General features: G+C 34.3%; 17 protein-coding genes, 1 long non-coding RNA gene and 2 pseudogenes across 29 annotated transcripts in view; 5 read left to right on the top strand and 15 right to left on the bottom strand.

Annotated features, from left to right (window-relative positions):
• Positions 1–3,089, bottom strand: part of LOC146957319 (uncharacterized) — a 5,400-nt gene extending 2,311 nt beyond the window's left edge. Inside the window, exons 1-2 of the mRNA XM_085750262.1 lie at positions 1,029–3,089; positions 1–203 (exon numbers count right to left, since the gene is read on the bottom strand). The exon at positions 1–203 is cut by the window's left edge and continues 242 nt beyond it. Of these exons, the coding sequence (XP_085606388.1) occupies positions 1–203; positions 1,029–3,013 (2,188 nt within the window). The 5' untranslated portion in view covers positions 3,014–3,089. The remainder of the gene's footprint in view (positions 204–1,028) is intronic.
• Positions 3,090–5,217: 2,128 nt separating this feature from the next.
• Positions 5,218–8,807, bottom strand: LOC146957320 (uncharacterized). Its single transcript, XR_015022866.1, has 2 exons — positions 8,677–8,807; positions 5,218–5,406 (listed from the first exon to the last, which is right to left on the bottom strand). It is a non-coding gene; the product is annotated as an uncharacterized LOC146957320 (long non-coding RNA).
• Positions 8,808–9,894: 1,087 nt separating this feature from the next.
• On the top strand, positions 9,895–11,021 carry LOC146957321 (universal stress protein A-like protein). Its single transcript, XM_085735752.1, has 4 exons — positions 9,895–10,217; positions 10,312–10,418; positions 10,525–10,637; positions 10,757–11,021. The coding sequence occupies exons 1-4, from the start codon at positions 10,040–10,042 to the stop codon at positions 10,854–10,856; spliced, it is 498 nt and encodes a 165-aa protein (XP_085591878.1). The 5' UTR covers positions 9,895–10,039; the 3' UTR covers positions 10,857–11,021.
• A 2,181-nt stretch (positions 11,022–13,202) lies between these two features.
• Positions 13,203–16,709, bottom strand: CRT1A (calreticulin 1a). Its single transcript, XM_085735747.1, has 13 exons — positions 16,557–16,709; positions 15,547–15,654; positions 15,244–15,436; positions 14,875–15,133; positions 14,720–14,776; positions 14,581–14,628; positions 14,416–14,502; positions 14,270–14,327; positions 14,107–14,174; positions 13,924–14,019; positions 13,786–13,833; positions 13,537–13,677; positions 13,203–13,447 (listed from the first exon to the last, which is right to left on the bottom strand). The coding sequence occupies exons 1-13, from the start codon at positions 16,654–16,656 to the stop codon at positions 13,436–13,438; spliced, it is 1,275 nt and encodes a 424-aa protein (XP_085591873.1). The 5' UTR covers positions 16,657–16,709; the 3' UTR covers positions 13,203–13,435.
• Positions 16,710–25,628: 8,919 nt separating this feature from the next.
• On the bottom strand, positions 25,629–26,627 carry LOC146957323 (RNA pseudouridine synthase 1-like; annotated as a pseudogene).
• A 1,250-nt stretch (positions 26,628–27,877) lies between these two features.
• On the bottom strand, positions 27,878–35,240 carry LOC146957324 (uncharacterized). Of its 2 annotated transcripts, XM_085735786.1 has the most exons (6): positions 32,826–35,240; positions 31,646–31,832; positions 30,723–30,844; positions 29,833–29,938; positions 28,536–28,684; positions 27,878–28,446 (listed from the first exon to the last, which is right to left on the bottom strand). In XM_085735786.1, exons 2-6 carry the CDS (start codon positions 31,743–31,745, stop codon positions 28,351–28,353), a joined length of 573 nt encoding a protein of 190 aa, XP_085591912.1. In that variant the 5' UTR covers positions 31,746–31,832; positions 32,826–35,240; the 3' UTR covers positions 27,878–28,350. The 2 variants fall into 2 exon arrangements, with proteins under 2 accessions (XP_085591912.1, XP_085591918.1); XM_085735792.1 differs by lacking the exon at positions 32,826–35,240 and having other exon boundaries at positions 30,723–30,868; positions 31,646–32,078.
• On the bottom strand, positions 34,279–35,226 carry LOC146957325 (RNA pseudouridine synthase 1 pseudogene; annotated as a pseudogene).
• A 1,362-nt stretch (positions 35,241–36,602) lies between the features above and the next one.
• LOC146957326 (RNA pseudouridine synthase 1-like) lies at positions 36,603–37,880 on the bottom strand. The gene has a single exon (XM_085735768.1). It carries the CDS (start codon positions 37,841–37,843, stop codon positions 36,836–36,838), a length of 1,008 nt encoding a protein of 335 aa, XP_085591894.1. The 5' UTR covers positions 37,844–37,880; the 3' UTR covers positions 36,603–36,835.
• Positions 37,881–39,261: 1,381 nt separating this feature from the next.
• LOC146957327 (antigenic heat-stable protein) lies at positions 39,262–45,486 on the top strand. 3 transcript variants are annotated; one of them, XR_015022912.1, is made up of 4 exons: positions 39,262–39,629; positions 40,161–40,276; positions 43,447–44,830; positions 44,977–45,486. XR_015022912.1 is itself a non-coding variant. In XM_085735800.1 (3 exons), the coding sequence occupies exons 1-3, from the start codon at positions 39,522–39,524 to the stop codon at positions 43,829–43,831; spliced, it is 609 nt and encodes a 202-aa protein (XP_085591926.1). In that variant the 5' UTR covers positions 39,262–39,521; the 3' UTR covers positions 43,832–45,486. The 3 variants fall into 3 exon arrangements, 1 of the variants encoding a protein (XP_085591926.1); XR_015022913.1 differs by having other exon boundaries at positions 45,225–45,486; XM_085735800.1 differs by having other exon boundaries at positions 43,447–45,486.
• Positions 44,898–47,185, bottom strand: LOC146957328 (uncharacterized). The gene is made up of 6 exons (XM_085735795.1): positions 46,961–47,185; positions 46,494–46,706; positions 46,161–46,334; positions 45,890–45,996; positions 45,482–45,738; positions 44,898–45,383 (listed from the first exon to the last, which is right to left on the bottom strand). The coding sequence occupies exons 1-6, from the start codon at positions 47,039–47,041 to the stop codon at positions 45,046–45,048; spliced, it is 1,170 nt and encodes a 389-aa protein (XP_085591921.1). The 5' UTR covers positions 47,042–47,185; the 3' UTR covers positions 44,898–45,045.
• A 9,130-nt stretch (positions 47,186–56,315) lies between these two features.
• On the bottom strand, positions 56,316–67,672 carry LOC146957329 (lon protease homolog 1, mitochondrial-like). Its single transcript, XM_085735811.1, has 20 exons — positions 67,225–67,672; positions 66,117–66,182; positions 65,651–65,842; positions 65,473–65,538; positions 65,264–65,305; positions 65,024–65,146; positions 62,351–62,449; positions 62,128–62,193; positions 61,957–62,043; positions 61,409–61,448; positions 60,874–61,045; positions 60,337–60,461; positions 59,448–59,578; positions 59,254–59,358; positions 58,939–59,052; positions 58,619–58,786; positions 58,382–58,483; positions 57,946–58,179; positions 57,031–57,546; positions 56,316–56,728 (listed from the first exon to the last, which is right to left on the bottom strand). The coding sequence occupies exons 1-20, from the start codon at positions 67,519–67,521 to the stop codon at positions 56,537–56,539; spliced, it is 2,937 nt and encodes a 978-aa protein (XP_085591937.1). The 5' UTR covers positions 67,522–67,672; the 3' UTR covers positions 56,316–56,536.
• A 2,930-nt stretch (positions 67,673–70,602) lies between these two features.
• Positions 70,603–75,482, bottom strand: LOC146957330 (lon protease homolog, mitochondrial-like). Its single transcript, XM_085735821.1, has 9 exons — positions 75,131–75,482; positions 74,354–74,440; positions 73,822–73,852; positions 73,238–73,409; positions 72,280–72,407; positions 71,594–71,724; positions 71,392–71,496; positions 71,102–71,218; positions 70,603–70,889 (listed from the first exon to the last, which is right to left on the bottom strand). Exons 1-9 carry the CDS (start codon positions 75,308–75,310, stop codon positions 70,779–70,781), a joined length of 1,062 nt encoding a protein of 353 aa, XP_085591947.1. The 5' UTR covers positions 75,311–75,482; the 3' UTR covers positions 70,603–70,778.
• A 1,120-nt stretch (positions 75,483–76,602) lies between these two features.
• On the top strand, positions 76,603–78,811 carry LOC146957331 (uncharacterized). Its single transcript, XM_085735825.1, has 2 exons — positions 76,603–76,950; positions 77,936–78,811. The coding sequence occupies exons 1-2, from the start codon at positions 76,881–76,883 to the stop codon at positions 78,694–78,696; spliced, it is 831 nt and encodes a 276-aa protein (XP_085591951.1). The 5' UTR covers positions 76,603–76,880; the 3' UTR covers positions 78,697–78,811.
• Positions 78,812–85,042: 6,231 nt separating this feature from the next.
• On the bottom strand, positions 85,043–85,459 carry LOC146957332 (uncharacterized). Its single transcript, XM_085750274.1, has one exon. The coding sequence runs from the start codon at positions 85,457–85,459 to the stop codon at positions 85,043–85,045; it is 417 nt and encodes a 138-aa protein (XP_085606400.1).
• An 808-nt stretch (positions 85,460–86,267) lies between these two features.
• Positions 86,268–87,517, top strand: LOC146957333 (nicotianamine synthase-like). Its single transcript, XM_085735826.1, has one exon. The coding sequence runs from the start codon at positions 86,349–86,351 to the stop codon at positions 87,273–87,275; it is 927 nt and encodes a 308-aa protein (XP_085591952.1). The 5' UTR covers positions 86,268–86,348; the 3' UTR covers positions 87,276–87,517.
• Positions 87,518–94,535: 7,018 nt separating this feature from the next.
• On the bottom strand, positions 94,536–101,558 carry LOC146957334 (homeobox protein knotted-1-like 10). Of its 6 annotated transcripts, none has more exons than XM_085735856.1 (6): positions 101,455–101,558; positions 100,726–100,876; positions 100,403–100,513; positions 100,092–100,239; positions 95,575–95,837; positions 94,536–95,038 (listed from the first exon to the last, which is right to left on the bottom strand). In XM_085735856.1, the coding sequence occupies exons 2-6, from the start codon at positions 100,843–100,845 to the stop codon at positions 94,877–94,879; spliced, it is 804 nt and encodes a 267-aa protein (XP_085591982.1). In that variant the 5' UTR covers positions 100,846–100,876; positions 101,455–101,558; the 3' UTR covers positions 94,536–94,876. The 6 variants fall into 6 exon arrangements, with proteins under 6 accessions (XP_085591982.1, XP_085591977.1, XP_085591962.1 ...); XM_085735851.1 differs by having other exon boundaries at positions 100,726–100,936; XM_085735836.1 differs by having other exon boundaries at positions 101,439–101,558.
• A 10,885-nt stretch (positions 101,559–112,443) lies between these two features.
• On the bottom strand, positions 112,444–120,411 carry LOC146957335 (protein SEMI-ROLLED LEAF 2). Of its 3 annotated transcripts, none has more exons than XM_085735882.1 (20): positions 120,209–120,411; positions 119,198–119,350; positions 118,554–118,628; positions 118,307–118,422; positions 118,030–118,144; positions 117,729–117,857; positions 117,551–117,598; positions 117,155–117,357; positions 116,835–117,031; positions 116,337–116,620; positions 116,101–116,247; positions 115,444–115,848; positions 115,201–115,350; positions 114,610–114,694; positions 114,369–114,493; positions 114,089–114,280; positions 113,857–113,991; positions 113,630–113,767; positions 113,141–113,347; positions 112,444–112,769 (listed from the first exon to the last, which is right to left on the bottom strand). In XM_085735882.1, exons 2-20 carry the CDS (start codon positions 119,330–119,332, stop codon positions 112,662–112,664), a joined length of 2,994 nt encoding a protein of 997 aa, XP_085592008.1. In that variant the 5' UTR covers positions 119,333–119,350; positions 120,209–120,411; the 3' UTR covers positions 112,444–112,661. The 3 variants fall into 3 exon arrangements, with proteins under 3 accessions (XP_085592008.1, XP_085591996.1, XP_085591998.1); XM_085735870.1 differs by lacking the exon at positions 120,209–120,411 and adding an exon at positions 119,826–119,858; XM_085735872.1 differs by lacking the exon at positions 120,209–120,411 and adding an exon at positions 119,488–119,858.
• Positions 120,412–120,489: 78 nt separating this feature from the next.
• LOC146957336 (uncharacterized) lies at positions 120,490–121,714 on the top strand. The gene is made up of 2 exons (XM_085735891.1): positions 120,490–121,105; positions 121,200–121,714. The coding sequence occupies exons 1-2, from the start codon at positions 120,887–120,889 to the stop codon at positions 121,485–121,487; spliced, it is 507 nt and encodes a 168-aa protein (XP_085592017.1). The 5' UTR covers positions 120,490–120,886; the 3' UTR covers positions 121,488–121,714.
• A 123-nt stretch (positions 121,715–121,837) lies between these two features.
• Positions 121,838–125,458, bottom strand: LOC146957337 (uncharacterized). The gene is made up of 4 exons (XM_085750289.1): positions 123,815–125,458; positions 123,094–123,685; positions 122,550–122,977; positions 121,838–122,314 (listed from the first exon to the last, which is right to left on the bottom strand). The coding sequence occupies exons 1-4, from the start codon at positions 125,456–125,458 to the stop codon at positions 122,081–122,083; spliced, it is 2,898 nt and encodes a 965-aa protein (XP_085606415.1). The 3' UTR covers positions 121,838–122,080.
• Positions 125,459–131,962: 6,504 nt separating this feature from the next.
• Positions 131,963–138,297, bottom strand: TPR5 (Tetratricopeptide repeat (TPR)-like superfamily protein). Of its 2 annotated transcripts, none has more exons than XM_085735900.1 (12): positions 138,225–138,297; positions 138,027–138,113; positions 136,879–137,079; positions 136,489–136,613; positions 136,159–136,280; positions 135,974–136,056; positions 134,699–134,848; positions 134,420–134,563; positions 133,999–134,178; positions 133,788–133,882; positions 133,607–133,704; positions 131,963–132,410 (listed from the first exon to the last, which is right to left on the bottom strand). In XM_085735900.1, exons 1-12 carry the CDS (start codon positions 138,225–138,227, stop codon positions 132,307–132,309), a joined length of 1,392 nt encoding a protein of 463 aa, XP_085592026.1. In that variant the 5' UTR covers positions 138,228–138,297; the 3' UTR covers positions 131,963–132,306. The 2 variants fall into 2 exon arrangements, with proteins under 2 accessions (XP_085592026.1, XP_085592032.1); XM_085735906.1 differs by having other exon boundaries at positions 138,023–138,113.
• Positions 138,298–141,599: the final 3,302 nt, after the last annotated feature.

The following is a 141,599-nucleotide window of genomic DNA, read 5'->3' on the forward strand; positions in this document are numbered from 1 at the left end:
CAGGATCGCTTGCAACCATTAAATCCACCAACTTCACATCTACTTTCTGTGCCTCTCTGATACTATCCAGAAATTCATTGTTGATCTTCAACATCCCCAATTTCACACTCCTTGGCGACATTTCGCAAACCAAACTCAAGTCTCTGAACTGTTCAAACAACTCCATCTCCTTAACCATCATTGCCGGCAAGTGTAAAGTCTTCCTACTTAAGGCATCTGCAACAACATTAGCTTTACCCGGATGATAATTCAAACTAAAGTCATAATCCTTTAATAATTCGAGCCACCTTCGCTGTCTCATATTCAACTCCTTCTGATCAAACAAATACTTCAAGCTCTTGTGATCACTAAACACCTCAAATCTCGAACCATACAAGTAATGTCTCCAAATCTTAAGTGCAAATACAATTGCAGCTAATTCAAGATCATGAGTAGGGTAGTTTCGTTCATGAGTTCTCAACTGTCTTGATGCATACGCAACCACCTTACCATCTTGCATAAGTACACCTCCCAAGCCTAACTTGGACGCATCACGATACACTACAAAAGGTTCATCAGGTTTCGGCAAGATCAAAATCGGAGCCGTCGTCAAACGCTTCTTTAACTCATTAAAACTGTTCTCGCAATGAATATCCCACACAAAGGTTTTACCTTTACACGTCAACTGCGTTAACGGAAGTGCTAACTTAGAAAATCCTTCAATAAATCGTCGGTAGTAACCCGCTAAACCCAAAAAGCTTCTAATCTCTGTAACTGACTTCGGAGTCTCCCATTGTGATACCGCTTCAACTTTAGATGGATCAACTGCAATACCACTACCGGAAACAACATGGCCAAGAAAACTTACTTCCTTCAACCAGAACTCGCACTTAGACAATTTAGCATACAACTTCTTTTCTTTCAGCACTTGCAAGACAATCTTCAAATGCTCAGCATGTTCTTCCTCCGTCTTAGAATAAATCAGAATATCATCAATGAACACAACCACGAAGCGATCCAAAAATGCATGAAAAATGCGATTCATATACTCCATAAATACACTAGGTGCATTACTAACACCAAAAGGCATCACCTTATACCCATAATGCCCATATCGCGTTCTAAAAGCCGTCTTCTGCATATCTTCATCTCTTACTTTAATTTGGTGATAACCCGACCTCAAGTCAATCTTGCTGAACACACGTGCACCCACTAACTGATCCATCAAGTCATCAATTCTTGGAAGTGGATACCTATTCTTTATAGTTACCTTGTTCAACTGTCGATAGTCAATACACAACTTCATACTGCCATCTTTCTTCTTAACCAGCAACACTGGAGCTCCCCAAGGTGAAACACTTGGTCTAATAAACTTCTTGTCAAGTAGATCTTCTAACTGTTTCTTCAACTCAGCCAACTCAGAAGCTGACATACGGTAAGGTGTCATAGACACAGGCTTCGTTCCCAGAACAAGATCAATAGAAAATTCAACTTCTCTTTCCGGTGGCACATCAGGAATTTCATCAGGAAAAACTTCAGGGAAATCGCACACTACTTGTAACTTATCGATCACTGCTTGATTCTCCAAAGATAAGGATGCCATCAAAGAAAACATTAGGATTCCATCGCGTTCTAGCTGCTTCAGCTGCTTAGTAGACAAAAACTCCGCTCCACTTTCCTCTTCAGCAGAAGAGAAACGCACCGACTTACTAAAACAATTTATGAGAACATGATTGTACTCTAACCAGTTCATACCAAGAATCACATCCATTCCACTCAAAGGTAGACATACTAAATCAATCTCAAAATCACGATCAAACATAGACAGAGGACAACGTAAACAAACGAGAGAAGTGGTCACCGAACCCTTAGCTGGAGTTTCGATAACCATTTCTCCATTCATATCAGACATAGCAAGGCCCAACTTAGAAACACAATCAAAAGCAACAAAACAATGTGTAGCACCAGTATCAATAATAGCAACTAAATGAGTATCATTAATGTAGCAAGTACCTCTGATCAAACGATCCTCATTCTCAGTCTGAGTACCAGTCAAAGCAAAAACCTTACCCCTGGCCGGGGCCTTCTTTGGTTCAGTACACTGAGCAGAAATATGTCCTTTCCCTCCGCAATTGAAACAAATAGTGTCATCGTGCTTGCATTCTGCAACTGTATGCCCTTTGACACCACAACGGTAGCATCCTCTCACCTCAGTAGCACCACAAGCATTACTCTTGTGACCTTTTTCTCCACATTTATAACAAACAATCCCAGCAGGAGTCTCATTCTTCTTAGGCCTTCTCTCATCATTCACTCTTTGCTTGCCCTTATCAGCTGAAGTACTATAAGGCTTCCTACGATTCTGTTGCTGCTTACCCCTCCTCTCAGTCATAATCTTATAATGAGCCTTCGAATCATCTTCATAGATTCTGCACCTGCTTACCAACGCAGAAAAGTCACGGATCTGTTGGTAACCAATGGCTCGCTTAATATCAGGACGCAAGCCATTCTCAAACTTGATACATTTAGAAAACTCAGCATTGTCTCCAGTATAGTGTGGATAGAACTGAGCCAACTCCACAAACTTTGCCGCATACTCTGTCACCGACATGTTTCCTTGCTTCAGCTCAAGGAATTCGACCTCCTTCCTTCCGCGAACATCTTCAGGAAAATATCTGTTTAGGAACTCTCCCCTAAACACAGCCCAAGTAATAGCTGCACCACCTTGCTCTAATTCAGGTAAAAGACTCACCCACCAGTCATCAGCTTCCTCAACTAGCATGTGCGTACCAAAACGCACCTTCTGATCATCAGTACATTGTATAACCCTGAACACCCTCTCAATCTCCTTGAGCCATGCTTGTGCTCCATCAGGGTCGTACCTTCCTTTGAAAGTGGGAGGATGATTTCTCAGAAAGGCCTCCAACATCCTTACATCAGCATTAACACCTGCACCAGCATTTGGTTGTTGTCCTACAGCTTGGGCTACAGCTTCCAAAGCAGCAACAATCGCAGCATCATTTCTTCCAGCCATTCTAGTCCTCTTGTAACAGGTAAGGTTTGCAGCCTCCAGGTCTACTCTTCTTTACTGCACAACACACAACGTTTAGAATAACATAATAATGGTATTCCTGTTGAGAACAAAATCTTCATCCTATGTTTTAAGTATAACAAACACATTTATTTTAATTGTTATCTACTAATACTTTTTGTGAGATTGTTTCATGAGAACATTTATGAGAACATTCTGACCTCACAATGATAACAAGATATCTTCATCAAAGGAACAAACAATGCAAGGGACAAATATGAGCTTTTGAGCTAAAAGTCAAGACTTGCACAATTAAGCTAAAGAATAAATGTCATTCTCTTTGTCCCACCAAGAATAATCATAAAGCATCTATATGATTAAAAAGGCTTTAAATGGCAAAAAGGATATATTAATTGCACATGGTCCATAAGAAGACAAATCTGCCAAAAGCCCAAAGAAGAAGAATTTCGATCCATTAAGGAAAGAAATGAAGGAATCTTTGGAAAAGTGAAAACCTTGGATGTAAAGCATGTGACATCATCAAGATGACATCATCATGATCACACCAGGTCTAATCAACTTGCTGGAAGAAATTATCAACTCTCAACAGCTCATTACAGCTAAGCAAAAGCGTGTGAAATTTTTGCCAAGTACAACTGAATGTAGAGAACGTTCTGCAGAACGTTCTGCAAGTGCAAAATTTCATACTTTCTCTCCAAGCTTCATTTTGGAGCGCAAATCACATTTGAATTAAAACATTACAGCTGTTTTATGAAGTGGGGATCAAGTCTCTCTATCCCTATAAATACAGGAAGGCTGTGAAGAAGGAAAGCAAGAGTTTTGATAAAAGCTTTGATATATATATATCTCTCTCTCAAAGCTAAAGAAATCAATCTCTTTCAACAAACACAAAGCAAACTCCATAATCTTTCACTATATTTATCATCTTTATCTCATTCATTGAGATCATCTTTTTGAGTTTGTATTTGTAAAAGGATAGTTTGTTTGAGACACAAAGATCCAAACAACATCCTACATATTTTTGTTTGAGACGCTAGATCCAAACAACATCTTTCTTATTTTGTTTGAGACATTAGATCCCAACAATCATCCTACAAAGTGAAACCTAGATCTCAAGTCTATTGGGCTTAATAGTTTGAGATAGGAAAGATCCAACCTTTCTTGTGTGATCAAGAATTGTAGAAGCCTGCTGAGGTTGATAATACAAGTGTACTAGACTGATCTGGTGTGATCAAGACCTTATAGTGTTGGTTAGAAGTTTCTACCAACTGTATACTATAGTGGATAATCTCACACGAAGTGTGGGGACTGGAAGTAGCCGGCGGATAACTCTCCTATGTTATTCTTCTTTCTCTTTCTCTTTCTCTTTTATTTTTACACCATATACACACACTATCACTTCTAACTAACTTTCCAGAGTTCTCTGGTCCTTCTATTGCTTTATTTATTCCAGTCATATATCCAGAGTTCTCTGGTCACTTTATTGCTTTATTTATTTCAGTCATATATCCAGAGTTCTCTGGTCACTTTATTACTTTATTTATTTCAGTTATATATCCAGAGTTCTCTGGTCACTTTATCGCTTTATTTATTTCAGTTATATATCCAGAGTTCTCTGGTCACTTTATTGCTTTATTTATTTCAGTCATATATTCAGAGTACTCTGGTCACTTTACTACTTTATTTATTTCAGTTACTCATTTCAGAATCTTCTGATCCTTGTATTACTTTATTCATTTCAGTTATATAATCCAGAGTTCTCTGGTCCTGTTCATTTATTACTTAATTATTTATTTAAGTTATATTATTATCTGCTTAACCCTTACCAAGAATTTTCTTGAGTAATTATTTTCTTTCAGAATTAAAATTAAAAAGGGTCACAATTCAAACCCCCCCTTTCTTGTGACTATTTCTTCCACTTCAATTCCAATTGCTAAAATGACATAACTTGACTCACTACTTGGCCGGACGGACCGACCTGCTCTGATACCAATTGTAACGCCCCGTTTTCCCGACTTAAAAATTTCATAAAAATTATCAGAGTTTATCAACATAACGGAGCATCACATACATCAATACATCATTTAACAACAAATATAATACTAGGGAATACTATTTATTTAATCAACCTGTCTTTATAAAATTCAATAATCAAAAGCAGCAGAAATTTAGTTTGCAACGTCACATAAAATCTTTGGCATAAAAGGCCACAACTTAACATCTCAAATAGTCTTCATAAAATGTTCAACATTTATTAAATAAAATACGTAACAAGGAAAACAAGCATCAGACAATTCCCATCCCGTTACGTATCAGAGCATCCTAGACGACACGATGTGAGGAGTCTACTCACGAACACAACTAGTCTTTATTACCTGCACATTACCCACGGTCGAGGCAACATATACGCAGAAGGGGTGAGATTTCACATTCATTAAAAACAAATAATAATTCATAAAAGATAATCAACAACATATATCTAACATTAATAGCATCATTTAACAAGGTTAAGTAACCAACAACTTCGTAGTTATTCAAAGATAGCATATTCATCTTAATTCACTTCATTTACATCATTATAATTATTGTGACAGCAACAACAACAACAACAAGGCAGCAACATCATCACATCATTGATCATTTATTTTAAGTTATGATGACTCTACAATGCAACAACAACATCAACAACAACTTAGACAACATCAACATGCATGTGGTACCACCAGGGCATTAAGCCCTCATCGCTAAGGTCATATTTGGACTGTCGGGCATTAAGCCCCCATCGCTAAGGTCATAAGAACCTGTCAGGCATTAAGCCCCCATCGCCGACTATGCAACAACTCGACTCTAAATGCAACAATCTTCATTTTTAATGTTAAATTAATTAACAAATAATTCACAAAAACTCATTACATCAAAACAGCATCACTGGAACATCATAATTAGCAGTATCATCATTATTGTAAGCATCAGAAACTAATTCATCAAGCAACGGGCGAAAAGACACAATTTCGCACAACAGCAGGTCTGTACTGCACTAACTCGCAGTGGCGAGCTCAACGGGGAAGCTCGCAGTTGCGTATAACTTTGCTCGCAGTTGCGAGCTAAGGGGTTACTCGCAGTGGCGAGTAAAACTACTCGCAGTTGCGAGCTCAACGGGGTTGCTCGCAGTTGCGAGTGGGAACGCTCGCAGTTGCGAGCGATGACAGAACAGGGTTCTGTCGCAGCTCTGCAACACATCTCAGCACTCGAATTCTCACTACCCAGGCCCCAAATTCATCACAATTCAACATCTAAACGTTTTCTATGACTAATTAACATCTGTCTACATCAAACTACATCAAAGTTCACTTAATTCTTCCATTTTTAATGATTTTTGACCTAATCCCAATCCCTTAAACCTACAACAATTGACCACTTCTATGAATCAAAACTTGTTAATAATGAGAGTTAGTCTCACCCTTACCTTAGATTATGTTTCTGCAATCCAACAGCCGCGTTCTTCGTTCTTTAGGGTTCTCTCTGACTTCTCCTCTTTCTCTCTTCTTTTCTCTGTTGTACGCGTTCTAATTTTCTCTCCCAATTACAGACTTTTATTCTTTCCCTAATTGCTCTTCTCACCACAACTTACTATTTCCCCTAATAATTTAATTATTTCTACTAATAACAATATTTCTCCCCCACTTAAGAAAATACTTATATTATTAACATATCTTCTACAAATATATATATATAATTCACATATTATTCTAATAAAAACCATAAATCACTTAAATATTAATTATGAAAAAGTGGGCGTTACAGTGGCCGCTTGATTCTCCTTAAGTCTGTTCTGTCTTCACTGCCTGTCTACGCCCTTTCTTTTTTCAAAGCTCCCGCAGGTATTATCTCTTCCATTGAGTCTATTTTAATTAATTTTTTTGGGGTGGGAGTGAGGATCATAGAAAAATTGCTTGGGTAGACTGGAATACTATTTGCATGAGTAAGGGGCTTGGAGGATCGGGGGTCAGGAGTTTACATGAGTTTAATATTGCTCTTCTTGGTAAATGGTGTTGGACGTATTTAGTGGATAGGGAGGGTCTGTGGTTTAAGGTGTTATCCTCTCGGTATGGGGAGTAGAAAGGCCGGTTGAGGGAGGGTGGCGTGACGGGTTCAGCTTGGTGGAGGGAGATAGTTAAAATTCAAAATGGAATAGGTGTGGAGAGTGGTAGTTGGTTTGAAGAAAATATATTAAAACGTTTAGGCAATGGTTTAAATATTTTCTTTTGGTCGGATTGTTGGGTGGAAACGGCGTCGTTTATGGATAGATTTAGGAAACTCTATGATTTATCGATTCATAAAGAGTTGTCGGTGGGAGAGATGTATGCTTTAGGTTAGGGTGAAGATGGGGAGGCTTGGAGGTGGAGGCGTCGTTTGTTAGCTTGGGAGGAGGAGTTGGTAGTGGAGATTAGGAATGTGCTTACTAACGTTACTTTGCAGGGTACTGAAGCAGATGCCTGGCTTTGGCAGCCCAACATTAGCGATGGGTACACCGTTCGTGGTGTCTATCAAATGCTCATGAGGCAGGAGATGCATACTCACAACGTCGTTTCGGATGCTCCTTGGCATAAGAGTGCTCCTTTGAAAGTCTCTATTTGCGCGTGGCGTCTTCTCCGCAATAGATGGCCAACAAAGGATAACTTGATGTGACGAGGTGTTTTTTCTAATGACTCTCAATTATGTGTTACAGGATGTGGCCAAAATGAATCAATAGACCACTTAATTATTCATTATCCTATTTTTGGTGACCTTTGGCAGCAAATTAAGACTTGGGTTGGTGTGTTTTCTGTGGATCCACAACAGTATTCAGATCATTATTATCAGTTTGTTTATTCTTCAGGTGGTTATGCTCCAAGAAGGTCTTTTCTTCACTTGATTTGGCTTTGTGGTATTTGAGTTATTTGGAAAGAAAGAAACCAAAGACTATTTACCAACACAACAAAAACATCCGAGCAACTACTTGAGAAGGTTAAGATTACATTTCTCAAATGGTTGAAAGCAAAAAATGTGTGCTTTCCATTTGGTTATCATATGTGGTGGCAGCGTTCCCTTGCTTGTTTGGGGATTAACTGATTTTTTCTTTATCTTTGCTGCCTTTTATGGTTTTGTTCATAACTCTTTTGTAACCTTGTTTCGTTTCCTTTGGCACTCCTTGTGCTAGGGATCAAAACTTTTTGTTAATATATCTCATTTTGGCTTTTTTCAAAAAAAAGTATATTAAAAAAAATTACCTTTAAAATATAACTGTATTTTTTAAAAAAAAATAATTACAAGTGTGTTTATATATCACCTAGAGATTGTTTTTATATTTATTGATGTCAATTATCTCCAGAGTGTTCCAATTTTTTTTTTTTTATGAGAATAGTGTTCCAATTTTGAACCATATATACTAAATAGAATTTTGCTCTCCACCCAGCACTTTTCGCTCGCGTCCTGCAACCATTCCGAAAATACCACTGTGCTAGTTAACTAGCGCAAGTGTAAAAAAAAGGACTTATTACAGAACTTAAATTTTACACTTGCGTGACTTAAGTCACGCCGCATGAGTTAACTCACACAGAAATTAACACTTACATGAGTTAACTCACACAGAAATTAACACTTACGTGAACTCACGTAGGTATTGTTTTTCATAAAAATTATTGCCTTCTTCTCTATTCCTCTTCTCTGTTCCTCATCTTCTTCTCAAGTACAACACACCATAAAAACAACAACACAACACAAATTCAAATTGTGTTGAATCTGGTTTATCTTGTTATCTCAAGTGCAACCTTCTCAAGTGCAACCTTTACCTTTCACTGGATGTTTCTTGAATCTGGTTTATCTTGTTATCTTTGCCTTTACCCTTTCAAATTGAAGTGAAATGGGTTGGTTGTTGAAAATAATATGGATTGTTCTGAAAAGAGTTTGTTTAGTGAAGAACAACTACTGGATATTTGAAGGGCTCTAATTTCAACTGTTATGTTTTGAATATTTTTACTGTGCGTAAGAAATAGTGTTGATGGAGCTGTCATGATGAGGTCTAAACTCTAAAGCTCATACCATAAAAATTATTGCCTTCTTCTCTATGGATTGTGTTGTGTTGTTGTTTTTATGGTGTGTTGTACTTGAGAAGAAGACGAGGAACAGAGAAGAGGAATAGAGAAGAAGACAATAATTTTAATGAAAAACAATACCTACGTGAGTTAACTCACGTAAGTGTTAATTTCTGCGTGAGTTAACTCATGCAGCGTGACTTAAGTCACGCAAGTATAAAATTTAAGTCATGTAATAAGTTTTTTTATTTACACTTGCGCTAGTTAACTAGCGCAGGAGTATTTTCGGAATGGTTGCAGGGCGCGAGCAAAAAGTGCTAGGTTGAGAGCAAAATTCTACTAAATAAACAGTTGTATTGAGGATAGCATTCTGTGGGCTTGTTTGGTAAATTTGAAAGTGGAAGAAACGTGGTGGCTGGAAATGGCAAGTCACATATAACCAGTTGTCAATCATAGAATTGCCACAGTTACCTTCAATCAATTAAATTAATTAATTAATTAATTAATTATTTATCATTTACTTTATTTTTGAGGTGATCTAGTTATTTATCTATTCAAAAAAAGAGTAAAGTTTCTCTCCAAAAAAAAAAAAAGAGAGTAAAGTTTGCATGTTAATCTTGAAGGCCCACTGTGTTGAAATACTGAAAACCAGAATGCCAAACCCTGAAACCGCCAATAGATTCTATCAAAACAAATCATTATCCATTCATAAATACTAGGTGCTTGTCTTTTGTGCTTACCTCAAGTAACAAAACTTACTATAAATAAACTATATATTATATTCTTAACATTATTCAGCTATTCGACCGATCATAATTTGAAGCACAAATATATATAATTTTCTACCTCTACAAACAACTGAATATTTCTTTGCTCAATTATCAATCAATCAACCTTGTGATCTATCTCAAACCGAATTATCAAGCAGTGTGAAATGGCTGGTATAACAGAAAACGGAAGAAGAATCATGGTAGCTATTGATGAAGGTGAAGAGAGCATTTATGCTCTCACATGGTGCCTCAAGAATTTGGTTTTTCAAAATTCCAAAGATCACCTTATCCTCCTCTATGTTAAGCCTCCTCGTGTTGTTTATTCTGCCTTTGATGGCACAGGTAATTAAACAAAATTTTATGATACGTAGCAAATAATTTTCTATTAATTTTGTAAACTCATAATTAATTTTTGTATCATATATACATGTTTCAGGATACCTATTCTCTTCTGACATAACGGCAACCATGGAGAAGTATAGCCAACAAGTTGCTGATTGTGTTTTGGAGAAAGCCAAGATAGTCTGTAATGATGTCCAAAATGTAAGTATACATTGATCAATTGTTACTAGTTAGATATGTATATTATGTCCCTCCTCATTTTTATCTATAGTTAATTATTTAATAATTAATCTGTGATATGGTTTAGGTGGAGACGAGGATAGAGAATGGTGACCCTAGGGATGTAATCTGTCAGGCTGTTCAAAAAATGGGTGTTGATATCTTGGTTATGGGAAGCCACGGCTATGGTGTCATCAAGAGGTCAGTTTTTGATAATTCATACAATACATATTTGAATTGTAAAGTTATTTTTGTTAGAATGAGCTAAGGATGTGAATTGTAAATTTAATTTGGTTCTGGCTGTTATTGTTGAATGGCAGGGCTTTCCTTGGAAGTGTGAGCAACCACTGTGCACAGAATGTGAAGTGCCCTGTTTTGATTGTGAAGAAGCCAAAATCAACCACTGGAGGAGACAATTAAGATCTAATAATCATATTTCCTTATTTTGTTTTTTTCTTTTCTTGTAAATAAATATACTACTTTCCTTGTTGCTATTGCTATGAACATGTCCTTTGGGTTGTGCGTGTCTTGTTCCTTCATAAGGAATATATCTTTTCAAATATTAAATGATAAAGGTTAAAGTGACGTGTTTATTTATAATTATTAAAGTTGCCCCTTTGCTATTTTTTATTCTAAAGTGTTATTATAGATTATCTCATTGGAAATTTTTGCTTTTTTGGTTTTGAGATTCGAACTCTAATCATACATATGTTATATAAATTCTTTGACAAATGAACTAAGCTCATGAGACTTTATTTTATATCCACCTTATTTTTTTTAGAAATATCTACTTATATCATTCCTCATTGTGCTATTAGCTACCGTGGCTCGTAAATTGTTGTCAAGTGAAAGTAAGTGAATTAGAGAACAAGGGTATGACATGTCACTCCTCTATTTCTTTTTAATTACCAGTTTTTTAGAAGGAAAAATGTCTTATTTATTTGCAAATTGAAACGCTACATTGATTTCTTTTTTGTTTTTATACATTTACTTTATCAATCAATTTTTTTTTTCTGGTTTAAATTTTCTTTGATCATTGCTAATGTATACAAAAATAGAATGCAAGAGAGTAAGATGGGTGTATTACACCTTATTTTTACTCCGTATTTCAATTGAAACTAGTTGGACAATTCTCTTGAGATTTGACAGCCCTTAAAAAAAATCGAGATGATTTATTTATGTTTCCCAACTCTATATGCATTCCTTATATGAATTTTGTATTCATGTACTTGAGACTTTATGACCGTTTTTGTTGTATAAAACACGAATCTTTATCCTTAATGTGAAATTACGTGGTGTGCATTGTGTTTTGATGAGTTATTGACTCTATCACTCTAGTTGTATTTGAGATAAGATGCTTCAGAAATGATGATTCTAAATTAAAGTTCTATATGAATTGTATTAATTAAGCTAGTATACGTGATGTAATGGCCCAAAATGCAATTGCTAGTATATATTCATAACATGTAATGTGGAAGTGTTCTTGAGACACCATGGCACTTGTTGCAACCGCAATATGCAATATGATTTTTTTCATTGATGTGAAATAGGATGATGTGCATTGTGCTTTGATGGTTTGGTGACTCTAATTACATGAGATAGAAAACTTTTTTTTAACAAGCTAAAATGAATTATAATAACACCGACAGCACAATCGCTTCAGCACAAGGTGTGCCAAAACAATTACGAAAAGTACAATAGGTCTGTCAAAAATACATAAAAAGTTAGCCGATGCCCAAACATATAAGTGGGCTCGACCACCACAAATGAGTACCGAAAACAAAGGTAGCGTTACTAGCTTTCAACCACCACAAATGAGATAGAAAGCTTGAGAGTTGATGATCTAAATTCAACCCTTTTATGAAACATATAAAATCAGAATTCTATACTTGATGGTTAAGCCTCTAAATGTTCACCCAAAAAAAAAAATGCCTCTAAATGTTGTCACTATACGATCTTTGTATTCATAACATGAAGTTGGACAAAGTTCTTGAGACTTAGATGACCCTTGTTACGATAACAATAAGGATCTTTATCTTTATTGTGAATAAGGATAAGTGCATGATTGACTTTATCCCTTTTATAGAACGATTGATTGATGTGCATTCTACTGCATGGTCATAAGTTTTAGCCTCAGATGATAAAATTGTCCAAGAGGATTTTCCTTTCCCATTTTATTTTAATGTTAAATTTTAGCCGAAACATGATCACGCTTCTTGGAAAAAAATACTGATAAAGGGGAGAACAAAAGAGAAATTCAAGTTATGATATTGGAATAAATTTTGGTTGTAATAAAATATCGTTGTAATTTTTGTACTGTAATATTTTGGTGATGGGAGCATATACATGTGTTTAGGAAAAATATGATGTACGCGCTCACTCTTGTAAAACGACCTAGATTTTCCTCTTAACTTGCTACTGTTGTAATTTGTAAATCTTCACCACTTTTTCTCATCCATTGCTAGCTGGAAATATTCCTTTGAAAAAAATCAAATATACTGACCTAATTCAACTGACTTAGCAACGGTGATATTGACTCGTACGTTGTTTGGTTAAATCATAACATGGTTTGTTTTAAAAATGATTTTGTTTACGTTGTTTGGTTAAATCATAACATGGATTGTTTTAAAAATGATTTTGTTTTTTCAGTTTATCAATCACTTATTTTAACGCTATATATGCATAATCGAATGCCATAGCTACTTTAAGCTAATTCTTTGGGACTTAGAAGCTAGACGATTTACAGATTCATGATCGGCAAACTCATTAGAACATCAAAAAGATAAATTCAAATGAGAACCAAAAAGACATTGTTGTCTGTTCTAATAAGCTGAAACAGTCTAATGGGATGAAGCAACAAGCTCAAGTTTTCGCTTGCAGTTTTCAACGGTCTGCTTATCTAGGAGAAAAATACTACACAACTAAAAAAAAAGATATAACTTCGACTCCGGAATAAAACTTTTGCTCACTCCGCATATGCCATATGCTTTGCAAACTCCCTAGAGCTCATCCTGCAAACAAAAGGAGGGGAAAGAACTGTTAAAAACTTCGCTATTGAGATTGATTTAAGAAAATATTTGACAGAATGAAAAAAACGTACATGTACGTCGTCCTCTTTATTGGTTTCATCGCTGTCTTCACCAGCTTCTGCCTTTGACTCATCATCAGAGTCATGGCTAACTTCATTGGCATCTTCCTCATCCTCTTCCGCATCAGAATCAACGGGATCATCCTTTGTTTCCTGACAATGAGTTAAGGAAGTTTAAGAAGAAATGTTCTTCGAAACAAAACTAGTAAAATTGAAACAACATGATATGTTTCAAATATGCTTTTCAGAATCAAAATGTACCTCCTCTTCTTTCTTCTTCTCAGCTTCTTCAAACGCTGCCTTCTCAGCCTGCAAGAACATATATTCACCAAAGAGATCAACATCCATTAAGTTTTATTCCTTAAGGCCAAAAGATTGAGTGAATAGAAAACATCTTACATCCTTTTGCTTGCCCCATGTTTCTTCAGCAACTTGCTTAGCATACTCGGGATCATCGGTAATGACAACATTGTCAAACAATGTACCAGATTTCACCTGCAAAGTTAAGTAGCTTGCTGGTCAGAGTTTCGAACTAAAACGCTCAAATCAAGTGGAAAAAGTAAAACACTACAGAAACTGTACCTGCCACAATTCAATGCCAACATACTTCAACTTGGGGAAAACATAGATGTCAGGGTCGTCCTTGAAGTCTGGTAAATATATAAATTTCAAATGTTAAAAATACTTCAAAACATAAAAAGCAATTACATAACTTCAACTGCGAAAACAAGGATGAAAAGCAAACCTGGGTTGTCAATCAATGGTGCCTTCCACTTTCCACTGTAGTTGGGGTTCTTGATTTTCTGCCAAGATGTAACACCAAAAGTTAGTAAACAAATCAATTCCTAAACATATTGCAATATATCAATTAATGTTTCCACACAAACAAACCTTTGGCTTCCATGGTCCCTTGTACTCTGGGTTGGCAATGGTAGGTGCTGTCCACTCACCATCTTCCTCATCATCCCAGTCCTCAGGCTACACAACAATTATTCTAATCAGTAACACCATAATATAATGAGAGATGAATGGACACAGCAATGGGAAACAACTAACCTTTTTGGCATCAGGATCAGCAACCTCTTTAGGAATGTCATCGTATCCCTACAAATACAGAATGTCAGAGTCAATATCTAATACACAACATAGTAGGTGGTAAACTCACAATACAAAAGCTTAGAGTAAAAGGTATTACCTCTGGCTTCTTGTCTTCAGGGTCAGGAATAAACTCCTTATCATCCCAATCTTCTGGCTGTAAGTATTTACATTATGATTAGAAATTAGAAAGTAGGAATACATAAAACAAAAGGAATCTGGCAATTAAACTATAAACGTAGGTGAAAAGGGTACCTTTTTGGCCTCTGGGTCCTTGATTTTCTTTGGTGGGAGAAGACTCCAGTCAGAGTAAAGACTACCAGTTTGCTTCTCAACGTTATCAATCAAAATGCTGTAGGTTGCATCAGGACGGATGATGAATGTGTAAACATGAGTAAGCTGGTCAGTCTCACAAGGAACATCCTTCTTGATTAAGTGGTTTGTGTCATTGTAGGTCAGAATAGCGTGTACTTTTTTGGTACTGTAACCACAGATATCTGGACCAAACATGATACTGCAAAATTATAACAAATGTAAGAAAATCAGATAGTTACACATATAATCCAAGACATGACACATGTTAGCTGTGAAAGAGATAAAACTAGAAGGGATATTATAAATCACCTGTAGGGAGTATCACCGCCAAATTTCTTCTGATCAACATCGCCGCTAAGCAACTTCATGTAACCACCACCACAGTCAAGTTTCTGTTCATGCTTGACAGAAAATTGGAAGACTAGTGTGTTATCCTTGTTGCTGAATTCAGGGAACTCAGCAGAGATGGCATAAAATCTGTAATCTTCACTGGTTTGAATACCTGTGGAGATATCAAACATTTGAGAAAACCAACCTCAGTATCATCTTTCAATTCAAATTATACACCAGCAACAATAAAACAAGGTTGTTCAACATAACAATTTAGTTTACCTTTGTCATTAGCGTCACCATTCCATTGACCAGAGGTGTAGTTCCACTCCCCGGCCAAGTTCTCATCCTTCTTCCATTCAGATTTTACCCACCGGCTTTCCCATCCATCTTTAGCATTCAACATAATGTATCAAAACACAAGTTAAAAAAGGGGAAAATATTGATTGGAGGTAAAATATGTACTATATACTAATACTCATACTAAATAAACTCGAACATGGACTATCCTCAACGAAAAAAGGAAAGAAAAAAAGAAACAGTCATTGCAATTTGCAGTGATAATATTATGGCCTTGTTTGGATTAGATCAAATTGTTTTCAAATGCTATAAGCTGTGACTTACGGAAATAAACTGAAAACAGCTATGAACATGTCATAAAGTGTTTTCATACGTTCTTCCATAGAGTCTCACAGGTGCTTATGCTAGTAGATAAGCTCAAATAAGTTAATACAAACAGTTCATTAAAAGCTGGTCATTGTTCACAAAAAATAAATAATTCAGCTCCTTACACACAAACAGAGACAAATAATTCAAAGTAAAAAAAAAAACTACCATTCTTTAATCCGGACACACAACACAATTCAAATCAATTAACGTCTTCCGAAATGAGATTAAAAGGATTGTAAACAAAATGAAATGGAAATTCAAATACAGTTATTCGTCACTGTTGTTTATACATCACTAATCCATGATCAAAGATTAATTAACCAAAAAAACGTGCCAAATCGTTTTCAAATCAACATCATCACGTTCGGTGCACACGTGTGCAGATCTACTCCAGACAACGACAGTTCAGATCAAATCAAACAATCTAATAATTCAGATCGAGATTCAAATCACATTATAAAAACACCGATCGTGAAAATTCAATCACATTATTCAAATTACACAACAATGCAGAAAGGAAAATTCAAATTCCATAAATTACAAACATGAATGTTAAATTGAAGCTCACGATCTAGTAAAAATGAAATGAAATGAAAAAAGAGATATGGAAATGGATGATATACCTTCGAAGCGCTCTTCGAAGAAAACCTTCGCAGAAGCGATGGATAGAAGGGAGAAAAGAACGAGAGAGAGAAGGTTAGGGTTCCGAACCCTAATCGCCATTGCAATGGAATCGCTCGCTGAGATCGAAAGAGAATGAAATGAGAGTGAGAGCTACTTTGGAAATTGACTGAGCTATGTGTTCTATATAGCGATTCGTTCTTACATTGTTTCTTTCAGTGCTGTGGGTAAATTTGGTAATTTACGTGGATGTTGCTTACGTGGACAATATGTGGCAGATTGTGGCCATTGGGTGAGTGCCACGTAGGGGAAGATTGTCATTGGTGTTGTGTGGCATAGTGTTATTGGGAGTTAGTGTAACTGTAGGAATTGTACACGTAAATGGGACTAGGAGATATTTACGTTATTGCCATTGGGCTGTTATGTTTACATTTTTCATTTTTGGGAGGTCGTTGAGTTGTTTAACACTCCGATTATATGATATCATACGATAATCGGATAATGGTTGATTTCTTGGGGTGTGGGGACAAAATCAACCATTCCTTCACTCTATTTTTGGGTTCAAATAATTAAGATCACTTTCCATTTTGAAAACATTTTAAATTTTTTCATCTATTACTCTATTTGAATGTCGCATTTGATCAATTCACATAAATTAAAAGAGATAATATTCTTTATACTTATGTGACATGACACGAGATGTAATAGATATGATTTTGATTTTATAGAATATTAGTGTTGTATAAATCAATTGCATTGAACTAAAAATTCAATAAGTTATAAGATTTAGATTTTAAATTTAATGAAAGAGAAAATACTTACTCAACAACTAAGAAATATTGACTAATTCAAAAAAATATATACCCGTTTTGGTTTTGTTTTCCTTTTAAAGAGTCGAACAATGGGATTTACATTAATTGCAAATAACTAGAAATTGCGTATTTAAATATGCGTCATTGGACGTTGTTGCACTTTTTTACTAACTTAGTTGTAATTAATGATGTTGTCGTTGCTGCTAGTTGTTGCAAGTCTTTTCGTTATCAGATTCAGAGCTAACAGAAGCTTTAGCTACGCGGAAGGGGTTGAAATTTGCAAAAGACATGTGTTTTCTGAATCTTACAGCGGAATCAGATACTTCCAAAGTGGTTCAGGCGCTGAACACTCATCAACAACATCCCAAATATATTGGATCTATTATTGGAGATTGCATTAATTTTAACGTCTTTTTTCGTAATTTTAAATTCTTGCATGTTAGACGTGAGGCTAACCAAGCTGCCCATTATTTAGCTCAATACTCTCTTCATAATCTCGATTGTATATGGATTGAAGAGACTCCACCTTATATTTCTGCAGTTTTGACTTTTGATTTACTGTCAGACTTTTGTTAATGAAATTTTATTTAATGTAAAAAAAAAAAGATGTTCAAGTTTATATAAGTGTTAATAGTAGTTTTAATTTAAGAAAAGAGACATGCAATATTGAGCTTTGGCCCTCTTTGTTCAAAAAAAAAAAAGAGGCATACAATATTGATCTATTTTTTTTTTTTTTCATAACGTAGGTATGATCTTATTTTACATTGACGTCCAACGAAAATCAAATATATAAAAGAAATTTTGTTTTATAAAAAAAAAAAAAAATTAGTGTTAGAAACACTTTCCTTTTCTTAACTGCGATGATACAGTGAGTTTTCGTTGAATATCCATGTAAAATTAATTTACACCAACATCATATCACCATTGTCCATTAAACTCTTTTATTGCAAAACTCTATTAAATTTTACATTCTCGCATACATTAATCTTTTTAGAAATTCTTGCATACGTTCATTTGGATCTATTATTATGCCATCTTTTTAGTCAATTGGAATATAATTTTTTCTTACAACGTATACGTTTGTAACGTATTTGTTTGATAATTAGTGACATATCAATATTTTTCATGAGCAATAGTGGCATATCAATATTTTTCATGAGCAATAGTGACATATCAATATTATTTTTTTATTTTTAAAGAATATCAATATTGTTAATTACGAAAATAATGTGATGTTAATTGAAAGCATTATTTATAATGAATGGGTGTGAGTACAATTGTACAAGTAGTTTTTTTTTTTTGTTGAGAGAAATGAATGGGTGTGAGTACAATTGTACAAATAGTTAACGTGCTGGGTGTGTCGGTGTTATACTCTTAGATATATCATATCTATATCAATTTCCATTCTAATAATTATAAAAAAAAATGTCATGTATAATTTAATTAAAAAATATTTACATCAAAGTATGTATATATAAAACATATGTACTGCGTACGTTTGATTCAAAATGTCTCACCACAATGCAAAAGAATAGTTTGCAAAGTCAGCTCCGAACGACCTAACGCATGCATTATCAGTTTGAGGTTGATATGGGGATATTCGAGTTAGATTCGGATCGGCCGTCACTCGTCAGTGTGGTACTGGTGCTGCTCTATCTAGCCATGCCAAAACTAGACCATCACCATTTTTACCTCCTTTTGCTCATGAAATTCACAAACTCCTCAAATTTGGAAAGTTGAATAGGACAAGATTGAAGAATGGCAACATCTTGTATTAGAAACATCATGCTTAGTAAGCCAATCGACACAAGCATTCATTTCACAAAGAGTATAAGTGAAAATACGATCTCAATCGTAATATAAGTACCTCTTAATAATGACGCATATGGGTGAGTCAAGGGATGGTCATCCTCTAAGAGAAGCAACGCCGACAAAGGGTGGTCATTCTTTAATTTGGGTCATGCTAACTAGTGACTCTAACACTAGTTAACATGATATTTTTTGTTAACGAAACAAAAAAAAAGTAAAATTTGTGTTGATTCTTTTTTTCTCAATAGGGTCAAACCAACTAGCAAATGTGAAGTCTAGACTAGAGTTTTTCTTAAGAGTTGTGTTATTTGAACAACCATTTGATTGACAACTTTTAAGACAACTATAATTTTACAAAGAAAAAGAGGTATTGACACAAAAACCAAAGTAATAGAGAGAGAAAGTAAAAACATAATGTGAGAATGAGATAGAAAGTTATCACAAAAGTTATAAAAAAATAGTTTTACAAATATTATTTCTCTTTTCTTAAATAACGAAGACTAAGACTTTTATAGAAGTCTATTTAATTAAAATTGCAAGACTACCGGCCATAAAAATGTCTACAGGTCAACCTACTTAAATAAGTATGACTAATATTAATTTTTATTAATAATATTATTAAATAAAATTTTATACTTCAAATAAATTATAATTTTGTTAATATTTTTAGTGATTTAAGTTTATTAATCAACATTAATTTTTCACATCTTTAAATGAGTTTTTTGTTTTTGTTTTTGTTTTGTAAAGTAGAATTAGAATATGATATCATATATAGCCAAGTTATCTAAAATGTTATGTTAAATACTAAAAGGGGGTTTACTCTCATTAATTCATTAGTTCATTGGTCCATTTTTTTTTGTCAAGTAGTCTAGTAGTTTGAGCTCACACATTTTAAATGTGGATAAGTGGGGTGTCCGAGATTTATCGGCCCATTTTAAATATAAATTAAATTAGTAATTTAAATGGATTCATATGAGATAGACTTTTAAATATGCTAGCGAGTCATACCAAATTTTTAGCAGACTAGACTATATACCAAACATACACTTTAAATATTTTGACATATCATACTTAAGTCTTGTAAAGTATAACTCGTCTCAACCTATTCTCATTTCTAATCATCACCGATGGAGTTTTGTTTGCGAATGTAGTTGTTTCATCTTTGCTAATTACCATGTTTACTATAAGAAAATAACAATTATTCATTTTTCATTATAAATGTAAATTTTGCTAAATAAATTCATAAATGTAACTATTAGAACAAAAATATTATTTAATTTTTTAATAAAATTTATACAATAAATAATAAATATGTGGTATGATACACATGGTTAAAATTGAAATCGTAGCAAAATTTCTTGGTTGGATTACCATATGGTCCCATGTGGTAAGCAAAAACTACGTTTATGATTAACATTTATTTATTTATTTTGAATTAAGTAACTATTTACACCTAAAAATAACTAAGTAGATAGTTGTGTAAAAAAAAAAAAGTTGTTAGTGAGAGTGTTAGAATGCAAAATAATTGAATATGAGATAACTGAATCTTTCTAGGATCCACGAGAGATCGTGAGAGTGTTAGAATCAATCAAAGATTAGTGGAGCTTAACAATTTGATATTTTACTTGGGTTCCATGTCTATAGCGTTATTAATTGAAGTGACTACGGAATCACAATTCAAGGAAGAGATTCATGCGTGGATATAGAAATATAGAATATTGCGAATGAGGGGAAATCAAGCCAAACATGGGGTGTCGTGTACCGTCGGCAATCGGCCAGTTAGACAAACGTTTGTCTTTAAACACCACACTTATATATTTGATTGGATACACACAATCAATCAAACAAGCAACTTTTCAGAATTTATCCCTTTTCTTTTTGCTTTTATTTTTCATTTATTTATGCATTTCTTAGTTTAGTAGCTCACAACAACACTCAACTCCATACTTAACAAGAAACCCAAGATGATGGATAGAGTTCCTTACTTTATGTAATTGTTTGAAGCGCAAAAGAAAATAAAGTTGAGAGCTATTAGTTGATACCTCATATAACTTTCAAGTTTGACAACAAATTTAACATGCTCGATAGGACACTGCATCTAATACTTTTGAAAAATTTAATTCGCTAGGTCAAGATTATGTTTGATGTATGCACTTGCATTATGGTAAAAGTCTCAACAACATAGAACAACCATCGGCTTCAACATCAAATAAGCAAGGCCAACAAAAACCTAATGATCCATCACAAATGTTGGGGGGGGTGCCAACATATGTGTCTCCCCAAGTGATTTTGGAGATGCAACCGTTGATCCACTGAACGACGGTTAGTTATGACCACATCTTTTATTAGATAACATATACAGTATTGACATCATGTATGAGATATCTTAACAACAAGTTAACATTCTTAAACTCATGGTTCACAACGTGGTTCAACAATCCAGGAAGCTGGAGTCCAAACGAGTCAATGTTGGTGACAACATCACATCCATCATTCAAAGAATTCAAGAGAACCAATTGCAAGATGGCTTAACCAGTGTCAGGAAGGTTTTGTAATCCAAAGTCAATCGATGGTTGCAACAACAAGACCTTGACATGCTCGGTTAAATCCTTATACATCAGGTACCTTTCATTTCTTTAAATTTTCAACCTGGTACTTTTGACATGACTAACGATGGGGCAAATACTAGTGAATGATACATTTAACTAACCTAATATTCAATTTGGAGAGATACATATGGCAAGGAGATAGCTTGAAACTATTGTCTTACAAGCAAGAAGACACCGGAAGTATAAGGATGAGCAAAATAAAAAATGTGACTATCCCTATCCCTATCCCTATCCCTGTCCCTGTACAGATCAAGATTAAATTGGGCAAGGTATCAGCTACTTGATTGGTCTCATGATATGTTATATTGTTGAACTTGAAATTGGACAACTTGAACACAGTCGCGTTAATTTGAGAAACCAAAAGCATGACAACGGTGCATGCAATTTTTATACCATGACAAGGAGTATTATGCATGGCAATTTATTTCTTCACATTCCTCTCGAACAAAAAATGTATTTCTTCACATAGTCGTCCAATCATATTGTCTCAACATGCAATACCAAGTTTACTATTAAAAAAATACATAATTCGTTTTTTTTTTGTGACCGGGTTTCGAACCCCGGACCTTGCATATTTTATGCATTGTCCATACCAACTGAGCTAATTATAAATGTAAATTTTACAAAAAAAAAAATACTATTTAGTTTTTTAAAAGTATTTTCATTTTTTATACAATAAATAATAAATGTGATATGACCCATCGTAAAAATTGAAATGGTAGCAAAATTTCTTGGGTGGATTACCCATATGGTCCAATGCTCGATATCTGTAACAACCACTAACTCCACGACAAATCAGTGGGAAAAATAACATTAAACTAAACAATCCAAACGGAATAAACGACAAATTTTCATGGCTGAATTATCCAAGGGATGCCGGCATTCATTTTATTACTATTGTTCAGAAATTTGGATGCTTAAATTCGAAGCCATTTGATGATGCCTCAGAAACTACAACCAATAAGAGTTGATGCCACATTATGGGTGGAGTTTCACATGGGAAAGGGCAATCCTTTCCCACCATGGGAAAGCCAATTTCATCCATTAGATCACCTAAGGAACACAGTCTTATCATACACTGTCAACACTACATTTAATTGTCACTATCTTCCATCATCATCTTTCTCCCTCATCCCCACCAACCCACCACCATCAACGGTGCAACACCATCAAAACCACCTTACAGTCACAACCGGATCCCTCTTCTCTCTCAGCTACCAACACATTTTCTCTCAACAAGAACACTGTATGTTCTAACAACACTCCAACTTCACCACTCTTTTTTTTTTTTTTTGACAGAAACTTCACCACTCTTATCAACCATTTCATCCCAAACAGCAAACTCTCATAACACATCTCTTTCCAAAATCTTGATTTTGCAGAGCATAATGGGAAAAAAAAAATCAAATCAAAACAGCAATAATTGGTTGATTTTAGAGTTGGGCAATTAAAAACTGTATTTTACATTCATGATTTCATCACGGATATTCATCAATCTCTTATTCTCAACAACTTAACCATTAATCTTGAACCTAATGTTTTTATATTTAAGTTAATGTTTTTTTAATGGAAACAATTTAATTGATTTTTGGTGTTTTGTGTTAAGACTTACGGAGGTTCATTATGTTTCTTTTGGTGTTTTGCTTATAGATTTAGTTAGATTCATTCCTCTGATCTTAAACAACATATTTAGTTATATTTTGCTTAAGGAGAACATGAGGGTGGAAAATATTGTAATGTAAAATTTCAGATCTGAACATATCAATACTCATGGAGGTTGTAGTCATTGGTGGTGGTGGGTTCCTGGTATAGTCTGATGGAGGTTGAAGAAAATGGTGAAAGAAAAAGAGAAAAAAATATAGTGTGGTGTGACCATGATAAAATCAGCAATCTAATGGCTAAAAAAAGCTTTCCCATGGTGGGAAAGGATTGCCCTTTCCCATGTGAAACTCCACCCACATTATGTATAATTCATTTTATTGCGTGGAGTGGACCACATTATATTTGATTCTAGAGTATTCCATTAAGTACACAAGTGGCGTAGGTTCCAAGATTTAACCTTGGCTTGATTTGTATACTCCCATTTCCCCCACCTACGTAATCCGTAAGCAATTATCATTATGCTCCAATTTAGTAATAATGCATCCTACTCTCATGACCCCAAAGATACCACTTGAACAGCAGCCTATAGGCACTAAAACAATTTAAAACAGTCAATTCTAAATGCTATAACGGACTAAAAGGACAAAATACAATAAGTTACTTATAGAGTTACTAAATGGGGAGATATTGGGAGTTCAAGATCTGTAAATAACTTTCAGACTAAAACATCCTTTGTGCCACCAATGATGAAATAAAAATATCTTAAAAATTTGAATGTCAATAATAAGGCATATGGGAATAGAGTTGGGCATTTTTGGTTGATGGTGAGATTGACAGAATCACGGTACCAGTGACTTTGACAAAAACTACATTTTAGAGTTTCACAAAATCACGGTGTCACCGCGAATTTGCCGAACTCGCCGGCAATTTAAACACGAAACCTAAAGAATGTTGCGGCAATAAGAGGCGTAAGCATAACCAATATACCGGGCGTGATCGTCTTCTTAAGCAAGGCATCAATGGAAATCTTTATGCAGGTAGCATAATCTGGTTTTGCTCTTTCTTTTATAAGACTGCAAATAGAATTGAATTTTGAATGAACTTCTACAACCATTTTTGAGAGCTGCACTCCGACACTCTACATCATCATGCTGAAAATTGGTAGGGAAGCATTGCTTAAATAATCAAACCAATAAAAACCTTTGGTGTTAAGACATTCACTGTTTTGATGCCTTCTCTGCTCATATAAGCACTAAACAATGCAAGAGACAAATGTGCATATCCAATAGCAAAACCCTGTTAAAAAAGCACTTTAGTTTCAACTTTCAACTCAAGCCAGTATATGACTTTAAATTTAGGTATTTTACTGGTTTCATAGTATGATAATTTCTGTGACAAGGTCCTTGTAATTGATATGGGAATCAAAGGTAGTACCAACAGGCCATTTGCAGCAAGAAGAAAACTCATCACTGCACCAAAGCAAAAAGCAACAATAGAAGCCTTTCCTTTTCTCCTTGATGCCCTTAATAGTTGTTCTAGCATTGGCATAAGTGTTGTTATCTTCATCCCAGGAAAACCAGAGAGGACCAGGTGAGCACACCAAGCCAGAAGGGAAACGGGAAACAGTACTAAAGATGGCATTAGCATGTGCTGGTTTACAAAGATTACATTTCGTTATAAATGCAAGGTCACTTTTGAAACTAAAGCTCTTCATGAGCCCACAAAGAGAAAAACTATTGCATCAAATACACCCATGAAGATAACACATCAAAAGAGACCAAGTGTTGGCTTGCAGGTAGCCTGGTACCATGGCTAAATCATATTGTAATCTTAAAAATTGTGACCAGGGAAGAGGTTCCCAAAGCATAATTGGCATGCTGGATTTCAGCACAGTTCATCAGCCGGAACACCATTCTCCGATTCTGAATCTCATATCAAGCTTTTCAATATCCATTGTTCACATCAGTATGATTAGCAACAAACACGCTGACCCTCGAAACTAAGATCCATTGAAGCAAAGCAAACACAACTCCAATTAAAGCAGCAACGTGCATCAGAATTTGTGTTAGAATCTCACTCAACATTTCCATTTTCATATGCCACGGTTGAACATGTGTTATAGAAAAACATGTTGTTTTAAACAACGAATTTGAACTTCATAGATATACCCCAACCATAAATTAAACTGGTAGTTTTCATTAACAAGTAAAATATTTGCAATGTGAGAATAAATGAATTCAGCTTCCCAAGTAGTTTTCATTAACAAATAAGATATTCACGGATACAAATACAAGCACCACCTTCACTTAGTCTGGTGGTATAAATACAAACTGTTGCAACAAAACTATAAATTTTTAATAGCATGCTTCACTTCTATAATTAAAGAAATCCAGAAGCACGGCAGAATCTCCCGTAGCAATCATTGTCAACTTTGATTACCATCTTAAACATGTTTTTTCGCGAAACAATATCAAAATTCAAACATAAATGGCATTATTTGTACAAGCAGAGGCAGAGCTATTATGTACAATCAAATCCAAAATGAATGATAACAAATTCTTGACACAAAATCAGCTAATCAGAACCTCAAAACCATCTACGAACAACCGGAAGCTAATTTCCTACGTGTCTATGTTCGTATTTGACAACGCCTGGTTCACCCATTGGGGAAGAGATGCACACAGCATAACAAGAACACCGGTAACAGGATGATCAAACTACAACGCTTCCACATGAAGGCGATTACCATCATGAATCCTACATTTCCATTCATAAACCCTCATATTTTACATCCCCTATTATCGAAATCCCTAGATATTGACAATGCAACAGAATCTGATGTGTTCTTCCAATCCTAGGATAAGCTCTCACCACTATCTCATTCCTTTCGTTTGCATCCTCCATTTTCACTGCTTTTTCTTCAACAACCACCCTATCACTCCCTTCAAACCCTAACTCTGCCACCTCCCTGAAACCCCCTTTTCCGTTAACAGATAAAACCTCAAACGAAGTTTCTATTTTACAGACAACTGATCCACCTGGTAATCCACGACCGGCATCGCAAAAAAACGTAAACTCTCCACGTGCCGAATTTTGACCTACCTTGACAAGATCTAACGGTTATCGTTTCCCAATCCGGTGTCCAACCGGTGCAGAGAGCGATGTATGTTTTTTGCACTTTCTGATCGGTAAAGGCTTTGACAAGCTTTGAAGCAACCTTGTGCGATTTTATTATAAGCATTCTATATGTTTAACCAAGTTTAGTTGATAGCAAGACTACCAATGGACCAGATACCAATGACTCAACTGCCACCAGCTTGATCAAAATGTTGGAGTGAAAGATCCGACGGGTCTCTGAGCTTCTGAACCCGTTGGACCCAATGATACAGCATGAATGGTAATAACAGCTTATAGGCTCCAAAACAGTGTATAATAGTCAATTCTTAAACAATAATGAACTAAAAAGACAAATAATATGAGTTTCTTATAGAGTTCCTCAACCGGAGAGTTCAAGATCCGTAAAACACTTTCAAACTAACAGTTGAATGGTACTATAAATATTTTAGATCTTAAAAATTTGAATATCAATAACCAAGGCATATGAGGATACAGCAACTTAATGGCTATTGGCTAAAGAGATAGCATTACTGTTGCAAACTTGCATTGAACAAAAAAAACACCAGCACAGGTGTACTGGGTGGAATCATCTACTTAAGTGAGAAGTAAGTGCAAATCTTTCCACAGGTAGCCTCTTCCTTCTGTATGACAGCGAATGGAATTGAATTGCCTATGAATTTCTACAACTATTTTTTAGAGCTGCCTTCCCAACACTCTTCATTGCCATGACTGAAAACCAGCTTCAACTATCAATTCAAGTCAGTATATGACTTTAAGTTTAGGTATTTTACTGGTTTTATAGTCGGATAATTTCCGTCATACATTCCACAGTCTTGGCAATTGATATGGGAATCAAAAATAGCAATAACAGGCCATTTGCAGCAAGAAGAAAGCCCATCAGTGCACCAAAGCGAAGGGAAACAGCAGAAGCCTTTTCTTTTTCCCTTCCTGGCTTCAAGAGTTGTTCTAGGATTGACATAGATGGTTATCTTCGCGGCTTCAAAAGTTTTATATCCGATGTAGCAACACCTTGACACTCGAAACATAAAGCACAGAATTCCAATTAATGCAGCCACATGTATCAGAATTTGTGTAAGAAACTCAACATTTCCATTTTCATATACCACAGTTGAACATGTGTTACAGAAAAGCCAGAATAATAAGAGGGGGGCCTACACATGGCTATCGGAATATACAAACCGGTTGTTTTCAACGACAGATTGTGAACTTTATAGATATATCCCGACGATAAATAATTAAACTAGCAGTTTTGATTAACAAGATATTTGTGGTTTCAATTAGAATGGACGGCAAATAAATGAATTGAGCTTGCGTAATTAAGCTATCGTCATTGATACAAATACAAGTATCGTCTTCACTTAAACTAGTATAAATACAAACTGTTGCCAAAAATATAGTACGAGACTAATTATCAATACCATGAGAATCCCGAATAGAGCAATCATTGCCAACTTTGTTTACAAAATCAAACATTTCTTTGAATGGACAATATCAAACATAAATGACATTAATTGTGCAAACAGAGGCAAAGCTATTATGTACAATTCAAAGCCAAAATGTAAGATAACAAATTCTTGAAATAAAATAAGCTAGCAAGAACCTCACAAAATTGCCGACCATCATCATCTACCTAAAACATGGATTCTACACGCATTAAGGTTACAATTGCAGCGCCTGGTTCGCCCATTGCAGAAGAGGTGCACGAATCATAACACGAACACCAGTTATAGATCATGTGATTACAACACCTCATTGACACGAACTCCTTAGTGTAATCCATCAAAATCTGACTACATTCAATCGATCAAAATCCAGCTATAGATCAACTATTCCTGCTTACTACGAGCAGCCCTTGCACGATGTCTTAGTTCAGCTCTTTTCCACTTCACAATCAAGTAACATAAGGAAAAGAGTGTATTGATCTGCAGAAAGAGACAAGATACTTATAGTTAATATTCAATATGAAAAGATGACCGTCAGCATAGGTTGCGTCATAGGGGAAAATACTAACCAAGAATATAATAGCGAATGCAAGAAGAGGTCCAGACCAAAGAACTGACATAAATACTCCACTTGGATCAAAATAGTTTTGACTAGAGAAGCTTTTCCAGTTTTCCCCTAGAATACTATTAAAACTCTCAGCAAGATATACACCAGACACTGCATCAAAACAATTTTGAAGACGAACTGTATTATCGGTTTGATAAAGATAAAAGAACTTCAAAAATATCAAAGAGACAGCAGGATTAAAAGATGTAAATACGCAAGCTGTGCATGGAAAATGATCATACATATCAGACCCGATACAAGTTTAGACTTGAGACTCAATAATGCATAATGGAAATGTGTATATCTTCTCTAAACCAGGTATTTGGAGTTCCACTCCAAAACCCAAAACCATCTATTCTTCCCTATTAATTACATCCTACAGATGTTAGCACACACAAAAAATGTGTATGGGAAATGATCAGACATATCAGTCTGATACAAGTTTAGACTTGAGACACAAGAAGACAACAGCAGCAACCAACCCTTATCCCATTAAATGGGGTTGGCTACATGGATCAAATTACACCATAATGTGCTATCATAAACCTATCTTTCTTAGTACTTGAGACACAATAATGCACGGCAATAATGTGTATATCTTCTCTGCACCTTAGGTATTCAAATTTCAACTCAAAAATCCAAAACTATATATTCTTCCCTATTATTTATATGTGATCACCTCTCCTCTAACTAGCTATTGAACTAACTAATTATTTTGTATCTCCATTGCCTGATCAGTGACTAAGATCGTATCATGAAAAATCTCATTCTAAAGAAATATTGATGTAAATAAAGTGGATAATTTTGCAAACATCTAAATGTTTCACTATGCAAAAAGTTGTAATTCCGATGAGTTACCAAAAGGAATAGACTACAACAACAGCAACAACCAAGCCTTATCTCACTAAGTGGGGCCGGCTACATGGATCAAATTACGCCATAATGTTACCAAACAGAATAGACTACATAATTTATTTATTTTCAAATATCACATTATCGCTGCTCAATGCAGAAAATTAAAGGCAGGGCGATAAGTTGATTATCATGGAGAAGGCAACAACATCAAACAGATGTGAAGTGAGGTACATCAAAACTAATAGAACAGTTTAATTAAGCCTTTATAGTTTATTCAAAAATAACATTCCATAAAATCAAAAAATAAGTGAGGTCCATCAAAACTAATAGAACAGTTTAATTAAGCCTTTATAGTTTATTCAAAAATAACATTCCATAAAATTAAAAGAAGGAATGCTACGTACACGTCAAAAGGAACAAGCACATCTGAAAGTTGGTATTCTTCCTAGAGATTATAGTTACAAGAAGCAATAGAACATAGAATGTTAACAATCCCAGTAGACAGGGTTCCTGAAACAAAACAAAAAAAGAAAATCAAGGCAATATTAGTAAGTTTGCAGGATTCAAATAACCAGAAATTTCTAAAACGATAAAAGGGTAGAGATTGAATATGATAATTCATAACACCAAAACTAATATGATCCATAAAACCATATTATTTTTCTATAAGTGATATCCAAATATAAAAAAAAAACAAACTCTCCATGCTACAGCGCTTCAGTGCCGCCATTTGACATCACAGTGGTTGGTACACAAGTTTAGGCAGTGATTCATTCAAGATGTGATTCATGTCCAAAAAGATACACACTGCGGATTTGTATTAATTAGGGGCTCGTTTGGATCGGCTTATTTTTGAGCTTATGCTAATAAATAAGTTTTGTCAGTAGTTTATGAAAAAACAGCTTATGTAAATACAGTGAAAACTTATGAATTAACAAAAAAGCTTATTTATTCGCATAAGTTATTTTTCATGAGCTCAAAAATAAGTCAATCCAAACAGGTCATAAGTTCAATTTAATACCGAATCAAGATACAACTCACTAGTCACATGTATCTTACAATGCTGAAAAGTGATAATCAATGAATTACAAACAGTCCAAACAAGCACAAAACAAGACAGTAGTTTCTGCACTTCAAGCTTAGTTCATTTAATTTCTCACACACCAAAATAAATAGAAAATTGAAAAAACCACATTCAATTAAACTTGATAATGGATAAAGCACTAAAAAAAAGGAAATAGATAGAAATAAAAGAGAAGGTTTGCGGCGAAATTGGAGGGAGAAGAGTAGGTACCTTCCAATCAATGGCATGAAAGAAACCTAAAAAGTTATCCTTTGCAGGACGAAGGTTAGAACGAAGTTCAGAAGAGATTTTCTGAACAAGATCTGACATTAGATCAACGTGTTCCTCCATAGCTACAATGACATAATATTATGGCCCTGCTCGGATTAGCACAAATTGTTTTCGGAAATGCTATAAGTTGTGAGTTATGGAAATAAACTGAATGGAAATAAACTGAAAACAGCTTATGAACACGTCATAAGGTGTTTTCGTATGTTCTTCCATACAACCTCACTGGAGCTTATGCCACTAGATAAGCTCAAATAAGTTAATCCAAACAGTTCTTACAATAATACAGATAAATTTAAACGTTTACATTTTATAAAAAGCTGGTCATTGTTCACCAAAAATAAATAATTCAGCTCCTTACACACAAAAACAGAGACAAATAATTCAAAGTAAAATAAGAAAAACTACCATTACTTAATCCAGACACACAATTCAAATCAATTAAAGTCGTCTTCAGAAATGAGATTAAAAAGATTGTAAACAAAATGAAAATGGAAATTCAAATACAGTTAATTGTCACTGTAGTTTATACATCACTAATCAAACAAAGATTAATACACCAAAAAACAAAAAAAGAAATGCCAAATCATTTTCAAATCAACATCATCACGTTCGGTACACACGTGTGCAGATCTACTCCAGACAACGACAGTTGAGATCGAATCAAACAATCTAATAGTTCAGATCGAGATTCAAATCACATTATAAAAACACCGATCATGAAAATTCAATCACATTATTGAAATTACACAACAATGCACAAACGAAAATTCAAAATCCATAAAATACAAACATGAATGTTAAATTGAAGCTCACGATCTAGTAAGAATGAAATGAAAAAAGAGATATAGAAATGGATGATATACCTTCGAAGTGTTCTTCGAAGAAAACCTTGGCGGAAGCGATGGAGAGAAGGGAGATAAGAATGAGAGAGAGAAAGTTAGGGTTTCGAACCCTAATCGCCATTGCAATGGAATCGCTCGCTGAGATCGAAAGAGAATGAAATGACAGTGAGAGCAACTTTGGAAATTGACTGAGCTTTGTACCCTAAACCTTAAACCAGATCAAGATTAAATTGGGCAAGGTATCAGCTACTTGATCGGTCTCATGATATGTTATACATGTTGAAATTGAAATTGGACAACTTGAACGTAGTAACATTGATTTGAAAAACCAAAGCATAACAAGGGTGCATGAAATTTTTATAGCATGAGTCATATTATTGGAAACCACAAAGCTCTTTCATCGCCCACCAAATGCGAGTATGCGACTGACATAAGTACGTATTATGCATGCCATCAATGTATCTCTTCACTTTCCTCTCAAACAAAAAATGTATTTCTTCAGTCTATGTTCAATCATGTTTCATCGTGTTGTCATAATGCAATACCACGTTTACTATTAAAAAAAATACATTATTCATTTTTAATTATAAATGTAAATTTTGCTAAAGAAATTATAAATGTAAATATTACAAAAAAATACTATTTATTTTTTAAAAGTATTTTCTTTTTTTATACAATAAATAATAAATGTGATATGACCCATCGTTAAAATTGAAATCGCAGCAAAATTTCTTGGGTGGATTTCCCATATGGTCCCATGTGGTAAGCAAAAACTATGTTTGTGAGTAACATACTTACTAACATTTCTTAATTGTCGTGCATTAAACTAAGATGGCTTTACATATAGGAAAAGAGCCATGAAGGTAGTGGCTACTTCTGAAGTCTGGCCATTAGAGAAAAGTCTAATGTAAAAGTCCTACACACAATTTCGGTTTTAGTTTTTTCATCATTTTATAAACATTCATACTTAGTTGTGTTGAACGTAGTTGTCATGTGAGCATAGCTCAGTTGTTAGGACAATGCATTATTATATGCAGGGGCCGGGGTTCGAACCCCGGACACTCCACTTATTCACCTTATAAGGTGAATTCTAGCCACTAGGCTACCTGACCAAAAACTAGGCTACCTGACCAAAAAAAAAAAAGTGTTGAACGTAGTTTATTAATTTTGCAGAGTTTAGAAGGAAAAAAAGTTGTCTTACTTCTTTGGCTCTAAAGATGATACGTAGTTTATTAATCTTGTACCAGGCGTGATCATCTTCTCAAGTAAGGCATCAATGGAAATCTTTTCAGCAGGTAGCATAATCTGGTTTTGTTCTTCCTTTTATAAGACTGAATAGAATTGAATTGTATATGAACTTCTACAACCATTTTTTAGAGCTGTACTCCGACACTCTTCGTCGTCATGCTGAAAATCAGTAGGGAAGCATTGCTTAAATAATCAAACCAATAATAACCTTTGGTGTTGAGACATTCACTGTTTTGATGCCTTTTCTGCTCATACAAGCACTACACAATGCAAGAGAGTGAGGAGACAAGCGTGCAGATCCAATAGCAAAACCTTGTTAAAAAAGCACCTCAGGTTCAGTATAAACTTTCAACTCAAGCCAGTATATGACTTTAAATTTAGGTATTTTACTGGTTCCATAGTAGGATAATTTCTGTGACAAGGTCCTTGTAATTGATATGGGAATCAAAGGTGGTACCAACAGGCCATTTGCAGCAAAAAGAAAACCCATCAATGCACCAAAGCAAAAAGCAACAATAGAAGCCTTTCCTTTTCTCCCGGGTGCCTTTAAGAGTTGTTCTAGCATTGGCATAAGTTGTTATCTTCATCCCAGGAAAACCAGAGAGGACAGAGGTTAGAGCACCAGCCACCAAGCCATAAGTGAAACTGGAAACAATATTAAAGATGGCATTAGCAACTGCTGGTTTGCAAAGATTGCATTTCGGTATAATTTACGTACTCGGTAAACAGAAATGAAGCAGCTCCTGGAAACATATCGAAACAGACCAAGCATTAGTTTGCAGGTAGCCTGGTACCATAGTTAAATGCCTAAATTCAATCGTAAACTTAAAAATTGTGACCAGGGAAGAGATTCCCAAAGCTGAATTGGCATGCTGGATTTCAGCACACTTCATCAGCCTGAACACCATTATCCAATTCTGAACCTCATATTATGCTTTTTCAATATCCACTGTTCACATCAGTATGATTAGCAGAAAACACGCTGACCCTTGGAACTAAAATCCATTGAAGCAAATCAAACACAATTCCAATTAAAGCAGCAACATGTATCAGAATATGTGTAAGAACCTCACTCAACATTTTCATTTTCATATGCCACAGGTGAACTTGAACATGTGTTATAGAAAAGACGGAATAATAAGAGGGGAGCTTGCGCATGGCGATCAGAATATATAAAGTCAAACTGCTTGTTTTAAACGGCGGATTTGAACTTCAAAGATATACCCCAAACCATAAATTAAAATAGTAATTTTCATTAAAAAGTAAAATATTTGATGAATAAATGAATTCAGCTTCCCAAGTAGTTTTCATTACAAATATATTCATGGACATTGGATACAAATACAAGCACCACCTTCACTTAAACTGGTGGTATAAATACGAACTGTTGCAACAAAATTATTAACTTTCAATAGTCAATACTATGCTTCACTTCAATTATTGAAGAAATCCATAAGCACATGAGAATCTCCAAGAGCAATCATTGTCAACTTTGATTACAATATCAAGCATGTTTTTTGACGGAGCAATATCAAAATTCAAACATGACATTATTTGTACGAGCAGATTATGTACAATCAAACTACAATGTTTTTTGACGGAAAATCAAATGTTTTTTGATGCTATTATGTACAATCAAATTCAAAATGAAAGTTAACAAATTCTTGACACAAAATCAGTTAACCAGAACCTCAAAACCATCTACAAACAGCCAGCAACTAATTTTTCACGTGTCTATGTTAGTATTTGACAACACCTGGTTCGCCCATTGGGTTAGAGTCTTAGAGCCTAGAGGTGCACGCAGCATAGCACGAACACCAGTAACGCGATGATCAAATTCCAATGTTTCCACATGAAGGTGATGCCCATCAGGAAACCAACGTTTCCATTCATAAACCTTCATATTTCACATCCCTTGTTACCGAAATCCCTAGATATTGACAATGCAGTCGAATCTAATGTGTTCTTCCACTCCTAGGGTAAGCTCTCACCACTATCTCATTCCCTTCATCAGCACCCTCCATTTTCACCGCTTTTTCTTCAACAACCACCACATCACTCCCTTCAAACCCTAACTCATACACCTCCCTGAAACCCCCTTTTCTGTTAACAGATAAAACCTCGAACGAAGTTTCCATTTTATGAACAACCAATCCACCCGGTATCCCACAACCGGCATCAGAAAAAGTGTAAACTCTCCACGCGCCAAATTTCGACCTACCAGATCTTACGGTTATCGTTTCCCAATTAGGTTTCTGCCCAGTGCAGAGAGCGATGTATGTTTTCTTTGCTTTGTGATCGGTGAAGGTTTTGACAAGCTTCGAAGCAACCTTGTGCGATTTTGTTATAAGCATTACATATGTTTAACCAAGTTTAGTTGATTGCAAGAATACCAATGGACAAGATACCAATGACTGAACTGCTACCAGCTTGATCAAAATGTTGAAGACCTGTCGTGTCTCTGAGCTTCTGACCCCGTTGCACCCAATGAAACAGCATGAATGGTAATAACAGCCTATAGGCTCCAAAACAGTGTATAATAGTAAACTCTTGATGCAATAACGGACTAAAAGGACAAATACAATGAATTTCTTGTAGTGTTCCTCAATGGGAGTTCAAGATCTGTAAAACACTTTCAGAGCAACAGTTGAATGGTACCATAAATTTTTGAGATCTTAAAAAATTTGAATATCAATAACTAAGGCACATGTGAATAGGGCAGCTTAATGGCTAAAAAGATAGCATTAGTGTTGCGAATTTGGCATTGAACAAATATAACACAGTAAACCTACACACTGGAAACAAGAGAACCAGGAAAGAATCTTGCAGCAATAAAAGGTGTAAGCAGAATCGATGTACCGGGTGGGATCAGTGGAAATCTTTTCCCAGGTAGCCTCTTCCTTCTGTAAGACGGAGAATGGTATTGAATTGCCTAAGAATTTCCACAACCATTTTTTAGAGCTGCCTTCCCACACTCGTCGTTGCCATGACTGTAAAACCAGCTTCAACTATCAATTCAAGCCAGTATGTGACTTTAAGTTTAGGTATTTTACTGGTTTTATAGTTGGATAATTTCTGTCATACAGTCCTGGTAATTGATATGGGAATCAAAGATAACAATAACAGGCCATTTGCAGCAAGAAAGCCCATCACTGCACCAGAGTGAAAAGCAACAGCAGAAGCCTTTTCTTTTTCCCTTCCTGGCTTCAAGAGTTGTTCTAGCATTGACATAGGTGGTTATCTTCACGGTTTTATATCAGGCGGTTGCTTCAGTGTGATTTGCAGCAAACAACACCCTGACACTCGATACATAAAACCATTGAAGCAAAGCAAACAAAATTCCAATTAATGCAGCCACATGTATCAGAATTTGTGTAAGAAACTCACTCAACATTTCCATTTTCATATGCCACAGTCGAACATGTGTACAGAAAAGCCAGAATAATAAGAGGGGAGCCTGCGCATGACTATTGGAATATGCAAACCGGTTGTTTTCAACGACAGATTGTGAACTTCATAGATATATCCCGACAATAAATAATTAAACTAGCAGTTTTGATTAACAAGATATTTGTAGTTTCAATTAGAATGGACCGCAAATAAATGAATTGAGCTTACGTAATTAAGCGATGGTCATTGATACAAATACAAGTACCGTCTTCACTTAAACTAGCATAAATACAAACTGTTGCCAAAAATATAGTACTATACTAATTATCAATACCATGAGAATCCCCAATAGCAATCATTGCCAACTTTGTTTATAATATCAAACTTTTCTTTTACCGAACAAAATCAAACATAAATGACATTAATTGTGCAAACAGAGACAAAGCTATTATGTACAATTCAAAGCCAAAATGTAAGATAACAAATTCTTGAAACAAAATAAGTTAGCAAGAACCTCACAAAATTGCAGGCTAGCATCATCTACCTAAAACACGGATTCTACATGCATTAAGGTTACAATTGCAGCGCCTGGTTCGCCCATTGCGGAAGAGGTGCATGAATCATAACACGAACACCAGTAACAGGATGATCAAACGACAATGTCTCTGCATGAAGATGATAACCATCATAAACCCTACCTTTCCATTCATACACCCCCTCATATTTTACATCCCCAATTATCGAAATCCCCAAATATTGACAATGCAATCGAATCTGATGCGTTCTTCCACTCCTCGGATAAGCTCTTACAACAATCTCATTCCCTTCATCACCATCCATTTGCACTGCTTTTTCTTCAACAACCACCACATTCCCCTCTTCAAACCCTAACTCTGTCACCTCCCTAAAACCCCCTTTTCCGTTAACTGATAAAATCTCAAACGAAGTTTCCATTTCACGAACAACCGATCCACCCGGTAACCCACGACCGGAATCAGAAAAACCATAAACCCTCCACGCACCGAATTTCGACCTACCGTGACCGGATTTAACAGTTATTGTTTTCCAATCAGGAACACGACCAGTGCAAAAAGCAATATACGTTTTCTTCACTTTACGATCAGTGAATGCTTTAACAAGCTTTGAAGCTATCTTATGCGATTTCGTTATAAGCATAACACCACTCGTATCCCGATCGAGTCGATTCGCGAGATGAAGCTCTGATCCAACGGTGCTTTGTGATTGAAGCGAGGTGAGGACATTGTCGCAGTAGATTCCTTGCGGTTTGTTAACTGCGAGGAGATACTCGTCTTCGTAGATGATGTGGTTTTGTGCGAGTGAGAAGAGTTCGGAGTTTGAAGTAGCGATTATGGCTCTGTTGAGTTCGATTTGCTTTGAGATTGGTGGAAGTTGAGGGGAGAGTGGTATTGGGTAATTTGATAAGATTATAGGGGTGTTTTCGGAAAGATGGGGTGGTGATGACATTGCTACGACGGTGGGGATGACGGGGGAGGGTGGTGTGTGTGGCAGCTTGCACTGGTTTCTGAAATGGTGGTGGTGGTGGTGGTGGTGCTTTAGCATGGTTTTGTTTTATGCGGGGGGCGAATGAAAAAATATTTTGAGTAGATTTTAAAGAAATAAATTATAATTTTTTTGAAGGAAAGAAATAAATTATAATCTATAATTCTTTAAAAAAATTATAATTTATAACATATCTAGGAAAACCTCTAAAAAAAACATGTCTAAGAAAAATAAATATTCAATTATCCAACAATTTTTTTTTTCTTCTCCATATCACTAAAGATCTATGAAGCATGGATAGATAGTGTGGGTGTGGATATGGTACGATACAAAAATTTTAAAATTCAAGATATGATACGGTTAAGATACGTTAACAAAATATTTATACTAAAATTTATATGCATGTAAAATACTTGTAAAAAAAATAAGCATTGATTACTCTTCAATAAGGGTGTGTTACAAAATATTTATACTAAAATTTATATGCATGTAAAATACTTGTAAAAAAAATAAGCATTGATTACTCTTCAATAAGGGTGTGTTGTGCGGTTTAGTTCGGTTTTGAGGTTAAAAGTCATCTGAACCACAAGATAAAAAAGTATGCGGTTTGGTTTGGTTCGTTGACTTTTAAAATAAAATCCAAACCAAACCAATGTGAAACGGAATGAAATATAACGACATGGAATGAAACTGAGCTGAACCAGCGATAAAAATAATCTCATTAGTTCAATCTTACTACTAAATGCCATAACCTATATCAAGTAACTTGAATAATCTCAATGGTGCAAAACCGAAACAAATTGAGTAAGCATAAACAAAATCGAATTTGCATCAACATAATCGAAATCGAGCAAACATCAAACAAATTAAAGAGACATGAAATTGATACAGGAAACAATTGACATGTAAACGAAATTAGCATTAGTTTCAAACCTAATTACTCATAAACGAAGCACCCTTACACCAATGGATCAATTTAGGGTTTAGGCTTCCATCACAATAGGGTTTAGGCTTCCATCACAATAAGTTTGCACAAAATTGAATAATACGGTTGAATGAAGAAGAAGAGAGATTTTTGCTGTTTTCAGCTTTATTTATATGTATAGACATTAATCTAAAGTTGTAAAACAAGCTACGACAACTGCGTTGACCAAAAATTTGGGTCAATTGTTTTTACCTTAAATGGGTCAACTAGATTGGGTGTTCGCCGAAATACAAGATAAGTTAACATAATTTTTAATAAATTTGAGACAAAAAATAAATTGACATAATTTTTAAAACACATTCGAAAAAAAAATTTGATTAAACTTGATAAAAATATATTTTTGCCAATTGTACAAAAATTATAGATATATCTATTTTTTATTTTGTGGTGGCCGGGGTTCGAACCGGACCTTGCCTATATTATGACATTGCCTATAGTTTTTCCAAAAAAAAAAAAAAAAAAGAACCTATAGAGTGTGGGGCACATCAGACTTACTGCCAGATGTGTGTTTGATGGATCTATTGATTTCGCGCTATAGTCTTCCTCCTTCCTCCTTCCCTCATCAAAAAATTAGGGTTTTCTGAATTTCAATTTCCTCGAAACTAACACGGCACCCATCAATACGACCTCCAATTATTGCGTTTTCATATCCAACATTGGTCTATATCCATCGATACAAATCAATATCCAAATTCTTCCATATTTTGCCTTCTCGCGAAATCGAATAGTCTTCGACGGTGACTGCTATTGCTTATGGCTTCTTCTTCGGTGATCACTCCCGAAGATGTATTAGAGTCGCTGATGAACGACGGCACAATTGATGCTCTTAGGTTGAAGATCATCAATCAGCTCAAAGCCAATGTAGTTTCTACCCTCCTTTTTTCCAATTTTATTTTTCTAGTTCTAATTAGTTTGTGATTTTTGTATATTATAATAGGTTTAAATATAATTTTAGTCCTGTGCAATTATAACGTTTTTTTTATTTTGATTTGATAAAATTAGTCTTGTAGATTCAAAAAATTGTTGGTTTTAGTCTGACGTGTCCCAATAAAATCACGACACATGTCCACATGTCAAAAAAGCATATTTTTTTTTTCTTCCAATCTGTGAATTTGAACAAAAAAACTTACAGCACAATAACACTATAATTGTAGGGACTAAAAGTATATTTAAGAGGGGTTTGGTGTTCGACACGTGGAAGCTGCAGTTATATTCAATTACTTTCATTTTCTCAAATTATCATCAGACTAGTGTTTGTGCTAGTGCTTCTTAGGCTTGACATGTCTGCTATTTTTCTTCCATTGATTTTGAATTTTGGTATAATTGGTTTACAAGCTGTGAAATGTCTTCAAGTTTATTGTGATAAGTTTTGTGCTGGTTTGTTTTTTGTAGGAGGAACTCAAGAGTACTACTATAAAGATGGCTGAACAGAGTAAGGTTCTGAACACCCCTGGTGCTGAGAAACAGACCAAAAGAGAGCTATTTGATGCGCTTCGCCAAGAGCTTGAGTAAGTCACAGATTTGCTTATATTTATTATTGGACCAAATGTTGATCCCTTTGTTGGGAACTCGAAAAGTTTAATTTTTTTTTCTGTGTCTGTTGCATGCTGGGCTAATGATATACTCTATTTCGCGCTGTTTAGTTTGGCATTGTATAGGCTGCACAAACTATTCTTCAAAAGAAGAAAAAACTCTTTTCATAAAAAAAGACAGACAAGTAAAACTCTATTCTGTAAAGTGTTTGCTGTCTCAGCCATTCAATCACATCGTATGAAATATAGATGAAATCTGTGTACTTAAGATAAGTCTAATCACAACTTTCTAACTTGAGGCAAATGAAGCTAGTAGAATAACTAGATATAGTATAGACTAAATCTGCCCCAGTGACAGTGCTACATTTGCACGAACAACACCCATGCTACGAACAGTTGTAATTAGCCACCTATGTTTTGCGCACGTTTTCCTTCACTAAAACAAAAAAGTCTCATACTTGGGTTTGGCTTGAAATCTCTTGCCCCATATAAAAGTATAGTGTGAACTGTGAATATTTGAAGATCTTGAAATTCTGTCCAACTCCCAACTTGCTTCCCAAAATGTGTAAATTATTTATCCATTCTTCCTGCACCATCAAGTGGTTATAATTATTTTTTTAAAAAAATTTGAATGAAAGAGAGGGAAGATTTTGAAGAATCGAAGTTTATTCTCTATGAAGTTATCCGTAGTAGAAATGTTCTCTATGACCACTAATTTTCCATGTTTGATCCTGCATGACATATTCCTCTAACTAGATGATTTCTTGGTTGATCGGATCAAGGATTGTTGTCTTGATTATGTTCTCTCAAAAGTAAAGCTAGATCGTGTTTAAAATCTATAGTTTATTCTGTCCTATTGATTTTAGTTTGTCTTTCTGCACTACGTCATAGAATGGAGTAGAGTTCTAAACCTCCCATCAATAATATTTTCATCCCCTTAATCATCTTGCTGAAAATCCGAAGAGTACATGTGGGGGCCAAAATAATATTTGTATTTGGTTCCTTGGATTGGTACCCTAATAATACATGTATAAAATCTCAGAGCACCTACGCCTTTTGTATTGTACGGTTCCTTGGATCGGTACCCTAATAATATTGAGCGCCTATGCCCTTTTATAAAGTCTGCAAAAAATAGTTCGCTAGAAATCAATCCCGCAACATATTTTGCACATGAATTGGCTTAACCCCTACCCCAACGAAAACATTTGTAATGTGAATGGTATATATAATATTTATAAATATACACAACTGATGCGGCAATATATTCCTGACATTAACAGCCGTACAATGAAAATGCAAAAAAATAGTTCACTATGAACCGATCTCGCTACATGTTTTGCACATGAATTGGCTTAACCACTGTGCCAATGAAAACATTTGTAATGTGAATGTAAAACTTTATATTTACAAGTATACAGAACTGATGTGACAATATATATATATATATATATATATATATATATATATATATATATATAAGTTGGAATCTCCCCGTAAGGTCCAACTTGATATCCACTCTTGCATAAATTTCACTAGCATTACTGCTAATGCGTGGAGAAAGTTTGTTTCTGATTTCCAAATAGATGCAGGATAGCAGGGTCTAGGAATATACTGTGGCCCTCAGATTATTGGGTTGAAAAGACACGTGCAAACAAATGATAGTAAAAGCCAATATCTGAAACCCTGGTTCTCCAAAAAACGGAAAAGTAATAGTGTCCGATATGTATCCAATCCAATACTGATACACGTGTCAATGTGTATCCAATAAGTATGCTTGTTTTGGTTTTTCCCTGATACGTCTTAAATAAAGCTTAAATACAATTTAGCAACCAAAGACATGGCCACTGGCCAGTACCCGAATACGACACACCCAATTTTAACTTTTATACAGCTTTGATATAGTTTAGCAACCAAAGACATGGCCAGTACCCGAATACGACACACCCAATCTAACTTTTACTATTTTAACGTTTCCTTACTTTTACCCTCTCAACTTCTTCTCATTCCAAAATGCAAATCCACCTGGCACACCAAATAAGACCCCTCTTCTCCAGCCAGGGCTTGCTTGTAATCATGTGCAATTTTTTTGCTCTGTTCACTCTATTTTCCATTTGCGGAGTTGCTCTCTTTACTCTTTCTGTTGACATATCTAGGCTTGGACTGGGATGTACCTTGTATATACACTTCTTAAAGGCTAGCCTAAAGAATGCTTGAAAAGTTGAAAACCCCTTTCTTTTATTTTGAATTTTTTGTATCTATTTTTTTACAGCCATTAAACCTCTTTGTATGAAATAGTTTTAGTAGAGATTTTAGTTAAATACAAATCAAATCCTGTGAAATAGGCTAAATCCTAATTAAACTATATTCCAGTCCTCCAAAGATATACGGGTCGATACTTTGGTTCTTGGATAAATTTTGCCACCAAGTTATTGCTATCATCATGAAAAGTGTCATGAAAGTCATAATTCCATGCACAAACACGGGATTGAAGAATTAAATGTCAATTTTTGTAGGGATGAATTTCATGTCACTTTCTTTGATCGAGGGTATTGATGTCCAAATTTTTAAGAAAATCTTGGTGCTGACATTTATATCTTTATTATAGACTGAAATAGGAGTTTACTCTGTAGTTGCTGCCTTATATTAGTTTTGCATGTGGAAAGTAGAAGCTCCTTGTTTGGATCTGTTAAATGCCCTATAAACAGGCTGTCTTGGTAATTATACAGATACGGTAGTGCGTCTTAGTTTTTTGGGTAGTGCGCAACTCTTCGAATGAATTATAATAAAATAGGCGTGCACAGAAAGGTCTCTCTGTTTAGACTTACTACATGTATTTTGGGTCATTATCTTATACTACTATACTAGACAGGTCTGAATTGTTAGTTTGGCCCATTGGCCATGTGATTACAAAAAAACAAGTGCATTGCATAAAGTCTTCTGTTATAACATCTTCCACTTTTTTTTTGTTAATGCCTATTCCGCTGTATTTCGTACTAGATGCTTTATGTGGGTCTAGGTCATAGAAGAATTGTTTGAAGTCGTTATAGTCCTGATTAGATTTTAGCTTCACAACTATCAAATTATTTAGTTTTTGCTGGAATTCTGGTTTACTGGCTATTTCTGATATCCATGCCTATTTCATGCAGAGCTTCTGTTCTTGAGAAAGCATCAAAATCAGTTTGGGATTTAATTTTAGACAACAATGGCCTGGGAAAGGAGATAAGTGAGACTGTTGAAAGAGTGTTTTGCCGATTGAGTGGCCAGGAACCTCCTTTATTTCCACTTCTAAATGGAGAACCACAACCCGATAAGGAGGCCGACAGCAGAAAAGAAAAAGGTAAAGGAAAGCTGAAAGAAAATGAAAATACGAGTTTGATCACTCCATCAAAAAAAAGAAGCTTCAGTGAAACAAATTTGGACGGTGCAGATGAAACTGCCACCAGGTCTTCTGATCCCGCCACCAGGTCCTCTGATCCTGCAGCAATATCAGAAGGTTCTGGCAAGTCACCTTTATCAATTTCAAAGACTTGACCAGGGAGTTCAACAAGTTTCTGTAAGGGAAGTGATCACATCTGGTAAATATATTGTTGAACTTGTAGGACTTCACTAGAGTTCAGAAGAATCGTTCCAGCCATCAAAGCTGTGTATTATGCCTCAGACACCTTGTATGCCTTTCATATAAATAAGAGTTTGAATGATGAAACTTTTCCAATTTTTCATCATTGAATTTGCGAAGGCTAGGAGATGTGAGGATTATGAACTCAATGTCATGGTTCATGCTAGGGGAAATATTAGTAACACTTTTTTGAACATAATTATTGTTTGGGAAAATTCTAGAGTGTAGGTGGTGCACAATAGATTGCAAAAAAGTTACAATTTTATTTTAATCTTTAAATTTTCTCTTATTTCTTGTATTCCTTAAAACTGACGTCTCTTTAATTGCATTGATGACAATCTTTGGTTTGCTTCATGGTAAATATGCTTCCGGGTGAATAGAAAAATCTGCACATATGCTTGATGAGTAGGAAAGATGTGAACTAAAAAAATCCATCCTTGATTAGCTGGATGGCGACTAGAGTCGAATTCCACCACAACTTATTCTAAAACCTCTTTGCCATGCTATCTGAAGACCAAGCATAGAGGTAAGCTTTCACAAACAAACAGACCAATATTATTGGGGAGAGCAAAAATAAATGCTCCAAAGTGGTCTCTTCTAAAGATGCAAGTCGCCTGACATCCTTGGAGTTTGAGCTCCATTTGAATTCAACTTCACCTACTCTAAGTGCGTGTTTGGTAAATCTTGAATTCACGGTAACAAGCCACGGTGGGACAGAAGCTATGCTTTGTAGAGTTTGCCAACTGTGTGTTCAGCTCCACATCAATGTGAATGTGGAAGCAAACATGCTATAAATGACAAATTCTGTGTTAAGGGTCAAGAACAAAGCGACTTCTTCGAAGGCACACATTCAGGGTCTTGGATTGAATAAAAGTGGACATCAAGACATGTATGTCACATGAATTTAAGGACAGGTATGAAACTTCATGCTCTCTTGTTTAACAGCTTACCACATATCACTATCATCAAGATAGGCTTCCATTTTAACAGCCCAAATGTAAATAATGGTTAATTATTGACAATTTTGCAAAGTTGTTACACACTTCTTATTTATTTACAGCTTCTCTTAATTTATGTGGAAAAAAAAGACTTTATATGGCACGGAGTGAGTTTCATGAGAAATGAGAAATTAAGTTAACATAGACCAATCAAACTGTGTGCTTGTATTGGTGTGGTAAACAAGACTCGCATCAATTGATTGAGCAACATTTGGGCAAACTACACTGGCACTATCACTCATATGTGTTGTGTTGAATTCATTTTCTGGGATATGGTAACCTCCTAGCAACATGTTATTAATGTGACCAGGCAGTTCATATTTTAACCAATCTGGTCCACTTGGTTGTGCTTGTATGCAACTTGCATGTGGGACATACTCCATTGAAAGTGAAGTGTCATAATGAAAGCCTTGACTCCAAGAGGAAGACATCATCGGATCTTGAAGCATTTGATTGTTGATCGACTCATCTGTAGCATATGTTTTTTATGTTAGAAGTGCTAATGTTGTTGTGATGAGCACACATGTATTATTATGGAATACTATAATCAATGGAAATTTTTGCTACCTGAAGTTGGGTTGTTATAATTAGAAATTAGAGGCAACGTGCCAAGTTGTTGAATTTGTTGGTCCATAACCGAGGTGGTTTCCAAATCATGAGAAAAATTAAGTTGTGTTGTCCTCTTATCTAAATGTGAATCAAAATAAATAGCATGTGAACTTGGAAATGGTCTCTGGCTCAATTCCAACAATCGATTATCACATTGCAAGAGCTTTGCGTAGTATTGGTCAAGAGCTCCTGGAGGGAATTGAAGATAGTGCCTCCTGAGTAGAAAGAAATATTTGCCATCAATTGTACTATAAAACTATAAATACAATCAAGCTGATTATGATTGAATCCATATTTATTTGCGTGCAAGTATTCATCCAAAAGTAAAAAGAAGGTGTAATAACGTGGTTAAAAGGAAATACATACCTGTATTTGGAAGCTTGACCATGAGTGAAGTCTTGAGATAAGGTCCACACAGTATGCTTTCCAGGCTTTGGTTCTATCTCACGAAAGAAGGATGGAACTTTGTCTAGCTGTAAGCTCAAATGATTTACAAAAACAAATCCAATGAAAATTAACATCTATACATTTAATAAATATTTAAAATATTTATATAGTTTTCTTAATGTGAATGTGCCTGTATAGCTTATCACAGTGTAAAGAGATTATTTATTCCTGCATTAAAAAAATGAAGTACCTCAATTTCAAGAATACCAGGTAAATTATCCTCAAGAACAGCTCGAATGGCTGAAATGTTTTGCCACTGTATTTCAATCTTTTCCTTTAAACCATCACGCAAAATCTCCCACACTAATTTTCGTTTAGCATAATAAAACTTAGCTACCAAATCCGCAGGATATTTAGCCTCAATCTGCATGCACAGCATATAATGAGACAAATATTTTATTATATAATATAATAAAACCTCGAATATTATGGGACTTAATAGGAACACTTAATTAATTTGACTATTATACAAGTGAAATACTATATACTAGTAGTACGTAGTAGTTAGCACAGTAATATATACCTTAAAAAACCCGATTATGAGCATATACATTGGAAAATGAACAGCCTTCAACTTCTCAACTTTCTTAATTTCTAGTTGGCATGAAGCTGTAATTTTTGTAGCATCATCGTTCATGTTTTGTTCTGTGAATGGAAGCATCTCAGGAGTCAATGTGAGCTTTAACCCGAGGGGTAGCGTATGCTGGGACATTTCTCTCAAGTTCAGATGATTATCCTGACATTAGAAGAGATAAAATACCAAATTAATCTCGTTATTCTTTATCAATAAAAGTGCGAATAAATGCCTCCATATACAAAACATGCATGGTACGTGTGTGTGTAGTAGGAGAAAATGAATGCCTTAATGCACGTAATTATTAGTGAGATTAAATTAAAAGCATGAACTGATAAAGAGTGATGAGAAAAAAAAAATCTAAGTAACATAGGTTAGTAACATAGGTTACATATAAAAAACAAATTAAATAGTACCATATTATATGTAGTTTGTGCATCATCATTGTTGGATAATAAGGGAGTCATGCTCCAGTCATACCCGTTAATGTGTGCCATATATAGGACCCGTTTCAAGTGTGGATACAAGTAGAGACTGGAGAGGAATGAGTTTTATATGGTTGGCTTTATAATGATGACTCAACTAAGATCGATACTATATGTTATTGGTGTGTGACTCTGAATGTGTGTGTTTATATTTCTCTTGATCAGGTTCGTTTATATAGTATATGAAATTATGAATGTTATCAGTGATTTTTGTTTTATTTTAAAAAGGCGCACCCACTTGATTGTTATAAAGTTAAAAGGCAATTTGAGATAAAACTTCTAAAGTAGAAGCTTCTTATCCCCTTACACTGTACAATTTCCAACTCACTATGTATCCTATTGTTATTTTTTTTTTTTATACTATTATATATGAAGTACATGAACAAAAGCATATAAACGTAGTACTGTACACCATTCATTAAATTACACATCGAATTAATCTTATGTTGGGATTTTATATTAACTAGGAGATAACATGAATCAAATCACTCTATTACTCCCTCATTCTAAATATATTAGGTATAGCAAATAAAACAAATGTACATCATTACATGTTGCCCATATTACTATTCTTGATAAAGTCATATGATAAGAGAAAAATAGAGAAATGTAAAATGGAAATTATGTTCACCACCTTGACAATGAATTACAACATTAAGATACATAAGGTTTATATATGAGCAGAACAAGTAATTTTTATTTTACATTTCATTGTTAAGAGTTAAGAAATGAAGTGATAAGGAGGTCAAGAGTTTGATCTTCACTTTTAACATAAAAATTAACCATACTAATGCTCTCTCTCTCTCTCTGAAATGTGCTAAACCTAACCACATAATTTTGGATGAGTTTATTGGTAACCTTCAGAAGTAAAGAAACAAAAAGCAAGTAAAGTAAATTGCGTCAAATTTAACAATAAGAAAATAATTAAACTAACAGTAAATTGATGGGAATGTAAATTGACTTGATATGTAAAAATAGTGCAACAAAATTTAAAATTTCTAGAAATTAATAGGTTTGAAAAATAAATGCTTGAAAGTTAAAATGTCCGAGTACACTTCAAAGTGTAAATATCTGACCTTAGTTTCATAGTATGTATAAATAAACTAAAATTAGGTAACCAAGTTGCTTGGGCTCCAGTGGCAAGGAGCTCCTTCCAAGGACATACCCGGGGAATACCGGGTTCGATTCCCAGGGAAAACAACGCTTGGCCAGTGCGCATGCCTCTACGCACGAGCCGGATTAGTCGCGCACCTTTGGTGGGTCGGAAACCGGTGCGAAAGCCAAAAAACGGCCACACTCAGCCACACTCACATACATTATTCTTAATAAATTAATAGTTTTCAGCGCTGATGCGCTAAAGGCCGGCAAACACCTCTTGGTGTCGGCCAATCAACTTTACTAGCACTGACACTGCATAGTTATCGATTTTTGTTAATTTTGCTTGATACCTACTCCCTCCGGTTTCAAATGTAAGAAACTTTTCACTTTTTTGGTTCATTCAATAAATGATGTATGTGGTCTATAATAAAGACCACATACATCATTTATTAAATGAATCTAAAAAGTGAAAATTTTCTTACATTTGAGACCGGAGGGAGTAATTTCTTTCTTCTAATTATAATAGCGTTTGCCTAATGTTGTGTCAACCATTAGTTTTCTTTTCTTTTCTTTTCTGCATGTCTACCTCTCTTAAATTTGTTTTCAATCTAAGCTTATGACATCCTTGTAAAATGTCGACCTATACTTTAAAATTTGACACTAAAACTAGCATAACTAACTTTTATATCTGATACTATTATCAACACATCTGCCCAGTCTATAGTATAGTATAATTATAAATACAAGAAATTAACTTGTAAAATAAATTATCCTGAAAATTTGTTTGATGAAAATATACAACAGGCATAGGCAATTGCATCATATAAGTTACAACTATAGTTCATCCACTTTTCATCCTCATCCGAATGCCAACTTGGTCACTGGTTTTGTTACAACTACATTTGTGATGTGGGTCAAACTTTGTACATTAGGAAATTGTGAGGATGAGGATGATATTACTATGGGTGGACCCCACCTTTTCGTAACAAAAATATTTGCTTTATGTTCTCTTTATTTTTTTTTTTTGAAATAATGTTCTCTTTCATTTTTTGAGAAAAAAAAATGTTTCCTTTTCATTTTCTTAGATGTCTTGAATTATGAATAGCTGATCCTAATCTTAGCCCCCTGATGTTTTGAAGTTTAAAATATTATTCAAAGAGGAAATAAGGGGCATGCAGTAAAAAAGGCAATGGATAAAATTGCTCATTACTCCCTTTGTGTTTTACGACATGTCACTTTAAGAAAAAGATTTATATTTTATGATGTCATTTTACAATATTAATGCAATGTTAATATTTATTTCTGTCATACCTTAACTATTTTTACTCTATGTTATTTCAATTTTTTTTTGGTCGCCAGGGTTTCAATTCTTTTAATATCTCTTTCTCATTTCATTAATGAAGGATAATTTTATAAAATCATTTATTGCAAAGGTAAGAATTTAAAAAAAAATCATTTCTTTTTACGATATTTGGATAATTTCATTTCATTATTTCTACGATACTTTGACAAATTGAATTTTTTTGGTGCATTTTCTTTCTAAACGATAAGTGAAGATCATTTTTATTAATCAAATAACTATTTGTTGACTTCTGTATTTTAGAAAAAAAATTCATTCCATAAAAAAAAAAAACATTATGAGTAATAAAAATTATAATTTCTTTTTATTTTGCTGACACTTAGTTATAATAAGTTTTTGAATGATAGAAATAATATTTTAAAAATAAAAAACTCATTTAACTATTAATTTAAAGACTGAATATATTTTAAATGTCGAATTGTTGTGTATACCGTGTAAATTCTTATTATTTAGAAAAAAAACTCATTTAACTTATCAGTACATATTTTTTGGATTTTTTTTAGCTAGACACAATTTTTTTTTTGTCTTTATATATGTTGTTTTTTTGGAAGCTCTATATATATTCACAATCTTAAAAGAAATAGAAATTCCCTGAGTAACGATAATTCATGCATTTCTCAAAAGGTAAAATTACACGTAACCATTCAGTCAAAAACCATACATCTTCAAATTTCCATCTTCTAGAAGAGTAATCATAAAGCTTTGGCCTTTGGTGATGTTATTATTATTCTTTCTTAGGGAGAAGGTGAAATAAATCATAAAATATGATTCGACGTGCTCCAAATTAAACCTTCTTCATACTCGTTTTTCTTTGACTCAATATTCTTATACTTCTACTATTTTATAGTAGTATGCTATATATAGGACAACGGCAATTTGAGAAAATGACGTTGGATTTTGTACATGAAAAAGTCACGTGGATTTTCCTTAAAAAACTAATTTAAGGAATGTACGAAAGTAAGGTGGGATCCAAGAGGGATTTAGGTAATCTCCAATCACGTGCTGTTTATTAATTAAATTCACACATGACACACCTAGCTAGCTCGTGGATGGCTTTATCTAAAGTTTGATGAATTCACCAACATGATCTCATACTCACACATAGATCATCTTTACTATAATATCATATTCTAACCGGAACTGATCGAGAACATGTCTCTAAAGAGGATTGTCGAGTTGAATTTTGCATCTTGAATGGAGGTGATATCTGCAATCACTTCACCGCTCAAGTTAGTAAGCAAAGAGGAAATAAGAGATAATATTGGGATACCTCCGTTATCTCCCGTTTGAATGGTATTTATAGGTCAATACAAAACTCTCTAAGGAGCATCGTCTTAATATCAATCCCTGTCTCTCACTATTTTTTTTTTATTTAAGAAAATGCGCTTACTATAAAATATTCATTCTTAAAATTGTAATGGATTGGAGATTTCATTCTTTCATGAAATTGAGAGAAACCCATTACTCATTTTTTTTTGTGTCAAGTAACCTAATGGTTAGAAACTCACATTTTAAGATAAATAAATGAGGTATCTAGAGTTCGAACTCTAATCCCCACATATATTATGCAATGTTTCTAGCTCACAGAGACTCTATAACTTTACAGGTAAGTAATATGATTTCCTTTTTATGGTAGAATATATGATTTCCTTTTTACTTCCTAATAATTGCAAGTTCATGCATTGAATTTGAAACCATGCTAGCAGCTGTGGTAGGGTCTCCACTTCTGCATCGTGAGAGAATAATTTCATCCTCAATATGATCATTTTCTGCCTCTTTTACGGATAAGTGACGTTTCGTAGCTTCAAATGCAAAGTCAGTTTGTGTGTGCATCTTCAACTCAAACATTATACCATGCTAGCACCTGTCATTATCACCATTCATTACTATATCATGCTTGCACAAATTATTACACAATTTGAATATGTAGATAATATGTCACTCTCTAAATATAGAAACTATAGCATAAAATAAAATCAACCTCAATAGATAGTTTGAACGAATTTTCATCCCCTCCAACCCTTAAGTGGGATCTCAACCATAGGTGAAAAGAAGGTAAATATTAAAATATAGAAAAAGAAGGAAGAAAATTTTTCCTGATTTGAATACCATGTGATTAAAGGAAGAAAAGTTTTCATAATTTGAATACCATATGATTAATCTGGTTAGAATAGTAAACAATACGTTAAGATTTAGTTTAGCAACCCAAATCTTAATGTGTTATATAAGTCAATAGTGATTGATCCAGTTAGATTTGACTCATTTAACTGCGAGGATATGAATTCGAAATTTTGCCCTGAGCATAAGAACCTCGAGCTTATTGATGAGTAATTTGTCAGTTTTATTTGAGTCTTGAGGTCCACCATAACTCCAATGTTCTTACCCAACTCACATAAGCTTTTTTCTATCAAAAAAATTAGCTAAACAAGATTAATCCCTATATATAATAAAACTAATAATATATTGGAAATGAATTTGGTTTCTATAAATTATTGAGAAAATAAAGTATTGAATCATAACCATGCGATTTTTTTTTTCTGCCCCTATCACAAAAAAAAATGATATATCTGCCCCTAGTTGAAAATTATTGTTGTAAATGCCCTTGTTCTTCATTTGAAATGGCGAGCATCACATTTTTTCAACCATTCTCTGCAAGCTTGCAGACTTTCTCAGACTTTCTCAGACTTTTCTGTGTGTTTGTAATTTCATTTGGCGAGCATGTATATTTAAGTATTTAATTTTTTTTTTCCATGTTCAACATATCAAATGGCGAGCATACCATTTGTTGTTTTTTTTAGTATTTTTTTTTGTTTGCCATGTGAAATGGCGAGCATAATATTTGTTTTTTTTTTAGATTTTTTTTTGCTTGCTATGTGAAATGGCGAGCAAGGAAAGGCCATTTTTTTAAAAAAAAATGCGAACATGTTTTTGTGATCTTTTTCCATGGTTGTTTTAAAGAGCAGCATTGTGTTTAATATATAAAATGGCGCCATTTTAGTTTAATTTTGTTTTTGAAAGAATATAATGCAAACGTTGTGTAGTATTGTTTAATGAAATTAATATAAATATTTTTAATTTTAATAATAATAATTATATTAATTAAGATAATTTGGAATAAAATACATTACGAAGAAAATTAACTACTGGTGATTAACAGTTGGACAATTTCTGCGAATATGACCGGTCTTGGAACACAGTCCACATTTTCTCGGTGCTTTTTCCACAACATCCATTTCAGTCAAGATGCGAGTACTGTTTGGACGACCTTTCTGTGGACAATGACACAGATGGACAATGATGCGATGAACAGTCCCCGGCAACATCCATGTTCGCATTTTTTTTTAAAAAAATAGCCTTTCCTTGCTCGCCATTTCAAAGGGCAAGCAAAAAAAAATACTAAAAAAAAAACCAAATAGTATGCTCGCCATTTCACATGGCAAGCAAAAAAAAATCTAAAAAAAAAACAAATATTATGCTCGCCATTTCACATGGCAAACAAAAAAAAATACTAAAAAAAAACAACAAATGGTATGCTCGCCATTTGATATGTTGAACATGGAAAAAAAAAATTAAATACTTAAATATACATGCTCGCCAAATGAAATTACAAACACACAGAAAAGTCTGAGAAAGTCTGAGAAAGCCTGCAAGCTTGCAGAGAATAGTTGAAAAAATGTGATGCTCGCCATTTCAAATGAAGAACAAGGGCATTTAGAACAATAATTTTCAACTAGGGGCAGATATATCATTTTTTTTTATAGGGGCAGAAAAAAAAAAATTTCTAGCATGTATGGAAAACCGGTTGAAATTTGAACATACATCAACATTTGATTTTTCAACTAATGACCGTTATTACACTTTGGGGCATTTGGTAGAGTCTATTTAACTCATCTTATATAAGAATTATATATTAGTATTTGAATTTTTTTATGAAGAACTGATTAATAAATAACAGCAAGGGATTAGTATTAAGAGAATTGAGAGCAAGTTAAACTGAAAAAACTTCATGTATTATCATTGAGAGAAGAGTTACAATGATAATTCATATATAACAATCAAGGATTGGTTATGGACAAATTTGAAACTAACGGGAATAAGGATCAGATATAAACAGCTTATCTTTTAAACTCTTAAAAATTAATATCAACAACTTAAATAAGAGTTTATGCAATTTTTTTTATCCAAGTTGATTTCTAGAAACATTTTTGAAACTGAGATGCAAATTTCTTACTGACCAAAATGATTAACTTTTTTATTGTGAATCAATTAATGTTAACATTGTTGGTAACCCACTTAGGTTAGTTTGATGAGTTGACTCGAGACTGTAATGTATATACCTTTTAAGGTTTAAAGTTCGATTATCTTCGGTGTCAATTTCGAAAGGTTAGTTTAACTTCTTAAAAAAAAAAATATTGTTGGTATTATGATAGAAGTGACAATTGAATCATCCAACTCTTTATCACTTCACTTATCAACTCTGTCAGCTTAGCCACCAAAACATATGCTTAATTATCTTGTTTATCTAAATACTTATCTTTTAATAACATATATATATATATATATATATATATATATATATATATATATATATATATATATATATATATATATATATATATATGGGGTTTGCTAGGATACACCCACTAGTTTTTATTAAGGTGTGTTTTAACAAAGATATAACTAAAAAGTTGTTAAATACATCTTAAAGTGAATGTTGCTGAAACACACCTTCTAAAAAATAAGTGGGTGTATGTTAGCAACTCCTATAGGCATTTGTTAGGATACACCCACTTATTTTTTAGAAGGTGTGTTTTAGCAAGTTATAACTAAAAAGTAGTTAAATACACCTTAAGGTGTAGCTTGCTAAAACACTCCCACATAAAAACTAGTGGGTGTGTTCTAGCAAATCTCTATATATATATATATATATATATATATATATATATATATATATATATATATATATATATATATATATATATATCTTGCTCCAAAAGTTTCAAATTCAGGCAAGATCTTAGCTTAGCATTAACTTAATAAATAAATTCAGATAACTATATTTAGATATTTTGGTACCACCAACAAATTAGAAATTTGTCAAAAAAAAAAAAAAACAAATTAGAAAAGTTTTGTACTCCAACCATAATGAATCAAGTGATTAACTGTCATTTTCAGGTTCACCTCATACTATCCCAGCAACCCACTTTCAAGATCCGATGGAATAATTAAAAACTCATAAAGTCACTGTCAATAAAATGGATGACTAGGACTAACCCACGCGTCACGTCTTTGAATTTGGATATTATTCTTACCTTAAACTGTTTTTGAGTCAATAAAGAATTTTAAGTTGATAATTCTGATGACTATTACTAGACTTTTTTCTTTTCTCTGGTCAAAAATAAATTGGGAGACTTTTTTATACAAACGACTTGTTTGGATAAAAAATTTAAATTTACAGCATATAGATAAACCCTTATCACATAGTCCATTATAAGTTATTTTTCACAACAAGACATAAAATAAAGTCAATTTGTTTCCATATTAGTTATAAATTGCTTTGTTAAATAAACCAATATAAAATGAATGTAAGTATCATATTATTCATGTAATGTAGGACTAAAATATAAGATGAATGTAAAAAAAAATCAAATAAACTATTAAGATAATATAGGCGTGGGCATGAACAAAGATTTGGCACCTCATACGTCACAAAATCTAAAAAGAGCCATTAATTCATAAACTCATCAGCCGTCGGCAAAGTCATGATGTGTAGAGAAAGCACACTATATACACAGTATCAATATAGCACGTGCGTATTTTGAATGAAGTTAGAAAATTATTAAGAAATATGTGTTGAATGATTTCATTTAGAACCTTCATTAACCACTTATGATGATTTGATTAAAATCTTGTCATTCATCACTTTACTTTCGATTTTTTTATCTATGTAATTATAGTGCCCCATTGACATATATTACAACCATATTTACATCCCTAACATTTTTGGTTATACTCCTTAAATACAAAATATTTACCAATGATATGAAATTTTTTAGGTGTAGGTGTATTTGAATTGAGTTTGTGTAAACATATTTTAACTGAGTTTGCGTAAATGTACTTGAATTGAGTTTGTGTGAACATGGACCAAGTTTATGTAAATGTAATTGAACTGAGTTTGAGTAGTATCTAAAAACTCGCAATCAATGTACGATGTGGTGCATAAATTGAGCCTACATACTTGAATTGAGTTTACCAATAGAAGACTAAGACTTTGTGCAAGTTCTTTCAACGTTTGACCAATTTTTCTTTTACATTTGAACATGAGGTGAGACAGATAATGGTGAAGAGGAAGATTGAAAAATGAAAAATGATTTTTGAAAACTAAATGAGACCAAGGCCGACATTGAGAATCTTTGGTGCCTTCGGCCAACTAAAAAAATGGCAATGCCCCATTTTAATCATATTATTTTCAAAAAAAATTCTTTTGATTCTTAATAAATCTTATTACATGTTTTATACTTGTTGTATACTTACTCTATATACTAATATAATAGATATATTCATTACCTAAGCTCTGCAGTAGGATGTTACCATAGTTGAAATGATCATGGCGATTTAAAATGTTGATGAGAGGGGTAATCATAACTGACCTAAAATATATTTAAGAAAATACAAAGAAGAAAGTATAATTGCAATGTGTAAATTATTGTATTATTGCAAATATTATAATGTTCTCTCTTAGAGTATCGTAACTACACACTACCAAAAAAAAACGAGTATCATCACTACAGCCTTAGCAAAAATATAACATCAAATAAATAAAACATGTTTGGCCAAATATAAATTTGAATAAATATTAAGATAAATTTTACAACTGGGATACACCAGGCTTAAAAGAGAAAAACATATTTTGCCCTGAACACGGGACAAGATGAATAAAAACTCTAAAAATCATCGATCATAATAATTGATATAATACAAAACTCAGACCGGTTCCCAGCTCAATAGAAAATCCCGGTTCATCTCAAGATCCTACCGGCATTAGTGATTTACTTCTCTGCATTGTGAGATTTCTCATCACCAAAAGCCAAATCAAAGATCTGCATATAGTCATCAACAAAGTGCACTTCGAGACCTTCTTTTACATTAGGTGCTAGCTCATCAAAATCTCTCTTATTTGCCGAAGGAAATATTATAGTCTTAACCTCACTCCTTCTTGCAGCAATAGTTTTCTCCTTAACCTGCAATTTTCACAGCATGGCATGACAAACAATTCCAGACACAATGCAAAAAGAAATCATGACAATATGGGTATAGATGAATAATAATCAGTTTGTTGGGCCAAAGTTCCTACATGACTAAAATTTCTAATAAACAAATGGTATTTATTGGTGAGTGAGTAGATATAAAAGCAGCATCCAACTCAGAAATAACTTTAAAAAGAAATTCCAGAACTTGGAAACCAGTGACCATTAAAGATGACGAGCACAAATTTCTGTATCCATAAATTAAAAAAATAATTAATTAAGTTTTTTCAACATACCCCGCCAATGGGAAGAATCTTCCCTGTAAGTGTCACTTCCCCAGTCATTGCTAGATCCTTCTTCACAGGCTTCTTCAAGGCAAGGGACAACATAGAAGTGGTCATCGTGCAACCAGCACTTGGTCCATCCTTTGGTGTAGCCCCTGCAGGAACATGGAGGTGAAACTTTGTATTGGCAAAGAAAGCGTTTTCTGGTTCTTTCTCCCGTAGTATATCTCTGGCAATTGTGTGAGCTAGTTGAGCACTTTCTTTCATTACATCTCCTAATTGACCGGTGATATGCAATGCTCCTTTTCCGTCCCCTTGTTCAACAGATTTAGTCTCTATATACAGTGTGGATCCGCCCATTGCAGTCCAGGCAAGTCCCATAACAACGCCAATAGGTGTTTGATCAAAGATGCGCTCTGCATGGAAGACAGGCTTGCCAACAAAATCATCTAAATTCGATTTATCAATTAATACCTTCTCAACAGTCTTCGATTCAGTTTCCTTATCTTCCTCTCTTTCTTTTGTAACCTACCAACATTAACATACATAAATATCAAATTTGTTAATCATTAGCGGTGGACCACATAAAAGTAAGGTTGCACAGAAGGAAAAAATAGTTTGTGTAGTGGTTATTGAAACACAAGATCTTGGATGATTGAAGTCTTCATGCAGGAAACCTCATAATATTTTGCCGCTTAAAAACCGTTGTACCAATTGTACGATTGTTGGCAAAAACACAAAAAAATGCAACTATATGGCACTAGCATATCATTGAAATATATTAAGAAAAAAGACTTTGTAAGTTCTCAATGTCCCATTAATGCTTGAAATTAGTAGGTCACTGTTTTCTTGCTCAATGAACAAAATTTAGAAAATAACAACTTTGCAAGAGAGAGAATGATGATTGTGCTTTCAGTGTTATACTACCTCAATATCTGTAGATTTATCGTCAACACAGAGAGATTGATCTGCCGGTGGATTTGTGTTCATCTCATCAAGTTTAGAGTTTTCATCGGTATGTTCAGGATTGCTACTCTCTATCAACACGGGGTTCCCTTTTTGAATGGTAGTAGTACCCGTTTCATCAAAATCTTCTTCAGCTTTCTTTGGTTCAATAGCATCATCATTTGTTTCCACGTGCCTCACAAGTCGTAGCGCTATCTGTCATGCCATAAACAGAATATTTCAGGACACAAGATGCATTTACTATACTTAAATTCAGATGTAGTGATGAACTAATGCAGTCAATAGATTTAAAACGAATAAATCAAGAGTCGCTGTCTTTTCAACCATACAAATCATAGCATATCTCAGTGTGTCAGTAACTAAAAATTGACAGTATTGACAAAAAAATACTACAGACCTTCCGGTAAATTTTTTCTATGTGCTTTTGAAGGTTTCTGACTCCTGATTCTCGGCAATAGTTTTCTATTAGAGCAAGAAGAGCAGCATCAGTCACCTCCACCTGTAGCAAGTTAATTTGTGTAGTCAACTACCTTTTCAACCAATTAAAACCAATAAGGCAATAAAAGATGGCACATTATGCTAGCAATTCATTGCAGGAAAAGGAACCCTGTAAACGGGTGGAAAAGAAAAATACTTGTTCCGGCTTTATTCCACATGCTTCACGTGTAGTTTTCTCCAGATAATCTCTTGCAATGTGCATTTTCTCATCAGCAATATACCCAGCAATAGTAACAACCTCCATCCTATCCAATAGGGGATTTGGTATCATCTCCACTACATTTGCAGTGCAAACAAAAAGAACCTGCAGCATGATTCCAGTGCATCAGTTGTCATGGTCAAAACATTCATAATGTGCCAATTTTGATTTCAGGGTACTCAATGAAAGCCATGTAATAAATAAACAGTGCACAAATGCCGACTCTTACATAACCACCCAGATTATCAAAAACCAACCTTCGATAGATCGATGGGAACATCAAGATAGTGGTCCAGAAAATTAGCATTCTGCTCGGGGTCTAGGAGCTCTAGCAAAGCACTTGCTGGATCACCGGCATGTCCTTTGCCCAACTATCAATTGAATAAAACAGTGTCAATAATACTAATTGTCCTTTATGTAGAATATTTATGAGATTAGGAATCGTAAAAAATTTAACAAAATTGGAATTCATGCATTATATTTATTAGGACCAGGAGAGCGTATACCAAAGGGAAATTAGAAAACAAAATTACTCAACCACAAATAAATTGAACTGTCTAGCGACGTCTTACTTTGTCAATTTCATCAATCAATACAAGAGGATTGGCTGTTCCCACATTCTTAAGGCATTGTACCATCTTTCCTGGCATAGCACCTATATATGTTCGACGATGCCCCTGTAAAATTCAATATTAATGATACAAAACACCACCACACTATATAACTGGTATCAATTCAGCCTAGTGAAGGAAACAGATTTATCTACCTTGATTTCAGCCACATCAGCTAATCCTCCAACAGAGAATCGGAAGAACTTACGGTTCAAGGCCCGTGCAATTGAACGGCCAATACTCGTTTTTCCCACGCCTGGTGGACCAGAAAGACAGATAATTTTTCCTGTATATAAGAAAGATCAGGAACAAAGTTAGCCTTTTGGCAAAGACCGTAAGCAAGCACCAAAGGCTTGAATTTTAAATAAATGAATTGGCTTATGAGGTCAATATCTTAGAGCATTTTGAGTTAGAATCAGTGCAAAACACAAAATAAAACTAAGTTTATAATGACTGAATTTTAAAGGCGGGGCCTTGGCGCAACGGTAAAGTTGTTGTCACGTGACTGAAAGGTCACGGGTTCAAGTACTGGAAACAGCTTCTTGTGTCAAAAACAGGGTAAGGCTGCGTACAATACATCAATTGGTGGGATCCCTTCCCGGACCCTGCATATGCGGGCACCGGGCTGCCTATCATGACTGAATTTTGGACAAAATAATAGGCATCATATTTCTAAGCCCGACCAAGTCAAGCATGCCTGTAATATATTAAATTGCTATTCAAATTTCACATTAAATTTATACCAGTTAAAATAACCAATAGCACACAATTCAGAGCAGGCTTGTTTTGCCATTGAACATTTATAATTTTATATATAGAGAAAAAAAATTGGGCATCGAGATATATGGTGATTTAGGAATACTCAGTCTTAATGAGAGCAACTAGCCTGGTTCAAGAAACCATTTGGTAGACATTAATCACAGATCAACATTTAGCAGGGCAGTTTGTTAAAAAAAAAAAAAAAAAAATTTAGCAGAGCAGTATCTATCACAAACTAAACACCCAGAAAAACCTGAGGTACAATACATAAGTGATTGTAGTTACCTTGTGAAGTCCCTCTCAATTTCCCAACAGCTATGAATTCCAATATTCTTTCCTTCACATCAGTTAATCCGTAATGGTCTTCATCAAGAATCTTTTGTGCTCGAGTGACATGAAAGTTCTCATCACTGGATTATGAAATTAACAGATTCAGACTCATGGTATTCATGACAGTAACTTACAAAATGCATACTTAGTTCATCCAAGAGCCTATGAAAATTATGCTTATGCATTTTAGTTGTCAACTTCTAAGGTCTTCATCAGTTAATCCATAATGGTCTTCATCAAGAATCTTTTGTGCCCGAGTGACATGAAAGTTCTCATCACAACAGATTCAGACTCATGGTATTCATGACAGTAACTTACAAAATGCATACTTAGTTCATCCAAGAGCCTATGAAAATTATGCTTATGCATTTTAGTTGTCAACTTCTAAGGTTCTTGCTGAAACCTTGTTCTAGGGGGGCTGCGTTCTCCATGAGGCATACATCGAAATCTCTCTAGCAATAATGATAAGAATGAAATTTCATGTATACAAACCTGTATTCACCCCAAGGCAGTGCAGTCAACCAGTCCAAGTAGTTACGGGTAACACTGAATTCACTAGAACTAGCCTCCAACAGCTGTAGCTTTGCGAGTTCCTCGTCTATAACTTGTAACACATGAGGTGGGCATTTTTCTCGCTTAGGTTCAATCCTTTCCCTGAATTTACCTGAAATAAAAAGTATAGTTAATATTATCGTAGCAACAAGTTTCATTAGAAAGTATACTCCAGAAAAACCTATAGACTAAAGCACAAACAAAAATACAATATAAAGAGCACTTCTATACCATACAACAGTTTTGAAAGATATTCATAGCAAACAAAAAGAGAACATGTAAAAAAATAAAAACCAAAAAAAATAAAAACCAGTTAGGTGAACATATTTAGTAATTTGGCAGCCAAAAAAGATTTCAACCCCGAAGTCCTTCGAGAAACAAACACCTTGCCTACGTGTATAGGTGCTACACCAGTCTTTTGGGCAGGGAACAAATACAAAGAAATCCACCATCTTAAAAAAAGTTTATAACGAACCTGTAAGTGCTGTCTTGTCGTCAGTCTCCAGTCCCAATTCCTGCAAATAGAACAAAATTCAAATTACAATAAAATGAATCAAAGACCAACTTATTAGCAAGTATAGCATTCGTCAAAGCATATCTACATATTCATAAAAATTATAACTGCACTTGTGTTAGGATATCAAAGGCCTAAATCACACCAAAACTTCCTCGACCACAGGATAAACTATAACGTCTGCTGTAGCCGTGAACTGTCAATCATGAGTTCAGGTTCAACACATAGAATTAGGGGTTCTGCAAAGCAATGGCACATAAAGCACATCTTATGCTAACTAGTTAAAGACAAGATGTTGATTTTCACAATTAAACAAGATTACAAGCTTTACCCACATATAGAAAAAATTCAAACAGTATCCTGCTAACATAAAGGATTCTACAATGGAGGCATAAAAGATGCACTAAACCAACTTTTTGAATTTTAGAAGTTCATTGATTTCAGAGAAAAACAAGCTTGTCTAGGATTTGAGGTACACTTTATCAAACCAAATCATGAAGGATATTTACCTTCTTTATGGCCTTAAGCTGCTCATTTAACAAATAACGGCGCTGCTCACCACTTATCTTTTCTTCAATTGCTTTCGCAATTGTTTCCTGCAATAATTCACACAAACTTCAATAAATAAATGTTGAATAATAATTAAGTGCAACACACAAGAAATCTAAATGCATTATTACCTGAATCTTACTGATTTCCATCTCTTTCTTTACCAACTCGAGTGTAAGTTTCAATCGTTTATACACCTGTTCAACAACACAACAAATGCACCTCCAAATGTTAAAAAATTCAGTGCTTTATAGTTTATTGTTCAAATCTTTATATGTTATTTTGATAGTAATACAGAACAAAAAAATTCCACAAAGTCGATGTCTCTTAGGTGTCAACTATAAATTTACTAACATCTAGCTCTTCAAGAACTTGTTGGCATTGCAATTTGTTAGCCCCAGATATTGCAGCTCCAAAATCTGCTAGCCTTGGATATGTAAAATCACCTATATGCTGCACAATTAACGAAGAAACGAAGTTAACATATTAAAATGATAAAAAGTAACGACTCAGTACCAAAACATATACCAACCACATACTAAGTACTCCCTCCGGTCCTTATTATAAGAAAAAATTGACTTTTTAGGTTCATTGTGTAAGTGATGTATCTAGTCTATATTTATAACAAGATACATTAATTATTCTATGAACCAAAAAAGTCAATTGTTTCTTATAATAAGGACCGGAGGGAGTACTTCAGTTAGTTTTTGTTTCGAAGCAATTAAAGAGTACAAGAAAAGGCACTTAGTACGGACTCATTAATGCTTATGTAGGAAAAATAATGATACCATTATCCATTAATTTCTGAGAAAATTAACAATCTCTTTGAGTGATACGACTATGAAAAAATATATAACAAAGACTACAAACAAAAGAGTTAAATATGTTTTTAGTCCCATATAAAATACTCTTATTAAATTCAGTTCCTACAAATAAATTCATTGATGTTTAGTCTTCTATTTGATGATATTCAAATACTTTCTTTTTTAAGAGACTGACATGTTCGCATCATCAATAAGCTCTATATATATATATATATATATATATATATTCAAATGGTCTAGCTTTAAATATGAAAGTCTTGTGGAAAATGCCACATCTATGCGTTCGCAAACTGTATGAGAAACAAGAGGCCAGTGGCCTACGAAGCGCCTTTACTTCATAAAACAACACTTCCTTGAAGGACAACAACAATGCAGCCGTGCACTTCAGAGTAAATTTCCCTCTTGTATTAACATATATAATAGGTAAAATAACGAAACCGCAGGATTTATAGTGTGTTATGCAGCAAGTTAAGTAGAAAAATTGAAAGACAACTAAGATTTAATATATAAGATAATTGAAAGAAACTTGTCTAAAGCACATCCAAAGACTTCACCAAACTTAGATTCAGGATGCAAATTGATGCACAGCTTAGGGCCCATTTTTTATTTTTTTTGGGCCTGTAGACAAAATGGCAAGCATCAGTTGAAACTCACACACACAAATGTGAGGTCCTGAGTTCAAACCTAGGTGAAGGTGTCCAACCTAGCAATGTCGGCATTTTTTAGGGCCCGTTTGTTTAAGAATAAATAAAGTGATTTTCAGATGAAATAAACTAGAGATTATTTCCTTTTCTGCAAAGAAAAAGTAGATGTGTTTGTTTTTAATAATGAAAATCATTTGTTAATCTTCTCGCTCATCTACACTACACTCATCTAAATCAAATTATTTCTTAGAAACAACTCATTAACCTCTAAATCATTCTTGATAGTTTCTCTTATAGTTTTTCTAGGTCTTCCTCTGCCTCTACATCTTTTGATCTGACTCTCCTCCATCTGATCTACTCTTCGTACTACAGTGTCTACAGGTCTCCTCTCTACATGCACAAACCACCTAAGCCTATTTTCTACCATCTTTTCTACTATAGGTGCTACCCCAACTCTCTCTCTCTAATGGTGTCATTCCTAATCCTAATCCGTCTAATCTTACCACTCATCCAATGCAACATCCCCATCTCGTCTACGCTTACTTGATTCTCGTGTTGGTTCTTAACCTCCCAACACTCTGCACCATACAACATCACTAGTCTGACTACTGTATGATAGAATTTTCCTTTCAACTTAAGCAGAGTACTTTCTTATCACATAAAACATATGAGGCTCTTCTCCATTTCAACTACCTAGCTTGAACAATGATATACATTTGCTTCTATTTCTCTGTCATTTTGTACTATGGACCCAAGATATTTAAACTGTGTAACTTGGGGTATGATATGATATCCAACTTTCACCTCCAAGGTAGAACTTCACCTTTTGCTGAAGTTACATTCCATGTACTATGTCTTGCTTCTACTCAAGCGGTAAGGCTTGTCTCAAAATCTCTAACCTCCCATTTAGTTCCTCCCTCAACTCTTCAAGCATGACTACATCATCTGCAAAAAGCATACATCTCGGTGCTAACTGCTAACTCTTGGACGTGTTATGTAAGTACATCCAAAACTAAAGTAAAAAGGTAAGGGCTTAGGGTTGACCCTTGGTGCAATCCTATTGTTATGGGAAAATTAACGGTAGCCCCCTCCTGCATCCTCACACTAGTTGAAGCTCCCTCATACACATCCTTGATAGCTCTAATATAAGAAATCCTAACCCCTTTATTCTCTAGGCATCTCCATAAAATCTCTCTAGGCATCAAGATATCTTAATTTTTAAGGTTCATTATCAAATGTGATCCGTTTAAAAAAAAAAAAGGGTCATTATCTCAAGGCACTCTAACATTAGGATTGTATGCATGGAAGAAGCCATATGAAGTCAACTCATTCGGGGGTTTGTCGCAAAACAGAAAATAATAATAATAATAATAATAATAATAATAAAGCAGTTTAAAATTCAGAAACTAAAAATTAAAGGTGGCATTTAGACTTCCAAAAAATCCTAGCAAAGCAATGAAAACAAACACAGCACATAAATAAACAAAGGACAACTCTGATCCCCTTCCCCATTCCCATGTTCCAATAAATGCAAGCACAAAAGGGTCGAAAGTCTAAACCTTAGAGTAAGTCGCAACATGATCTCTCCAAAGAGAACTTGTTTTAAGAACGTCCCTTAGTGTTGATATGACCTCGAAAGATGTGGCCTTTATGATGTCATCATCTTTGTTATAAGCTTTATCCTGCAACACCAAGTAAAAGTCAATAAAAGATAAAAGGTGCTTGTTTATTAAAAATGTAAAAGAAATCTTCCACTTCAATGAGAATACAAAATGAGGAAGCAATCAATAAAGACATGCCTTAAGGTGATCAACTTTTACAGTAAGCGGGTCCTCGCTAACCTGCAAATAAGGAAAGTGTTAAACAGTCAACAGAATACTTTAGCAGTAGACAACTGATTATTAGAAAATGAATCCCTATAAACAAAACTCAAACACAAATATGGAGAGAATACCAAAATATTATCAAACACCATTTTTTAATTAATTTTAGCATGCTCAATACCTACCATATCTGTTATGCGCAGACGTCGATGACCAATCAGGATCACTTGATCCCCATGGATACTTGAAATCTGGTATTGAAAACAGGATTATTGACAAAAAGTTAGGTAGTTTATCAAATCTAAACAAGTAATTTGTAGAAGGCAATAAAGCAACTATTAAGCCGCATACAAAATCACATACTTGGGCAAGAGTCCCAACTTCATGAAGACGGTTAAACAACTCTTTTCCTTTTAAATCATATACACTCTTTTCTGTGTCAGAGCTAGATACTACATTGGGATCAGAGTCTGGCTCATCTTTAAGGAGGAAGGCACCAGCATAAGGGGCTTGTCGATCTCGACTTTCCTGTAAAGCTGCCAATAGTTTGGGGTCCTGGATGCATGGAAAAATAATCAATAGAATTAACACACAATACTTTCAAGTTCCAAATCACATGATTAAGCCAATCCATGAACACATACATATGGAAAAATAATCAATAGAATTAACACACAATACTTTCAAGTTCCAAATCACATATGATTAAGCCAATCCATGAACACATACATGCACTGATCAGAGATTACAATTCTCATATGATTAAGCCAGAAGCCTGTAATGAGCAAAGACGGATATTTAAATCATCATTCTTGCTAACTCACCATACCTTAACAAAAATTGGCATGTAAAATCCTGGGAAAAGAGGTCTATGTTGCAACGGCAAAGCCAAAACCTGATCCAACAGAAAGGAGAAAAAATAATCATTAGGTAATCAAGCAAACTGAAAAGAAAGAAGAAAAAAAAAGCACAAGAAATGACGAACTAAACTTTTCGATAAAATTATAATCAGGAGGTTGATGAAAGAGGGTAGTATAGGACACGACAAAGTTTAGGGCAGCAATAGGGAGGAGTCTATTGATAATATAATCAGAGGTCAAGAATGCATGATCCCAAAACAAACGCAAACCAGCATGACTTAAAAGTGTCATACCAAGTTCAACAATATGTCTATGCTTGACTCAACCTCATTTAGATGGTGAGTATGTCGACATAAGAGTTCGGAGAGAAAGACAGAAGGAGAAGTTTGTGAAAAAATGTGTAAGAATTATAGTGCATCGTATATAATATAGTGAACTAACAAAACTAACTAACTATCCGGACAGAAAACTACGATAACATAGAAACTACTATTCTCATTGGATAAGCAACAAATTTAAAGGAAAATTATCCTCCAACAAGATCCCATCGAAGCAACATCAAACAGAAAACCACAAGAATAATAATTTTTTTTTTTTTTGAAGGAAAGAATAATAAATACTTGGTTGTAGGATAAAAACTCTATCTGGCTCAGCAAATAAAATTGCCATTGCAGAAGCCCGAAACTAGTGTTGTCAATTGCAGATCATGAAAAATAACAATTTGTTCAGATTCTAATTCGCTCCAATGCTATAGTGCCACTATAACTACTATTTAACAACACTGTACAAAATAGTGTATTGCAGAACAATAGCGATTTATTCAATTTCTTCTAGCAGTTTTGGCTAACTAGAGACAATTTACAACCCAAACAACAGTACAACACCTATATCTATAATAAAAAACACAAATTTCACTTGCATTGTAATAATTAAATTTCTTCATTGAATCACAAATTCAGCACCCCATTTTCCAATCAAATTAAAACGTAACATTCCTTCATAAACGAAAAAGGATCAAACTTTGAAAAATTCAGCAAATAAAGATAATAAAAACACATAATAAATTCCGAAACCAACAGTGAGGTAATCTTCAGGTCTGGGATAAGTGGAGACAATAGCAGAAGAAGCAGCCTTTGACGGAGTTTCCTCAGCTGCTTTAGCTTCAGCATCAACCACATGATCGGGTCCGTCGCCGGATTCCGACTCCGAACAGAAAAATACTCTCCCTCCCAAATAACGATGACTCCGACTCAATCCGCTGAGAGAATTCAAAACTCTAAGAAGCGGAGATGCGGAGTCGGATGCCGGTCGGAGAACCGGAACCGCGGCGGGGGTTAAGCGGTGGATGCAAGAGGATGAAATGAGCTTCAACATTGGATTAGGGGATTAGGTGAACGTGTGAATTGAATTGGGAAAATTGAAATTGAAGATATTTAGAGAATTGAATGGGTTTTGACGGTGGCGATAACCACCATTGATGGTGGAAGCGAAGCGGAGGAAGAAGAAGAGTGGCGTGTTCGATTCTGGAATGTAGATTTGTTAAAGCCCTTCATAAACCCTCGTCTATCCAAATGACCAAAATGTCCTTTCTTGCTTGTCAAAAAAACCAAATTTTCCTTTCTTGTCGCGGAACTGAATGAAGCACGATTTTGTCTACACACTCACACTTTGTTTAGTTTTTTTGTGTGTTCTGTGTTCATCCAACACTGTTTTGATTGGTTTAGTTAAAAAAAAAAAAAATCACCACCAAAAAAGGAAAGATTGAAAAAATAAAATTCAAATAAATCATTTGGGTCGTCTAAATAGAAAACTTATCGAGCACATAAATTTAATATGAGAATAATCATCATTTGACAATACATCTTGCATATAGCATGGTGCAACACCTCACGAGATATCACATCTCAGACCTTACGTGCAACATAAGACAATACATCTTGCATCGTCTCATGAACTACATCGCTCCTACATCTAGATAAGCCACGAACCAACATGCTCCACCGTCTTAAGCACCAAGTCGCCAACAAACTATCACATGATTACTTCCCTATTCCTACCAACATGGAGCTCAATCGAATCAAATAGTCTCCCCCTTCATAAACCGGATTGCATCTCTATAGACTAAATTAAATTGTAGGAGCAAGAATATCAACAACATGAAGCATATAATAAGAATGCATCACTATAATTAGGGGTATCACCCTTGGTATGGTCACTTTGCTACCTATAAGTACCTACTAGCTCTCATATTTATTTGAACGTCATAGTGTCTTTTGCATGCGACCGGTCGCGGCATATTAGATCACTGACATGAACAGGACACTACACATCCTATTCAAGAGGTAAATCCAACTTGTTCATACATGAACATTGGCGCATATTGTAGGGCCTCAATAAAATTTATACATAAGTCTCAAGATTTTACAAATCTACCGAAGAATTTTGAGGATAAACTTAGTCAGTACAATCGATATCCAACCAACAAAAGTGGAACAATAGAAAACAACAACAACAACAGCAACAACAACCATGGAGTGTCTAGACTCCAAGACTCGCCCGAAAGGAAGAATGAGAACCTGGAAAATTCCCTCTTGCATTCACCAATGCGTCACTACGATGAAGGCTTGAGTGACGTGATGCATCACCTTCCAAGTGTTTGAACATCTAGAGTGAATAACTATAGAGGAATCATATTGACTCCGAGTAAAAGAGAACCCTAGTAGTTTGAAAAACCTCTCGACTGACGATTGTTTGACCTTTTTATGCTTATATCAATTTCTTGATTAGTCAAGTTCCAACAATCACACCATAATCCGTTTTGAAAAACAATAAGATTTACATTAGGTGAAGGCATTTCCTAAACATAAAAGAAATAGAAATCATGGAAAGTTTATCATAAGACCATTTTCCATGTCCCCGAGACTAAAGTAGACCACTCACTCATCATAATGATAAGTTACCTAAACAAAATAAAGAGAATGCACAACGTAAAAAACAAGAAAACTTTATTAAAATAACAATGCAAGTTCAAGAGGTTTTTGGTGGTAAGTGGTGCCAAACTAGAGAAAGTTTAAACCTACTTATAGGTCAAACATTACAATATCTATGCATTACACTCGTAAGCCTTTGATTAAATGACAATTATAGTACAAAATTATCCAAGTGTCCAAAAGAAAAGCCACAAAACATGAGTTTAATGAGCTGTTACGGCCAATAGCCCCCCTATTACGGCTGACAGTAACAACTTATTTTTTAATGCTTGATCATTTGGCTTCTCCCATCACTAGGTGACAGTTTTGGGACTTGATGATGTGAAATCTGAAGTGTTGCTCAGTTATTTCCCATTCTTTATCATTGAAAATGACTTTGATTACCTAAGTCTTGGCTTGATCAACAAGATTGTGCTTGGAAGATTCTAGCACCTTTTTTGCACATTTACTTAATTTATCTCTTGCATTTTACCTATTTATTCAAAACAAAGTAAAATGCAAATAAAACTTAAATAAAAACATAACTTGATTAAGTAAAATTATTAAAAATACTATAAATTATTGAGTTATCAGCTTGCAGTGGCAGGAATGCCTGCACCAGATGTTGTGTTGGTCGAGGAGGACGCGTGAGACAATTTAAGATGATATGGCTGTGTTGTTTACAACAATTAGAAAACTTATTGCAACTATGAGCAACATTTCCAAATTGTTTGCTAGAGAAGCACTGAACATGTCGCATGCATAACCTTTACCTCTACTCTTAGCAGTCTGCAATTTGTCACATGCTCAGAAATGACAACATCATGTGACATGATTCCTTGAGCAAGGAGGTGTTGTTCCTCCCTAAGAAGTTCGCCAACACAAGTATCCAAAGAAGGAACATGATTCTTATTCAACAAAGCACCTCTAACAACCTCAAATTCATTGTGGAGCTTCATGAGAAATTGGTCTAGCCTAATAGTATTGTAGACCTCTTGAACAACTGCAAGAGAAGTCTTGGGAACAACATGTATAATAGTAGAGTTTTTTTGTCTGCAAATTCAAGAAAACCGTAAGAATATTCTTGAGCAAATAAATTACCTTGTAATTTGGATATCTCTACCTTCAATTGAAAATGCTTAGCCGCACTGTTTGGATTGTAAATACGCTTCAAATAGTTCAATATTTCTTGAGCAGTCAAAAATAAGCGCAAATTATTGATCATTTGAGGATCAATATTCAATAGTACCAAAATTACTGAATCAAGAATCACAATGTGGAAACCGCGACAGAGAAATCGCTACCAAAAGAGACCAGAAATGAAGACTTGAGACCAAAATCCAAGGCTAGCGAGACGACGACACAAAAAAAAAAAAACTAGAACAATGTCACAAACTGGATTAGATTGATTTAGTTGCGAGTAAACCAAGAACCATGAAAGTAGGAACAAAGGAAAGAAATTGGATTGGCCTAGGCTGATACCATGTCACGAAATAGGGCTTGATGCCTTTCTCTATTGCATTCCAATTCCATAATATATATAATAGTATCAGTAATTACAGGTAATTACAATCCATAACGACCAATGTTCTGTTGGCTAATTTATCTAACCTATTCTAGGAAAGTAAATTATTTACAATTAAGGATGAGATCAATTCATAATTAACATCTTGCAATGTGCATTCTCTCATCAGCAATAGGAACAACCTCCATCATATCCAATAGGGGATTTGGTATCATCTCCACTACATTTGCAGTGCAAACAAATACAACCTGCAGCATTGTTCCAGTGCATCAGTTGTCGTGGTAAAAACACACAATTAGCCAACTTGATTCCAGGGTACTCAATGAAAACAATCCATTTAGATATTATTTGACTATTCAAACTAGCTATAGAAAGATAAAATAAGCACCTTTAGATATGTAACAAATAAACCGTTTGTGCTGACTCTTACATAACCTCCCAGATTATCAAAAATACTAACCTTCGATAGATCAAGGGGAACATCAAGATAGTCGTCCAGAAAATTAGTATTCTGCTTGGGGTCCAGGAGCTCTACCAAAGCACTTGCTGGATCACCGCCGGCATGTCCTCTTTGCAACTACCAAATGATTAAAATAGTATCAATAATACTAATTGTCCTTTTTTATAGAAAATTTATGAGATTAGGAATCGTAAAAAAATTAATAAAACTGGAATTCATGCATTATAAGGGAAATCAGAAAACAAAATCACACAACCACAGATAAATTGAACTGTCAAGCGACATCTTACTTTGTCGATCTCATCAATCAAAACAAGAGGGTTGCCTGTTCCCACATTCTTCAGGCATTGTACCATCTTTCCTGGCATAGCACCTATATAGCTTCGATGATCCCCCTGTAAAATTCAATATTAATGATACAAAACACCACCACACATTACTATATAACTGGTATCAATTCAACCTAGTGATAGAAACAGAGATTTTATTTACCTTGATTTCAGCCACATCAGCTAATCCTCCAACAGAGAACTGGAAGAACTTACGGTTCAAAGCCCGTGCAATTGAACGGCCGATACTTGTTTTTCCCACTCCTGGTGGCCCAGAAAGACAGATAATATTTCCTGTATATAAGAAAGATCAAGAACCATGTCAGCCTTTTAAGCAAAGACCGTAAGCAAGCACCATGGCTTGAACTTCAAATAAATGAATTGGCTTTTAGAGGTCAATATCTTAAGAGCATTTTATTTTAAATTGTTATTCAAAAAATTTCAAAATAGGAACTATTCTTACAAACTATATTTTTTTTTTTTTGACCCAACAAACTATAATGTTATGGAGGACGAAAAGTACTATTAAAATTTTATAGGGACTAAACTTGAAAACTCTTGATTTTGTCGGGATAAAAAACCTATCTAACCCTAGTTAAAATAACCAATGACACACTCCAGAGAAGGTTTGTCTTGCCATAAAATGATATAGGGAGAAAAATTGGACAACAAGATATTTGGTGATTAAAGAATACTTAATGAAAGCAACTAACCTGTTTCAAGAAACCGTAGCAATATAGTATTTGGTAAACATTAAAACATGGATCAATATTTAGCAGGGAAGTATCTGCCACAAATTAAATACAGAGAAATATCTTTGGGATACATTACATAAATGATTGTATTTACCATGTAATGTCCCTCTCAATTTCCCAACAGCTATGAATTCCAATATTCTTTCCTTCACATCATCAGTTAATCCATAATGGTCTTCATCAAGAATCTTTTGTGCCCGAGTAATATTAAAGTTCTCATCACTGGATTGGAAAATTAACAAATTCAGACTCGTGATATTCATGACAGTAACTTACAAAATGCAAACTTAGTTCATCCAAAATTATGCTTATGTATTTTAGTTGTCAACTTCTAAATGCCTTCCTAAAACCTTGTTCAGTGAGTTGTCCTAAATGTAAACTGTCAAATAGATGTGCCTCGCTAAAGGAATGGTAAGGGCTTAGGGGGGATGGATTCTCCATGAAACACACATCAAAATCTTAAATAAATTTAAATTACTCTAACAATAGTAATAAGAATGAAATTTCATGTATACAAACAGGGGCGGATCTAGACATTTGATACATGTGGGGCTAAAATAGTCCCTCAATGTATCAAAATTTTAAATCGTCTCTGATTGTAATATTAACCCTTCAATATACTTACTTATTGTGAGGGGTAACCTTGGCGCAACTGGTAAAGTTGTTGTCATGTGACTGTAAGGTCACGGGTTCAAGTCCTGGAAACAGCCTCTTGTGTAAAAACAGGGTAAGGCTGCGTACAATACACCAAATGGTGGGACCCCTTCCCGGACCCTGCGTATGCGGGAGCTTCAGTGCACCGGGTTGCCCTTTTTTTTTAATATACTTACTTATTGTCACTTCAGGGACTACCGTGACTAACAAAGTACAAAATCAGGGACTATTTTATAATTTTAATACATTGAGAGACTATTATGACTATTTATTACACATTCAGGGACCAAAATGACTATTACCTTTTTTTATAATATATATAAAAAAAAAATAGGGAAGTGGCATGTGGGGCTTTAGCCCCAGATAGCCATTGAATAGATCCGCCCCTGTATACAAACCTGCATTCACCCCAAGGCAGTGCAGTCAACCAGTCCAAGTAGTTATGGGTAACACTGAATTCACTAGGACTAGCCTCCAACAACTGTAGTTTTGCGAGTTCCTCGTCTATAACTTGTAATACACGAGGTGGGCATTTTTCTCGCTTAGGTTCAATCCTTTCCATGAATTTACCTGAAATAAAAAGTAAAGTTTATATTTTTACAGCAACAAGTTTCATTAGAAAGTATACTCCAGAAAACCAATTAACTAAAACACATACAAAAGTACAAGAAATATTAGCTAAAACACAAACAAAAATACAATATAAAGAGCACTCCTATACGCACTATACAACAAAAAGTTTTGAAAGATATTCGTGGAGAAACAAAAAAGAGGAGAAAAGGTAAAAAAAAGAATCAGTTAGGTGAACACATTTAGTAATTTGGCAGCCAAAAAGATTTCAATGACACAGTCTTGGTCCTTCGAGAAACAATCACTTTGCCTACATGTATACACACTACATCAGTCTTTTCGGCAGAAAAACAAATTATAAAAAGAAATCCACCAACTGGTTATAAAAATATAAAAAAAAATTATAACTAACCAGTAAGTGCATCAATCTCCAGTCTCAATTCCTGCAAATAAAATAAAATTCAAATTACGAGAAAATGAATTAAAGACTAACTTATAGAGTAAGTAGAGCATTCAATACATATACATATAAATTATAACCGCACTTGTGTTGAGATCAAAGGCCTAGATCACACCAAAATCGCTAGACCACATGATAAACTATAAAGTCTGCTGTAGCCGTGAATTGTAAAAAATGAGTTCAGGTTCTACACATAAAATTAGGGGTTCTGCAAAGCAATGGCGCATAAAGCACAGCTTAGCCAACTAGTTAAATTCGAGAGGTTGTCGACTGTCACAATAAAACAAGATTATAAGCTTTACCCACATATAGAAGAATTCAATAGTATCCTGCTAGCTAACATAAAGAGTTGTACAACAGAGGCATAAAAGATGCAATAAACCAACTTTCTGAATTGTAGAATTTTCATTGATATCAGAGAAAAACAAGCTTGTCTAGGATTTGAGCTATGCACTAATCAAACTAATTCACAAAGGTTTTGTACCTTCATGGCCTTAAGCCGCTCATTTAACAAATAATGGCGCATCTCGGCAGTTATCATCTTCTCTTCAATTGCTTTTGCAGTTGATTCCTACAATAATCAACACAAACTTCAATAAAGAAATGATGAATAATAAAGGCCTCCAACAAGATCACATCAAAGCAACGGGGAGCAGAAAACCAAGGATAGTAAAGCAACGGGGAGCAGAAAACCAAGGGTAGTAATTAATAAGTACTTAGTTGTAGGGTAATAAGTAATAACTCCATATGGCTCGGAAAATAAAGGCCTTGTAACATAAGCTATTTTTATAGCAAATGATAAAACAAAGTTAAGTCGTTTTTGGATATGCTATACGCTATAAGCCATTTTCATAAGTTATCTTGGAGAACTTATGAAAATAAGCTGAAAAAAGCTTACGAAAAATGTCATAAGTTGTTTTCAAAAGTTCTCCCAAACAAACAGTCTTACAAAACTTATGCCAGTAGATAAGCTCAAATAAGCCGATTCAAACAGGCCCTAAGTTCAGACTCGAGACAATAATCAACTAGCAATTCTTTTGTGTCGTCACACACGCAACTGTAAGTGTAACGTCCTAGTTGGAACCTGAATGTGTCCATCCTAGCAATACGACCGAGAAGCATTTTTTGCTACACTTCACAATATTACAACCCAAACAACACTACAACATCTCTTGAAACAATTCATCAAATAAAAAGTAACAAAAAACAAAACGAGTAAAATCCGAAAGCAACAGTGAGATAATCTTCGGGTCTAGGATACCTTTGCCGGAGTCTCCTCAGCCGCTTTAAGTTGAGAATCGACCGCATGATCGGGTCCGTGACCAGACTCCGAACAGAAAAAAATCCTCCCTCCCAAAATGCGGTTGCTCCGACTCAACCCCAACGGCAACGTGGAGGGGTTTAAGCGGTGGATGTAAGAGGATGAAATGAGCTTCAACATTGGCTTTGGGGGAACTGGAATTGAAGTGTTGTGCAATGTTTAGAGAAGGATGAAATGGGCAATGAATGGGGCATTGATGGTGGAAGCGAAAAAATGAGGGAGAAGAGTGGTATCTTCGATTCTGGTATGCAGAATTGTTAAACCCCTTCATAAACCCTTCTTTTTTTCTTTTTTTTTTTCCACGAGATTATTTTTTTTGTTACAAAGTAAAATAAAATATTATTATTATGTAAAATAAAATAAAAATATAAAACATCAATTTAATCCCTAAAAAACACATGCAATGCATGACTCTTCACCAAGAAAATAGTTATGTTACCAAAAATAATATATGCAATGCCTTAGTCTCTCACCACACACCGGCTAAATTTCTCACATAAGCTCACAAACATAATGAGGAATTATTGAATTTGCATGTTACAAAAGTGAAATATGAAGTGGTTTATAGAGGAAAAATGAAGTTAAGTGAGCATCACTTTAGCAAGTGTGCCAACACCAAACTTGTTTGAGAGTTTTACTTTTTAAGATGCAAGATTGGAAGTCACCTTATAGATCTTCAAGAATTCTTATCTTGAAATCCGAATACTTTTCAATGTGGTATGTGAACTTGATATGCATAAGCTTCTTTAGAGAATTTTTAACGACTATACAACAATAACTCCTTTAGAGGAAAATACTCTTGATTTATCAAGACTAACTTTGAAAACTAAAAAAGAACAAAACATATTCAAGAGGTTAATGGTTAGCTTTAATGAACAATAGCAGCACATCACTTGCAAAGAAGAGAAACAATATTTTGACCTGCCATAAGGTTGTCGATCACCATCAAGAACGTACTTTGCAATTATATCGCTGAGTCGTTCTATACAATAAACAAAAAGATAAGATGAGAGATGATCTTCTTGACAAAGACCACGAAGAGGGTAATAGTGATTTGTTTTATTCATATTCCATAACAAAGAGCCGGAAATTGCAAAAATGATGATACTCAAAGAAATCATGGAGGTAAAGAAACCAATATTTTGAAGGAACTCCCAATCAACTATACCATACATTTTCTCTAGGTCCATTATTCTCCTAAGACTTGTGCATGAAATTGTATGGAAACCAACAATACACATTCACATTATTTCGTGAAAAGATTATTCGCTACGGAAAAACGTGTTCCTAAGCTATTTATCCAATCAGGCCACGGTTAACTTTAAAGATGACAGGGTGTTTTGAAAGCAAAAATACTGTAATATTTTACTCATGGTGGTGTGTATATGAAAAACAATCGGTGCAAATAATAATAACACTCTTCCGAACTAAAATATACTGAGTCAGGCTTTAAAGCCCACGGGTTGTTAATTGCCTGGAACTTGGGTGGGTTGTTTCCTTTACGGCGTCGGTCAATCCGTGTTTGAGCGGTCAACGGTCAATTTCGAAAGTTCGGCGAGAAAGCAAAGGTTGTTGTTCAACATTATCAACATAACATTCTTCCTTCTCTTGGAACCATTCGAACTGTCTTCAAAACGATAATTGTTGTATAATACACTCATTAATCTAGAGAGAATTAGTTATTATTGCCATGGATTTCCAAAACAGAAAGGCTCGGTTATTCGTAATTGTCGCCGCCATCGTTGCTCTTAGCATCACAGGTATTTTATTCATTTCTGATTTTCAACTATTTGACATTCGATTTGTGATCAGGGGAGGTTTTACCAATTGATCATTTTATTTACTATCTTTTCTAATAATTTCATTGATGATTTTTCTTATTTTGGGATTCAATTCCTCTTACACTAATTAAGCTTATTAGCGATTTCATATTTGTGCTTGTGATCTGGAGTGGACAAAATACTCCACAGTTCTCGGTAGATCCTAAACATTGCTATATGTAGCCTAAGTGAGATCACGTGTTGTTACTAAAATCTATAATGTCTTATCTTCTATAAAACAATTTAATTTACTATGTTGTTCATTTTGATGTTCTTCTTTTATTGATAAGACATGCTTCAATGTTGAATTCACTGTTTGGAAAGTAGCAGTTTGCTTCAGAACAATAAGGATTGTTCAAATTCCGCTATGCCATAACAATGTAATGCTGCTATAGCCACTGTTTGACGGCACTGATTGAATCTACAATTCTGTTGGTTTAATAACTAAGACTGTATTTTAAGAGTTTAATAGCAATATGATGACAACTCTGTAAATTTTTTGTCCACAATGATATGTGACTATTTTGCAACGTCGTGATATTGCCCTTGAAAACTTGTTCACTCCGAGAAAATGAAGAAATATAATTGGACATGTATAGAATTGGAATGAAATAAAATGAAATTGAATGGAGTTAAATGTAACTACATGTCTACATTGATGAAATATATCATTATATTTATTCTGGAGTGCAGATTACATCCCATATTCCTCCCTTATTGGAATGAAATGAAAATGGTTGATTCCATATTTTTTTGTATTTTTATGTTTTTTTTATTGTGTTCCTCAGCAACAAAAGACTGTATGATTCTTACAAAATGTTAATGTTTAAATTCCGATCGTGTATGTTCATCTTTGACTGTTGAAGACCATCAACTACACTGTCTGGTAGTGTCTGCTTGTGCTAACTTAAGTTTCTGCTTTCAGCTGAAAAATGCAGGGAGCTTATTGGCGAGGAGGGGTCATCCCAGAGTGGAAAGTTCACATTATTAAACTGTTTTGACATGGGCTCTGGAACTTTGGCATGTGCTGTCAAGGAAGGCGTCAAACTCTATTTTTACAGTATTAGATCTACTCATGTTGAAAAAGCAAGGCAACGAGCGATCGAGTCTGCCCTTGTTGACGCTGTTAGTCAGGGGATGCCCCCAACAGATGCAGCAAAACATGCGCAGAAAGAAAGTAAAAAGGCCGCGAAATTGGCTTCTCGTCAAGCCAAGCGGATTATAGGCCCCATCATCTCTTCTGGATGGGACTTTTTCGAAGCTATTTATTATGGTGGTACAATCACAGAAGGGTTCCTTAGGGGTACTGGCACTTTGTTTGGTGCATATGGGGGAGGGTTCTTCGGGGAGCAAAGCCTTGGTAGAATTGGCTATCTTGTTGGAAGTCACATGGGCAGTTGGGTTGGTGGCAGAATAGGATTAATGATTTATGATGTGATTAATGGAGTGCATTTGTTGCTGGAATTTGTTCAAACAGGTGAAATTGAAGTTCGTAAAACATTAGTTCATGAAAATTCTGACGCTCCATATACTTCTTTTGATGGTGAAGTTCCAACTCATGATGGCGAAGTTCCTACTTTTGGCAGCTCTGAAAGTTCCAGTTCATATGAATCATCTCCCACTGAAGAATCCAATGTGGATGAATCTATGGAATATCAGAGCTATGAAACATATTCAGAACTGTGATGAAAATTTGAAGTTCATATAATTTAGGCGGGTTTCAATTTCAATGTCTCTGCTTCAACAGTGTATAAATTTCACCCTTTTTTTTAAAGCATAAATGCACATTTTCCACTGCATATATATTTTGTGTTCCGATTATTGTACTTGCACATCCATCTGACACCCAGGCATGACACTGACATGTCGACATCAATAATAATTTAAAATAATAACATAATTGAATGCATCACATGTATTGGCGTTGAACATGAACACACCTTCGATCAAAGGTGTCGGTGTTGTAACACTGGATTCTATTTTTGGTCATCCCATGGAGGTGTTGTCATATGAGAAATATTTTTCGGACAACAAAATATCGATGTTAAATACGTTGTTATTTGTTTTTTTGTATGTGAAAGTTGTAAAAGATAAATAGCAAGAGAAATTGAGACAACACATAGGGTGTTAATTACGGCATCTGAATTTTGATGTTCAAATAATCCAATTGAATTTGGTCTTGTAAAATCATAACAAACAAAACGAATGGCGTGGAATTCTTTGCGGCTGCAAGGAGTGTTGACAGATTGATAGCAATTTGGTGAAAAGACATGGGGTATTATTGTGATCATGAGCTTCAACCGTTAAACTTTAAGGTCATGTTTGAGAGTTTTGTATGAGATGAGAGGACTTTGAAAAGACTGGAGGAGGAAAGGGAAAAAGAATGAAAAATATTATATCAACTTCACTAAGAGGTTTATTTTTCCTCTTTAAAAAATATTCGAATATTTTGGAGGCTAGAAAAATTATTAAGTGATCGCTCAATGTTGAAGGGCCAAACTACTATAGATAAGCTATCTCCATATGTTACACAACAATATAAAATGATTGTCACTTTAGTTTAGAGTAACAATTCTTAGAAGAGACCAAAAGCACCCATCTTGTAGTAGAGTAGCAAAATTGCATGTGATTGTGTGTTTTTGAATGAATTAATTGTTTGTTTAAAATATCAATCTACCACCAGTTACTAGTTATCTGCTTGCTAATTATCGTTTGAAGTTTGCTAGATATATGTGTTTTGGAACGGTTCAATATAGCTCTAATTGAGGCACCAGAGTGGATTATGGTGGCATTCGATTGCATGAACTAAAAAAATGCACAAGGCCATCAGTGATTAGGAGCATGCCTGTCTGTGGCAGGCTCACGGCGTCGTGTGATTGCCACACATCACATTCGTGCAGTGATTAAGTGGATTTGACTTCATTCATAGCCACCAAACATGGTCACCATTCAACTTTGATAAATAATCCTCTTATTTTTAATTATGCAATCCTCGTAATTATGTAAATTGGAGCAATAAAAATGTATTGGTGCTAGATGAAGTCATGAAGACAATATGTATTTAATATAATATTTTGATACAAGATGAGTCCATTTTAGCAACATCCTCATGTAATTTCCATTTTCTTTTATGCCCAACCCTATGGCTACATTTGTTTTAGAAAAAAGTGCATTTACAATTACACTATTTTCCTTTAGTTTCAGCGTCGGGTAGTCGCATTTGGTGCTGTTACACACTGTGGATGATAGTGGAAGTCGCAATATTAGCCAAATTAAAAATAAAAAACAGAAAAAATGAGGGGCCTGAAATTTTGTCCCATATATGCGCATTACTCCTTTTATACCCAAAGCTCCTTATCTGATTGATATAGGCAACCACTCGTTCGCTCACTGGGTGAGTGACTCCTTATTTCAATCAAGAGCGGAAGAAAAATTTGTGCTATAAGAGTAAAAAATACAATAGGATGATGATGTATATAAGGCATAAATAAGCAGTGTAACACAATTGACAATCGGTTATAAGTTCGATATTTGATTGTTTCGTATTGAAAAATATTTGTTGGAAGAGATCAGTCTCTTAAATGAATCTTCATACATGATTATTTTGTAGCTTCCAATTGGGGACACCTTGAGCAAAATAAAAATGAAAGGCTTGGCAAAAGAAAGAAGTTGCCCAACGCAAAACGCGAACCCAATCCCTAACATTTGACGGTTATAATTATTGGAATTAAGTTATTACTCCCTCCGTTTTAAAATGAGTGTCGTTTTAGGTGTTTACACACATATTAAGAAATGCAATGATTAAAAGAAAGAGAATGGTTATTTTACCAAATTATCCTTATTAACTATTGGTTAGTTTTAAAAGTAATACTTTGGAAGTAGTGTGCAGAGTATTAATTGGAAGATACAATTGAAAAGAAAAAGTTATTATTGCATTGGAAATTGAAAGGGACATTCATTTTGAAACAAATTTTTTTGGTTAAAGCGACACTCATTTTGAAACGGAGGGAGTAGTTTTATACTACCTCCGTCCTTATATATATAAGACCTTTTTGCTAAAATCACGGGAATTAAGATAGTGGATATTTATATTAAAGTTGTTTGTAATTACTATTTTTTTTACAATTTTATCCTTAAGAGAGAGAGTTAGTTTATGTTTTCCATATGCTATTTATTGCTAATTGAAGAAAAAGATGTATAATAAATAGGGGCATGTATGTAAAGAAATAATTAATGTAGTTGAAAATAGCAAATGGGTCTTATAAAAAGGGATAAAAAAAATTGTCAAAATGGTCTTATAATTAGGGACGGATGTAGTCTTATCTAAGAATGAATAAATGAATGATATATAAGAGAAGCGTTGGAGCATAGAGTATATTAGTGTGTGAATTGAAAAAATGGGCTAGAAGTCCCACAACAACAGGTATCTGATTTTGTGATCAGGAGAGGATACACTCAACTTGACCACCACACGTGTTGCCGCTATTTGGCAATCCCGAGCTGCTTGATATATTTTTATTTTTTGGAAACAACAACCTTAAAAATAATTATTTGAAAAATTTCAGTTGCAATACACGCCAAATCTCAATCGGGTTGAAGTCATTTAAAGTGAATGGTGTCCTTGTATTATCAAAAAAATTATCAAAATACTTTCAGTTAAAATAATTATCAAAATTTTCTCGTTGTCCTTGAAGGATACAATGATGTTGATTGGAACACGGTTTAAGTGCTAATGAAAATTTAGCCGATTCATTGATGAAATTATTAGCAAGAGAGAATGTAATGAAAACATCAAAAAGAGCGGGACTATTGCCTTTAGAACAATGAATCACTTACGACGGTAATTCAACCTAAAAAACCGGAGATCCAAAGAATTAGGTTCAATGGGTAAAACTAAGTTGTGAAGTAATATAAGATGAACATGCTATTATAAATCAAAAGAAACATGATTCCTAAAGCGATGAAAGAGTGAGGCAATAGAAACTCTTAACGAGATCTAGAATTTATATGGAGTGAAGTACCTATCTACAACATTAGTCTTGATAGACTGATCAATGTGATTGTGGAAGTGGGGTCGTTTCCTATAAAATTTTACTCAAAGTTCCTAGAGCGATCACTATAGTGAGATAGACTTGCAAGGTTGTTAAAGCACATGATTTTTATGAATACACGATATGAAACTTTTATTTGTGTTTTGATGTTAGAGTTAGAGTTCAAGCTATGAGTCACTCTAGTAAAATATGAATCTTACTCACTATGAAAGGTTCAAGTCGGAAGACACATTTGTTTATGTAAAATCTTATAGAAGCTTCTGACGCTATTTAGAAAGAAAAAAAAAATTAAGTTCAGTTAGGGATTGTTGGAACCCAGAATATACTGGTATGTGAGTTGAAAAAGTCTTAGAATTCACACAATATTTGTGTAGATAAGGTGGATGTAGGATACTTAGGGTGTGCCATAAGGGGCACCCAATTTTGTGAACGGGAGAGAATACAATCAACTTGACCACTACATATGTGTCGCGTCTGTCTAGTTAGGCTTGGGCTATGCAGTGTAATATTTTTTTTGGAAATTACAATCTTAATTTTTTTTATTTGAATTCATTTTCAGTTAACATCAAATCTATGTTACACGTTTTGCTTACACCAACTTGTGTTCTTAACACGCCATCGTGTGTCAGACACACGTCTGCATTCACCATCAACTTTTTAGCATCTGCCCTTTGAGATTTTTTAGGAGCTACAACCTTAAAATTTTTTATTTGAATTAATTTTTAGTTCACGTCAAATCTCTATTACACATTTTGCTTACTCCAGCGTGTGATTGGCACACACCTGCGTTAGTCGGACACACGCATGTGTTTGCACTCAACGTTTCAACATCCATCCTCTCAAGAGTTGTCCATTATTAAAGTTCGTGCTATATGAGTTGTCCCTTTTTGACTATTAAGATCTCCAACTCTATAAACAGAATGCTCAAGTCATTTCATAATTTGAACCAAGTTGAATGCCATACCCATCTTTCTCTTTTGCTCGACATATTTCTTAGTCACTTCTCATCTATGCTTTTTGTCTCTTCAGAATTTGTCCCTTCAGAAATATGTGTTCCTTTTAGATACCGTCCCTTCGAAAATTCGATTGATATCAATACCATATTTTTTGAGTGGCTTCTTCCATATTTAAGGTTGTAATGTGCAATGTGTCCTACAATGTAGTGGAAATTCGATGTAGTTTTGACTGGACTATATTATCCTCGAAACGATATATATTTGATAGTCTAATTGTATAATTTTAAACAATACCATGAAACATCTTAAAGAGAAAGACATAACACGCTACTCGACCTATTGATATCCTCGGTAACAAAAATATTTTCAAAATTAATTATATTCTGAAAAAACAACAGGACATGGACATGACCCATATACGCATTGCTTTAAGTTTTTGACAATGATGATGTGTCAAAGTTTTTTTTAGGTACTCTTGTTCTTTCAGACTCCCTTACACTAATATTCCGCATTGATTTTAACAAATTTTTGTTGCAGTTTTTTAAAACTTAAAATAAGTCTTATAAATCTCTTTTTTTTTTTTTTCATAGTAACCTAGTGGTTAAAGCTCACAAAAACTTAAAATAAGTCTTATAAATCTCTTTTTTTTTTCTTTTCATAGTAACATAAATCTCTTCTTTTTTTTTTCATAGTAACCTAGTGGTTAAAGCTCACAAAAACTTAAAATAAGTCTTATAAATCTCTTTTTTTTTTTTCTTTTCATAGTAACCTAATGGTTAGAGCTCACCCATTTAAATGTAGAGAAGTGGGGTGTCCGGGGTTCGAACCCGGCCCCTGCATAAATTATGCAATGTCTCTGCCAATTGAGCTAAACTCACGGGACTTATAAATCTCTTTACACATTATGCAATGTCTCTGCCAATTGAGCTAAGCTCACGGGACTTATAAATCTCTTTACACATTTATAATTATAATTTATATTTACAACAACACCACAAAAATAATCAAAATGGCTCTGGAGCTTGTTCACTCCTTTAAGCAGAAAATACTAAAAAAAAAAAAGGGCATTAGTGGACTTTTATTTTAATTTATCATGTCAATGTAATATTTTTTTAATATTTTTTGTGTCAAGTTATTTTTCGTATGCTAAATTAATCCTATATGGTTAAAAGTGTCAACGACATTGAGGACAGAACCTCGTATCCTAAAAAGTCTTGCTAGATCATTGAAAAATAAAAGTTATATCCTCAAATTACAATTGTTAATCTATAAAAATTAACATGCTTATTTTTTAGATCTAAGATTGTAATATCTTTGTTGTCAACTATGGTCTAATTGTGATGTTAAGTATCATTTTAAGGAATATTGTAAAATAGTTATTGGTGTCATTTAAATCTAAACAATTATAGTGTTAAGTTACACTCTTTGTAGTAGGCCATTTAATAGTCATGTATTCAAAGCTTTAGCAAATGTAGGTCCAATGACGTACATTTTTATTTTTATTTGTGTGTTAATCGTCTGAGAAAGAGGTCCTAGTAATCTTAGTTTCATCAAAATATCAAATTCAGGTTGTTTTAAACGATTCGTCTTTTAGTGGAACTCAATAACCATTTGAGATCAATCACTTGGTTTATTATGTACATGTTTTTGAATATAAATGAATTAAGCAACACATGAAAAGATAAACGACTTCGTTAATACAACAAATTAAAAATAAAGGATTCACAGTGCAACTTTGTCATTAACAATTAAAGTTAATAATAGTAGTATCTAATATTCAAACTTATTGCGTTGGTCTATATTGTTGGAGTTGGTTGAAACAAGACATCATAAAACAACTTTTACATTTAGACGGTAAATAAAGACGGAGACCAATACTATACATAATTGTTCCAATTCTTCATTACAAGATGCATTAATACGAACTTTATGTTTTTATTTGACTTTCTTTTATTCCATACTCTTGCATTAACATGTTGTCAGGGTCGTTCCGACAACTTTTTTTTTTTTTTTGAAAGGAAGCATTCATTGCTTTTCATTATCAATCAAAGAAGAGATACATGACGGTACATTATCATAAACATGGGAGCTAGCATTATATGGGGCTACCCTTGCTAATTCATGAGCGACCCCATTGGCTTGCCTCCTATTGAACTCGACATGAGATTTCTGAAAACTATTCTCAAACAACTGCCTACAAGCATGCATAATACAACCAAACTCACTGTCATCCTCTACAGAAGACTGAAATTGATCAACCACTATCTTGGAATCTAAGGCAAAGTCAATATTATCATAATGAAGATCCGCCATCCACCTCAACGCCGTGTGAAAGCCTACGGCCTCACCCACATCAACATCATAAAGTGGGGAAAAACAATCTGTTTTAGCACTAACAAATTCACCACTGTCATCCCGAAGGCAGATTCCAATACCCACCATATTCATGGAAGAAGAAAAAGATGCGTCAATGTTACATTTATACCTACCATAAGCCGGCTTCGACCATTCCACCACATTGCCATCGCCGAAATAGCCTTGATGAGTCAAAGGAACATCTTCTCGTCGTTCCGACAACTTAGACGCTCGGTTGTAATCTTGACAATTTTGATTTAAAAAGAATTGAGAAAAAAATCTAACACCAATTATAGTGATATATATAAGCATTGGTTCAAACATGACTTTTACGATTGTACATATAGACAAAGAGACACTTACCTATGAACAACGAATAATTAACAACAAAATGGTTGTCTTCAAGATGTTTACCAACGGAAAAATGACATTTAATGACATGTTTTATCCGTAGGTAAAAGTGTTATTTTTTTTATCCTACACTCCAACAATTATACCTTATTTCTAAAAATATTTGAGACCCTCATTAATTGAAGACCCAACTCCATAGAGCTCCTTGTTCTTGCCTAAGGACGGGTTTGCGTATTGTGAGACGTACTTTAAATATTTGCCTAAAAAAAGTGTTGGTATTCAAAAGAATGTATGAAAAATCTAAGAGTTGATTTTTTTTCTCTCTCTACATCATGCTATTCTTTAGTTATCATTTAACAAACGAATGTGGTTTTTCATCAAATTTTAGAGTTTTCTAGGTTGTATTATTGTTGTAATTGTAGTACTTAATTTCTTTTTCCCCAACAAAATCCAAGCTCATTCTTTCCCTAAAAAAGAAGAGTCCCAAGGGGGATGTGGACCCTACAAGTGAGCATAAATACTAACTCCCAATGAGTGTTGAGTTGTGGCCTGTCTTCTGTTCTGTGTGTGTCTAAGTAACGTGCTTTCTCTGATCATTCTTGAACAACAACCTCATAGTGTCGACATGGTTGGCAAGGAAGATCTATTGATCGAAGAAGTATGCAAACTCTATGATCAAATCTCAAGCTTAGACACACTCAAACCTTGCAAAAATGTCAACACACTTTTCACCAAACTTGTTCTCACATGCATGCCACCTAGTCCCATTGATGTTACCAAACTTAGCACAAAAGTTCAAGAAATTAGATCCAAACTCATTAGGCTATGTGGTGAAGCTGAAGGCCATTTAGAAAGTCACTACTCAACCATCATAGCTTCATATAATAATCCACTCAATCAACTCAATATTTTCCCTTATTATTCAAACTACCTCAAACTTAGTCTCCTTGAATTCAATATCCTAACCAAACATTCCACTAATGTCCCTAATAAAATTGCCTTTATTGGCTCAGGTCCACTTCCACTTACTTCACTTGTCTTAGCCACTAATCACCTACAAAACACAATTTTTCACAACTATGACTTTGACCCTTTAGCCAATTCCAAAGCTTCTTGCTTGGTTTCATCTGATCCTGAATTATCAAAGCGTATGTTTTTTTACACCAATGATATATTGGATGTTTCAAATGCTTTGAAAGAATATGAAGTTGTTTATTTGGCAGCACTTGTGGGAATGAGTGTTGAGGAAAAGAATAAAATCATTGAGCACTTGGCTAAGTACATGGCACCGGGAGCACTTCTCATGCTCAGGAGTGCTCACGGTGCTCGTGCTTTTCTGTATCCGGTTGTTGATACCAATGATCTTCGAGGCTTTGAGGTGCTCTCTGTGTTTCATCCAACAGACGAGGTTATCAATTCAGTTGTCATAGCGCGCAAGTATCCGATGGTTTTAATACCAAACAAATGTCGTTCCGATGAGATTCAAGCCTTCAAACCACTGATCAACCATGGGAGTAATATGATTGAGGAATTGGTAATTGAAGAGAATTAAGCTATAATTAATTAATTAATTAATTAATAAGTTGATCGTCCTTTTCAGATCACTACATGCATGTTTTCTATCTGGTACTCCCTAATGCTTGATATGGCTATTGCGTCTTTTGCAATCTACTTAGTATTTCCATTTTATGTCTAACTTGTTTGGACTATCTAGCATATGTTTTTGGTGCTGCTGTTGTTTTTATTAATCTAGTATTTATTAAATAAATGTGGAAATTGGTTATGTGTTTTAAATCAAGGCAGACGACATACATGTTAGTCTCCTGCACATGCATTTATTTAGTTTTATCCCAACTTTGTTCTTCACAATATTTGGATTCTCTTATGTATGATAACTCTGCAACCGAAAAATGGGAATGAAAGGAGAGACAAATGACAACTGAACTCATCTCTTGTTGAGTGTTTTTTCTTTGCTATTTCTTCTCTAAATTGGAGAGAAAAAAAAAATAAAAAAAAATATTGCAAGGCCGGCGGCCATATGAAGTTATTTTCACTACTTTCTCTACAAACAAATCAATTAGAAGAAATGTCCTTAATGAAAAAAAAAAATCCCTGTCTTAATAAAAAAAAATTAGAAGAAATGTCATTCCTCCTCTCTAACTTGCATGACCCTCATATTCATCGATTAAGATTAGTCATTGCTGAACAATGATGAAAATTTCGCACCAATGACATGGTAAATAGAAAGGGAAAAAAAAATTATCTTATTTCCCTCATAAAACCAATCAATGCCTGTATAAAATTTTTAACTAATTTTTGTTAAATAAATAAATGTTAGTGTATCAATTATTATATTAGTATTTTCTCTTTTCTCAGAGCTTAAGCCACCACTTTTTATTTTCTTCAACTCTTTTAATTCTTAACTCAAATTAACTCAACTATCAAACACTCCTAGATTCCTCACCCACCAAAATTTAAGACTTTGTCTAACAATGTACAAGAAACTGATCTTACACTATGCACAAGTGTATTTTTTTACCATTAAATCAATAAGTCACAATATATTTCATTTACTTTAATAATGATCCAATAATAAAAACTAATTTATGTATAATGCAAGAGTTGTCTTACTTGTGCACCTTAGAATTGACATAGTGTTTAAATAAAAGCTAATATACATATGTATTTGGCTGAAATTATGCATAGTCTACATAGTGATACAAGAAGTAGTGCAACCGGTTGGATCCCCATGAAGAAAATTAAAAAACTTCTTGCTCCTACCGGGAGTTTAAGATCAGTAGATCACTCACATTTATCAGAAGGCGAATATATGTATGAATTTTAGGTGTGTGTGAGTGTGTCTTCTTTGTTTAACTTGGAAACTTTTTTGTTTTACTCACAGGTTTCTTCTACTAGAGGTAATTTTATTTAAAACACTAATTAATACCAAATGTAAATAATTTTTTCTGTCGAAATTCAAATATTGATTTTTTTTGTTTTTCTTGAAAACTTGCCCTTTTCTACTAGGCTCACCCTCATTAGTAATTTTTCTTTTATTTTATCAATTTGCTCTCATTTTACCTAATAAATAAAATATGAAAAGATGTCGTTAAATTAGATAAAACTATTATAGGTTGTTTAAGAAAGGTCATGAAAAACCTTAAAATTATTAATTAGTTTTTTTTTTTAATTCAAAATCAAATACCGTATGTAAAGTTCTATTAAGCTCATACTCCACTGGGCTTGGGCCTTAGTCTTCACATCAGTAAAAACACTTTGAAGATTGCTCCTCTCCCATACAAAATTGCTCACTCACGTAAACTAACCAAAATACTTTCGACATAATTGCTCACTCACGTAAACTAACCAAAATACTTTCGACATAAATTAATTTGGTTTAGTATAACCAAAATGAATTAACTCATGTTGGTGTATAACCTACGTGACTTAACTCACGTCAAACATGAGTTAACTCACGTTGATAACAAACCATGCAATTTAAAGACTAAAGAGTTATCAATTTTTTTTCAATACTTTATAATCCATTTGCTTGCTTGTTATTGCTGTTTGAGTCATGCTATTGAAGGAGAAATTGTCAATTGAGGTGTAAAACAGTGTTTAATCATTACCTGATCCAAGGATTCAGTGGATGTGTATTTTGATTTGATAGAACTGTGTATTAGTAACTCCTCCATAGGAGAACAATTGATGCCCACAAAAAAGGATGGGGAACGATATTATTTTTAGTAGTTTTCGTGACAACTATGTTGAGCCAACTTCTCTAGATTCGTGCACATGAAGACTAAATTACATTGTTAGTCCCCTATTTTCATACGTTCATTTAATTGATGCTCAATTTTAAAAGCACTCAGTTTTTATCCTTTCTTCAGATTTTTGTACTAAAAATGGTGATGTGGTATGTTTAAAATAACGTAGTATATACTCTGATGATAGTGAATGAATGACCAACATTCATGAAATTGCAAAAAAAAACAAATTTAAACTTGTATAAAACATTTCTATTGTATTTTTGATTAATTATAAAAAAAAAAAAAAAAAAAAAAAACACACATCATTGCTGGGACTTGAACCAGCACCCCCTACACTGAGGTCGCGGGTTCAGCACCCCCTTATGTCTTTTTTTAACATTTCTATTGTATTTTTGATTAATTATAAAAAATAAAAAATAAAAAATACGTCATTGTTGGGACTCAAACCAGCACCCCCTACACTGAATTCAAGCAAAATCTACCACTCTTTCAGTTTATAACATCTGTAAATTTTTGGCACTGTTTAATATATATTTCAAAAAGGTTTGGCACCCCAAGAAAAAAACTCAAGATCAGCCACTGGGTGGGCAATAGCCGAGAGAGTATTGGAAAAGATGCAAATATCACATTTAATAAAAGAGATAAAATATGAAAAAGAGGAGTTAGACCCAACATAAAAGAAAATTTTTTTTTTTAATATAACATAAAAGAAAATGTAAAATTCTTATAAATGTGAATGTTTTTTTTTGGTAACAAAAGGGAAGAAAAAAAAAACTAAAAAGGACCCATACTAGGGTCGAACAAACTCAACACCCCTGGCATCTGCTAAGAGGATAGAGGTCATATCAGGAGGGGCTTCATTCAAAATAACAAAGCTACTACCACTAAGAGCACCCTTTTTAGCTAGAAAATCAGCTGCAGCGTTACCCTCACGCAAAGTATGTCGTAAACTAACCACCCAATCTCTACGAAGAAGGTGTTTAATAGCCATGACTAAATTTCCATATTTGTGATGAACATTCAAATCCTTTTGGATGAGGTCAACAACAATAGTTGAATCAGAGAGACACACCACATGCTTAAATCCAGTATCCCAACACAACTTCAAACCATGGTATAAACCCAAAATCTCAGCATGGAGGATGCAAGGTCTACTAATTTTTCCAAAGAAACCATGCAAAAAGGAACCTGTATGATCACGAATAAGACCACCAAAACCTCCCAAGTTGGAATCAAGGAACACACTGCCATCAACATTAAGAGCTACTGAATCCATACTAGGTCGTTGCCAACTAACAATACGTGCAGGCTGCTGAACACTATGAGGGGTAGGATGAGCAAAAGCTTTCAAGATATGATGCAGAGATGATAACACTTGAGCGCCAATTTCTTGGACAGAATGCTTAATATCCTCAAAGATACATTTGTTGCGAGAACACCAAATCTTCCACATGATAATGGGACCAACTGGGCAAATATTTGAAATAAATTCTTTCATCCAAGTACGCAAATTATCTCGATGTGGAGGAGTGACCGACTTGTGGAGACAAAAGGACCACACGTCCTTGGCACGAGGGCAGGAAAACAAAGCATGAAACATATCTTCACCACCTTGATTACAAATAGGGCATATGTTAGAAGAGATAAGATTACGAGACAATAAAACAGACCTGAAGGGAACAGAGTCGTGGCACAATTGCCATAAGAAGAATTGAATATTTGAAGGAACACAAAGGCGCCAAATCCAATTCCAACTTTCTTCCCCAAGCAATGAAGTCTGCGCTCCCATTAACCACTGGTAGCCTTCTCGAACGGAGTATATGCCAGATGTGCAATTGGTCCACACCCATACATCAAGAACGTCATGCACAAGAAAATGAGGAGCCAAATTAATCTTATTAATAATGTTGGTGGGAAGTATAGAATATAGGCGAGAAAGTTTCCAATCATTCCCATCAACAAGATCCTTGATACTCCAGTTCATATCATGGTAGTGAACGTAAGGCACATGAGTACAAAGAGGTTCCTTATCTAGCCAAGGGCTATACCAAAAACTAGAGTTACCATCCCCCAATTTGAATTGAAACCCATCTTTAAGGAGCTCAATAGCTTTGACAATAGAGTTCCAAGTAGGAGACCCCTTTCGACTAGTAACATTTAAGACGAAATTTTCCCCCAAGTAAATATCTTTAAACATCCTGACCCATAATTTATCTTCAGAGTTAAGAATATCCCACACCAACTTGCCAAGGAGAGCAACATTCTGGAATCTAGCAATGCGAACACCAAGGCCACCTAATTTCTTGTGGCGGGTCATTTTATCCCAACTAACCAAATGAATACCTTTGTTCTCGGATCCTTTCCAAACAAATCTACACGCAACTTTGTCAAGATAATCACAAATAGATTGAGGATACCACTGGATTTGCATCCCATACGAAGGTATAGAGTTAATAACCGCAGTCGCAAGAACTAAACGACCAGCCTTATTGAGGAGCCTCCCTTTCCAAGAAGCCATCTTGGACTCCACACGATCAACCACATCCACAAAGTCTTGTCTAGTTATACGCCCTTGAAAAAGTTTGAAGCCGTGATATTTTCCCAAGTTAGAGGTGAATCTCATATTGGTGATACCAGCAATCTTATTCTTTTTTGCATTAGTAACACCTGCAGAAGCAAAAATAACTGATTTCTCGAGACCGACTTTTAATCCTGAGAAAGCACAAAAATTCTCCAACACCTTGCTGATTTGGCGAGCCTGAGAGACTTTCGCTTTCCCAAAAAGAAGCACATCATCTGCAAAAAATAAATGAGAAAAACTAGGGCCATTCCGAGAAAGTTGAATAGGCATCCATCTATTAGCATTCACTTCATTGGTAATCATGCCTCCAAGCCTCTCCATGCATAACACAAAGAGATAGGGAGATAGAGGGTCACCTTGTCGTAAACCCCTTTTAGGAGTGAAGCTCTCAGTCCTACTACCATTCCAAAGCAAAGATATGGAGGAAGATGAGATACCATGCATGATAAGAGAAATAATAGGTTCAGGACAGGCAAAACAATTTAGAGTCTGACGAAGGAATCTCCAATCCAATCTATCATAAGCTTTCTCCAAATCAAGCTTGAGAATAAGATCACCTTTCTTGCTCTTCTTCTTTCTTAAGTGATGAATCATTTCCTGAAGCACTATAGCATTGTCTTTAGTACTTCTTCCCGGAATGAAGCTGCTCTGAAGAGGGCTAACAATACGACTTAGAATAGGGCGAAGTCTATTGACCAACACCTTAGAGATTAACTTGTACACCACATTACACAAACTAATGGGTCTGAAATCTTTAAAAGAGCTCGGATTGTCACCTTTTTGAATCAACACAACCATGGTCTCAGTAATGCTTGGATCAAAAGTACCAGAAGCAAAAGCTTGTCTAACCAAATTCCAAACATCATTCCCAACATCCTTCCAAAACATCTTAAAAAAGATAGGTTGAAATCCATCTGGCCCAGGAGCTTTGTAAGACTTCATACTCATAAGGGCTTGATAAACTTCTTCTTTTGTAACAGCTTGAGTAAGGGTCCTTTTGTCATCATGAGTCAGAGCATTATGATGGCCCCCACTCTGATCTGTCCTCAATTCATCCAAAGTTCCAAATAAACATTTAAAGTACTTTACTGCTTCATTTCTCAATATATCAGGGTCGGTACACCAAGAGCCAGGAGCAATGTGAAGACCATGGATCTTATTTCTTTTCCTCCGCACTACAGTTTGAGCATGGAAGAAAGAGGTGTTTCTGCTTCCAAGCTTAATCCAATTCTCTCTAGATTTTTGAAACCATAATGTTTCCTGCTGAAAAAGGACACCTTCATACTCTTGCAAAAGATCCTTGTGCAGAAGAAGAAGCCTAGCTGAATCAACTTCTTCAAGCACACGCTGAATACCCCTCATTCTGGATTCTAGATGTTTTTTCCTCCTAAAGATATTACCGAAATGCTCTTCATTGAAAGTCAAAGAATCTTTCTCAACACTCTGAAGAGAAGCAACCACACTCCCATTACCTTTATTCCAAGCATTCAAGACAACATTTGAATAACTAGTATGAGTGCACCAAGCAGCTTGAAACCGAAACGGCCTATGACCTCTATTAGAAACCTGATTACACCGAAGAAGAAGGGGATTATGATCAGAATGACGTCTCACAAGATGTTCCACTGTCGCCTCTTGAAAGCTCATCCTCCACTCGTGGTCACAAACCCCTCTATCGAGCCTTTTGGAATGTGATATTATGGAGTAATATTGAATAATTCTTGAAAATACGAAAGTGAGTAATATCCCACTTGCTGTTAAAAAAAAAAAAAGAATAATATCCCACTTAAAAAAAAAAGTGAATAACATTGTTGATTTGGGAGTAATTTACATAATATTAACAAAATCGTATAATTAGACCAAATAACTAATGTTACATTGAAAAAATAACAACTCTTATTTTACGACTTTTAATTTACAAATATCACTCTTGTCAAAAAAAAAAAATTACAAATATCACAAGACTTTTTTAATTTACAAATATCACAGTTATTATAAAAAAAATCAATGATTCGTGCTGACCTAAGTCCACTTATTTTAAAATTGTGAATATTTAAATTATAAAAATTACCTCACAAGAAAAAACTGAATTATTCTGGTAACCATAAAAAAAATTATTCTCAATTCTGTACTGTCATGATAAAATGGCACGACTTGCAATGTCGAGGTACGAACTCCGGCCACCACAAAAAAAAGTGGCACGACTTGTACAAAAAAAAAAAAACCATGGTACGATTCTATTTTGGTATACCATTACGATTCAAGAGTAAAATACTTTTTAGATATGTTAGGGCGCAACTTCAAATCCATAACTTATTGGGGAGTGACTTCAAATTTGTAACTTCTCACTTCTCGACACTTATGTGTGAATTTCATTATTAAACTCTTTCGAACCAAAAAAGAATACTCTCCAAATCCAAGGCTAATCATCATCTAAAAACCTGCACCTCTAGCAAGAAACTTCAAATTAACATGTATTGCATTGCACATACACATATCTATACAAAATTGTCATAAAATAATGAGATTCTGAAACATGAATCCACGAAACAGATAACTAATAATATTTTAACTAGCATATCTTGAACACAAGTATGTGTATACAAGCTGAACAGACCTACTCAGTGACATAGGTGCCGGTTCGAAAAATTAACATAGGGCATAGGCGTATTGTTCTGGATTGGACTTTTGAGATGGCCGAAGCCTAGCTAATATCATATCCATGACATTCAAGCAAAAGGGTAAACTTCTTTCGCAGATTAAGACAGGACTCGACGATTCTACTCCACCTGCAGAATAAATTTACAGAGGTCCTGCTATGCTGGTGCTACTTACACCCTCCATAATAGAAAATCTCATATCTTCAGATGGTTTCCAGTGTCTTTTCCTCTGATTGATGAACCAATTATTTATCTGCTTTATATCAAGTCCAGTCATATCTGACAGCTGCAGTTTCTCCTCCTCCTGAAAAATTCATCAAATTATAATCTATCAGGATTTTAGCAATTTGAATATTATGTCAAATGAGCAAAGAAGCTTGACAAAATGGAATTGACGTTGTTATCTTGGAGTTCAAGTCAACCTTTTGCAAATGCAAGTTAAGCTTGTTGGACACATAATCTAGACCTCACCATGCCAAAAGTTTTCTAGTACAAACACACACTGTAACACCAACAAAATGGACTAGGAACCTTTTATCAGATATATAATCAAGTCAAGAACATGATTTTGATATTTATAAATCAAACAACTTTTTTTGTCTTAACCCTTCTGTTTCCAAATGAAGGAGACTCCGGTAATCCGGAGTTCAGTTGAGAGTTAAAAAAAGTTTGACCAAAAATTATTCCAGTCAGGATTTGAACTCAAATTTCCTCGAATCATTCGTTGGACAAAATATACATATTGCTTTAGTTAACATTAATTGCACAATATGTATGCTTTCTTATATAAAAAAAATATATGCTAGCATGTTGTGTGATATTAATTGGAATTTGTATTACCGTGGGATAAGGCCACCTATAGTGGACGTTCCACCAATCCATCAATGCTTTTCTTGCATCCTTTGGTAGTTTACCCTTTTTCCTTTTCTTGAGAAATTCCTGTCTTAAGTTGCTAAGGTAACCCCCGTACTTACGAAGGAGCATTTCTTTAAGCTCTTTATCACCTGGACATGATGTGCCACAAAGTTCATCATGACCACCTTCTACTGCTTCAACCTTTCCACAACTCATTTCATCCTCTGATGTCCCTGCTGCCTCGTGATCTAACCCAAAAAAAGGACAAAATGAAATCAAGAAATGCACAACATTAAAAAAAAAAAAAAAAAGCATTCCACAACATAATTTTTTTTAATAATTTCAGTCTAATCAAGAAATGCAAACTCCATATCAACTTAATTAGTACAAATATACTTGATCAATTTTTGTTGAATGTGTGTACATGGTGTAGTGCTATAATCATCAATTGAGAGTATATATGTATGAAATAATACACCAATTATTATATGCCGAATGAGTCAGCCCTATACTTTCTATAGCTTCAATTTTTCATGTCAATATATTAAAATGGTCCCCCCCTCCAACATTTTATTATTAGTGAGAATATCCAACAATTAACTTTCGCTTTCACGTACGTGAAATAAAATGATTGGGACCATCTCTTTCATGGTATGTACGACTAGTACTACTCGATAAAGAAACAACACATAAAATTTACCTTGGAATTTCAAGTATATTCCAAAACATTCTCACCATGCATGCAACTATATAATAGCCAAAACATTCCCATTTCATTACTTGAGTAGGGAATCCAGAAACCACTGTTTTATAGAAATTCAATATTGAAATTGAAAAGATATAATGCAGCCTTGTCATGGAAAGGAAGAAAAGAGTAATTCACTGCTAGGTTCTTTGAAACAAAAAGAAATCTGTGCAAAATCTACACAATTATTTTATTTTTCATTAGATAGAAGCTATGAAGCCCGGATACTATATGAGTGCGGGTATGATACGACACAGGTACACGGATACGTGAAAATTTTAAAATTTAGGATACGATACAGCTAAGATACGTTAACAAATTTTTTATACTAAAATTTATATGCATGTAAAATACCTGAAGAAATAAGCATTGATTACTCTTGATTATTATATTATTCTACTAATGCATATCTAAAATTGAATCATATGCATCTCCATTGAATTTCACATCATTGTCTCACATTTTTACCCTTCATTTTTTCTAGGATATGTATATGTGAAGTATCTTATAAGTATCTTGGTGTATATGTGGAGTATCTTATAAGTATCTAATAACATATTTTTTTAAAATTAAAATATTTAATTCAGATACTTCGTGGGTACGTATCCGAGAGTATCCGTGAAGTATCGGTATCCGATACGGGTACGTATCCGAGAGTATCCGTGAAGTATTGGTATCTGATACGGGTACGTGTCCGTTTTGGAGTATCCGGGCTTCATAGGATAGAAGAAACAACATTAGCCATTGGAAAACTCACATGTAAATGTTTTTGTCAGTTGAGTTAAGACTTATGGACAAAATCTACATTGACGAGAGAGAGAGAGAGAGAGTGATGCATACACATAACACTAGGGCCACTGTGATGATATACAAAAATATTTTTTTTTTGTACAATGGAGACGGTTTGAACCCAGGATCTCATACATAGTACTCAAACTCCTCACCATTGGACCAATTTCAGTGGCTTATGGTCTACAATTAAAACTTGGTAAACTATATATATAATTAATTGAAATTCAAAAAAATCAATATAAAAATAATATCCTCCCTAAGAGTACTTATGGAATGGGTTAGATAGATTTTGAGAGCAAAAAATATCTGACTTGATCCCTTTAGTTTTGTGATTTGATCATCCAATCAATTTGATATTAAAACCAATTCCCATGTATTTGAGATTGGATTGGCTTGACTATTGTATACAATATATTACATCATAGAAAGCGCATGTCTTGGTCAACCCTATCAAACCTCAAATAAATTTTAATAACTACATTTTTGGTGTGTTGACATGTTAATTTAACTCCCACCTACCCAAACCCGACCAAATCCGCCCCGTTTAAGGGAAACTCCACTATGATGTGGCCAAGTTAAGTTTTTATATTGGACTTGACTCATTCTTACATGAACGGGTAAGGTGAGGTGTATCTTTTTCATAGACTTTATTAATCAAACCAAATTTTTATTTAATGTATAGCTCTTCAATGAAGGTTGACTTAATTGACAAGGAGTTGACTCACCCACAAAGTTGTGGGTAGGACTCATGCTACCAATGCGAGGACCTCTTTGGTGGGTGATATGTACATAATGTACTTTTTTAAATGTTCTTTTTGTATAGGTTTGCTTTGAATTTGGTGAGCCCCGAAACCCAACTAAACTAAACTTGAATTTACCAAAGAAATTGAATGTGGGTCTCGGAATTTTCTTGATAGGAGCGGTACGAGGAAACTCAGCCCCGATTGGGGGCGGAAATGCGTGCTTATTTTCAAACCCGGCAAAGTTTGGGGACAAATGCAGTATTTTTGTGAAAATTCGGGTTGGGGGTGTTAGAGATCAAAACAACCCCTAACCCACCCCGTTGCCTATATATTAGTGTGTGGCTGAGTGGAATACGAGAGACACTCGGACACGTGAATAATAGATGAATCACATTATGAAATTGTACATATTCATTTCCAATAATCTTCATTGAAAAACACAGTATTGAATTAGTTGATCATCCATATTAGATGAATGCAAATATACAATGGTACTCATAGATTTTGGTTTCATGTCATATTTTTACATTAATTTAAATTTATATTTAAATGTTAAACAAATTTTTGCTATGGGTACAACCGAAATTCAAATTCATTTTATATAAGAATTAAAATCCATATTATTGTCGGACAACAAAAGATAGCACAACTATGACTGATTAAAAAAACATATCATATACATGTTTTTTTTTTTTAAAAAAAAGCCGGAAGGAAACGATATATTAAAAAAATCAAATCAAGCCATCTCGTACAAAGTGTACCGAAAAAAGTTTGACAAAGAAACAAAGTACTACACAGTATCTGAAAGAAAGGAAGAACGAACAAAATAACTAAGCAACTGTCTCGTAAACAGAAAATAGGATTTAGCCTCCATAATTGATAGTCAAAGTCGAATAAAACATATTTCGATTTCGACTTAAACCACCAATAGAACTGAAGTTTTACCCTTTCACAAAGAGCATGTAAGTTATCCTCCTTCCTCTAGAAAATACGTTGTTACGTTCCTTACAAATAATCCAAATAACATAAAGCCAAAAAACATTTAGGGAGCTTTGAACCTTATGCAAAAAAAATCCCTAAACTAGTACTAGTGAGAAATATTTATATGACACAACGCCAAATCAAAATCATTTAGGCACACATTCATTAAAATATCTATCATATAATAATTTCAAAAAGATATATTATTTCATTCCTTGCTATTTCATACTTTTCCCTTTTATGTGTGTGAGCCTAAACGATTTATATTTATGTTTGCGACTAAACAAGTGTATCTCATTTAGCTGTGGTCCTGAGCATGGGCCGAGGGGGAGGCAGTCCAGGGCACCATATTTTCAGGGGTACCAAAATTTTATAATTTACCTATATATAATTTATATATTAAAGGAGAATTTTATATTATTTAAATTATGTAAAATACTTGCTGACAAAGTTATAGGGGCATTACAAAGTTAAAATTAATAAATGCATGCGATTAAAGAAAATATTGAATAAAATCAATTAATTACTTAAATTTCTCATACTCCATATCATTATTCTAATTGCAGTGCCTCAATTGTGGATGTAATTAATGATTTTATTAAATATTTTATAGTGGTTTATGAATATAAACATTGAATTATTATCCATATATGTTATTGTGTAAAACATGCTCTCTTTAGTTACTAAATTCTCACAAGTGCCGAGTGTAGACTTTGGATCAAGAATCCTACTTTAGAGTCACTTGGTTCACATTTCAAAGATCTATACTCGTGTTCTTTTTGGACAATGTCAAATGAAAATGTGCAATAATCTTTTTCATTTCTTTTATCCTTGTGTATTTTTTGTTAATTTTTTTTTAATAGAAGCACCATCTCATGATTCGCCCAAGGCATTTAAATTCGAAGGACCAGCTTGATCTCATTACTAGCAGTGCTAACTTAAGAGGACAGATGGTCGTGACGCGGGCCTCAATGGAAAGATTTGCTACTTATATATAGTACTATCCTGCTACTAGCAGTTAAAGAACTATTAGAAAATAAATTCATCTCCATTATTATCGTACATAATTAGAGGGCCATTCGTGTTACAAAAAAGAAAAGGGCCACTCATGTTCAGGACTTTTTCAGCTAAAAACAAAATGTTTACAAGATTTATTCAAAACAAAAAAAAAATGTTTACTAGATAAAGAAAAATATCCAGATATTTAAAGGCATTATGAAATCCAATTAAGTTCTCTTTACCTGAACGGTTGTAATCGGATGACATTGTTTGTGTCCCCTTGCAAAGTTCGTTTAGTTGTGATTCAATATTGCACAAAAATAATGTTGCTTCATTGAAGGGCTTGGATAACTCCTCTTTGTATCTATGAAGAACTTCACAGTATGATTCCTAATCACCAAGTGTAATAAATTAAATGTTAGCAACAGTAACAACATTAAATATAACATATGCATTTCTTAAGTCTATCCATTCCATCTGATTTAATTAATGTAATAAAAAAATATAGTAGAAAATTGGACTTGGAAAAAATAAATTACTTAAAAGAATATACCATGAAGTGGTCAAGGTCAGGATCATCTCCTATCTCACGGAAAGCATTATTTTGGTGGTTTTCACGCCCTATTTCTTCAAGAAGAGAAGCAAGTTCTGTTGGTGCCCCAACCTTCATGCACAATATATAGTATTCATATGAATACAAAATTAGATTATTTAATTTTAATATATAAATAAACTAATCATACTATAAAAGAATAAAATATAAAGCATGTTAGCTAAGAATTAATTAATATTTATAATAATAGTAACAACAATAATACTAACCATATGATTGAGTGAAAAATATATATGATGAATTAAAGATATAGAATAAAAAACCTTTTGGCATTCTAAAAAAGCAGATAGTAGATTTGGATAAAGAGGGTGAGTTGCGATCTGGTTCTTGATAATTCGATCCGTCATATCCAACCTTATTAGATCCGATTGGTTGTGTTCCATGTGAAGGTAGTTATTATTAGCAGCAGTCCTCCTAGATGCAATCCAGCAGCAGAATAAGAATAAACGTTAACCTTGCCATCAATATGACCCACTGTAAAAGGACATTCAACTTGTGGTAATTATTTTCCATGTATATCTAAACTCACTTGACTCAATGTTAACTGACAGGTTCTTCTAAAGTTATTAAATACTACTACTAATATCCAATTATACGTATAAAACTATAGTACTACTGGTAAGCAGTCAAACAAAAGGAGATTAGGATAAAATATATATGCTGCACAGCTAGATGTTATCTTGAACCAATAATTTAAACAATAATATAAGATCTAATTGAAACTAGAACATATTATATCATATATATGGTGGAAAACGAACAAAAACAAATCTAATATAATACTTGAATACAGCATCAAGACCCGTGTAGGTTTTTTATTTCACCTAGTGGAGAATATAATCCATATTCGTATAATATTATAAACAACTGAAGTTATTATAGTAAAAACGTTTTATTTGAACCTCAGCTAGCTAGAGAAGAAACAAACATAAGAAGTGGGAAAGGAAAGAGTGGAAAGCTGGGTTGGCTACAGCACCTGGAAAAGACCAGACCTTATTTTTGCTTTTCTTTTCCAAGAAAACCTGGGGAAAAGGAAAGAGAGGAAGGCACACACTCTCACAACAAGGAGAGAAAATCTAGAGAGAGAAAGAGTAGTAAATTGTGAGCGTGTACATGTGAAGTGTTTTGATATGTGTCAATGTGCAAAGGAAGGAAACAGTAAGAAGGATTTGACAAGGTTAAGGTGATTAGCTATGTAGGCCGTACTCGTAGGTGTCACTCACTTCTTTTCAACAAGACACGACAATTACCCACGTCAGTATATCCCATTGGTCATACTTATCAAGGGCCCCATGTGTATCCCTGCAAATTACTCACTCCGTCCCGCAATAGATGACTCATTTGAAAATGTGTAGTTTTGATCTAACTTACTTTGATCCTATTTTTCTACTAATATATAAAGATAAATAATACTATTATATAAGATGTCGTTAGATTCGTTTCAATGAGTATTTTCAAAATATCAAATTTTCATAATTTTTTATAAAATATTATTCAAGATATTTAAGCTCAAAGTTATGCATTGACATGTGTAATAAGGTCAACTGTGTCAAGTATTATGGGACGGAGGGAGTACCATTTTTTTATACCCAAAATTATGTCCACCATGTTTTAAATTTCGTCATTTTCTTTTAGATTTACTACCAACACTAACAAATTGCTTACTTAGTCCAAGGTCGGATCGGATAAAAGATAATCTAACAATCTATTTCTAAATAGGACAATCTTTATCTCGCAAGTTGTTAAATTAGGCTTAATTTGATATTTGATCCCCTAACTAATTTGTTGTTTTCATTTTTGTCCCATAAGTTTTAAAATCAACGATTTGGTCCCTCAATTTTTGCTTCAGTTTTCAAAAAAGTCATTTTCGTCCAATAAGTAACTGCCGTTAATCATTTCCGTCAAATTCCATTTGTTCTCGTTACTATTCATCGAATTCTTTTCCCCAATTTGTATTAAATCTCCCCAGAAATTCAATTGCACAAACTAAACCTCATCCTGACAACAATAAAGGATTTGGGTTTTTGAGATTAATGAGATGAATTAGCTAGGGATTAAATCAATTTGAGAGGGGGAATTTATTGATGTTGTGAAGTAGATTTGGAGATTCTGCAGGAATTCGAGAGAAGAAATTGGAAAAGGGGTTTAATTTCTATAAAGTTTTGCACAAACTGGGTTTCTAGAAGTTGGAAAAGGGGTTGAAATTTGATGTTCATGTTTTCACGTTGTCGAACTCGTTTTTGGGTTTCACGTTTTTGAATTGGGTTTCTGGTTCAAGTTTTGCTGGAATGACGAATCTGAAACACCACAAATCCGAACCTAGATTTTGTTTTTGAGATTTTGTGATTCATGCTAAATTCCTTCTCTTTTTTTTTGACAGTATAATTGAAATAAGAAGATGTGGTTTATTGATAAATGGAGAATGAATTGAATAATAATGAATGAAGAAGAAGAAGAAGTGGATCGAACTAGAATGAAAGGGGGAAAAGGTTGATGAAGGTTTAAGGAAGAAGAATGGAGAAGACGATGAAAAGTGAAAAAATTAGAAGTGGATTGAAATATGATTGTGATGAAGATGAATTTCTGGAAAATAAGGACTGCATTCCTGGATTGATTGTTGTTGTTGTTGATGAAGATGATGAAGAATAGTGAGGATGAAGATGAAGAAAGAGAGAATTAATTAGTTGTTGTTGATTCACCATAAGATAAAATAGACCTGCGAAATCCAATGGTCATTGTTTAAAAAAAAAATCAAACGGTTTAAATTTAAAAATTAATAAGATCTATGGTGGACCAACATTGTTTGTGTTCCACTTTAGACATTTAAAGTTAAAGTTAACGGTCCAGGACCTTTTTAAAGACTGATGCAAAAATTGAGGGACCAAATCGTTGATTTTAAAACTTATGGGACCAAAATAAAAACAACAAATTAGTTAGGGGACCAAATATCGAATTAAGCCCGTTAAATTATGTATGGAGTTGTGTTAGACTCAACTACAATTTCTAAGATAGTATCAGAGTCTTCTCCATTATCTGTTGGGTCATCTGTTATAATGTTTTCTATTATTGAACCACCCAACGCTCTTGATGTCCAATCATGGACGTGGTGAGGGGTGTGTTAAACGGTCCCACGTAAAATAAAAGATTGTCCGACAATATGTTTATAAATGGATGCAATACTATCTCACAAGCGGTTTTGTAAGGTTGTATTGGGGATCAACAAATTGGTAAATACATTTCATAGATATGCATCATATCTTTCTTATTGGAACCTAATCAATCATTATGTCTTAATGGTTTAATCTAGGTTTTTCTAGCATTCTTCTATCACTATGTGGTAATTAGATTTTCTAACATTGTTGTGATTTGCATGAAACATGTAACATTGTTGTGATTTTTCTACATCTCTTGAAAACGAATCAATTATTGCACCTAATCGATCTATTTTTTATAAGAGAAATGATATTTTGACAACCACTTTTTTGACAACTTTTGGACAACTTTCTCTCTCATACTCACATGATGTTGTTATCCTCTCTCTTCCTTTTCCTCTCTCCATTGTTTTTGACCAATAAGAAGTGAGAAAAACAAGGTTGTCAACAAAGTTGTCATCAAATGGATGTCAAAATATCATTACTCTTTTTATAATGCTATGGTAGCTATTGAAATAGTATACTATATGAAATCCAAGATCAAAGGGAGGTCAGGAGATGTGGCTTTGAAGCTTGATATGAGCAAAGCTTAGCCATAATTGACAAGAATTATTTATGAAGTGTTATAGTTAAACTAGGTTTTTTGCAAAGGTAGATCAGTTGATAATGCTTTGTGTGGAAACGGTTGATAATGCTTCATGTGGAAACAATTTATTAATTGGTTCTTGCAAATGATAATGGTGTAGAGGTCATATCACTCCATATATAATGTTACCTAAAGGAGACCCACTCTTTCCCTACTTGTTTATCGTATGTGTTGAAGGTATCACTTCCTTAATCAGCCATGTCGAATAAAGTGGAGATATTCATGGGGTGAAAATTTGCAGGAATGATCACATTATTTCACATCTTCTATTTCAAGAAGATTATTTATATTTTTTTTTAGATTCATTTCTAATGACGCTCTTAGAATGAAGAACATACTCACTACCTATGAAGCGACTTTCAGGCAAGCTATAATCTTTGTAAATAAAAAAAAAATTGCAAAATAATATCTTTCATGCTAAACAAAATAATATTGCAATTATACTTGGTGCTCAAGATGTCCTTGGAACGGGGATGTATCTTGGGCTACCTTCAATGATATACAAGAAGTAAAAAATATTCACTTTTAGCTTCACATAAAATCAAGTTTGGAAGAAAATTAATTCGTGAAGTAGTAAATGCCTTTCCAAAGCATGGCACGAGGTTCTAATTAATTATGCGCTCTATTCGTTCCAAATGATACTTGTCTTTCCAAAGCAGGACATGAGGTTATTTCCAAAACAAGGCAAGCGTCATTGTACGTAAGGATACATGTCTTTGTACGCGAGTGTTTATCGTCTTTATAAGCAAGAGTTGTAATAGATATTCCCTTCGGTCACTATTATAGGCAAAAGTTCACTTTTTAAATTCATTCAATAAATGGTGTATGCAGTCTATATATAGACCACATACATCATTTATTGAATGAATTTAAAAGTCAACTTTTGCTTGTAATAGTTATCGGAGGGAGTACTTGTTTTTGTACACAAGTGTCTATCGTCTTATTGAATATTTAATTATTAATGAAATGACTTGAACTTGTTTATCAACAAAAAAATACTTGACACATTCGAATTTACAACTGTCAAACGTCATGTAAATTAATCATTTGTGTGACATCCTTGGTTAATTTTGCATATTTATTGAAAGGATACAAATTACACCAACAATTTGTTGATCTAAGTGGTAAGAAACTTGAGCCATTTATGCATGGGGTGACGAGTTCGGCCATTGATTCTTTCGTATAGAGAAAATTCAATTAGAATACAAGAATTCATATTGTGTGTCTCATCAATTCTTTGATAGAGATTATTCATTGTTAAATAATAGTAAAATCTTTATACCTACTAGCAAAAAAACTACACTGATGTGTTTGTTTATCCGTTTTTCTACTGACGTAATTGCATATATAAAGGGCTACCAATTTTGATATATACTATGATCAAATAAGATTAAAATAAATTATTTTAAAGTGTCAAATATTGTTCCACTTACGGTGTTGTTGTTTCTGATTTAAAGAGATTTAACTATGGTTTTAATTAATAATTTAAATTTATATCGTAGTTGCGTTGTTTCTATTCTTTTTCTTTTTTTAGTTCCCGTTTACAAAAAAATGAAATTGCTGTAAAATTTGTTAAAAAAAAAAAATGAAAGTAGAAAAATCGCTAAAAAAATTATGTATATGCATTGATAACATATTAAAAAATAGTTCCATAAATCCTAGTTCAACGGACAAAAATTCCAAAATTGTTAAACCAAACGTGATGATCGGGGTTCAAACTCCGACACCTCCACATTGTGTATGTGATTTTATGATGGTTTTATTATTTCATCTATCTAAAAAAACATCTATTAAAAAAACCATATTAAAAAGATATCTTTAAATAAAGGGAAATTAGTCACTTTAGTCCTTGAATGGGAAATGAATAGTCACTTTAGTCCTGAATGCAGTGAAATTGCAAAACAGTCCCTGAATGTAGACTTTGATGATCAATTTCATGGACTAAAGTGACTAACGGAGTCTACATTTAGGGACTAAATTGACTAACGGAGTCTGCATTCAGGGACTAAATTGACTAGCAGAGTCTACATTCAGGGACTATTTTGCAATTTATCTACATTTAGGGACTAAAGTGAGGACTCATTTCATATTCAGGAACTAAAGTGACAAATCTCCCTTAAATAAATGAATATATTTTCAACTGCAGAGAGCGCATTTTGCAAATAATTAGTGACTTTTTCCCATTATTAGGCCATTTTGCATAAAACCCATAATGTTTTTCAGCCTTTATTTATTTTTTACTATAACAATATAAGCATAATGTCTTTCAGCTTGAGAAATGCACGTATTGATGATCAAGTTTATAAATATCTGCTTTATAAATTCAGAAAAGCTCGGGTACGAGCACAGCAACACTCATTGTTTTTCAGAATATAGAAGATGATGTGGTACATAGATTATGAAGAGGTGTTCCCCACTTTTTAGGCGATAATATCAGTCATGCAAAGTAGAAGTAATTCTAGCCGTTCCCACCATAACTTGCTCTTTCAAAATGCATTTAATTCGTCCGGCCCCGTTGTGTGAAGTTTTTGGAGCTTGCTATTGTTACCTTCGGTCATAATTATGAATAAATTTTACTTTTTAAATTCATTTAATAAATGATTTACGTAGTTTATAATATAAACTTTATACATCATTTGTTAAATAGTTTAAAAAAGTAAAAATTTACTTATAATCGAGACTATATGAAGTAGTTGATAGAGTGGTATAAAAACATCTATAAAAGGACACCCACTTTTGAGTATTTAAATAGGTAACACTATGCATAGCTCATTTATAATTTTTTATGAATAATACTTAATAAATATTCAATCTCTCCAACCCAACACTCACAAATAACTTTATATCATTGCATTTCAACAACACTCATTACAAAAATGTTGGTGCTTATTTGAGCATCTCAACTCAATAAGCACCGTCCTCCCCCCAGGAGCTATGCGCAACCAATACTTATTGGATTAGGATCTCCCATTGAAGATGGCCTAAGGGTAAGAATATCATAGTTTTGTTTTAGTCTGCCAATAAAAATTCATTTATCATGAGTTTTTTTATCTAAAAAAAGGTCTCATATGCAAACAAAGAAACATTTTATATTAAAATTTAGGAAAATTACACTCGTCATCTCTTATTTAAATCTATGTAAAGAAAACACCTTCTTTCAACTTTTTTGGCCTGACTTTTTCTCTTTTCAGAAATGTCATCAATTTTCAATATAAATAAATAACACATGTAACAAATATATAAAAAAAATTAAATATTAAAACAAATTTAATAAACGTGATATGAATATATATATATATATATATATATATATATATATATATGGTTTTTTCCTTTATCATTTAAAAAGCGTAACAATACTTACTTTTTTATTATCTCAATTATACTCTTAAACAACTTTTTCTATAATAAAGATTATTGTTGGTGTCATTAAAAAAAAGAACTTAGATTATATTTATTTGTTATATCGTTGGTGTCATTGAAATAGATAAATTAAACATGGTTAGTTTAGTTTGTTATAATTTGAATGCAACAAACATTTATATTTTTAGGTTTAATCAAAATCAAAGTTTCATAAAAAAAACACCGTTCATAATTTTCAAACGTTAGCGCAATAAAAAGAGCGGAAAGACAGACACGTGAGTGCCCGTCTTTTCGTAATATACTAACAAATTTTTCATAATATACTAACAAATTTATTTATTTATTATATTTATAGTTATGGATACAAATCGAGTCTTATTGTTCAATCCGGTTTAACATCCATGTAAACTTGTTATAGAGACCGAGTCATACAACCGAGTCACCCGGTTTAATCCAATTCAGTCATGCGATTCAACCAGTGACTCAGTGGTTCAACCATTGACTCAATGACCCAGTGACCTTGCCGAGTCGATGACCGGTCCGAGTTTTAAAACTATGGTTAAAAAAATGTGTTAGTAGCATTCGTGCAAAAATATTGACTTTTACTGCTATAAAGAGATGAGGGTTTTGGAATTTGAAAAATAGGAAGAAAAAAATGGTTAAATGCGTAGATTTTTTTTTTTAGGGAGTTTAATGCGTAGATTTGAAATCTGACCAAAGGATAAAAAAGTTTATTTTAAGGTTGTCATATAAAGACTACTCGATCAAAATTACCTAGTTGAGTAAATTTATAAGTGGAATAAACATGTTTTGTTATAAAATAAATAAATACTTTTGTGAACTATATCAATGTGTGCGTAAATTACCCACAATTCTTTTTTCTTTTTATGTGAGAATTATCCACAACCTTCAAAAAGACAACCTTGACATCATCTACGAAAAAGACATGATAGAATCCTAATCTATTATTTTTAATCTTATTCCTACACTTACCTAATATATGATATATCCCACTCATATACCTACAAAGACTTTACAAAACAATGATCATTATAATACCTAATTATATATTACAAAATTATGCCCCTGATGTTAGGTTGGGATTTGATTTATGAGGAGGAAAAAAACCAATGGACTACCTTCAGACAAAATCATGTTAGATGTCGATCAAGTCGTGAATCTGCCAGAAAATGTTTATAGCATTTTCCAACAAAAAAAAAAATTAACAGCTAAACTAAAACTTTTTAAAAATACAATTGTTGAGTAAAATTAATCTAATTGATTCAAAAAAGAAATACTCCATCCGTCCTATTATAAGTGAAGTTTTTCTCATTTCACGCATATTAAAAAAAAGTAATACTATCAACACTCTCTTTTAAACATTCTCTCTAATACTTATTCTCTTATTGGTTTAAATCATTGTGAGTCTACACTTTGAAAATAGAATCTACACAAAGTGGTGGGAGATGCATGAATTTCATTTGATAAAAGAGTGAATGCTAGAGAGACTGTTCAAAAGTGAGTGTTGCTAGCATTCTTAAAAAAAACTACTCCCTCTATCTCTAAATTATACTCCATTCGGTCACTATTATAAGCAAAAAACTACATTTTAGATTCATTGAATAAATGATGTATATGACCTATATTAATGGTCGCATACATCACTCATTCAATGAACCTAAAAAATAATTTTTTTTTGCTTATAATAGTGACCGGAGTGAGTGGTCGTTTAAGGTTTGTGCACGGTTATTAAAGAAATGATTAATTGTGTTGATTTTGATGATAAAATTAGTACTCCATCTGTTTCACAATACTTGTTCATTTTAAAGAAATTACACATACCCATAAATCAAATAAATGTTGTCATTTTTTATAAAATTCTTTGTATTTTTTCTATAATACCCTTAGTCATTTATTATTTCATTCTATTATTTCTCTCTACAATAAATAGGTAAGGGTATTATTGATAAATCAATACTCCCTCCGGTCCTATTTATAAGAAACATTTGACTTTTTTGATTCATTGAATAAATGATGTATTTGATCTATATTCTAGACCAGATACATGAGTTACTCAATGAATCTAAAAAGTCAACTTTTTCTTATATATAGGACCGGAGGGAGTAATTAATGTTGCATTGAAACTTGAAAGTGACAACTAAAGTGAAACAAAATTATTCTCCAAAATTGACAAGTATTATGAAACGGAGGGAGTATCATTTACTAAAACACCCTTATTAATTGTAGTTAGTGGAATAGTTAAGTTAGATGAAATTCAATAAATAAGGGTATATTAATGGAAAAAAATAATAAATGATGTGTTGATATTCTAAAGTGGCAATTATTTTGAGAAAAAAATTGTAAAGAGACAATTATTGTGAGACGGACGGAGTATATAAGTAAAAGAGATAGAAAAATTGTTTTAAGTGTCTTTGTCAAGTATTGATGCATTCTTTATCATAAATGTAAAGTAGAATATATTAAATTAGAAGTGGTGAAAGTAGTATTAATTAGATTTAAAATTGAAAAAAAAAAGTAATTAATATTGTTTGAAAAATGAAATGAGTCAATATTTTTGCAAATGATTCACTTATTATAGGATGGAGGGAGTATATTTTTTTTGAATGAATAAAAGAAATATAATAGATTTAATGAATGAGGTTAATATAGATGGTTGGACTATGTGTTCCATGCGTTGTAATTTGGATGTAAGTTCAGAGTTCACCGATTGGTCGATTTATACATAAATACTAAATTCTAATGTAGAAATAGTTGTGCTTGACCCTACACAAGTTTGCACATGATAAAAAAAATATCTTTCGTAATTTTCAAACGTTAGCGTAATAAAAAAAACGGAAAGACATGCACGTGAGTGGAGTGTAATAAAAAAAAACACCCATTCTCTTTTGTTAGTTTAAATAAAAATTTATAGCAATTGTCTTTTTTTAATATCGCCTTAGTTTTTTCAATGCAACAATTACTAAATGATATGAACTCACTCTATAAAACAGTTTCACACTTCCGATGAGAATTATATTACCTGATATATTTTAATTCAACATCTAAAAATTAACAACTATTCTACAACGGTGTAAAAATACACCATTTATAATTATTAATGTGACTATGAGAAAAATAAAACTAATTAAAAATAAAATAATACATTCCTAAAAAAATACATATACGCCGTTGGACATTCAAAAAAGAAGAATGATATTTAAACAATCATTTTGTGACAACATTTATGACAACTTTATTCCTCGTACTCACTTCATATTCTCACTTTCTCTTTCTGTAGTTTTTATACCAAGACCTACATTTTTTTGTATATTTTAGTTGTCTTTAGTTATCCAATAAAATAGTTGTTCAAATAACATTTCTTTTAAAAAAACTGTCTAACATGGTAACATTTTTCATATTAACCTTAGAGAGATTTAATTGCCAGCCATAAGAACACAAAAGACATGATAGGAAGCCAAGTGAAGGTTATGACTTATGAACTGGGAGGAACAGTTTTGGGAGTGGAGTAGAACCCCATTCATGAAGACCTGACAACTATTCAATCATTTTTTTCAAGGGTTGGCACCCCTCGTTAATGAGGTATGCTCAGTAGGACCCTCCCACATAAAGTCTGTTTAGTTTTTTTGTTATAATACTTCATTTATAATTTTTCTTTTTGAAGTCTATATAAAAATAAAAGAAATGTTAACAAATGTTTCAGAAATATTGATTAAGGAAGCAAATACAATAGTATTGTATTATAAATTTTGTAATCAATTCCTCAAAAGTGTGTAAAAATGAAGGACTCAATATTGCAAAGCACTACCAAAGTAGTTTTGTATTAGATAGAGCTGTCAATATGAGATTGTGTGTAAGCATTTGGATCAATTTAGCTGTGAGATGGCATCTGGACAAGGACAGCCCTCCAATAGTGTTCATCTCTAAGCATTTGGATACATAGGCTGCTCTTAAACATTACAACATGGTCCCTAGACTGCTCTATCAAGATTGGTGGTATTAGAACATCAATTAATTGACATCAAATAGAACTATCACATAAAAATACACCACTTATAATTGTTTTTTAGAGAGCCACTTATAATAGTTGATGAAACGGAAAAAAGTAACACAAAAATAAGTGTATTCCGACAATCAACATGTTTTTACCATTTGCTTTTGATAATTTTGGCTTCCTAAAACCAGAGATTGTTGACCTTCTACAAAGAGTTTAAAGAATCATGCACATCAATGTCATGACTTCTAGATCCATAAATATTGTGTACGAGAATTGGTTTTACCATCTAAAAAGGCCTAACAACGCAACTTGTTGTCCGCTTAACTTCTATTCATGCGTAATTAGTCCTTAATATATATATCCAATCCAAATCCAAATCATATACAAATACATCATTTTGATGCCCACATAACAATTCTCCTCTATGAATAAAGCCAGCAATGAAAAGATAAAGCTCCTCAAGAATAAATGAACTCGACTTTTATTTACTTTGTAATGACTAAACTCACCTTATCAGATGTAATAATTTTATTGGCTCAATTATAACTCATTTCATAAAAAAGAAGTCGACATATACTTTATATTGTGTCGGAAATTTGACAAGGTGCAACCAGTTATAAATTAAAAACCGACAGAGCTGATTATAGTACAGCAGAACAATACTAGCATAGCAGTATTGTATTATTGCACACGAGATTTACAGAAACAGAAACCCTACCAAGTAACCAAACCCCATTGACTCCAAAACAGTTAGTACTCAGATATGCAGTTCTCTGTCCCACCCAAAACAGATCAAGATTCCATATAGGCATACCACAAACTGTTTGGTTAAGAAATTGTTAGTTATTTTACAAATATTACAAGGCTTAAATTCCAAGATTTACATAGTTCTTAGAAGACCTATAAATGATAATTAAAGGTTTGTCAAGCCTACCATTCCTAGAAATTCATTTTTACTAAAGTATCTAGAATTAACATAGTAGATTTAAACATGAAATGAAACATGTTAACCTAGCTAGCTAGTTAACATCCAGCAGCCTTGAGAAAATTATCAAATGGGCTAGCAGGAGGCAACTTCATGGGGTCCCTTGGCAATGCTGCTACTTGTGGATTGCCATCCTCATATGCTTCCTACAAGAATATGAAAGACATATATAAAATGCCTGAAATAATTGGAATCATAACAAACATATAAGGTGCACCATAAATTGATATCATACTACTAAATGGGATGTAAAGAAAAAATAGAGTAAAGGGCCATTTTGGTCCATGAATGTGTATGGCGTTATCGCTAGTCACTAATTGATCAAAATTACAAAAATATTCTTGAATATGTTTTTTATTACTCTATTTAGTCCATCAAATTACTAACGGAAGATAGATTTGAGGATGTTTTTGTAATTTTGATGCATTCAAGGACTATAGTGACACAACCTCACATTTAGGAACCAAAATGACTATTTACGCAAAAAAGACAAACTAATTTTAAGAGTAAGAGATACCTTTTCAAGTGCTGCGTTACTGTTACGAGCAAAGGCCAGAAACGACTTATCAGGTGATTGAGTGTAATGGTTCTCGAAGGCCAACCAATTTGAAAGCTTCTTCCGTGAACATGTCCCAAGCGATTCACACTGACTAGCCATAGCGTTATATGGGAGAGGCGAAGTGGAGACAGATGTTCCTGCCACATGACTTGCTACCTCCAGTGCCTACAAGCAGTGGATGCACCGTTGAGCTATATGCTTTTTCAAGTTATAGTAACTGTTCCTATTAAATTTTATTGTTTTTTTTTTACACGTGAACTATGTACTAGTTAATGACTGTATAATTTGAAAATTTGTCTACATCAACATCAAGATAATACGATTCAAAGATTGGATAGACGAAGCATAATGCAGATTCAGAGTACCATGGCTATTTGCAACAATTTATGGCTATTTGCAACAATTTGTCATTATACAACATGCACATACAAAACACAGAATGTGTACCGATTCCATAAGTTGTCCAATGCTGATAACATGAGGCTGCGGAGGGGAAAGAGGCATCTTTGGAATGAATCGAGAAAGGTCAGAGACAGAAGCTTCACTGATTGCGTCATCTTCACCTCCTGAATTTGAGGGAAAATCCTGAAAAACAAAAAATGATCAATAAAAATTGAATTTGAAGGAAAACACCTCAAAATAACATAAACATCGTGTCAACAGATATAACATACCTCATCAACCGACAACGACTCTTGAGAATAATAAGTCATTTGATTCTGATCAAGAATTGACTGTGGACCAAACACAAAGTCTTCATCAGGCTTGAATGTCTCCGACAGTAGCACAGTCAGGTTATCTGCATCCAGCTAAGAAAAAGAAAACCAAGAAGAAAAACCAAGAATGTCAGGGTGCTGAAAGTTATGAAGAAAAAAAAAAAAGTGGTCACTGAATAAAATGTAATACCTCAGTAAAGTTTGTCAAGTTATGAATCAAAGCATTCATTATGGTCTGGTGATATTCAGATATTTTGTTCCTCAACTCAGATAATGTTGACATGGCTAATTGGTTATCAGAAGCAGTACCATACTCTCTCAAATCCACATTCATCTTAGCATATACTTGATTGTCATCACTGATACCCAAGAACGGATCAACCTGATTATATGGAAGCAGAAAGTTGTTACGATGTATTCTTTGAAGCAAGCATAAAACACGACTTTCATACAAAAGATCAGTCCCTCACCTCAGATTTTGCTAACGATGTGAGCACATCATTCAGGTCATGAATCTGATATATTTTGCAGGCAAATACCAGCATCCCAACAGATAATACAAAGATAGACCTTTGATACGCAGGGGGCAACGTTCCTGCCAGAGGAAGAGTATATCAATTTTGCATTCTTTTTTGATACAATAAAAAGGAATGGTTTGGGTTTTTTTCTAAATTAAGAAGTTCACGTTATGATATTCCATATAGGTCGTACCATTACTTGGGTCCAACAACATAGTCCAGAGAGATAGAGGAAGCTGGAAGAAGCGGATCACCAGGTTATCTTTGTCTTTTAGGTTCTGCAACATTGCATTTTAAAGATTAAAACAATCAAAATGATGATTACAGAGAGAACAAAAAGGGCAGTCAAAATCAAGATGACATTTAGTTTCCTATGAAAATGAGCCTCCAATATTTACAAGCATCATACATGAGTTACAAGTTACGGCCATAGGTCAATGTGAATATAATAATTAATACAAATAGAACTAGACCAACGTGAAGAGAATACAATGTAAGATGACACCGATCAACAAATTTATATAGTTGCTTCCTTGAACATGATATAATTTTTTGACAAAACCACACAGAATTCAATTCAGAAAACATTAATTTCACTAAATTGCTTGTTTTCTATTTTGAAGATTCAATTTTATTAGGAAATCAAACATACAATATTACAAATATTCAATCTAGCTTTGCATGATTTGTCTACAAGCACAAAAATAGACTAAGCAGTAAAGGTGAAACCACTCGGGTTCGAAAAACAATTAAAGACAATGTGAATGTGCCCAGACAAAACTACCTTTATGCGTAAAACAATTAGCGCTAATATGAATGAATGAGCTATAGCTTCAATATTTGAAGGTAAGTTATCAGGAAGATTGGCTTGAATCCAAAAGGCAGAAAGAAGCTGGCCCATTTGATCTTCACTTAGCTTCATAACATATGGTTCCTGAAACCCAATTCAATATCAAAATATAGTAAATCTTTATCAAGAAAAATTTCAATTAATAAGATCTACCGACAGATCAATTCAGCTACTCACCACATCAGTCAAACTTTGAGATCCTGTAGCCCTATCAATGATTGAGCTGAGTTTGTAAAAGTTAGGGGAAGTCTTCAAACCACAGCCTTGTTTCCATTCTTCTGCGACTGTATCCCTTTCTTTGTCATCATGAACAACATTCCCATGATCTGCAGCATTGGTACCATCTCTGCCTCTGCGGAGCTTTTCAAGTAAAGCTGTAATTGAAGCAGATGCAGTTGCAGTCTGAGAATTCCTTTTATTGCGCTGATCCATATATCTAGACCGCAGAGAGGAAACTTCATGTGTATGGAAGGAACTTGGTAAAAGAAGTACAGAAAATATAAGGTGTGCTCCAATACGAGCCTCTACGTCTGTATGCATCATTACTTTTAGAAGTTGCATGAGAAGAGATTCAGGAAATCCCTAGAGGCAAACAAACAAAATAACTATTAATAAATTGACAAAAATCTTCAACCATTACCTGCAAAAAAAAAATTAATAATATAATCGCTAGAATGCTGCTCAAAATGATTTTTAAGAGAATGTGTCTTGGTGGCATATTAAAGTTCTAGAATATTTCCTCAGATATTATTGACACAGCTACTAAAATGTTTGGCTTCAATTTGAAGTACAACGACTGTTGGTAAATCTTCGATAAAAACAAGCTCTTCGCACCTGCTGCACACGTAAGTTGGCCAATGCAGAAGTGAGTGCTCGAGCAAGGACTATGAGTGATCCAATGGTTGCTCTTCCAACAACACCAGATGGAATATTTTCTAGGGTTATTGCCATCAAGTCAAATAGTGGCTGCGCATCAATGACCTAGTCAACCAACAAAGAAAAAACAGTAGTTTAGTAACTGAATAAAAAGCAGCATCTGAATAAATCTATATTGTTCTTTTTAGTGTTACCCCATTAGCGATTTCCAGTAAGCAATTCTCAATGGAACTTTGGAGTGAGATATTCAAATTGAACTCTTGTTCTCCAACAAATTCACTGGAGGCCTGGAAACTTTTCCGGAGATGTCTGCAAAGGTCACCAACAAAACCAATCTCTGCTAACCGTCTACCTGATCTAATCTGCATGGCTAAAGATGTGGCAACTTGAACTACATAGGATTTAAGTTGAGGATCATTCATAACATTTTTGTGGTCCAGATGATGTATCACAGAAGCTAGAATAAACCGTTGATTCCCTGCAGAAAAAGGTAAAGATTAAGGGAAATACCATCATGCAGAAAAAAATGGAAGGTTTTACAGAAAAACCATGTATGGTAATTAATATTCAAAGCTCATAGATGCTTCAAAGTCCTAAATTCCATACAGTTATGAAGGTAAAACACGGAATATGATAACTGACAATACAACCGCTGCAAAGCAATTTATGCAAAAGTAGTGGGAGAACAATACCCGTGTTCTCAATGAAGTAGGCCATCCTCGACAAAACCACCATTGCCAAACCATTTTGAGGAGCCCAGTGTTGCCTTGTATCAAAGTAGACAAACATTGGATCCAATACACGACGCATAGTTGTGCTTTCCTTGGCTAATTCAACCAATCTTTGAATGCATATTTGAGCCCATATTTCCGGCTTTTCAATTTCTTCTCTATAGAATGATAAATAAAGACAATGATAAGGGAATAGTGAATAAAATCTGTATAACAAACCAATTGTCGCAGCTGTAGCAGCTAAAAAAGGCCTATTAATCGGCTCTTGAGTAAATAAATACCTGGTTAAGAGGGAAGGATCCTTTACTTCTGGTCGTGGTTGGATGATCAAGCAACTAGAGCGATTGTCATTACCAACAACTGAACCAGCCCGGCTTTCACTACGGACAACCTCATTCACCCAATTATGATGAGCCTCTGTCCTGATGTCAGCATCGTCACTTTGTCTACTCCAATCATAGTTATCTAAAGTGGCATAAACAATCTGCATTTTGAATTTTGAATTAAGCAACAAATTAGAGATGATACGAGAATAGAGAGAAATTCAGATTCACCATGAAAATTTGGAAAAATCTATCAATCAAAGAAACACACGGCATAATGGCAGTTTCAAAATGGTTGGGAAGCTTCACTAAAGAGTCAGAATGATTTATATGAGGAGAAACTCAATAAATTACCTCATCAAAATCAGCAAAAATGTGTGAAAATTCAGTCATGAACCAAACCTGCCAAAAAAAGGTAGTGAAATAAACATTGGGAAGTAAGTAAGCAATCAATGAACTGAAACATTATGTTCCAGAAAACATGCAAAATCAGAAGTGAAACGTATAGCAATTCAAATGTAGCACTAATTACCATTGCTGAAAGGCATTGCAAGCTTGAGGCCCTCAAACAGCAGTTTTCATGGGTTTCACCAGGCTCCTGTGATAGCATGCATACTTTCTTCACCAATTTCTCAATGTTATGAGTGTAAGTAGAATCTACCTGCACATTCATTGTGTAAGTGGCACGAATGTGAATGCAAAAATGATATCAGCTAATTCATTGCAGTAGCACACATCGACTTGTTTCCAAGTATACATCGATCTAATAGAATTACATTTGTGTAGTAGCCAAATAAGCAAAGAGCAATATATTTGTTTATTGTATTATTCACCTGACAGTAGATGAACCTTGTTAGAGATTGGCAACCAAGTGCCTGAATAGCCTCATCCTTGGAATAGTCCAAGAGCTCCGAAGTTACATTAAGCACATCAACAGCGAAATATGTGCTGCAATATGCAGACGATAAATTAAAAACTTTTAAGAAGAGTACAATATAACTTTATGTTGGAGATCAATATCACAAGTGAGCTGATGAAAAGAATTCATAGCATATAAAATAACATCAACATAACATGGAGAGACAAAAGAATCAATCATGAGAAACTTACATCTGCGTCTTACAAATGGAAAGTAACTTATTGAAAGATTCTGCTATGATCTTGACTAGTTTGATGTGCTCAGATCTCAGTTCTTTATAGCATCTTTCTTCAAGATATTTTGCTATCTAGCAGAAAGAGCAGAAATAGTGAACTTAGAATTGGACTGACCTAATTCAAGCACATCCTATTTTCCTCCTCTTCTTTGAATAAAATTAAATAAATTACCCATACATGACTGAAATAAATGAATAAATACCTTTGGAATCCGAAAAGGATTTTTGGCTGCATATTCACATAATTTGACAATTTTCCTTTCATTTGGAAGCTCATCCTGAGAAGTATTGTATAACATGAATACCAGGGTTCAACCTCATGAACAAGTCAATGGTAAAGCAAAAAGATATGGCCATATATAATTTGGTAAAATGATTCACCAACAAGCATGATCAATTGGTTAGAATGACAATACAGGTTACTTCACAACATGTGATAATTGAAAATAATTTGTAATAATTGGCAAGAGGAGCGACTGCAGGTAGGGGGATACAAAATAGTAATAAAGCCGTATCAGTGAAGAACAAGCTTCAAATTTTTATATTTTTGTACCCCTTCCCGGACCCTGCGTATGCGGGAGCTTCAGTGCACCGGGTTGCCCTTTTTTTTTTTTTTGAGAATTGGAAAACAATTTTCTCCTTGCAATGAGAATAACACAGCATTATGAATACTACACTGCCTACTAACATTTTGTTTTTCTATTGGATCATAATGGTTTTGAAAAGGAGCATCAGCACAAACATTTCAAATCGAATGCATGTCCAATGTCCAACACACGTGGTTACATTCAATTACTCCTATTTTCAAATTCAAACACATTAAAAAAGGGTACGATAACACACGAACCGGGGATTTTGGGAAAATATCAGCAAGAAGTTTTCTGTAACGTTTGACTGGTTGTCTTGATCTTGACCTCAAAGCAGGACAGCAAACACACATGCTCTCACAAGCTGGGAAGATCTTCCTTGAGATGACCCCCATTTTCTACACAATTCCCAACTGAGAGAACAAAAAATGTAGCCAAATTAGTTCAAACTTCAAACCCAACCAAAATATATTCAACTACAAATATTTTTAAAAAAAAATAAAAAGAACCAAATATAAAATGCAACTAAGATGGGATCCAAAGAACATACTCAATAACAGTTGAAATGCAAAATAGGAGGAACCAAATTGAAACTGAGAAGTGTTACAAGAGTACTACATAAGTTACAAACATGGTTGTTTTTCATTTTTAAAAATTAAAAAAAGCAATAAAAAAAAAAGGAGAAAACCGTCGAACCAGAAAGGAATAAATAAAGCAAAAACAAGAATAAACTGTAAAGAAAGAAACTTTTCAAAGTATAATCAACAGTAGTATAAAAATCTCCAAAAGGGCAGTGACCAAAACAGTGATAAATAATACTACATGTAAAGCAAAGACAAAAAAACAGAAAGAAAAAAAGGTGAAAGATGAGTGAAGTCGTAGTCCTACCAAGTTAGTTTGGAAGAAGATCTGGGAGTGAGTGAGTGGTATGGTAGGTGAAGAAGGTTGTTGTTCAGGAATGGAGAGACCCCGGTGTGAAATGTAATAATTAGTACTGTAGACAGTAAATATGAATACTAGTCAAAGGAAAATAACGGCGCGTGGGTTAAGAGTAAGAGAAGTGAGTGGAACTATGTTGTTGTACATATGCAGGATCACGTGATGATGTCAGAGAGTTTGAACACAAACGAAATTCATTTTCCTTTTTCTTTTGTTTTGTTTTGTTTGGCGCTGTTTCAAAGTTTGTCAGAACTTGGAAGAAACAAACACAACATCAATCAACGGGAATTTTAATTTTGATGGGTTATTTATTCAAAAAAATATTAACCTACCTGTCTCTCTCTCTCTGTGTACGCTTATGAAACTGATGTTACAAAAACTTCCTTTTGCGTTGAATACGAAAGCACGGGACAGGACTTTATTTTGAAACTCACTCTCCATCAAATGAGAGGAGGGGCATCCCCATTCTCGGAATAGTAGTATAGTCTGGTGCGATTTTTTTTCCCACCCTAAAATGAAATAAAATGACCTGTCTGACCTAGTAAAAGATTTATTTGAGTTAAGAGTGTTTTACTTGTACTTTTGATTTTGTCCCCCCCTAAAAAAAAATATAGAGTAAACCCTCATTTTCGTCCCTGGAAGTGTGCCTCGCTATCAGGCACATCCCTGGCTCACCGAAACGAATCAAAAACTCCCCGAATGTTTCTTCCGTTAGTCAGTTAGGTCCAAAACGTTAACTGACCGTTTTCTTTGCTGATCTGGCCTCTGGACTTGCCATATCACCTGCAACAAAGGCTGTCCACGTTGGCAGGGACGAATTTGGAGGGTTAATAGAAAGTTTGCAACGGTCATGTTTAGATCCCTCCTTTATCATCACCCATTTTCATCTTCATCCTTCCCTCATCTCCATTTCTCCTACCGTTCCTTCCCAATTTCAAACCCTAAAACCATTTTCTCACTCAAATTGATTCACTGTTGTTCGAATTCCCTAACCCAAGTTGCGATTGAATATGATGGGAGGTGGGGCTGGAGGAAAGGCGATGCGCAAGAACAACAATAGCAGCAAATCAACATGTGGTTCATGGAGTATGTCATCTTCCTCAAGAATAGATACAAATCGTTCCACAATTCCAGTACCTGATTGTAACTGTGGGTTGAGGACAGTAATGTTTAGATCAGACACCCTAAAGAACAGTGGGAGACTATTCTACACATGTCCATATCACAAGGTATATTTGTTATTTACCTCTGAAATTGTAGCACCACATTGTACACATTCTCTTCCTGTTTTTGTTTCTGATTTCTCCATTTATGTAATTGCAGAACGATCCCCGAAATTGTGAGTATTTTATATGGCTTGATGAATGGGAGGCAATTCTTGCGGCAGAAGAAGTTGCAAATGCAGAGGGTAGAAATGATGGAAGAGAGACTGTAAATGAAAGGGTGCTTGATGGGAGAGAGGCTGGCAAGCGAAATGCAATTGATGCAAAATGGAAGACAAGACTCAACTCTAAATTGGAACTTTTGGCTGTTGATTTAAGGATGCTGAAGTACTTGGTCTTTGCATCTATTATCATGCAATTCCTCAACATGATAATGCAAAAGAAGTGAAATAAGAGGAACAATGTATTTTGCTTTAGTTTTTGTAGGTTCACTAGTATGTAAGACCTTGTGTAATGAAATGGAGCTTTGGAAACCAAATTACGTAACACTATTATGAAATGAAATGAAGGTTTGGAAACCAAATTATGTAACACTATTATGAAATGAAATGAAGGTTTGGAAACCAAATTATGTAACACTATATTATGAAATGAAATGAAGGTTTGTTTATTTTTGGAAGCAATTGTGCAAGACCTTGTCAACATGAATGATTATGAATATAATGGGAATGAATTCAACAACATAAATAAATTGCACAAAAGAAGGTAGTCATAGTCATAATATTAGATGAAATAAGAGGAACAAAGTATCTTGCAAGGTAGTCATTGTTATAGACATTACACAACCAAAATGAAGATAGCTTACATAACCAGCATTACCTAATATCTTGTTTTGAAAGCTATCTCAAAGGCTCTAAGCCTAAATACTAATTAAAGATGATACCAAATAAACTACATGTCCAAACCAAAAAACATAAGGAGCAACAAACATTAAATGCACACATTGTCTTATCCTTTCAAAACATTAACAAAAGCTTGTCTTCAAGGGTGCCTAGGATGTTGATAATTTCCATTTCTTGGTGGCACAAACATGGGGACAGTAGGTCCATTATGTCTCTGTCGTACATAAAGCCCTGGTGTTGGGATGAAAGTCATATTTGATGCTGAGCTTGAACCTCTAATTGGTGGAGCCCTAACTGCAGTTGGTCCAGAAAATGGCCACAGATTTCCAGCTACAAATGGTACAGCTTGTGGTCCTTCAGGGATATGCATTTCCTATACAATTTAAATAAACAATATAAAGGCAGGGAACATGATATAGCAGATATGCATCAGTTGCCACATAGTTTTCATACATATCTTGTCATGACTAGTATAAACATGATAATAGCAGTAGAAACATGATACATTTAGTTCAAATTTCTAAACTTAAAGGCATTCCTCTATTCAGCCAACAACAGCAATAGTAGTAGAAAAATGATATAGCATATATGCAGTTCAATATTAATACCTGAGAATCAGGTTGTGGCTGTGAGTCAGGCAACTCAATCTCAATTGCACCATCACCATGAGTTGATGTCCACCCTCTAGGCCTAATTGGTACACCATAGTTGTTACACCCTTTGCTATTGTGACCTTGGATACCACACCTTGCACAAGTTATTGCAGGGTACTTTCTCTTGAGCTTGCTTGAACTAGCACCATCTTCATTCCCATCTTTCCTTCTTTGTTTCTTAGGTCTCCCTGTGCGCCTTCTTATTGGTGGGGGAACTGGTTTGTTAAAATTAGTAACTTCCCAAAATTCTTCTCCTTGAAGTGGTTGGATGAAGTAATTGTAAGAAGCTTTATAAGCTCCTATGGTTAACCATCCATGACAGTAATCTTCTGGTTTTTGATTCTTATATGTTATGGCAGCAACAACATAAGCACATGGCATACCTAATAACATGAATAATAGTGGGTGAGAAACATATTAACCAATGTAAATGAGTTTTTAAATTGACTTTCTGGGTTAGAAACATATTCAGTCTATAAACATATATATAGTGGGTTACCTGTCAGTTGCCAAAACCTACAAGTGCAAGTACGAGTGCTTAAATTAACATCCATCTTCTCTTGCCAATTTTGGACCTCATACCTGTAACCATCACTGTCTCCACACCAGATTGGTGTCCACTTGTTACTTTCCAGCTTCTCTTTATCCAACCTTGATTGCTGCATTGGACACAATGGGCCAGGACGACTTTCTAGTTTCAACTTGTTTGTAGCCATTGTCTTCATGATATAGCACCTTATCTCTTCAGCCATTGTAAGAATTGCATGACCTCTAAACTTCAGGATCTTAGCATTAAAAACCTCACATGTGTTGTTAGTAATGTTGTCCACTTTAGGCCATTCACTGAAGTGAGACTTAGTCCAGGATGTTACAGGCCATTTGTTCAGATACTCCCATGCCTTAACAGACTTTCTCTTAACCCTCTCCATATGCATGTTGAACTGTGCAGGTGTTGTTGCTTTTGCACATGCCCATACTGCTCCCCTAAGCTCTTTATCCTTCCATTGTTTTGTGAAATTTCTCCAAAGATGCATAGCACAATACCTGTGATGAACACCAGGAATAACCTCTTGCATAGCTGGTATCAAACCCTAGCAAAAAATACACAGACAACAAAGATAAAAATTAACTCGTGGTCCTCTAATGTTGTCACTTACTGTCATATGCATCCCTATAAGTTAAGCCAAAAAAACAAAACAGTATATGCAATATATACGTACCTTCTGCATGTCACTCATAAAATTCCATCCATGTACCTTGAAATCACCTAAATCAGCATGAAGCAATGTTAAAAACCACTTCCAATTGTCCTTGTTTTCAACATCAACAATTGCATATGCAATAACAAAAATCTGGTTATTGGCATCTTGACCCACTGCTGCAAGCAATTGCCCACCATAATATCCTTTCAAAAAACAACCATTAAGCCCAATAAAGGGTCTGCAACCAGCCTTAAAACCCAATTTGCAAGCCTCCAAGCATATGTAAATCCTTTGAAATTGAGGAGGGGCATTAGGGATAGGTATCACATCTACGAGGCATGATGATCTTGGATTGCTCCTTAATAATTCATGAGAATAATCCCATATCCTACCATATTGCTCCCTCAGACTTCCTTCCACCAACTCTCTAGCCTCTTTGATTGCCCTAAACAACTTTGAGTCATTGACATGTATACCAAACTCCCTTTTCAAGTAATCAAAACACTCACTATAAGTGATGCTTGGTTGAATCTTAATTTGATGTTGGAGCTTGTTTACAACCCACTTTCTAGTTGCTTGCTTGTTCTTGAAACCTCTGCAACATGTATGATCAGGATAGTAAGTCTTGACTTGAAAGCTTTGATTCACCTTGCTCCATGAACAATATATCTCCCAACTACAATCATCTTGGGCACACTTTGCTCTTGCTCTTTCTTTGTCATTCTTAGCCCACCTTATGTTCCTTCCATAAAAGATGTTGTAATCTTTGACAGCATTCTTGAAAGTCATCAACTTATCAAACTCTATGCCAATTTCCAAGTGTATTTGACCAAACTGTGCATTTGGATCAAACTGAGGGAATACATCTCTCCCATTCCCTTCTCCTTCACTGCTAATTGGACTTTTCAATTCTTCAGAATGATATGAGTTTACATCATCATTCTCACTGCCTACATCAACATGCACATTACCATAGTTTTCTGCCACTGGCACATCAGCATCATTTTCTGCTACTTCCTCCATATCTTCTAGCTCATCAGCATCATTTTCATCTTCAACTGCAGCATCATAATAATCAAACTCAGCATCATATCCATCCTCAGATTCATAATCATCCTCAGCATCATATTCATCATCCTCAGTGTGTGTGTTAGAAGGTATATACATAGAATCCTCAGAGTCATCATCACCAGGCATATGATCATTTGCAGCTGCATTTAAATCAGGTATCTCTTCACCATTTTCTTCAGGCACATGATGGTCTTGAGGATCTTCTTTCTGAGTCTCACCAACATCTTCTTCACCACCAGTGAGTAATGGTACTGGAACTTCAATCACAGGATCATCCACGTCATGCTCATAATACAAGTGAACTTCATTGTTGGATCTAATAGCAATGTTCACCATCCCAACAACATCAGTGTCATTAACGACTTCAAACAATCCAGTTCTGAACCCTAGCTCAGCATCCAAACACCAGATGTGTGAAATCTTAAAATAGCGAGCACAACTCTTCACAAGATCATCAAGCATAAAGCGATTGATGTAATCAGTACACATGTCTTCCCAAACACAATATTCCCCTCCAACATAGTCCAAATCATCATCATCAGCGATGAAATGTCCACCATGATGCAAAATCAATGTTGCCTTTGGTTCCATCTGATCAAAACATATACATAAACACCATTATTCACCTTCGAATCCCATAGTTAGTCTAAACCATATACATAAATCAAACCCTAAATGTTTTTTACAAAAAAAAAAAAAACGAGATCCATTTTATCCATGTTAATGTTATGTGCAATAAACTAAAATAAATAATGTTCTAAGCTATTCATCTTCATATTAACAAAGTATTTTACACATTATTCATATTTTGCAAGTTTTTACACAAAACAACAACAACAACAACATCAACAAAGCTTAAAGGTGATGTTTTTCTTACCTTAAACAAGCAGAAGCAGGATACGCAAGCAACAAGACAGCGACAGGAACAAGTTGAAGCTCAAAGACACTATCAGTTGGTTTCCTTTTAGAGGAGCTCAAACAAAGAAACACGTTTGAGGGGGAAAATGACGTTATATTCCTTTTATATGTGCTAGCAACTGATGTTATTCTAACACTTTCATTTAAGTCCTGTCTCTTTATATCCTCCTTTGCCACGTACGCTCATGAAGTGGAAAAAAAACAGGCCAGATCAGCAAAGAAAACGGCCAGTTAACGTTTTGGACCTAAATGACTAACGGAAGAAACATTCGGGGAGTTTTTTATTCGTTTCGGTGAGCCAGGGATGTGCCTGATAGCGAGGCACACTTCCAGGGACGAAAATGAGGGTTTACTCAAAAAAATATTTGGATTCAGTCTTTGTTAAAGTAAGATTCTTCAGAAATGTCCCTATGTCATCTGATTCACCAGATTCCATGATGTGGCATGTTGACTCAACATTTTTTAATCATGGGACATTGTGACTGCATAATTAATTTTGTTTTATAATTTTTTATAAATTGAATTAAATAAATTAATTAATTTTGCCTTAAATCGATTTGCCCCTTATTGCTGACTGCTAAAATAAATCATTTCAAGATTAGAACATAAAATAAGAGAGTTAGAATGTTGATGACCACTAGTCGATCCATGGAAATATGTAAATAAAATTGTTGCGCATGTCTCTAGGACTTGTTAAATTTTTGGGTCACGTCACATCTCACATGGCAAAAAACGTTGGGACTTTAGGGGGAATGTTCCTAGTACTCGAATATTCCAAACGAAAGAATTACATTTGACTATGATTTTGAAATAACTTTTGGGTAATTCTAGGGTCGTGCTAATTTGTGTTCAAAAGACACAACATAAGAAATTTAATCTTAGAAATTGTGGATTCATAATTTTAAAAGTTTAAAAATTTATTTTTACAATGCAATATTTATTTTTTAATAATTCTATTTTTAGATCTTTATCTTGTGTCTTAAAGGTACAGGTTAACATTCTTCATTTTAGTTTCTTGTTATTACTCTCTCCATTGTGCTGGAAATCCCTATTCATAACTTGCACAACAAGAAACTAAAATGAAGAATGGGGAATGAGTGAGAAGGAGAGTATTGAAATTGAAATATGGTTATTGATACGTGGATAAGAGAGTGGTGGTGTACATGAGGTGAGTGAGTATTTACAAACCACGCCACTTACTTAACTCACAAGTAACTAATTATGTCGTTAGTTGCTAACCCCATTTATCTAACTAGCAACTAATTAGCAGTGAAATTACTCAACAACAACAATTACCACCATACGCCAAAAGCCTAATTGAGTAGAAACCTTGACATATGCGACACAAGGAGAGCGTGTAACTTGTGTTAAGAGAAGATTGTAAAACCAATAAAAAAGATGATAAATAAAGAATAGAATGATGGATTTACTAAATTATCATTATTAATCACTAGCGAAAAAGTTTGAGAATTATGAATGGTGTTTTTTTTTTATGAAATTTTTATTTTGATTAAAACTAAAAATATAATTGTTCGTTGCTTTCAAGCTATAACAAATCAAACTAATCATGATTATCTATTTCAATGACACCAACAATATAACAAAAAAAATATAATCTAAATTTCTATTTTTTTAATGACACCAACAACAATCTTTATAATAGAAAAAATTGTTTAACGGTATAATCAGCGTTAGAGGTAGTGGGGAGGGGGACCTTTAGGGGCCATGGTCCCCCTACATTTGCAATGATTTTTTTTTATATGCTACAATTAACTAGGTTAAAATGTTTAGTAAGGTATGTATTAGGTGATGGCCCCCAATTAATCTAATTAATATCTCTATTTTTTCTATCAATAAATGTACTTTTTTTTTACCATGTTACTAGATTAATTGACAACTAATATCAATAGTTTTATACTTTATATTATTTTAAATTATCTCAAATTTCGTAAAATATATTGATATGGTCCTCCCCATAACACATTTTAAGTCAACGCTTGTATGTTGACTATACTTACAAATTAATTCCACTCATACTAAATATAGTTATAAATTGCCCACAAGTTCTAGCTTAACTGACAAAATTTTCCAAAATTGTCTGATCAGACACAATGATCGGGGTTCGAACCCCGTCCTTTATTTATGTGTGTGATTTTGTAATAATTTTGTCAATTCGTCTATCTATCAAAAAAGAAAATATTAGTTTAGGGTTTCTTATATACCTTTTGTATTTAAACAATTATTTTTTAATCAAATTATGTTTCATATACTCGGTCCCCCTAGCTTTTAATTCCTGCCTCCGCCCCTGGGTATAATTGGGATAATGAAAAAGTAATTATAAATATACTCATCTTGTTTGTTACATTTTTTAAAAGATAAAGTAGAAAACAGTAATATATGTGTGTGTGTGTATATTCATATCGTGTTTGTTATATTTTTTTAATATTTAAATTTATTTTTATCTATTTGTTACATGTGTTATTCGTATTGTAAATTGAGGGCATTTTTGAAAAAAGAAAATATCAGCCCAAAAGAGTCGAAAGAAGTTGTTTTCTTTACGTATAGTGTAGGGAAGTGCAGAAGTATAGATATAGATTAGTGTATTTTGATTATCATAAATACAAAGTGAAAATAATAATTTGAGGGTGACGTACATTAATATTAATTAGAGGCTACAAGCAAAGGAAAAAAAAAAAAAAACCAATCAAACTTACTAGGAGTGTTTAACCTAATTTTTAAATTTGTGTTTGTAGTTCGATCAGTAATTTTGTTGTCAAGCTAAAAGTGCAATGTATTTTTCTCTATAAAAAAAATACAATGTATTTTTTATTGGGGAAATAATCACTTTGGTCCTTGAATGAGTGACGAGTAAAAAAATACAATGTATTTTTTATTGGGGAAATAATCACTTTGGTCCTTGAATGAGTGACGAGTAGTCACAATAGTCCCTCAATGTATCGAAATAGCAAAATAGTTCCTGATTGTGCACTTTGTTAGTCAAAATAATCCTTGATATTAAAATATTTCTTTAATATTGTCATATAAGTCATTCAGTAGACTTACTTATTGTCATATTAGTCCTTATACGTACTTACTTATTGTCATTTTAGTCCTTATATCAAAGAGTTATTGTGAGTATTAAGGGGTTATTTAAGCTTTAGGGACTATTTTGACTAACAAAGTGGACAATCAGGGATTATTTTAAAATTTTGATACATTGAAGAACTATTGTGACTACTTGCTACACATTCAGGGACCAAAGTGATTATTACCCCATTTTTTATTTTACTTTTGGTCAAATAGTATAGTAGTTAGAAATTCACCTTTAAGGTGAATAAGTGAGATATTCGAGATTCGAACTCTCATCTCTACATATATTATGCTCATGTAGACAAAATAGTGCAATGTATTATTAATACTTTTATATGTGTATACTCTTGTGAGTTCCAAAAGAGAATGAAAGAGTTTTTACATGATTTAAAAATAATTATTATTTTACATAAATACATTCCTTTTAAAAAAAAAATAATCATATTAGGAGATTATATAGTTCAACTGGTTTAAGTTAAGGGTTAAGAAGTTAGAGGTAGAAGTTTCACATTTTGACAAAAAGAAAAAAAAACTTAAAAATAAAATAAAATTCGTAGATATCCATAAACTAGTAAATACCTCGACATAGTTAAATATCAATATAGCATATCTTCACACGAATATGAAACAGGACACAAATATTATTTGGCTTAAACACCTTTTTGGTCCCTTATTTATTTTGAGTTTCATATTTGTCCTTATTTTTAAAAAAAATGCAGACATGTCTTTTAATTTGTTTGATTTTTTTTGGTAACTTTTAATTTGTTTGATTGATATCACATTAGTTATTTTTGTCTATCAAAGGCTAACACAATTAACTGCAGTATACATGATACGTAAGTCAACATCCTCTTCTTTTCACTTTATCAATTCTATAAATCAAAATTAAGGTTACTTGAAACCCATTTTCTCTCAAATTCTTCACCTTAAATTAGAGATTGCAACCAATCTTCTTTTCCGTCTAAACTAACATGTCAAACTCACGAGATTCCTCTTCAACTTTCTTTCTGAAATCATTGAACAACATTGCAGAGGCTGGATCTAACACAAGTTTACATGAATCTCGTACTTCAAAACCACATATTCGCATGAAAAGGACTAACTTGGTATCAATTAAACAAATTAAAAGACTTATCTGATTTTTTTTTTTTAATAATAGACTGATCTGAACCCCAAAATAAAAACAAGGGAGCAAAGAGGTGTTTAATCCAATATTACTTTTATGCAATTGAACAAACACCAAAACACTAGTACTCATCGATATCGCTAGCCATAATTTGATGGATTGATAGTTGTGGTTGCAGCCTTATTTTCATTTGAAAAGGATAGTTGCAACCTTAGACATGAATTATGTTTAAGATTTTTCACTCTTTTTGCATTACTCTATCTGTTTCATAACATAAGTCGTTTTTAAAAAAATTCACAAAAATATGATGAAACTCATCTTAATTTTGACATATAAAAATTGCGTATTAGTTTGTGCCTTGAACATATTTCAGCTGACAATACATAATTATATGTAGAGATTGAGATTCAAACTTCAAACATCATATTTTTTTTGAAAGAATTCAGACATCCCATTTTTTTTGTTATGGTGTCCGAGAGTTCGAACTCCGGACCTTACATATATTATGGATTGTCCCTGCAAACTGAGCTAAGCTCACGAGGACCGAACATCCTATTTATTCATCTTAAAAAGTAAATTTTAAGATCTAAATTACTTGACGAAAAAAATACGTATTTAATTAAAAACAATAGTATTAAAACACAAGTTACTTGACAAAAAAATTACGTATTTAATTAAAAAAATAGTATTAAAACATGTTGATAACGTTGCTCATAGCAAATTTGACTTTAAGTTCAATCTTTGGATAATTAAGTTAAATTTAGAATTCTAAAAATTTGACCTATTCGGAAATCCTAAAGATATGAATATGATTGCCTTTAATATTCAACTGGGTCCTTCTTTTAATATAGACAATGATCTCAAGTTAAAATACACTATTGACAAAATCAGTCAATGGCAAAACAAATTTTAGTGAAATGTAAATATAAGAGTTTAATTAGTATGCTATCTTGGTGTACAATAATTTTACACATACATATCAATGTTATGTTACCATATCAATTAATGAATATAACAACTGAGTGTGTTTTCATTAATTGTTGTAGTAACTCATCATTGGATACATGTGTAAAAATATAGTATATTGACAAAATATACTACTAATTAAATTTGTATAATTTATTATTTTGAATCGAAATTGATTTCCTCCAAAATTTTTTAAAGGAATTTGCCATAATTTTATTTATTTATTTATTTTTTTGCAAGAGGAATTTGCCATAATTTATAAACTAAAGATTACAGATTCAAGATTACACATTCTCGTGAGTTTAGCTCAGTTGATGAAGACAATACGTAATATATGCAAGGTCTGGGATTCAAACCCCGGCTACCACTAAAAAAAATAAATAAAGATTACACCAAAAAAATCAAACACGCTTTAGAATAAATAATCAAAACATAAACTGCACAATTTCAAGCTCAACTTTACCGGAATCAATTTTAAAAAATCACAATGACTTGGGACCGCAATAAAACATCCAAACAAACAAGGTAGATTAAGGGCTCTTTGGATTGTCTTATTTGAGCTTGTCTACTTGCATAAATTCTGAGACTGTTTGAAAAAACTTGCGAAAACAGCATACGACAATTTTCAAAAGCTTTTTTCAGTTTATTTTTCATAAGTTCTATAATATAGCTTATTAAAATAACTTATAGCATATACAACAAAAAAATTAACTTTATTTTACACTTTCCTATAGAAATAGCTTATGTGAACTTATACATAAGCACTTATCATGATAAGCACTTACACTATAAGCTACAAATAAGCTCTTTATCCAAACAAACCCCAAGTAGCCACAATAAAAATGTTGAAGATAGACTAGTCCCCTCCCATAAATAGGGAATCTGCTAAAATAAAATAGTCCAACTTGTTAGTTGTTAGACAGAAAGTTTGAGAAGGACCAATCGCTCATGACAGTAGGACGACCTCTTTCTATATTTCTATCCAGCACATTCCGTGCAACACAAGCATCCAAGTCATACTATTTCTTGAGTGAATCAATTAATTACCAGGGGTGCTAACACAACACGGATCTATCCTGAATTAGTACGTGGGTTTTAGCAGCTTGAATTCACAAACAAAATAAAAAGTATTAAAACCAGGCCACTCAGCCACATCCACTTCACGTTAGGTTTACCGTTTTTCTTTTTCCTCCACATTTTGTTAATCGCTTTAAGATGGTTCAACTTGAGTGAGTCTGTAATGCTCAACATTTAATACCTAATGATTTACATTTAAATACGACTGTCAAAAAAAGGAGGATCTACTAAGTTAAAAGTCATCAAAACATACAAGTGAGTGTCACTGTCCAAGGTAGAATTTTGATCGGAGGTTGTCCAAAATCTCAGCATACTCCATCGGAGTTGCCTCAGCGCAGAAAACTTCATTCCAGATCTTGCGCAAATCTGCAGAATATGTAAACAGCTCAATCCAATTAGATGGACAACTCTGGCAAATAACAATTTGACCAAAAAAAAGAGAGCCAAATAACAACAGCATGAAAAGAACTTCTCATTTTCTTTGTAAGCAAGTCACTAAGAGGTATGCTAATAAAAGAAAAAGTAAACTTATTTCGGTTTCACACAACACAGTTCTTTATGCACCAAAAGTTAAATGTTATGTTCCACGTTGAGCGAGCACGGAAGATTCATGTGGTAATTAAGTAATGAGGGCCCCCCACCTATCAGGCCAATTTTGGTTGGAGCTCTTCTCATAGGCTCGAGAGCCTTATTGATAAGGATGCACAATCATTGCTTCAGACAAATATCAATAAGAAAAATGACACAAGTCAAACAATATCAGACAAGGATGATATGTCATGGAATGTCTTCATTTAACACTGGCCTCCCTATTGTCTTGTAAAAATCCCCAATTTATATTCTGTCCTCGTTACATCTTTTGTTTTAATTATATTTTGTAAAAGCACGCCGTGCTTTTACTTTAAAACTTCGACAACCAAGAAATGTGTCATTCATTCACCCATATCCACAACCGGTTTGGCTTATTATAGTCATAAAAAGTTGTCTGACTTTGATTATAGAATTTCCTACAGCAAATATATACAAGGTGAAAACAACTTTGTAACTAGGTAGTCAGAGGTTATAATTGCAGAAACAATTTTTTTATCCACGGGGAAAATGTGGGTGCATTTAAACCTGCCCAAACTCCATAATGGAGGTAGCCACCTATGCATTGCAGCTGACCTTTTCCTATTACTGCCAGGAAGATATTACACATTTTGTATTTTCATTCTTTCCCAAATTTGATTGGTTGGATAAAATATGGTGCTGAACGAGCAGAGCACCCACCAAAACTGAGTTTACTTGAGTTTTAATTCAGGGACTTCTATAATGAAAGTCTTATAAACAAAAGAAAGAACTGATAAAACATTTAAATTCTGCAAAAAGATAGGAAACATAAAATGCATTATGTTCTTATACAATTACATTACATTACATTCTCTAAATTTTGTTCTTCTTTCTTATTCCTTTCTTCAGCCTAAACATGTTTCATGAAACCTTTAAACTTTCAAAAGATTTCAAAAAGTGTGGCAATCATAGAAACACTCAAGATTTTTACCCCTAATAAAAAACATACATACCATCCTTAGCAGCTGATGGAAGGCACATTATGATCACATCAAATCTCGGTACCTTGGTTAAATTATCCATATAACTAACAACTAGATCCATGTCTTCGCTGCCAAAAGAGAAAATTCGTTATCATGATGAAAGATCAAACAGAACTCAAAACAACAAACAAATTCTCTAATAAATACTTACGCAAAAAAGGATGAAACACACTTGATGATCTCAACTAGCAGGGTAGAAGATAAGGCATTTTTGAATATTTTCGGTAATTCATGGGGAGACATTGCCTAACACGAAAACAAAAATAGAAGAGCAGACCATTCAACAGCAGAAGTACAGCATATATAATGGAAAATATACTAAAAACTTAAAATATAATCAAATGCACAACAGATTTGAATACCTTTAATAGACAAGCCTGCAAAGCAAGATCACCAGAAAACCCTCTCCAAGAGACCTCAAACTGATAAGCTGTAGTTGGTGGCGTTATGTTCTTTGCAGCTTCAGCCATGGCTCGAGAAGCAGCTTTAGAAGCAAGCTGTTCAACAGATGCTTTCATTTCCGGCTTAGTTTTATGATTTCTCTGTTAAAAATGTTACACCAAAAATATGTAAAACAGGACAATGAACGGGGATAGGTAAAATTACTAGCGTCATAACTGAAAAACTAATATCCTAAAATCACAGCAATATAATAAAACTGGCAAAAGTTTTAGGGGTAAACACAAAATCCTAAATAAGTTTTGCTTCTAAACAGAACCACAATACACAATGGAACTACATTACTAGACGATAAGAGTAGAGAATTTGAAGATAAAGCTTAACCTGTTCCAAGCTGTGGCTTGCATTATAACCTTCCTTAGAACCATTTCCTACTAGTCCTTGAGTCTTGCTTGCAGATTTTGTATCCTTACTAGTGATCTCCTCCATCAAGAGTGGTTCTTTAGCAGGAATTTGCTGCTCATTACCCTGACAAGTATCAACATAATCAAACCCGGACACTATGCATGAGGAACACCAAACAAAGTAATCTTACATCTGTCTCATCCATGGAAATAACAATATATCTAAAAACGTTTTGTTAAAAACTCAAGTTATTTGTACCTTTATTTGACGATGAGCTTCAGTTGGCCCTGACTTTTTAGTACTATGTGAAACAGAGTGGATGCTGCTGCTTCCATTAACTTTTGTCTCGGACTTTCCCACTTTTTCTACAGTGTTTCTTAGCGCTTTGGATGCTTTATGTAGAATTTCCTGGACAAAAGGAACTTTAAAAGTTTAATTTGTGCACCAGAGAGAAGTGAGGAAAAACATAGACACGAAACAAGAACAGTTAACAACACACTAGGTATCCTAGTGTCCCGTCGTGAAGCCTGGTCATAAAGTAAGTGTCATGTCATGTTTTTGTGAAGTAGCCATTGCTGCCTGAATTGAGGGCATGAGACGGGTATATCAAAAGCCACTATGGCCAACAGACCATTAAATCCCCATTTATTTCCCTTTTTGTTTGACCGCCCCTCCAATTTTTAAGGTGATTTAAAGAATTTATACGGTTTCCACTCTAATTCTTTCCACCACCGATGCATTTTCTTGCAAACCCGTCCTTATCCAGCAGCAAATATGTTTTCTAGAATCCCCAAAATTATTCTGTCAGCCGCTTGAACTCTGTTGAATTTGTTCATTCGAAACTTTGGTCATAGTGCAAGAAATAGATATAAGCTGCCTAAAATAGATCCTAACAATCCTTTCCTGGCATGAGCTTTGTAACACCAGGTTTCCCTAAAAAATTGCCCCATAAGGCCTGAATCTATGCTGACAAACAGAAGACTTCAAAATTAAGGAAAACCCTTATGACTAGTATATATCACTCGTTTTCATGGAGAAAAATCTTTATATATAACATTCAATTCATCATCTAAAATCGTATCATTTGCAGTTTGTAACTCTACGTACCCAAAATATTCCTCTAAACCAATGTTGTTAAACATCAGTTTTGGCAACCTGACCAATTTGTGAAGGACAGTGGCGCCTTGACGGCATCAATAACACTGCTCTCAAGTATATTATCCCTCGTTCCGTCTCTAAAGTCTTTCTAATGTTGTAATTCTCTATTCCATCCTAACTACTAAATCTAAGCCCCTTTAATCCCAAATCTTGCTTTAAGACATCAACTCGTTTGATTTAGGATTACATCTCAATGTATGCAATTATGTACTGATGGATGAACCTAAAATTTAAATTTTGCGCCAACTCTAACGGTCATCCCTTATTTTCAATGCTCGTGGCCTATATAGCTATTAAAATAGAAAATATGAAGTATTAAAGCCATGTTTCCTTCCAGTAGTCATGTAATAATACAGCAAAAACTTGTGTGCTTACCTTCTCGTACAGTGACTTAGCATCGGCATACTGTTTCTTGACTTCTTGATTGTTAGGTTCCAACCTCATGGCAAACTCGGCATCTGTAATTTAGGGAAATCAGATAGTTAATGAATTCAAACATCAGAATGCTTTTGTATTAAGAAAAAAGACACGTATATGACTTGCATATTAAATTCACACACCCTCCATTGATTCTTTATTTTTGCCAAGTTCTTTTCTAGCCGTTGCTCGCCGAGAGTATGCTTTGATGTAACGATCATCGAGATTTAAGGCCTCTGTACAGTCATCCTCAGCCTCTTGAAATCTGCTGACACATAGGTGAGGAATGAAACATAAAATCGTCAGCCAAAGTGCTCTTTACGAGCATTAGTAAGGTGATTTACCAATTAACACATGACAGTAAGTGTAAAACTACTTTCTGATCTTTAGGATCACACAATTGTACAAGACCATAATTTAGTGAAAATTTTATGAATAAGCTATAATTCTTTCAAGACAAAATGCAATCTTGCCTTCTTAGCTTTATATGGGCCATTGCCCTATTTGCATAGGCTACAGCAGTGGGTGAGAAGGCAATGCTCCTTGAATAGCAATCAATAGCTTCCTTAAACTTCTTCTGTTTGAAAAACTCATTACCCTGTAATATACAGATGGATTGAAGTATCTTCAGCATCACACAAGACGGCAACATAAAAATCAATCCATAATCTATTTATTATTGCTAAAATAATGATCTGTTGGGACACATGTCAGCTCATGGCCATCTGATTTCCCACTCAATATCATTTCTTTAGAGCCATGTTACATAAAGGGTTTCACTATTAGCAGTATCCAAACAAATTAATTTGCCCCACCCTGTTACGCAAGCCCAAAATAGTTAGGAGAGGGAAAAAAGCTCCTACCAGGTCTTTCTCAGAAGCAGCATCAGGAACATCTTCAGAAGCCAAACTGCTACTCACACGACTCAACACGTCATTATTTCTTGAGAAATCATACTGAGCTGAAGAATTTCTCACATGATCAACAGCAATAGTATCTCCTTTTGATCCATTCTCCACACCCATTGATCGATCACTCCGAGAAGATGAACCCTTTATGAATTTCTATGAAAATATAATACGTCACAAATGAATTAATACATCCATACATAAGCACATACATATATAGCATACCAATATATATGGAAAATAAAGAGGGTCCTTATCCCCATCAACACACCATTGAAACATAAAGTAAGCATGAATGTTTAAGAGAAGAACCAAGTAAATAAATTATCCCTTTTATATATGGCAGTAGTTTCTAAACAGTATATTCACAGTCAGAGACATCCCCTTAATTAGATTAGAAAATATCCACAAATGGAAACTACAGCATCACCAAACAGGCGGCCATTTGAAAAGTGAGGGAATTGGTCAAATGTTTGTGTTTGGTTTCAATTTTGGGAGAGACAAAATTGATTATGGAAATGTAGAATCAATTTTGACATGTTTGAATGTTTTCGAGTAGAATTGCATTCATTTCCATAATTGATTTTAAGTTGATGACGTAATTCAAGCTTTTGACTCCGTGCATGTTTGGATTCCCAACGGTGAGCCATCGTAATTTTTCAAAGACCCACCGTGATTCTAAACATGCATTGCAAGCATCAAATTTATTGTTCAACTAAGTGTGTGTTTACAAAAACCGATTATGATGAATTGATTCTGTAAAATTGATTATGGTTAAAACTGAGTTGAAGTTAAAATAATTTATGTTTGAATACATTGATGTAAAGTGAGTTGAACAATAAATTTGAATGTTACAATCAATTCTAGAATAAAAAACTCCAACTTCTATAGCTTCAAGTAGAATCAATTTAGAGACAAAATCAATTCTACTCCAGAGCAACCAAACATGTCATAATCAATTTTGGCCACCACAAGAAGTGAAACCAAACATACACTAATTCAAACATTAATCACTTTACATTAAGCTCACTTTTCATCCCTCCTCACAAAGTTGCACATGTATATAATAATTGCAACAAGAAGGTTAAGATAAAATTACCAACATTTTCCTTATGTGACTTGGTTTTGGACGCTTTATCCTTTGTAGAAAGTTCCCAATCCTGCAAGTCGTTCAAGAAACCCTGAAAATCCTAATAATACAAAAAAAAAAAAATCAAGGATTAGAAGTATAGGAAAAAGAAACGATGAAGTGTTAAAGTTGCTAAAATCAAATGGAACCGTGAAGAATTAACTAACTGTACCATTTTGTGCTGTGATCGTAGCGGTGGAATGAAGTTCGGTTCTGGTTACAATGAAGTATGAACTGTGAAAATTGCTTAGTTTGAGACGAAGGGGGTAAAGTTATGGAATGTTTCAAAGAAGTTTCGCGAACAAGTACGAATTATTGTGGGTTAGCTAATAAGCCCAAACTTTATAGAGTATTACTTTTCCCACCCTATATCTTTCCTCGCGCGCCCTATTGTTTTTCCCAAAATACCCCTAATCCTGATTATATAATCCGAAATAATTCCGGAATATTAAATCCGGATTTATACGACTATTTTGGCACTTCATCCACCCTGATGGAAGATGATGCCAGTTATGAAAATATCGTTCCGAATTATATAATCCGAAAAAGTTAGATAGCTTCCGGATTATATAATCTGAAACGTGTAAAGCACTCCGTTGAAAGTCAACAAAGGGGGGTGGTGAATGATGGTTCCTGATTATATAATCCGAAATGTGCTAAACATGTCCGGATTATATAATCCGGAATGTATCAGTACAGAGGCAGAAGCCATCTGTTTTGGCTGAGTCTCTGTTTTGGTGCATTTTGCTTGCTTCCAAACAGACATATCATGTCGGTGACATGTTCTAACAGTAAATCGAACTTATAACATTAAAATCATCAACACAACATAATTTTGGAACAAAACATTAATTAAATAACATTAAAAATTATCCAAGATTACAAAATATTAAAAATTATCCAAAATGTTCAAACGTAAACATAAAGTACAATACTATCAGCCCCTAATAACTACACCCGTACCACCGCCACCTCTGCCACCACCCCTGCCACTACCTCTGCCACCACCCCTGCCACCCTCAGTAACTCTCCGACGACGGTAAACTTTCGCATTATGCACCTCTCTCAATGCATCCTCCGAAGGTTGCCATTCCTGAGTCCCTTTCGGCACCAGACCGCTTCTCATCACAGCATAGATGTGGTCTCTGATGCATGTCATCCTTCCGCTAAGCTGTAAGTACGCAAGGTCTCGATCATCTTGAGCAGCTCGGGCATCAAGGACCTCACGCTCTGGTGGCTGTGGCAGGGTAGCGGCATGTATGGAAGAATCATGCGTGGATGAGACACCTGGTAAAACCACTCAATGTATCCATCTGCTACCTCCACACCATGAACGGCAGTCTCTCCCAACTCCTGAGGTGTCAGCGCATAATCAAGTGCACGCTGAAAGCGGTTTGTGATCTCAGGAGTCTTTCCCAACTCCTGAGTGTCTTAGTATGGTCTGAACCCACCCAAACTGGCGAAGCACCCTCTCCGGCAGATATCTCACCATGCGCTCTCCGCATCTCAGCCATCCAGAGTAAAGGCTGACCCGCTCAAACTGACGTGCCTGACGGTGCACAGCATATGGGGCCATGACTACCCTCATCAAATCCAGCGCATCTAGGTAGTTTATGTAGTTGTCAACTGTGCCTAAACCCTGCAGTGGTAAAAAAATCATCGCGCGGGGATATTGATGCTCTACATATCCGTCCCAGACATCCTTGCTTCCTATACCTGGGAAGTGATGAAACACCCAAGCCTGCACCAAAGACAACCACATATAAATATACAAACCATATACACTTACATTTAAAAAAATAAAACATAGTTCTTAATTTATACCTGCAACAAACTCAGGTATCCTGCCACCTGACTGGTGTTCCAACGTGCAGCATTGTCGAGCTCCTTATACAAGTGAGCTAGTGCCGCAACTCCCCATGAAAAACCAGCACAAAGATCAAGGTATCTGAAGTACTTTAGGTAGACAACATCCACAGCCCACTAGCTTTTGTCACTGAAGATCGTGATCCCCACCAAGTACAGCAAATATATGCGGACAGCCTGGTCCCGCAACCTCCGCACCTCCTCAGTCACACCATACTCGGCCGCCAAATCCCTCTGCTCCTTCAAACGCTCCTTGAATATCGTCTCCAAGTAGCTAAATCTGCAATGTGCACCTTTGGTCTTCTCGACCTCTTTAAGAGCATCACCCAGATCAGACCCCAAGTACTCCACCATCCATTCCACCGCCTCGTCCCGTGATATGGACCTGTGGGACAGGAGCATGCCGTCAATGGGGATATGCAGCAAAGAGGCCACATCATCAAGTGTGACTGCCATCTCCCCAAACGGAAGGTGGAAGCTGGAAGTCTCCTCGTGCCACCTCTCGACGAACGCACAAATCAGCCCATGGTCAATAATATTGTAGCTGGTATCCTGGAGCCAACCAAGGCCTGTGGCATGCAATCTGTTCTCCCACCACCATGCAGCCATGATAGGTTTGGTGTCATCATCATGCATCGCTTCTATCTTCTTTCCGTTGTTGATGCATTTTAATTTTCCTCGCCACTGCAAATAATTAAAATTAATAAAGTGAGTATAAACTCATGGCTTCACAAACATATTTAACAATAAATAAACCAGTTAGATTTAACAGTACATAAACAGGCAGTTTCAGATATAAAGTGAGTTTAACAGTACATACCACGCCATTAGCCACCTTCCTGGCCACGTGCACATGGTACCTCCACAGCAGATCAATCTGGTGTGGGCCACCGGGATAGTCGTCTAGTGGCTCAGGGTCCACCACCTTCTTCTTTCGCCTTCGCCGTGGCTCGGCATCTTCCATTTCCTCGTCCAGACCATGCAGCTCGTCCTCAAGCTCCTGCTCCTCCATACGCTGCAATTCCACATAAGCCTGCTCTTGCTCCTGCTCCATATACTGCTGCTGCTCCTGCTGATGCTCGACATCAGGCTCGACATCAACACGGCGTCCTCTAGCACCCCGACGCCTCGGAGGAACAACACCTTCAGCCTCTAGTTGTTGCCTGCGCGCTCTCCTACGGGAAGCATGCCCTGCCTCCCTTACGCGCTGAGTATTAGATGTTGAACCTTCTGTAACATTCAAATTAAGGTAATCAAACATCACAATCAAACAACACAATCAAACAGCACAAACCAGAAGCAAAACAACATTCTGGGTTTGTCCGAATTTCGAAATCCGGATGAGCAACAACACATTCCAGAAAACAAAATCCGGATTGCATTCGAACAGAATTCAAAAAAAAAATCGAACTTATTTAACTTGCATGTGTACAGAATTGAACTTACCTTCCATGATGTTTGACAAGGGTTGAAATGCGGTGCTTTTGAGCAAGAAAACTTCAAATTTGGACAAGATTTGTGGTGTTCGAAATTTGGGATAATGTAGAGAGAGAGTGAATGGGGAAAGTGAAACTGTAAAACTGTAAAAATGGGGGGTGAAGTTCCTTTTATACTTCGCAATTGTCCGGATTCTATATTCCGAAAAACGTATAGATGCTTCAGAATATATAATCCGGAGAGC

The sequence above is a fragment of the Medicago sativa genome, chromosome 1 (assembly GCF_051527215.1).
Source record: "Medicago sativa cultivar Bolivia chromosome 1, Bolivia_mono, whole genome shotgun sequence".
NCBI classification, from domain to species: Eukaryota; Viridiplantae; Streptophyta; class Magnoliopsida; order Fabales; family Fabaceae; genus Medicago; species Medicago sativa.

Bases quoted from the DNA above. Each gene is read 5' to 3' on its own strand.
- LOC146957331 (XM_085735825.1), top strand. From the start codon at position 76,881: ATGGATTTCCAAAACAGAAAGGCTCGGTTATTCGTAATTGTCGCCGCC. The intron at 76,951-77,935 runs GTATTTTATTCA...TTCTGCTTTCAG, and splicing joins CGTTGCTCTTAGCATCACAG to CTGAAAAATGCAGGGAGCTT.
- LOC146957324 (XM_085735786.1), bottom strand. From the start codon at position 31,745: ATGGCGATTAGGGTTCGAAACCCTAACTTTCTCTCTCTCATTCTTATC. The intron at 29,939-30,722 runs GTACCTACTCTT...GTTTTGTTTCAG, and splicing joins TTCATGCCATTGATTGGAAG to GAACCCTGTCTACTGGGATT. The intron at 28,685-29,832 runs GTACGTAGCATT...GTTTTGATGCAG, and splicing joins GTGCTTGTTCCTTTTGACGT to TGTCTGGTGTATATCTTGCT.
- LOC146957333 (XM_085735826.1), top strand. From the start codon at position 86,349: ATGGTTGGCAAGGAAGATCTATTGATCGAAGAAGTATGCAAACTCTAT.
- LOC146957334 (XM_085735856.1), bottom strand. From the start codon at position 100,845: ATGGAACACAACCAATCGGATCTAATAAGGTTGGATATGACGGATCGA. The intron at 100,514-100,725 runs GTTTTTTATTCT...TTGTGCATGAAG, and splicing joins CTTTTTTAGAATGCCAAAAG to GTTGGGGCACCAACAGAACT. The intron at 95,039-95,574 runs GTAATACAAATT...TGAATTTTTCAG, and splicing joins ATAGGTGGCCTTATCCCACG to GAGGAGGAGAAACTGCAGCT.
- TPR5 (XM_085735900.1), bottom strand. The intron at 136,281-136,488 runs GCAAGATTGCAT...ATGTGTCAGCAG, and splicing joins GCCCATATAAAGCTAAGAAG to ATTTCAAGAGGCTGAGGATG. The intron at 136,057-136,158 runs GTGTGTGAATTT...CCTAAATTACAG, and splicing joins AAATAAAGAATCAATGGAGG to ATGCCGAGTTTGCCATGAGG.
- LOC146957335 (XM_085735882.1), bottom strand. From the start codon at position 119,332: ATGGGGGTCATCTCAAGGAAGATCTTCCCAGCTTGTGAGAGCATGTGT. The intron at 118,629-119,197 runs GTTCGTGTGTTA...AATACTTCTCAG, and splicing joins ATATTTTCCCAAAATCCCCG to GATGAGCTTCCAAATGAAAG. The intron at 117,032-117,154 runs GTATTTATTTAC...ATCATTCTATAG, and splicing joins GATCCTTCCCTCTTAACCAG to AGAAGAAATTGAAAAGCCGG.
- LOC146957326 (XM_085735768.1), bottom strand. From the start codon at position 37,843: ATGCTAAAGCACCACCACCACCACCACCACCATTTCAGAAACCAGTGC.
- LOC146957336 (XM_085735891.1), top strand. From the start codon at position 120,887: ATGATGGGAGGTGGGGCTGGAGGAAAGGCGATGCGCAAGAACAACAAT. The intron at 121,106-121,199 runs GTATATTTGTTA...ATGTAATTGCAG, and splicing joins ACACATGTCCATATCACAAG to AACGATCCCCGAAATTGTGA.
- CRT1A (XM_085735747.1), bottom strand. From the start codon at position 16,656: ATGGCGATTAGGGTTCGGAACCCTAACCTTCTCTCTCTCGTTCTTTTC. The intron at 15,437-15,546 runs GTAAACTAAATT...ATATCTCCACAG, and splicing joins TGGTGACGCTAATGACAAAG to GTATTCAAACCAGTGAAGAT. The intron at 15,134-15,243 runs GTGATTTATAAT...ATAATTTTGCAG, and splicing joins GGCGGTGATACTCCCTACAG to TATCATGTTTGGTCCAGATA.
- LOC146957329 (XM_085735811.1), bottom strand. From the start codon at position 67,521: ATGTTGAAGCTCATTTCATCCTCTTGCATCCACCGCTTAACCCCCGCC. The intron at 65,539-65,650 runs GTATGTGATTTT...TTTCAATACCAG, and splicing joins AAGTTGGGACTCTTGCCCAA to ATTTCAAGTATCCATGGGGA. The intron at 60,462-60,873 runs GTTTGTATACAT...TTCATAATCCAG, and splicing joins CTGCCTTGGGGTGAATACAG to TGATGAGAACTTTCATGTCA.
- LOC146957321 (XM_085735752.1), top strand. From the start codon at position 10,040: ATGGCTGGTATAACAGAAAACGGAAGAAGAATCATGGTAGCTATTGAT. The intron at 10,218-10,311 runs GTAATTAAACAA...TACATGTTTCAG, and splicing joins TTCTGCCTTTGATGGCACAG to GATACCTATTCTCTTCTGAC. The intron at 10,638-10,756 runs GTCAGTTTTTGA...GTTGAATGGCAG, and splicing joins GGCTATGGTGTCATCAAGAG to GGCTTTCCTTGGAAGTGTGA.
- LOC146957337 (XM_085750289.1), bottom strand. From the start codon at position 125,458: ATGGAACCAAAGGCAACATTGATTTTGCATCATGGTGGACATTTCATC. The intron at 122,978-123,093 runs GTAACCCACTAT...TCATGTTATTAG, and splicing joins TAGGTTTTGGCAACTGACAG to GTATGCCATGTGCTTATGTT. The intron at 122,315-122,549 runs GTATTAATATTG...TAAATTGTATAG, and splicing joins AGCCACAACCTGATTCTCAG to GAAATGCATATCCCTGAAGG.
- LOC146957328 (XM_085735795.1), bottom strand. From the start codon at position 47,041: ATGGCACACATTAACGGGTATGACTGGAGCATGACTCCCTTATTATCC. The intron at 46,335-46,493 runs GTATATATTACT...CTGTGCATGCAG, and splicing joins TCATAATCGGGTTTTTTAAG to ATTGAGGCTAAATATCCTGC. The intron at 45,739-45,889 runs GTATGTATTTCC...CTTTCTACTCAG, and splicing joins GGTCAAGCTTCCAAATACAG to GAGGCACTATCTTCAATTCC.
- LOC146957332 (XM_085750274.1), bottom strand. From the start codon at position 85,459: ATGGTGGGTATTGGAATCTGCCTTCGGGATGACAGTGGTGAATTTGTT.
- LOC146957327 (XM_085735800.1), top strand. From the start codon at position 39,522: ATGGCTTCTTCTTCGGTGATCACTCCCGAAGATGTATTAGAGTCGCTG. The intron at 39,630-40,160 runs GTAGTTTCTACC...TGTTTTTTGTAG, and splicing joins TCAATCAGCTCAAAGCCAAT to GAGGAACTCAAGAGTACTAC. The intron at 40,277-43,446 runs GTAAGTCACAGA...TATTTCATGCAG, and splicing joins GCGCTTCGCCAAGAGCTTGA to AGCTTCTGTTCTTGAGAAAG.
- LOC146957330 (XM_085735821.1), bottom strand. From the start codon at position 75,310: ATGTTGAAGCTCATTTCATCCTCTTACATCCACCGCTTAAACCCCTCC. The intron at 71,725-72,279 runs GTAAATACAATC...TCTTATATACAG, and splicing joins ATTGAGAGGGACATTACATG to GAAATATTATCTGTCTTTCT. The intron at 71,497-71,593 runs GTAAATAAAATC...TGAATTTTACAG, and splicing joins CTGATGTGGCTGAAATCAAG to GGGGATCATCGAAGCTATAT.